A 144,179-nucleotide genomic window follows, 5' to 3' on the forward strand; every position below is an offset into this window, starting at 1 on the left:
GTGACACACTAGTAGAAAACAAGATATTATTTCTTTCAAAATGACCATTAAACCTTAACAACTTATGTAATATCACAAGACACATCATAACAATTCTGTTTTTGCACATGTCAAGTTCAACATCTTAATAGTTCACCAGCAAGTAGCTACCTAATACTCCTTGATTCCTAAAGTACTCTGTGGTTGTGTGTTTAGACCCCCCTGTACTTTCTCTCCTTTTGTCTCTCTGTGCTTGTTTCCAAAACCTTCTCTTCTGCCTTTTTTCTCTTCCTGGTGTTCTTTATTTTTCCCTCTTTCACTCCATTTCTCCATCTTTCCCTTTCCTTTATGAGAAACTCTTTCTTCAACTCAGGCTGGCTGTTAATCTTCTCTCTCCTTCTTTTTTGATCATCCCTGTTCCTTCTCTTTCGTTTCTCTACTGACAGGTTCCCCTTTGCCATTCTAGCCTGAAATGTACCATCTTGTAATTAATATAATTTTTCTGACCCATATGCATTTATACAGATTAAGGATGAATATTCACAACACAATTATATATTAAGCAATAGAAATGCTATCCGGTCTTTAAGTCTGACGTCATTAGCCGTTTCCAGGTCCAAGCTCCGCTGCAGATCCCAAAGTCAAAGGAACTCTGCGGCATCACTGAGAGTTACAAACTGTCTAAATTCTTTCATCTTTAATAAAAAGATCAGTGTGGCTGCTCTACCAGGTGGAACATCCAGGCATCCATGAAAACAGAATATATGAAATTTAATAGAGTTATAATAAATTGCTTGTTTCCACCTAAACATGATATACCAGCTCTGCTATTACTTCCAACATAAATGAAGACAGAAAACTAAACAGCAGTGACTTCTGTAGGGTTGCTAAAGTTGGGCTAGCTGGTATATAGTAATGTGCTATGTGATCACTAGCGACACAGCTACAGTGGCTTGCAAAAGTATTCGGCCCCCTTGAACTTTTCCACATTTTGTCACATTACAGCCACAAACATGAATCAATTTTATTGGAATTCCACGTGAAAGACCAATACAAAGTGGTGTACACGTGACAAGTGGAATGAAAATCATACATGATTCCAAACATTTTTTACAAATAAATAACTGAAAAGTGGGGTGTGTGTAATTATTCAGCCCCCTGAGTCAATACTTTGTAGAACCACCTTTTGCTGCAATTACAGCTGCCAGTCTTTTAGGGTATGTCTCTACCAGCTTTGCACATCTAGAGACTGAAATTCTTGCCCATTCTTCTTTGCAAAACAGCTCCAGCTCAGTCAGATTAGATGGACAGCGTTTGTGAACAGCAGTTTTCAGATCTTGCCACAGATTCTCGATTGGATTTAGATCTGGACTTTGACTGGGCCATTCTAACACATGGATATGTTTTGTTTTCAACCATTCCATTGTTGCCCTGGCTTTATGTTTAGGGTCGTTGTCCTGCTGGAAGGCGAACCTCCGCCCCAGTCTCAAGTCTTTTGCAGACTCCAAGAGGTTTTCTTCCAACATTGCCCTGTATTTGGCTCCATCCATCTTCCCATCAACTCTGACCAGCTTCCCTGTCCCTGCTGAAGAGAAGCACCCCCAGAGCATGATGCTGCCACCACCATATTTGACAGTGGGGATGGTGTGTTCAGAGTGATGTGCAGTGCTAGTTTTCGGCCACACATAGCGTTTTGCATTTTGGCCAGAAAGTTCCATTTTGGTCTCATCTGACCAGAGCAGCTTCTTCCACATGTTTGCTGTGTCCCCCACATGGCTTGTGGCAAACTGCAAACGGGACTTCTTATGGTTTTCTGTTAACAATGGCTTTCTTCTTGCCACTCTTCCATAAAGGCCAACTTTGTGCAGTGCACGACTAATAGTTGTTCTATGGACAGATTCCCCCACCTGAGCTGTAGATCTCTGCAGCTCGTCCAGAGTCACCATGGGCCTCTTGGCTGCATTTCTGATCAGCGCTCTCCTTGTTCGGCCTGTGAGTTTAGGTGGACGGCCTTGTCTTGGTAGGTTTACAGTTGTGCCATACTCCTTCCATTTCTGAATGATCGCTTGAACAGTGCTCCGTGGGATGTTCAAGGCTTGGGAAATCTTTTTGTAGCCTAAGCCTGCTTTAAATTTCTCAATAACTTTATCCCTGACCTGTCTGGTGTCTAAATCCAATCGAGAATCTGTGGCAAGATCTGAAAACTGCTGTTCACAAACGCTGTCCATCTAATCTGACTGAGCTGGAGCTGTTTTGCAAAGAAGAATGGGCAAGGACTTCAGTCTCTACATGTGCAAAGCTGGTAGAGACATACCCTAAAAGACTGGCAGCTGTAATTGCAGCAAAAGGTGGTTCTACAAAGTATTGACTCAAGGGGCTGAATAATTACGCACACCCCACTTTTCAGTTATTTATTTGTAAAAAATGTTTGGAATCATGTATGATTTTCGTTCCACTTGTCACGTGTACACCACTTTGTATTGGTCTTTCACGTGGAATTCCAATAAAATTGATTCATGTTTGTGGCTGTAATGTGACAAAATGTGAAAAAGTTCAAGGGGGCCGAATACTTTTGCAAGCCACTGTATGTTAGCATAATATAAACACAGTGAAGCTGGAGGATGAATGCTAACTTTTTTCCACTTGATAAAAGTTAACGTGAGGGTTCCCGATGGTTAGGCTGACAGTGATCACTGACTGTTTTTAGCGGCTTGTTCAGATGTAATAGAACAAGATAAAAAGCATTAAAACATTTTAACAGCACAACAGGCTTAATAAACACAGAGTAGTTTAGGCCTGGAAGCAGGATTCATAAATCATCACTTAAAGAACAGCTCTCGGGGCACAGCTAGCTCAGTAGATGCCACATGATCGGAAGGTTGGGCATTCAAATCCAACGAACAGCGGCTATCCTAGATTGGTAGCTGCCCACTGCATCACTGAGTGAATGGGTTAAATGCAGAGAACTAAGCATTTTCCTACAGGATTAATAATGTATACATAAACAATGAGATTCAAGATAAGGCAAATTTGATAATATTTGACACATCTGTGAAGCAGAAATATCAGTAAATTACACAGGAAGTAATATATCTGAAATATTAGTAAAAAATAACTTAACATAAATGGTGAATAGCACACTTTTGTGGAATTTGTCAACACCATTAGAAAAAGGGTCAACACCTGATGGTGTTGACATCTGATGGTGTTGACAAAATACCCTACTTTCTCTCATAACACATGTTTTTCTGACAAAAGCCATCTTGTTTTTCATCAGTTGCTTATGGCCTCTACATTCTACCTAAATTAAGCTCTTTTTACAAAAAAATAAAATAAAATCTTGGATTACATCGACTTTGGTGTTGACGCGCTATGGTTGTGACACAGAGTTTTATCAGAAAGGTGTGCAATAAATGAAATAAAAACAAATAAATTATCACAGCAGTGACCTCATGGCATGTCTATCAAACAGGAAGTGGTAAAGGGGTCTTCAGAGTGTAAGCTACCCAACATTAATTCCTGATTTTTTTGTACTTTAAAAAAAATCTGATGGTGTTGACAAAAACTCTGGACACGATTTTAATCACTTAAAAAATATTTAAAAATAAATTTTCAATTGCATATTTTGATATTATATAAGGTATTGACTTAAATACTTAGTGACGAGAGCCATGATGTTTAATTTTACATTACTTTAAAAAAAAATTCTGTATTTTAATATTATCACACCTGCTTCTGGACAATGGATTTTTAAGGTACTGGTAATATATATTTACCATTTAAAATAAATATATATTTATAAAAAATGCAAAATCATACTTTTGTTGTATAAACATTGCCTTGGTTTGTCTTTTAGGCAGTTGGGTTAACACTTGTATGCATATTTTTAACCACAAAATTGGGTTTTATCTGCCGGACATGTTTTGTCCCTCATCTCAAGAATCACTGAATGGCCATTCAGTCAGTTGAGGGTATTCAATGTAGGTCAAAGAGTGACATGCTTGCAGGAGCTTTTAAATTATTATCATTATACTTTCCACTTCTTCTGTGATTTCTCAGTCGACAGCAAACAGTATGATATATTTTCATATGGCTATGATGCCTTCAGTACTTTAGCGGCTCAATGTAAGAGCAGTCTGACAGACTGATTTGCAGAGGGGATTTATTGTCTCAGCCAAATTTCCGTTTTGTTATTGTTCATAGCTCTGCAAGCTCAGCATGTGTGCTGTCTGAAAAGAAGCCAGTGACAACAAGGAAAACAATAACATTTATTTATTGATTCATAGGGTATATATTTCATGATATAATAGCGATATATTATAATTGGCAAAGATACTATAATCCAATAGCATTTCTATATATAAATACAAAATCTGAGGTAGAGCCTCAAAGATTGATGAAGTTGAAAATAAATAAATGCATTTCACATATATTATATATATTTTCTTTCTTGTTTTTTTTGTTTTGTTTTGTTTTGGGGGGTTTACACACATCACACACATTTTAAAACATAATTGTTATAGTGTATATCTACTCTTAATTTTAAAATTAAATTGATGTCATGGGCTTTTGGAGGCACATATCTATATCCATAGGCAGCAGTACCTCGCATAGAACACACAGAAATATATGACATTACTCAAGTAATTAGAAATTTAACCTATGCATTCATAGGTCACACAATAAAGTGCCAAAAAGACACAACAGACGTAACAATAGGAATACTGGTACCATATGAGACAGACAGCTATTGTGTGATGTTATTTCTGAAATACATATAATATTCTACCATAAGAGGACATCTATAAGGCCAATGGTTACCTGAAGATGTTTTGTAACATATTGGCAAACATCAAAGAACACTACATGTTATATGAATGGCAGTATCTCGACCTCCTATACGCAGATGACACATTCCTTTTTTCTTTTAAAGATTGCTTTCTGTTTTCACTACAACCCTTATATAAATTGCTCTTTCTTTGGTTACTTATACTGCCCAAAGTTGACTTGCAGGCTAAGCAAATTAGCAGTTCTTTTTGGTTGCTGTTGTTGTTGTTTTGATTCTTTCACCTATGTAAAAGGACAACAGCAACCTTCTGTTTCTTTATGTAGAACATAAAGTTACCTAAAGTAAACATGCACTGTATTATACTATCGGGAGGAAAAGGACAAAGATTATTATACATGGACATCAAGTTACAGCAACACAAACTGCACATGCAAGCTCTTCATTACATTATATGGCTCCATGTGGTTTCAACTAAACCCTAATTTAGTTTTGTTTGTTTTTTTCTGAAAAATAAAGGCAGAGAATCTCTATAGAAATTGAACATAACAGGGCACAGAACAAGGCCCCGAGTGAAAGCATTAAAATCTCTCTCAGGGCAAAAAAGGCTTTAATCATTCAAGTCTTATAGCAATACGCAAACGGTCTACTACATCCAACATGATTTAAAATGCCAACCTGCTCATTTGGCCAGCCCTGCTCTAATTTGCATGAAAGCCATAGAGTTCAATGGTTTTTTTGGAGCAGATTAGTGTTCATAGTCTGCTTTACCCAGCTCGAGTTAATAATTTGTTCTCCAAGATCCCCACATCATCAGAAATGAGAACTAGGTGCATCAAACATCCTGTAAATCTCCTCTGCCTGTTTCAGCAATCTACTGTAAGACTGACCATGCAAACATCTGATTGACAGGTAAGTGGAAGTTCATGTGAACTAATATATAGACAAACACACACATACAAGCATACACAGACATACATTATTATCACATTGGAACAAATAGAGCTAAATGCACTACATATTACCCAAAGCAACACTGCCTAGCAAGCACACTATTTAACATCAGGGTATTTGTGCTCATCGATTGATCGCGTTTTGTTTTCAAACCATAAAACCTCTTTGATCACAATCTGTGCTATGTACATGTCAAGTTCTTGAAAATACATGGCTTAGAGAAATAGTTAAGGAGACATTTAAACTCTTGTCTACTGTTATAGAATCTATACCTGCAGCCTCCATTAAGAACGCTTACGCCATTCCACAATTCATCACCTGCAGTGTTAAAAGCATAGTAAAGCCAATTAGGAATTTTGTCAGCATGAAAATGCATATCCAACTGGTCAAATTGTGGAAAGTACTAATTGCTTTCGAGTGGATACATGGTGTTACTTTGAAGGTAATTGGTTGGCAGCCCACAAAGTAAAAGTTGGCTGCCACACATGTGACATTTCAAGAGGGTGCAAAGCCTGTCTGTCTACCTGCTGAGCTTTACTGAACTGTTCTTCAAGTTGCTGTGGCGTTACATAAGGAGATGACTTTTACGCCCCCAGAAACAGTGGCTCATTTGTGCTGAGGATATCTTAACAGGATGAGTTAAAGGGAAATATGTGCTAAATTACAGCATTATGGCTAATTCTACAGGATCACAGTGTGAGTAGAAGTTGGTGAGAGCTCAGAATTTTCTGCCTTTTCGAATGAAACTAATCAGTGCATTGATGATCAACAAAACTGTTTCAAGAGCTAATTACTAAAGTTCCAGTTTTGAAATGTGACTTTCTTTTTAATTAATTTGACTCATAATGACCCTCCTTTAGCAGTGCACAGGGTTGGTCAAAACAGGCTAAATCACTTGTGTATCTTTTATATTCATTGCACCGAAGCAACAGCAAGCAAAACCAAAGCAGTGCTGCATTGAGATTATCTGACCTTTTGCAACACACTTCCACACCGTTCCCATTATAATTAAGCACTGGGGTGGCTCTGCTGTTTTCTGTGCACTGGCTGCTACTGTTCCCACAGCTACCAGAGTAGTCTGAAGGGATCGAGTATACCTGAGACCCTGTTTTCATGAGGACACACGTAGAAGCGAGGCATACGTCTGAAATGACAAAGAGGTCTCAAGAGCTCTACCACAAACAACAAGAGACAAAGTACACTTCCAGGATAGAAGGAGGCCATTTTCTAATCTTCATCTGCTCACATATAGCAGCAGTTCCTAATTTTTTGAGGACAGGACAACAACACACGCTTACTACTTGAAGAAAGTCTTTTTTTTGTACAAAATATTCCACAACTAGGGTTCAGAGAGGCATTACTGCCCCTCCCACACACACGCAGACACACAAATGCGAGTCCCTGTCTTGCTACCTCTATCACTGCTATATATATATATATATATATATATATATATATATATATATATATATATATATATATATTACACTGTTACTCTACTGATGCGATGTATATTGGAAAGAAGGTTTCGTCAGCTGGCTTAGCACTTTCACAAATACACGTCTAAAATATATGCACAAATAGCGACTACTAGGTTTTCAGACCTTAGAAGGTTAAATGGCCACGTTATCACCTTCTAGAGGAAGGCTAGACTACTCCTACGTTAGGAATGTGCTACTTTAAATTCTAGGACAATACAGCAGGAATACAACTTAATAAATAGACAAAGAGAGAGGGTATCACAAATGGTCCCTCGGGTTCAGAATGAAAAATAAACCCAAGTTTGTACCATACTGTAGAGTCATCTGAGGCCAAAGTGTATCTACGGAAAGTAGTAATCAGGATGCATTCGCTACTCTACCGGGATGTAAGAGGCACAAATTGCAGATCTTATAATCTATTTTTGACAAAGCAATAGCGACTGAGTGGAAGCCCATATGAATATACATATATACTGCTGGATAGGAACAAAATGTGATAACAGAGCAAATTGTGGTTTTTTTTTTCTTTCCAGGCAGTTGATATTATTTGTATTGCCGATGGAATTTTGTACACAGATGGAACCAAACAAAGATCCCCACTGAGCTCGTTGTGCCGTTTTTTGTTTTTGGGGGTTTTTTTTCTCTGTCGCTCAATTTTCTTTTTGTTTTCCTGTGTCTGCTTGCACCAAGATGATTCATTATCTGTACACACGAATTTGATGGCACGCACATACACTTAAACTCACGCGCGCACACACAGAGAAATACACACAACTCCATAGGGAGCAACTAGGGTGAGTCTAATATTGCAAGTGCAGTCTGAGCTGTGTCATTTTATGACACAATTTTTCTCTTGGAATAAAGATCCCTGGGAAGGGTTCTGGAGTAATCAGCGGTCATGTGTGGGAGGCAATGGTAGCCCATTAAGAGTGTACAAAGCAGCAGTGGAAGAGTAGACTCCACTTGGGCAGCTACTCCTCCCTGAGAGAAGAAAGGACATGATGCAGACATAAAGGAAGAAGAGAAGGAGCTTGTTTCCACATCCACGATAAAGCAAAGAAGACAAGAAGCAAAGAAGGCTTAAGTACAGAGCAGGAGAGAGAGAGAAGGGAGAAGACGTGGGGATGGAGACGATTCCCACCACCCACCAGTGCCTCCTACAGGGCTTGGAAGTGGTGGATGTGGTGCTGTCAGGATGGCTGCTACTGGTAAGAACCAAGCTGGAAGTCCTTGGGGGGCAGCTTGAGGCCCAGGGAGCTGGTTCCCAGTGGGTCGATCATGTTCTGGTAGCGTTCTCCACGGTGCTTCATCAGGAAAGGACCCCAGTCAGGCTGAGGGGAGCAGACCAGCTTCAGGCGCTGCATGACAACAGGAAACACAGAGCACTTACAGGTAGCGATAATACATGAACTGCTCTCTTTAACAAATGCTGGCCTCTTGTTAAATTACATTTTTTTTGGCTTTTGCCCTGACTTTTAACACATTGATAAAGCTACTTCTTGCACATTTAACATGTCCATAAATATTCACAGCCTTTGCTCAATACTTTGTTGATGCACCTTTGGCAGGAAGTACAGCCTCAAATTTTTCTGAGTATGATTCTAAAAGCTTTGCACACATATTTTTTGTTCTTCTTCTTTGCAGAACCTGGTTGGATGGGGGAGCATCGGTGCACAGCCATTTTCTGATCTCTCAAGAGGTGTTCATTCAAAGACATTCATAGAGTGGCCCTGAAGCCAATCTTTTGTTATCTTGGCTGCGTGTTGGGGTTCACTATTATTTTGGAAAATGAGCCTTCGCCTCAGTTAATGAGATGGGACCAAGAACTACATGTGGACAGGTGTGTACCTTTCCAAATCATGTCCAATCAACTGAATTACCACAGCTGGACTTCAGTTAAGTTGTAGAAACATCTGAAAGATCAGCGGTGGAAACAGGAAGGACCCGAGCTCAATTTTGAGTGTCATGGCAAAGGCTGTGAAGATTTGTGTATGTGCTTCATTTTGTTTGATTTTTAATAAATTTGCAAAAATTTCAAGCAAACTTTTTGACTTTGTCACTATGGGGCATTGTGTGCAGAATTTCGAGGTGAAAAAGGATTTGACACTGTGATGATTACGCGTTAATTATGATCAAGAAAAGCAAAGCAAATCAAATGTAGCGTTAGAGGTGTGTGATAGAGGCTGCTGTCAGATACAGAGCGCACAAAGATGTTAGACCAGAAAGGCCCGTTCGTCATCATCATCATCCATTAATCAAAGCATTTTAAAGAGACCCACAAGACTCCCAGAAAAAATGTTCAAATTAATACTCAGCCTGCAGCCTTCCTCTCTCTGCTAATGAGCGAAGGATGAGACTATTGATTTCCTCGACAGTGCGCGCGCCTGTGTGTGTGTGTGTGTGTGTGTGTGTGTGTGTGTGTGTGTGTGTGTGTGCGTGAGAGAGAAAGAGAAAGAGACAAAGATGCATGTGGGACAGTGTGTGCGTAGCAGACAAACCCAAAACATTACGTGACAGTTTTATCACAATTATTACCTCGATGATGGTGCCGGGGGCCAGGTGCATCTTAATGACGAACATGATGGGGATCCAGATTACAGAGCAGATGACCATGAGCCAGCCCATAACCATGGACCAGGTGGGGTAGGTGTAGTCCTCATATGTCATCACCTTCCACTGGTAGAGACTCAGCCCCAGGATGCCCTGCACACGCCCGGAAATCCGAGAAACATTTGTTAGATGAAATGTCACAGCACGGTATTTCAACTGCTGTTACCTGATGCTGCTCAACTGTGCAGTGATTGTCAGCACTGACTGGTATGGACTGTGTAGTAGCTTAACTGCACTGACCTCAGGGTCCAAGGCTAAAACTTTGTCTGCTGTTCTATATCAATGAGAAAATTAGATCTTTAGTTGTATTATATGCAGAGAGTACAAAAACAGGAAAGGCAGGAGTGGGTCGGGGGGGTGGAAAAAGTATAAAAAAGTGAATTTGGTTTGAAAGGATTAGAATAAGACCAAAAGGAATACAAACAGAGAAAAGATGGCAGACAGAACTAGGTTAGCCGGAGGCTGTGCATCAATGAGCTCCCGGAGGAAATGTGATCTCGAGAGAGAGAGAGCGAGAGAGCAGCAAGATGGCCAGCCGCCTCGACTGCTGCTCCATTTGTCATCGTCACCTCTGCTTTGGAGGCACAGTAGTTTCCATTACGACTACTAACATTAATGCTGGCCAGTGTCCAGCTCTTACGTGCCTTTGTAGTGAACTTCGACTACACAGAATTCTACGTAAAGACTCTCAGCTTTACAGAGACAGGTTTCTTTGGAGATATGTGTATACTCTCTACTGATCATGTACATGTTCAGTGCAGATCAAACGCTGACACATTTGGAATTTGGCAGCTTCAGTTTTGAAATGACAATCAACGTGAGAACCTGTGACATGACGGGAATGTGAAGGAGGAAATAATTTTTCGATTTCTGAGTACAGGAGCAATTTCTCCTCTGTTCCTTTATGATTGCAAATCAATGAACTTGAAAGAAGACAGTGAAAATAGAGGCATTTTGGGCTGCACATGTTCATATGTGCCCATGTGTACGAGTGTCTGTGTGCGTGTGTGTGTGTGTGTGTGTGTGTGAGCGTGTGTGTGTGTGTGAGTGAGTGTGCGTGTATGCGCATACCAGGGAATGAGATGAGCAAAAACAAACATACCGTCAGAATGGTTGGAGTCACAAAGGCCCAGCACAGTCTCCAGAATCGGTTTGGCTGGAAACCAATCATCATTTCAATGTCCTCACAAAACCTCTGTAGGCCTGCAAAGGAAGAAGAAAAAAGAGAAGAAATAAAAGAAGAGAAATGGGTGGTTTCCAGAGAGAAGGCATGGAGTGTGACCTGGGTTTGATAACGTCCCTTTAAAAAAAAGGATCGGTAAATTCAATCTGTCCTTATGAGCACATGTGAATGCGTTTCTGTGGTCCCTGGAAAAAGTGAGTGAGCAGATGGCTTCATTCCTCTGCCTTTATTGACGGATAACTGTGAGTGACATGAAGTGGCAGAGTCACACAATCATTTCAATATGTCACCTGCACTGATGACAAACTGGAGGCGAGCTTTGCTTCTTGGTAACAGCCTTCTGATACACACCTGAGCTCTCTGCCTGTGTGTGTGACAGAGACTTGTGCATTACAACAGAGACTCCTAGTGGTCACCGCAGGATTAACAAGTGAGAATTCGTTTCCAGCACGAAGGAGCTTTGGACGATTGTCCCCTTTTGCAGATACGCATAATTGAGATGCAGAAACCCGTTATTTTAACTATGCTGTTCTTTTCAGTTTGATTTTTTTTTTCTTGTTAAAACTGCTACAGCCTGAAGATATTTTGATTTTATCTGTTTTACTATGACAAAGGATTTTAAGTTCAGGAATAGAAATGCCTCAAAAACCACCAACATTCTCTGCTGCACCCTGCACTGACAGTAATATTTTAGGGTCTCTCGGCTGATTATACAGTTTGGCCCTGCTGTCTGTGGAAATGTGTCACAGAAGCAAAGTCAAAGCAAAGAAATTACACACACAATATCAGATATCTAGATTTTCAGAAGAGAAAGGTATTCTTGCATTTATTATTCTATTATATGCATATGCCTCTCTGAACACACAATCAAACTGGCACTGGCTTTTTATGTAAGAAATACAAATGAAAAAAAAGTGGGTATAGGTATGTCACCTATTGGTTTGACTGAAAAAACAACAGACTTATAAAATAACAACTTGGCAACCGTAAGTTTGCCCAAAAGGCCATGAAATCATCAGAGAAGTATTCACTAGATCAAATTTAATCTGTCCTTATGATCTTATCTGTCTACATTTGCAACCAGAGCAGTCGCCCCCTATTGACCATTAAACAGAATGCAGATTAAAGGTACTGTCTGTGGAAAGAAAAAATCACAGCTGTGACTTCACATGCTGAACCTAGAGTGGCCTTAAAGTGAGCTTTCATGGCAGCTCGTGTACTTACCATAGAGGTACGAAATCCCCACCAGCTCAAAGATAGCAATGATGACCAAAGAATAGGAGGCCGCAAACGTGTCCACCAACTGGAGCATGTACATCCCACTCTGTAACAAACACACACACACACACACAGAAAATATTACAAAATCTATTCAGCCTTCATCCTGCAATGTCATCCCTCCTGTCACCCGACACTTGGATTTGTCCACGGTCACAACTTCCTTTTCATAAGACTCAGCCTACTGTTCCAATCATTGCACCTGACATCTGAAGGCCAGAACTTTGCTTGACATGCAGAAAAATTGGCATTGTATTCAAAGTCAGAGTCAGAGGGTGCAAGGAGAATGCTCAAGTATCCACTGTGAACCCAGAGTGCAGCAGAGCACATACCTCTGTGATCATGGGAAATCCCAGGATGAAGAAAGAGACGCAGCAGACCAGGGTGAAGATCGGCTTGTGTTTCCTCAGGTATTTGGGGTACTCATCTGACACAGAGGTGACTATGGTCTCGATGGTGGCAAACTGGGATGGAGATGAGAAGGGGGGAATATTAAAGAGAACTAGGGAGGAAATGTGTTTAACCATGGCAGATGTTTAATAAACACGTTGTTCAAACATTGCATTTGCTGAAAACAATCGCCAACAATTTATGATTCCTATTTAATATTAATACTTTTGGCAACAGCTTACAGTAATCCTGCTTGGCTCCACTACAGAATCACTAACAATTGTCCACCCAGGCCAGGGCGTAGCAGCAATTCCACTAAATAAAAAGCCTCAAGTCAGCAAGTTTACCTCATCTGAATCCAAGCGGCCGCTGCTGTCATAACTTTAGCATCCAGCATTTGTCTTCGGTTCATCCAATAAACACATAATTTCATTTATTTCGCAAACAAATAAAGAACATTATTCTAACCCTGAGCAGAAGAACTTCTGAACTTGCTTCATTCATCCTGGCCGCTGTTTACATCCCGCCAGACGCGGATGCGCAAGCAGCTCAGTGCGCACTCGCAGATCAGATTCTCCACACGGAGCGGACATACCCGGACTCTCTCATCATTGCTCTTGGGGACTTTAACAAAGCCAATCTGAGCCATGAGCTTCCGAAATACAAACAGTATATTAAATGCCCGACCAGAGAGGAGAGGACATTGGACCACTGCTACAGCACGATCAGCGGGGCCTATCGCGCGGTGCCGCGCGCTTCACTCGGACTTTCTGACCACGTCATGATCCACCTAATCCCCGCGTACAGACAGAGGCTGAAGCTCTCCAAACCTGTCGTGAGGACCAAAAAACTGTGGAGCAACGAGGCTGTGGAGGAGCTTCGCACGTGTTTGGAGACCACAGACTGGGACACAATGAAGGCTGCTTCTAACAGCTTGGACGAGTTTACGGACACTGTCACCTCCTATATCCACTTCTGTGAGGACAGCATTGTGCCATCACGCACCAGGGTGAGTTATAACAATGACAAACCCTGGTTTACTCCTAAACTCAAAAAGCTGTGGCTGGAAAAGAGTAAGGCGTTCAGAAGCGGAGACAGGGACTGCTACAGAGAGGCCAAGTACAGGTTCACTAAGGAAGTGGACATTGCTAAACATCAGCACTCTGAGAAGATGCAGCAGCAGATCTCAGAGAATGACTCGGCCTCTGTGTGGAAAGGTTTTAGGAATATTACAAACTACAAGCCTAAAACCCCCCACTCCACTGATGACTTGCTCTTAGCCAACACCCTCAACGACTTCTACTGCCGTTTTGACGAGCCATCAGGCAGCCTTCACACCTCCAACGACCCCAACAATAGAGGCACTTTGGACACTCATTCCCCCACCTCTCCCCCCTCCATAGAGCCATCACCACCTTCAAACTGTTTACCTGCAACACCCGCCCCCTCACCCCACACAAAAGAGGATTTCACACCACCTCCTCCGACCACAACTCTTCATATTCATGAAGCAGATGTGAGGAAGCAGTTTAGGAGTCTGAATGCTCGGAAAGCTCCCGGCCCAGACGGTGTGTCTCCTGCCACCCTCAGACACTGTGCAAACGAGCTGGCCCCAGTGTTTTCTGGCATCTTCAACTCCTCACTGCAGGCATGTCATGTGCCTGCCTGCTTCAAGTCCTCTACCATAATCCCTGTCCCCAAGAAACCTAGGATCACTGGACTAAATGACTACAGACCCGTGGCTCTGACATCTGTGGTCATGAAGTCATTTGAGCGCCTAGTTCTCTCCCATCTCAAGACCCTCACGGCCCCCCTCCTGGACCCCCTGCAGTTTGCATATAGAGCCAACAGGTCTGTAGACGACGCCATCAACATGGCCCTACACTTCATCCTGCAGCATCTGGACTCCCCAGGAACCTACGCCAGGATCCTGTTTGTGGACTTCAGCTCTGCCTTCAACACCATCCTTCCAGACCATCTCCGAGGCAAGCTTTCCCAGATGAATGTGCCTGATCCCATCTGCCGGTGGATCACTGACTTCCTGACGGACAGGAAGCAGCACGTGAGGCTGGGAAAGAATGTCTCGGACTCCCGGACCATCAGCACCGGCTCCCCTCAGGGCTGTGTTCTTTCTCCTCTGCTCTTCTCCCTGTACACCAACTGCTGCACCTCCACCCACCAGTCTGTCAAGCTAATCAAGTTCGCAGATGACACCACCGTCATTGGGCTCATCTCTGACGGGGATGAGTCTGCCTACAGGAGGGAGGTTGAACGTCTGGTGTCTTGGTGCAGCCACAACAACCTGGTGCTGAATGCCCAGAAGACAGTGGAGATTATTGTGGACTTCAGGAAGCACACAGCCCCACTCCCCCCCATCATCCTGACTGACACCCCCATCACCTCTGTGGACTCATTCCGGTTCCTGGGTACCACTATCACCCAGGACCTGAAGTGGGAGCCCACCATCACCTCCGTCATCAAGAAAGCCCAGCAGAGGATGTACTTCCTGAGGCAGCTGAAGAAATTCAACCTGCCAACACGGACGATGATGCAATTCTACACTGCAATCATCGAGTCCATCCTCACCTCCTCCATCACCGTGTGGTACGCTGGAGCCACTATCAGGGACAAACAGAGACTGCAGCGTGTTGTGCGCTCTGCTGAGAAGGTGATTGGCTGCAGACTCCCATCTCTGCAGGACCTGTACACCTCCAGGACTCTGCGGCGTGCAGCCCGGATCTCAGCTGACCCTTCTCACCCTGGACACAGTCTGTTTGACCTGCTCCCCTCAGGCAGGAGGCTCCGGTCCATTCGCACCAGAACCTCTCGCCACAAGAACAGTTTCTTCCCCTCTGCTGTGGGACACATGAACAATAACCACATGATTGTCCCCGCCACTAACACATGACCCTACGCTGTGTCACTGCATCATTTCATGTCTGGCACTGATCACCACCTGCACTCATGTATATATCTTTCTACGTAGCACTCATAATTCTTATTCTCATGTATATATCTCATGTATATCTCATGCACATATCTTTCTTTCTACATAGCACTTTAATTCTTATTGTCTGCACTGAAGCACCGCAGCAATTTCCTAATGTTGTAAACCTCAACATCTGGCAATAAACCCATTCTGATTCTGATTCTGATTCTGAACATTATTCTAACCCTGAGCAGAAGAACTTCTGAAAACAAATAAGTATGAAGGATTTAGTTTACAATGGATAGACTTTGATAGGATGAGCCTGTCTAGAGAATTGCAAATGTAACATGATGGTAAAAGGGACTCGGAACCCAGAGGACAGCAGCGGATGAATACATAAACATGAAAATTGAGCGAGGGTTGTATAGTGTGTGCGTATGCATAAGTTTATTGTAGAAATGGCGCTGCCATCAAGCTATCTGTCACTTCCCCACTTCTTCCTTTTCCTCCTGAGCTCCCAAAACTAATTTCCCGTCAACATCCCAAGCCTATTACTGCTGAGCTGCGTTCCACGACAAAACCACAGCAGCAGCACTCTCCTCTGTGCTGCTGCTGCCAAGGCAAAGTAACATCATCATTTACTGTTACTGTTTACTTGTGTCTTAATGCACCACTGTGCCCTCTGCTCCTCTGCTCAGCTCAGGAGCATCACAATGCACTTGAAGGAGTTTGTGTTTTATCAGGAACTGTTTACCCAGGATCATGGCGGGAGGTGCTCTGGACTTTAAAAACATCCCGAAGACGAAAAGTGTTTGTTCGCTGAAGCTGCGTGAGGCATAACTCAGCGCAGTAACCGATATCATGGCTAGTGGGTCCAAATGAAACCGTTTTGGGTTCTTTTAGGAAAACATAGTGCTGACATGGAGCAATAATATAGTCCGTTTGAAGTTTTTCAGTATACTTGTCTTTCACTTTTACATTTATGGATCTGCTAGTGGAATTATTGTTTTGACATTAGAAGAATTAAAACAATTTCCAAATACAAATTGTAAATGATATCTAAAGTAAGTAAATGTTACAATAGATCAATATCATAGACAGATATATAGTTTAAAATGAAAACCTTATAGGTTTTTTGTTTACTGTAATTCCTTTTTAAAATGTAAAGGCACAGGCCACTTTGTAAGCTATTGCTTTTTGACACAAAAATCTAACCATCCAATCATGTGGCAACAACTGTTCAAAACAACCTGCGGAAGTTCAAACCTAGTGATGCTGACGCTGAATGAAGCTGTCATGTTAAAATCTCTGAGAAATGTTTCCAGCAACTTGTTGAATTCATGAAAAATTAAAGCAGTCCTGAAGGGAAAAGGGGCCCAAAACTGATGTACTGCATTTTGAGTAAAATGCAAATGAAAAATATAAAAACAATGGTTTATTTACACGCTTAATTAATCATTAAGGAAAATAAGCTTGGTATGAACTGAAAGTATACTAATCAATTCAGTATTATTTGGTCAGCTTCCATTAAATGTAATGTTTTACATTATCCACTGAGAATTTTGGACATAAACATTTTTAGTGTAGAATAGCTTCCTGAAAATGAATTATATCTTAAATCTGTGCAGTTATTGTTGGTATTCTCCACACTCCATATGCTCAAACTGCAGCTGGAGTGGTTTTATTAATATTACGATTGATCTTTCCATCATTTCTGTGATGGAATGGTTAACAAAATGAATTCTTATCACCCACAGTGTAAAGCACTGTGTTCACATATCACATTTGATTGTTGTTTTTACTTCCTGATGTTGCTCCAAGACTTTAAGGTCAACCTAGTTTCACTCACTCCAATCACACAGACTCCCCTCTGTTCAAGTACCTGGAGAGCTCAGGCACTTCAGGTGAAATCAGTCACAGCGGGTGCTGTGCATTTGTAATTATGTTAATTGGGTCAATGTGTGCAGTGTGCAGTGTTTATACATCAGCTACCAAACCCAAATGTTAACCTCGGAGCAAACAAAAGTCAAGAGACTCGTGTTTCTGACTGTCACAAACTTTGAGATCTTCAGCAAAATTAAAACAAAGTGGGCCTGAATACCTACCACAGCAGAAACAGATCATTTACCTGACAGACCAACGTCTCACGACACCTCGTTTACAAACACATTACACATTAAAAATGAACACTGGCATCAAGGTCGAGATTGGTTTCCCTAATCTTGACCCTTGAACGAAACAACCTCCCCTCACTGCGCTTTTTATTCATATTTTTTATATTAATTATTGCTTGAAAATGTTTACAATTATCCCCAACTCTGCACTTCACAGAGCTTTTTAGCCATTATCAGCTCATTTTTTCATTTTATGTTTTAAGTGACACACAACTGGACTATACAAGCTTTGGCAGAAAGAGACTACTAAATATTCCTTTTGTATTTATAAGTTATATTCGTTAATAAAGAAAATCAAACTTTGTGCTCCTCGTTTGTGCTTGTAATTTAAAAAAAAACGAATATTTTAACATTCTTGTAATCTTGCTCAGAAGTGAGAGTGTCACTTTTTCTTAAATACGTGTTGCCCTCAAGCCTTTTCTCCTCATTTCTCCTTCTTGCCTCCATCTCAGTTGGGACGCACTAAGATGTGAGGAAACAGGGCGAGGAAGACAATCAAAGACGAACACACTGAGAGATGAGGTGAGAGATGTTTCTCTCAAGCACAAGAACAAGATCATCTCATCCTCTACGCAAACACTGTGGTGGACAAGAGGGTGATGATTGGTTTCATAGGTAGTGTGGAGCTCTTCTGCCACCAACTGGCTAAAAAAAAAAGGAAACTCTTTTCTTGTTTGCATGTCTTGCTCAGATTCGGGTAAGAAGACTGACATCATCTTTAGCAGATGGAGAGCTTGTGCAGGATTTTACTCCAGCAGTAGAGCAAAGACTAAAAGTGATGTTTCATGTTCTTTAACATGTAAGTTCAAATAGAGTTACTTAAAAGTCATTTTATGGGCAAATTGTTTGCCTGTTTCCAGCTATAACTTCCAAATGCCATAGCTCATATTTAAACTTGGAACTTGATTTTTTTTTTCATTAGTATTAAGAGGATGTAAAGGTTACCATAGTATCCAGGCCAAGGGTCAGGAGCATAAGGAAAAAGATGATTGCCCAGAAAGGAGACAGGGGAAGTCTGGTCAGAGCCTCTGGATACACCACGAAAGCTATACCTGGACCTAACACACACACACACACACACACACACACAGACAAACATATATACTACATGTATGGTATTTCAATAGGAATACATAGACACTGTCTCAAGTGCAGATAAAAGCGGTGCTGATCTCATGCTACTGCCGGCCAGTTTGGGAGCTTACCTTCATCAGCCACCTTCTCTATTGGCACCTTTAACTCATGTGCCATAAAACCAATGACAGAGAAGATGACAAACCCAGCAAATATACTGGTGGCGCTGTTTGTGCATGTCACTATGATAGTGTCCCTGCAATGAAAAGGAAAACAAGAAGAGAAAGGAGAAACGTGAAGTGAGCAAATATATTTGTTGTGACTTCAAGAGTTTTTAAGTATTTAAAACATAGAAATATGAATATGAAAACTGTCCAGTGGTGCCAAAGTCCTTCTAGAACCAGGTCTCGGGATGAGGAAGCCATCTTGCAACGTCTCTTGGCACTTATTTGGGCGGTTATTTTGAAGCATTGCCTAAATTCATTTGAATTAAAATGATCACTGGAACATAAAAATCTCATTACCATCGAGTCAAATTGGATTTTTTGTTTATTAATGTTTGCCAACTTTGCCACAGAGTAATGATTTGAAAAGCTTTTCATAAGAAGTCAAACTTCTTTCACCATCTTTACGGCAACTGAATTCTCAAACATTTCATCGATCTGAGTGTCACATCCCTCTGATAATGTCTCTGATGCTCTCATACTTAGAGCCCTGTCTTGTGTACAACATTTAAAAAACACAATTGGCAAATATATAATAGTGGATAATACTACTAAGCTTTCATTTATAGTAATGAACCATGTGTATATTCAGTTAATGTGCAGATATTGTGACTGCATGGAGTAAATATATATATATATATATATATATATATATATATATATATATATATATATATATATATTTCTTGTGAATCAAAAAAGTTTCACACATTTAGGCTTTTGCATTTTTTTTCTTCAAATGCTGTGGATTACTTTAGCGATAAAACAAAGCACAGGAAGAACAAATTGAGAGAAAATGAAAGAAACAGCTTGCTGCAAAAAGTCACATTTATTACTGACATTTCATCCTACCAGACATTCAGACACATTCAGACATAGCGTCATGCATCTGTGGTGACAGGTGGAATTTGTCTGCCAGAAGCATAGTTTACCTTTTATGTGTTTACCTGTAGCAGTTATTGTGGAACTTATTGTAAGAAGACAGCGTGATGAGGCCGCCCCAAGCAGCCGACAGGGAGAAGAAGATCTGAGTGGCAGCGTCTTTCCACACCTGAGGGAGAGAGGAGCAGCTGCAGGAGAAGGGCAAGAACTGGAAGGCCTCTTTTCTGTCTGTACTTTAGTGTTTGTAGAATTCAGTGAGGAAATTCTGGTTACCTTTGCATCATTTAGTTTCTCCCATTTTGGTGTGATAAAGTAGAGGATGCCGTCAGCCGCACCGGGGAGGGTCACTCCTCTGATCAGGAGGATGACGAGCACCACGTAAGGGAACGTGGCGGTGAAATACACCACCTAATGAGAAAAGAAAAGAAATGAGCAACATCAGCACACACACACACATGCAAAGATAAAACAGTTTTTTTCATAAAACGGTCAAAGTCAGTAAACTTTGTAAGATCATTTATATCCCTCTCTTTGTGTGTGGACTTTTAAACATTTAGTTTTTCAAGAGTTAGCTGTTTCTCATCAAAAAAAAACACTATTATTAACATATATATTAGGATTATATTAGGATCACTTTTGATCCAGATTGTGGTGCAAACAGGAATTTGTACACTAAAAAAATCCCAAGTTTACAATTATTACAGAAAAACCTCTGACACAGGCCTGAAGCTCCACTCCACAGTGACAGGCTTATGTGTGCTGCAGCTCATCTCTATGTCCACCAGAGGGCACCACAATACAACAATCGCAACTTTATTCAGTTTCTGGGTGTTGTTTTGGTCTGAGACCATAAGACTGTCTTTTTAAAGCAGCTCTAACATTCACCTGGGCTTGAACAGCATTTTATATATTTATAAATTATATATTTATGTATTTATTTTTTCCTTCTTTTGCTTTCTTTAAACTAAGAAAATAGCTTTCAGTTATTTTAAGTAACATTTAAGTATTTCTTACGAGAGAAAAAAACTCAAACACGGAGTTTAAAAGAATCGCTGTGAAGTAGATAATTTATTAAACACAATATAATGCACTTGTTTTGCGTTTCTCTAGACTCTGGGTATTTGCATATGAAATTTTTCTTGGAAATAAACTCAGATCTGCGTTATTTTTACATTTTTGGAAATGACATTTTTTCCTCATAAAAGGTTGTGTGTCACATACTTCATCACTAGGTGGCGATATTATCATTAAAGGGAACGCAATCAAAGGAAAACTAATAGCAGCATGTCTTCTGAGCTTCAAACTTCAAGCAGAAAGACATCGGAAGGCAGGTTTTAGTTTTGTTTTTAGTTTGTTACCTTTCCCGATGACTTGATTCCTTTGGCTAAAGAGGCGTAGACAATGAGCCAGGCCAAGAAGAGACAGCCGGCCAGAGGCCAGCGGATGTCTCCTGGATATTCAATCCCTTTGGAAATGTGCAGCACATTGTACCTGCAGGTGTTATTCAAACAGAAAGGTTAAGTCTAAAAAACAAAAAACAATGCAGATCAAAAGTTCATGCTGACACTTTTTGTTTTTGTTTGTTTGTTTGTTTGTTTTTTCATTTTGCCGAGTCATTTATTACAGAGTCCCAAACATGTCAGAGGGTCTGCCAGAGATGTAAGATTTATGTAAGTTGGTTTTTTTTGCCCAACTTTTGACACAAATCTCCATAAATCATCATTAATTATATATTGCGAGGATAGCCTCGTTGTGTTTAAAGATATTAAGCTGAATGAGTGCAATAAGAGAGAACTACAAAGTCTCTGTACAGTTTTTTCCTTGTATATGGAAAACAGTACGATTACCCCACTCCGGACTTGATTTCTTTCCTTCTGCTTTTTCTGTCTTTATATTGTTGTTAAAGTGTACATAAACATGTTTTCATAAAATGCTGCAGGACTTTTTTTTATTATTATTGTGCTGTACTTTTTTGTACATTTTTGAGATTATTTTTGCAGTGTTTTACGTGAATATCTCCTATGTGGGTGATTTTGTGGGGTATGAAATTAAAAGATTAATTTGTGGCTTCAGGCAACTATCTGGACATGTACTTGTGTGTTGTCACATTAAAAGGAAATGCAAAATATAAAACAAGAAGATATAAAACTAGAATTATTAGGAATAAACCTTATCTAAGTGTCCATGAACTTTTTACTGAAGCAAAATGATCACTTTTTTGATGGCTTGAGAACTGCAGAGAATGGTTTTAAAAAAATATCAGATTCTGTCTTTCATCCAGTCATAAATGTATTTATTTTTTTTTTAAATCTGGCTAAAAGTGTATAGATCTTTTTTTCAGGAATTGAAAACAACATTTTATTTTGGCCAGAGGATTCACTCACTTGAAGTATTCCTCGCTGGGGCTGACATATGTCTTGTTTCCATCCATACTCATGTTTAGCAGCTTTGTCAGGTTTCCCGCTGTGTTTGCCAACGTGCAGAAAGTGGAGTTCTTGATGGACGTGATGTTTCTGTCCCGCAGGATGCATGAGTCTGTTCCAATCAGAAATCAATACACGTCAGCTTGGAGAGGCTGGCAGAGAGCTGCTGTGGGACACAACTTACTGCCCGCTCAGGTACACACTCTGAATTGGGGTGAAGAGATGGATGTGAGTAAGAAGTGGGAGGAAAAGGCCAGATGGATACAATGTACAGTGTAGTGTAGCCTCACTGGAAACTTCTTCCACTTGTATTTGTTAAAATCCTGCACTGCTGAATATGATTAAATAAATGTTTCTGAGCCCTGTTCTCACTATTTATTTATTTTTTTCATGCAAACAAGGTAGACAGAAGTAGGTTTAAGCTTTTTATATGACTCTATTTTCAGTCATTTCAAGCTTATATTAACTGGGCCTTAATGATTCAGGACGTTTTTTTAATTGCGCTTTGCACACTTGTGCAACTCGTTGTTGTTTTTTGTTGTTGTTGTTGTTGTTGTTGTTTGTTCGTTTTTTGGAGGGGGGCACTCAGTGGACAACATGCGATGACATGACATGAATCCTTTATGACCCTAGGCCACAAATATAGCTTTAAAAATTACATTGTAGTGTAATATTACTCCATATACATATTTTAATATATCCACATCTCTTTGGCATAAAAGGGAAACATTAAAGTATGCATATAACAGATTATTTTTGCAGAGCTTGTGCATTGCATTGCAAACCTGTTCAGACCTCGCTCACCCACACGATAAAATCATATATGTAAACACATTAACATACGTCAGGCTACATAGTTCACGTTTTTGCTCCCTCTTGTCTGCTTCATCATTCAAAAGACGCAGACATGCAGACCCGAATAGGCCTTCCCGTTTCATCCAGCAGGGGTCAGTCTCGGGCTCACTGCAGCACTGCAGCAGCTCAGCCTGTACAGTAAATTTGTCAAGCAAGCAGTTTTTGTGCTGAATTCACAGAATCGCTAAAGGCAAATATTACACAAAGTGAAGCCTCTTTCGACTTTTATTCGATGCAAATCGACGCCAAGACGCCTTCGATTCTCCGCTTTTATGTTTTCTTTGCTAAAACATAATTTTATCCACAGTTTAATTCAGTGTCAGACCACTAACAGGCTGCTTCTGCCCCATGCTGCAGCTTTAAAACATGAAGCAATGCTTTAATCTGACAGAATCACACAAAAGAATAATCGAAGATATAAATATAGCGTGTTTCAGGTGGGATTTTATCTCCCTGGGGCCTTCATCCCCTACTTTACTGGTCTCTAACAATCCAACCGGATCATATAGAAAACAAACTGGGTGCTCTTAAGTTTAAGTATTTTTCAGAGTGAAACGCCGCAGAGATCACAGGTCAGTATTCATTATACTGCAGGACACCTTAGCTGAGGGAGGCATGACGCATTGCGTATTGTGGAGAGTGGGGTGCTTTTCTAGTGTGTGTGTGTGTGTGTATGTGTGTGTGAAGGTGTGTGTCTTACCTAACAGCAGCATGTCTTTGTCCTTACATTCCACCGTGTTCCACTCATTCCTACAGTTAGCCCATGGCAGTGAGCCCTTCAACGAAGCGAACAGGTAGTACAGTGTCCAGCACATTATAATATTATAGTATATGGCTATCAAGACAGATATTATCAACATGGCAATCCCGCAACCTAAAATAAATAAATGAGACGAAATAGATAAATTACTCTTAAGGAAAGTGGAGAACTCGTGATTATAAAATGTATTTATTTTTTATTTGGGTTTTATATGTTTATTTCTTTTTTATTTCTTTTTTTAAAATTATATTTCTTAAAGATGAGGAGATGGGCCAGTTTACCTTGCAGAGCGGGGATGCATTTCCACACTGACACTGGCCCTTGGCTTGCAAACTGGCCGAGGGAAACCTCCAACAAAAAGATTGGGATCCCAGCGATGCCCAGCATGGTCAGGTAGGGGATCAAAAAAGCTCCTGCGGGGAATTAAAGACCAGGCTACAGAGCGGAGTTTCAGAAGCACCAAAGTCTGAACCTAACTATGGAATAAAGTGAAAATCATCAAACGTGAAGTGTGTACTTGGCTGCTTCTAAAAAAAAACATTCGGCATATGGGGAAAAACATACGGCAGCTTTTAATGACTTCTGCAACATTTAAGGATATTATTTGATAATAACTCCTATATAAAGCAGTTATAACAAGGACAAGAATGCCAGTTAAAATAATGAGAGTCGATTTTGCTTGCGATGTAAGCACATTATATCTGCGCACCACCAGAGGAAATCCCAGCACTATAACCTATTTTTTTAATTCATTTTCAACATAGTTCTCTTAGCATTCGCATGCTTACAGGCCTAACAGGATAAAGGAATGAATGGGGCTAATTCCGGCCTTGACTGAAATTTTTATTTTATTATTTAAAACACACACACACACACACACACACACACACACACACACACACACACACACACACACACACACACACACACACACACACATAAAGTCTTACCTCCCCCGTTTTGGAAGGCAAGATAAGGAAACCTCCACACGTTTCCCAGTCCCACTGCATAGCCAACCATGGACAGAATAAAATCCAGTTTATTAGACCAGTTTCCTCTGGCCTTATTCTCATCTCCCCCTTCGTCATCATCTTCGTTAACCTGAGGGGGGAAAACACTGAGTCTCTAAAATGTTTTGAAAAAGTAATAATAATCTTTTTTTTTTTTTTTTAAAGCTAAGTGTAACCACAAGAAGAAGCACTCAGGCTAACTCATCTCCCATCAACAAAAAGCATTCTCTAGTTTAAAAACAAATTATAAATACATAATTAAAAAGAGTAACTCATCATTCTGGTGGGAATTGTCCTTTACAGACAATAATATTACATGCTCACTGATCAAAGCGCGTTTTTTCCACATTCATCATGCTGACTGAAAATCTGGAACATTTTTATTTACAAAATGTTGACGAATCCGATCCAAAACACTTTTTTTTGGGCCATCTACATTTTGTTCACTGTGTTCGTTATGTTTTAATTTTGTTCCGTTTTACACACGACAATCAGAATTCCATAGCGGCTCTCAAAGCTTACACACGTAACTCGTCTCATCCTCTGCTACGCTTAAGGGCCGTTACCTCCACCAAACCGCTGGAAATCTTCGTGGAATTTCATGCGGAGATTAAAAACATTTCCTGAGGATCGATTCAGGAGAACTTTTTTTTTTTTTTTTTACACAGCAGAACCTCATTTATCAGATTCAGGAAATAGACTGTGTTGAATATATAGATTCCGATTCACAAACATTGCGCTGCATGGGAATGTGTCTGTGTGTCTGCTTCTGTAAGTGTGAGCGTGTGAAATGGTAGGGGTGGTGGGGGATGCCCTCCTGGGGATTGGAAACAATCCGCAGTCTCCTGTAATACAGCGCTGTCTATCAGCCGGATAACACCTGGGCTTTTGGGCCATACCAAGTGTGGGCAGGGAACACCGAGAATACCGCGAGAGTATGATTCAGTTCTCTTTTTTTCATTAACCATGTTATCACCACCAAGCACAAATCAAGTTTAGAATTGTAACTAAAATAATAAGAAAAATAAAAAACACCGGAAACAGCCATAGGTTTATGTCTAAAGGGGCGATCTAATCGTGAATAAACAAAACAGCCCAGTGTGCGCGCTTTGTTTTCCTCATGTTTAGCTGACATAAGCGGTTTTTAAAGTTTTGATCAGACACCGCAGACTGCTGCAGAGCATCAGAACAGACGCTGCGCAAATCAAGGACAGCAAATAGCTCAGGGTCCACCCAAATTACAACACATGCGTGATTCAACCCGGTATCACTGCGAAGAGGTTCACCATAGTCTGTTACACCTGTGGGCGTTCCGCGCGCTTACAATCTTTGCATACGCTGAATGAACCACTCTCACTCCCAATACAGGCTTTCCCGAACCGGTGCATGAAAGAAAAATAACTAAATAAAGACCACGAACTATGTATCAGACAATACTGTTTAAGCATCCCGACAACGAACCCACGGTCTGTCCTCACAATGACGGTTCCCTCTTAAGATCCACTTTTAAAGAATCCTCTGATTCAGCTCAGAAGTTCTGGGGCTACAAATGAACAGCTTAACACGTCCGTCACAAATCAATGCCTGGGGTAGCTACCACATTTTTTTAGAGTTCCACAGATTGTTATTCACAGCAGAGATATTACTAAAGGTCTGCGTGGCACTGTCCCCCTGTTTGGAGGCAGCAGGTTAATCCAGTCAGCTCTCCGATCAGCCACGAGCGGAAACACATCCACACCGCACCTGCCTCCACAGCGGCCGCCCTCCGTTAAGGTAACGGTTCATTTAGCTGACTTACCCCCGCCACGGTTCCAGGCTGAACAGACGTGTTCCCATCTGTTCCCAGTATGATGGTGGTCTGGCTCATAGACGTCCAGTTGCCTGCGGTGTTGTTCTGCTCAGCGGTGGCCCGGAGCGGGTCGCCGTACTGGGCGGACCCCCCGCGGGCCGAACCGATGGAATCCTTCCTCAAGGCCGAATTAACGGCAACGGATCCGGGGACGGCCGGCGGGGTGTTTTTAAACGTCCCGTATTCTTTATTGCTGTCCGGTTCCCCCGGTTTATTTTCCGCGGGACAAAAAGTGTTGCGCTCGTTACAAGGAGGCGGCGGCTGAGGCGCCGGGTGATGGCGAGGAGTGGACGGCGGGCACGCTGCCGTGTTGTCCGGTTTGTTTCCTGTAAGTCCCGCGGCTCCGTCGGACTGCTGCGCAGGGATGTAGCCGGTGGGAGCGCTGGCCGGTTGTTTGGCCATGTCTCTGTGGTCAGACAGATCCTGGAATATGGGAGCGACAGATCAGCGAGATAAAAGGAAAAAGCAGGGCAGAAACCATGAAACCAGCAGGCGTTTGCAGGCCATCGCTGCTCTGGGACTAAAAACAAACAAACAAACAAAAAATCATAATAAAAATTACGCTCTTTCCCTTTTCTGTTGTATGCTGTGGCTCTGGTCGCTCCATAGTTTCAGCTCAATGTCTGCCGGGTGTGTGTGTGTGTGTGTGTGTGTGTGTGTGTGTGTGTGTGTGTGTGTGTGTGTGTGTGTGTGTGTGTGGAGAAAGTGCTTCTTGTGCTTGTTGGAGGGAGGGGGTTGCTTTTGCTTCTCCGGTTCTCGCTTTCTGCAAGATTCTTTAATTTTACGCCCCATTTCCCCCCTCATGTCATTCAGCCACACACATCCACTGATTTTTATGGGCAATAGACAAGCTGCTGCGGGTCTCTCGGTGGCTTCGCTCTCCCCGCAGGCATGCAAGATCGCCGGCGTTACCAGCGGTGAGCAGACCACGGGCGTGGAATTACAAATGACTCCCCTGAAATGTAACTTGGGGGGGGGGGGGGGGGGGCAACAGGAATAAATCCTTAAAAGAAAAGAAAAATTACTGACCGGTTTGTTGTTTTCTTAGTTGTGTTTTTAGCGGGGGACTAACTACCTGGCTTCCGTTTAAGTCTGTAGAAAGCGAGTAAATTGAGAAAAAAAAAGGTTACAAAAATAGACATGATCAACCAAATGTTAACTTTCCCATTGAAATCTTTCTCTAAAAACGGAAATAAAGAAATAAAAAGGTTAGGTGACACAGAAGAGAAAAGGCGGTTAAAGTTTTTCAGTGTGAAACCACAGCTGCATTTCAGCACCACGGACAGCTCGAGCGCCTGAAAGCGTTAAACAGTGCCCCCCTGCAAGAAAAGTGCCAGATTAGCATAAAAACAGAAGAGAATACACTCAGATGACAGAGGATAGATAGATGAAACTGCAGGAGAATAGTTACACGAATTAGTTTGGAACACTTACCATTTTTTGCAGAGCTCTGCCAGCAGGCTGGAAACAGCTGTAAAGGAAAAAAAACCCGACGAGGAGACGACTAGAAGCGGACTGGTTGTAGCTCCGCAAAGTACCAACTGCAAAGCTTTTCTATAGCTCCGTGGGAAAGAGTGGGGTTTGCGTCAGTGCAGAGCAAGGTGCCCTTCCTGTGACATTTTCTTGATAATAGGAGTTTGATAAATCATTGGCCTTGGATTCGGATTTTTAAAGGGACAACAGGAGAACAAGACGACGGGGGCGCGTGTGTGCGTGCGTGAATTGTCTGGTTACGCACGTTGAATGCGTGAGCGCCGGACAGAGCCTTCCAAAACCTGATTAATACACTTGTCTCTAAGGAAGTGTGGGATGTTTACACGCATGCAGGGGAGCGTCCCACTTGATCTCACGTGGCTTGTCTGGATAAAGATTTCCAGGTTTGGGTAATTATTGGGGGGAATTTGAATAGACTGGAGCGCACCGAGGCCTAAGTAATGTTTGCATTGTGCTGAGCCAGGATAAGCCAGTAGTTCCAATTAGCGTAGCAACATCAAATACTTTATTTTACAGAAAAGAAACTAAGACTGTGCCTTAAGCTGACAATCAAAGATGAGGGAGTTCTTTATAGTTATTCTCATAAATTCACATTCAACAATTACAATTAGACACACACACACACATTTTCAGAAGTTGTATGGGTGGAATACACCATGTGCTAAAAATGGCCTGAACTATAAATAGTTTTTCCACTTGGCGGGTTTTACGCACAAAGCTCTGGGCTCTATACGTTCCTTCGTGCGTCACCAATAGGAAACTGATCAAATACAGAGAAAAAAAAGTGGGCGAGGTCTTGACAAAGCTACTCATTTGTTAAAGTCTTACGCAAGAAGATTTCTGTTTTTTTTTTTTAAAGTTAAAGTCACGTGTTTTAAGGGGAGCCGGAGCCAACCACTGGAGCCTGCACTGGAAGCAGTGACACCCCAAAGAGGCGGAGGGGGGCATACTGTACAGTCTAAAACACTGCATTGCGTATTCTCCGAATCTCGCTGTACACGTGTCCCGTGAGTTGTGTTTTACCCCCAAACTAAAACCCCACTGGTGAACTGATGATTTAAGAATGGAGCGTTAATTATGAGCTTAAATGAAAACAAAGGCCACGGGACGGGTGGTAAACTGTGTCGGAAACAAGCCAAACTGGCTCCTCTTGATCCTTTCCGGCAACGTGGACATAAGTTTGCTCACAAGAGTGAAGTCAAGTCAGGTCAATCCCAGTGAACGGAAAAATAATTAGTGCGTCGCTGCCAGTCAAGTACGTTGTTTAACCAGGTAGCGTTCACTAACATGCGATATAAATCTCAAAGAGCCTCTAAAAACAATAAAATAAATAAACGAAAATAATAATTTATGTTTTAAACTAACTTGCTATACTGTGAACTGGTCGTTATGGCGTTTTTCTTCTCTAAGCACTCGGAGCGCTTTTAAAAACGTCATCTGAACCGCTGTAATAAACTAGTACATTAAATGTCCGTTTAATGCCCTGATTCTTTTTCTTTTTAAGTTATTAATTTATTTATGTATTTTGGACAGCTGGGGAAGTTTGGGGCAGTTTCTGCTCGCCCGCTGTGATCGGTGTGGTACCAGCAGGACACGCGAGGGTCTCACTCGGGGCCTTTCGCTTGCTATGCACGCCGGGCTGCTTGCGCTTGTAAATCTCCGTCCGTTCCAGATAAGAGTCTGGAGCGGCTGTATTAGCCACAGCCTTGAGTTTAATTATACTGTCAACAGAGAATAATTGTAATTGATTTCTGCTCCTCTTCCAGAGACCGCTGTGCGCGCGGACTGACACACATACACACGCGCGCGCACATACACGCCCACTGCCAAAAAGACCCCGGTTTGTTGTATTTTCTTTAGAAACAGCGTGGTTTACACTACTTGCACACGCGCACCAAAGTGAAGAAAGTGCGCATTAGATGCGTCACATCCTGCAACTGTTTAAATTCTACTGTGTCAGCATATATATATATATATATATATATATATATATATATATATATATATATATATATATATATATATATATATGTGTGTGTGTGTGTGTGTGTGTGTGTGTGTTTTTTCATTACTTTGAGCGGACTGCATCCTAACGGAGGATGTGAACTGCCTCTCGCCGAGTGTCTCCTCGTGCTCGTTAATTATGTGAGCTCTTGTAATTAATTGATCACTCCCCCTGTCGCCTGAGCGATAAGAAGCCGCACCAATTCTAACGCCTGGGAAGCCGTGATTCAGCGGAGGGGGGTTAGCTGGGGGGGGTCATGCCGAGGCGCACGACTCCCATTATCAGCATCCTCATCAGTCGGCCCTGACAGAGCCTTCACACACTGCAGTTCAAGTTCGTCCAGTGACAAAGACCCCAAGGTGTTTATAAATAAATTGGGTTCGTTTCATTTAAGGAGCTATTTCGTTGTAAGTAAAGAAAATTCTTTGAGCTTCAGGATTGTTTTCTCCTTCTGTTTGACGTTCGTTTTCATTATTATTTCAGACACAGTGATCCAACCCAAAGCAATGAATGTGTCATAAATATGTTGCTTTGTAAATGAGCGTTTAAGTGCAATAGATTTACAAAATTGATTACCTCTCAGAATGAGCGTCATTTTTTTACAGAATAATGTGGAGAAAACGAATGGCACAGGCTGTGAGACAATAAACATAATCAATTGTGAACAAAGGCGCGTTATTAGGCTCTTTTAAGGCTTTTAATCACGGCGGTGCCAGCTTTGTGAATTCTTTTTTTCGTCAGTTTTATCAAAGGACACATCAGTGCTTGTTTATTATGAAACAACACCGCAGAAAATGTGGGAATGATGCTGAACGATTTCCGTAAAAGTCTCTAGATGCAGGTCCCTCGCAGTCCAGCCAAAAATGACACTACTGAATGGAGCGTAGTTAAAGAGCTGACTCCACGCAACCAAAATCCCACGAATCCAACTTTGCAAGAAAAAATAAAACATGTACACAAAAAAAGCATTCGCCCTGTTTGATGTCACCTTGTACAGCACACTGTAGGAATAGAATGCCAGAGACGACAGGGAAGCGGTAGAAATGTGACCGTCAAATCATCATTAAGACAGGGAGCCAGGCCCAGAGTCCGCTGCTCCCCTCACAGATGACTCCTCTTTCTCGGGGGGGGGGGGGGGGGGGGGGGATTGTAAGCAGACCTGCTCGGTGAAGTATGTAAAGAGGCTTCAGTCAGCCTTTTTAAAGCTTAAATTCATTTTTGCATTGTCCCAGTAAACTCACGGAAGATGGATGATGCCCCTGCTGAGGTATCACACAGCTCAAAGTAGGACAATAAGGAGGGATACCTGGCAAGCGCACACAATCTGTAACAAAGAGCAGCCTCCTTTGGATGAGGCAGAGATGCATGTGAGTGATGATTTGAAGAATTAGTGAAATTAGTAAAATTGCGGATTTGAAGAGAAAGACTTAAGGTTGCACCTGACGCTGTCTTTAACTGTTAAACAATCTTCAGACATCAAGGTTGCATGTATAGTGGCTTCAGAAAAATATCCAGCCTCTCTGATTGCTGAACTGACTTTAAATGGTTTAGACAAGAGTTTGGCTAGCTGATATCCTCTACTTAATGATCCCCAATGGAAATCTTTTCTTTATAAAAATATGCTCTGCCTTTGGTGCTCCACTTTGTGCTTCTTGATTAACATTGACTGAATTTGATTTGAGACCCTCTGTGACACATAAAAGTCTGGATGTATTTTAAAGGCAGCAAACATTCACACTGATTGTGCACACTGAGTCATGATGTCTATGGAACACCGTAGAACTACAAGATGACTGTGATGGTTTCCACAAGCACAGTGATTACCCAAGATTACCCCAGGAAAAAAAGATTCTAATTATATTATAAGATAAATCTTAAAAACTCTTTTGGGTAGAACTCAAGCAACTTTGAGTCACTCATTTTTTCTTTACATCTTGATTTCTGGGCTTCAGACTTGTAATTCGTTTTATTGACTTATTGACAAAGATAACTTAAGGCATGAACCAATGCTGTGTTCGCAAATAACAGACAACTTAGTAAAGAACAAATTTTAAATGGTATGTTCAGGCCAAAGCGGCCAAAACTTCATCAGAAATGGTCTCAGTGGAAGGATGGCCATCAAGAAGCCATCATTAAGAAAGGGAGGGGAAAAGGCTGAAGTATACCAAATTACACCAAAACTGGAATGGAAATCTGTGGCAACAGGTCTGATGCAGTGATGAACTCAAAAAGTGTCTATAGCTATCTGTAAAACATGGTTCCTGGTGGTAATATGATGCTACGGGCTTGATTCTTGGCAGCAGGGACAGTGACACTCATCCTAACCGAGAGAAGAGTAAATTCAGGCATAAACCTAACCCAGATAAACCTGCGCTAAATGTCCACAGAACCTGTGGCTGGTGTGATGGCTCCTGTTTCAGTATGACAGACTTGAAGCTATAACTGTGAGGGAAAAAAAAAAAAAGATGGACATTAAAGGTGGAAAATGAACATTTTTTACTCTAATGGGAAAATGTCAATTTTATCAAGGTAAAATTAAATAAATAAAACAATTAAGTGCACAAAGAGCAAAGAAGCCTTGATCCTTTGTTAACCATTTGCAGTTACTATTTCAGCAGCATGCATTTGGCAGTATGTGTAAAAATAAACACATAGTCACGCTGAATGTGCATTTTTGTGTAGTTACACTGAATGTGCACAAAAAGACACTGACAAGGAGGAAATCTCATATTACAGTATGTTTTATTTCAAAAGCCAAGAACAATACCAACATTTAAAACACTTAAGGTATTAATTCTTTCGAACTACTCGTGGCAAGGACCATGTGATGGTTGTCCTTATTGGAGGCTATAAGTCTGCTTCCTGTCTCGGAGTTCAAAGGTAACCCACAGTGAGCGTGGATCCTTCTTGTTTTTGCGCACAGTGATCTTTCCCTGAAGCTCTTCCCCTAAAGAAAATATCAAAGACAGCGAAATATGAGTACAGTACACCTTTTTATACTGAAGTCACATCACATTTAACTGGAGGGTCTCTCCCTCTTTCTCTTTGAAGGGATGCGTCATCATTAACTCATCTGTGAGCTGAAATCTACCCCTGAGGGATAACTTTCCACAAGAAGTAGAACTTTGCTCAAAATATAAAGGCTGTTAATAAGACACATTACAGTAAATCATCAGTTTTGAAGTAATATGAATTAAAAGAAATCAAATATAAACAGTTACAGCCAAAAACCACGTAAAAATCTGCAAATGAAACTCAGAGTTTAAAGAAAGACAAGATTTTTACCATCAGTTTGTCTTAATATATTCTAGTCAGGTAGGATTACTAACAAAGGCAGGAAGTCCCAAAGCACTGAACCAAAACTGAGAGGAAAAAAAAGAGCATTTTTTGTAAAAGAGGGACAGTGTTTCAGTATTTTCTACATTCTATAGTGTTAGCAAACAACAAAGAAACACCAAAACACCAAAATGCTATAAAGTATACATGCAGCTACATATGTCATATTTGCTCAAGTGCACTACTGATGTGTGTGGATTTTGTTTTTATTCACCTTATAGAAATTTCAGGGAAATAAAACTGGACATATCATGCACTGATAAAAAATAAATAAATGAATAAATCAAAAGACAGAAAACAATTAGACTGAAATCAATCCGTGTGTCCATAGTAAACCAGAAATGAGTAACTGCTCATAAAAACAAGTCTTCCTGATGCCTTGCAGCACTACAGTGCTGCTGAGCTCAGGCCTTTGCAGTATGAGTTGAACGCACTGTCGCTTACAGAAATGATGATGTGTGTAAAGGCAATGTGGTTTAATGTATGTTAATAAGCAAGATTGTCTGTGAGCGTGCGTGTATGAATGCAGATGTGTCGCGATCCCCAGATGGCAGCAAGGAGGCAGCGCGTCTACAGTGCGATGCACGAGTGATCGGTGAGGCTGTGAGAAGGCGCTGCTGATTATGACGCATAATCACTCTGATTAACTTCACGTTTGACTGCTGGAGGTAAATGAATGTTTACCCAAATGGCAAACAAGCATCCTCTCACGCTCTCCATCCCCGGCCTGCCTCCTCTCCGCATGCTGCGCGCTCCACATAGCTGGAGGTTAGAGGAGGACGACGAGAGAAAATGCTGACAGTGGAGCTTTCTCCAGCAAACTGTCCGCCATCGCTGCTGTCATGTCTTACTCGTTTCCATGCCAACGGTGCTGTCACAGAATCTGCTGCTGGTGCTGTGCTCTGGGGCTGTCACTTCACTACAAGGAGGGCAAACAGCCGTGGCGTTTCTCTGTGGGGGCTTTTACAAAAACAAAAACCACTGTGTGACAAATTGTAATGGAACATAAGAATATTCCATATTTGGGTGTGGAAAGTGGGGGCCACTGCTATGTTGGGAGAGAACAGTGGTGAAAACTTTCTAGTTTATTACAACCTTATTACTGAATCACTTTCAGAAAGAGTATTTAAAAACAAGTAACCAAACCAAAAGTACACATGACAAGAAATCTTAGAGGAGAATATTGTTTGGTGCTGTCTTACTAAAATAAGCAAAGTAGTCACTTGAAGGGAGTGATGCTGTTCCAAGACCTGCATATATCATTCAGCATTAACACACCAGCACTCACAGATGGTAAAGTTACCCATGCCATGTGCAATAGTGCACACTGATCCTACTGGAAATGCTCTCTTTTTAACTGTGCGTTGATAGCATATGTTTATATATTAAAATTGCCCATAGGTGTGAGTGTCTCTCTGTGTTAGCCCTGCGCCAGGTTGGTGGCCTCTCCAGGGTTTACCCCGCATCTCACCCTATGGTAGCTGAGCTAGGCACCAATTGTTTTATTAAAGCTGCTCCTTTAAGGACCCAAAGATCATCAACAAATAACCAAATTAATTTTCAGATGTTCCAACAGGTATTTTTCAGCAGCTTGTCCAGTCTTTTGTTGCCCTTGATCTGTTTCTAATTTGTGAATGGCAGAAAAAAAAAGGGTTTACACAGCATCGCAACCTTTTTAGGAAATAAAGTTGTACTAGTTAGTTAATCATTTATTATTAATCTCTGGCTCTCTTCCATAGCACATCTTCCTTCCCTCACTCCCAACCGGTCGCAGCAGATGGCCGCTCCTCCCTGAGCCTGGATCTGCTGGAGATTTCTTCCTGTTAAAAGGGAGTTTTTCCTTCTCACCGTTGCCTGTAGCACTTACTCATAGCGGGTCACATATGATTGCTCGGGTTTTCTCTGTCTTCTTTGTATTATTGTAGGTTCTTTACCTTACAATATCAAGCGCCTTGAGGCAACCGTTATTTAGATTTGGTGGTATAAAAATAAAATAAAATTGAATTACTACACTGGTTAATAACTTTTGTAATGTTCTTTTTTCATGCCAATCATCCAGTTTGTTTTTTTATAACTAATAAAACTTTACCAAAAGATTTCTACAAAAGACAATACACAGAAATGTTGCAAACCTGAAAACAAGATACATCCCATAGTAATAAACTGAAAGACACCATTCTGCCCCCGACTCCACCCCCAACTTAATAAACTTGGTCATCGGTCAACAATATAGAAGCAAAACTACCCAACCGTGAAGGAAAAGGTCACTGACACACATGCCTAGTTTGTCTTTTCCTGTGTCTCTACAAAGGCTGAAGTCTGGTCTCTGTGCATTTGACTTATAAAATGAGACAATTTCCACAATCTAAAGCTGATAAAGAAAACCATTAGAAATCAGTCAATGATAGCTATGAAACAAACTCTCTTTCCTTATCCTTGTTTTTTAGGAACTGAATATACCTAAGCCATAAGTTTCTAGAGGACTGGGTTTTGCCTTACTGGTAGTCTTGTGATGGAGTGTGGTGGTTTTGGGAGGCTGCAGTCAAACTTCACTTGATAAGAGGTTGATAAAGGCCAAAGAAATAATTGCTTGACCTTTGGTAACCTTTTGTTAAAACAGCACTGAAAGGAAAATAAAAATGTCTTGTGACCAAAGACTCATGCTCTCTAAGCTGTCCGTCTAATGTCAGCTGTGTATTGCAGCATACAAACAACCCATGACAGAGTGTCTTTTCAGTCATGGTGTATGCAAGCAGCTCTGCTGTAATCAGTCAGTGCAAACTCCCAGTGGAAGAGGGCCTCGTGCTTTCAGTAAACTGGCCGTTCAGAACCTTGGAGAAAGAGTTAACCATGTGTGGAAATGAGTCGGGGAACGGTGTCGGGCTTTCACTGCGATGTCATACATCACCGTGCCAGTATCATTAAGCACCACCAGGCCCACAGAAAGCGCCCATGTCAGCCCAGTGCAGCGTTTCTCCATGAAATTACACCAGAGTTATATGTGATTCATTTAAACTGTTGTCATTCACATTTCACTTAGCACTCCTGTAGTCTCCTGTAGAACTAGTACCACCATCTCCCTCTAAAAATCTTTTTCTAAAAGTGTAAAGAAAGGGAATACGAGGAGGGAAAGTCGCAGAGAGTATAAAGAGGGACGCGCGCACAGTTAATTTAGCAACACAACAGAGCTAAAAATAGTTCATTTCAAGCACATGTTCACTCTTAAAGCTTCTGGGGATCCTTCTGTCATCCTGATGTATATTTTTATACAAAAGGGCAAGCCACAGCAGCTGACTTCACCTGACACTGATGTGATGCTCATAGCTACATTTCACTCACAATTCTCTGGCATACTCCCTTATGCTCCAATCTGCTTTCATCTAATCCTTTTCTGCTTCTCAGGTCTCGTTCAGCGCACAGCGAAGAGGCAGAGGTGCAGAGATGATGGATTGTATATCCCGAGCACCGGTCTGCACTCACAACTGATCCATGTGTTGAATTACAACCCTGAAGAACTTTAAGCTTAGCTCGGCCACTGCTGCTCGACAGCTCAAGGACCCTCAGAGTTCAAACAGGATAGAGGGGGAGGGTTGAGGAGGTAAAGAGGTGTTTAAACTGTGCCTGGAGAGGTGAGGCAGGGAGGGAGGGGTGAGGATATTTGGAAGAGCTACGGTTCCACTCAGGACACACGAGGTGAGTCATGAAAACGGGGGCAGGAATAAAGACTACCTGACTGACCAATGAAAGCCTGGATGATGATGCACGCCCATGTTTTAGCTGCTCTGACTAGCTCTGAGCACGTAACCAGGGCACTGCTTCAGCTCAAGGTACTTTCTTGGACCGAAACAAAAAAAAGGCAAAGAAGAAAATGTGACCTTTCTCCAGTGAACATTAAGCAGGTAAAACTGTGAAAAACAGACCCTCCTCTTCAATACTAGAGCTACACAAACACACCAGAGCATGACAAATGATTTTCTGTTTAATTTATTACGCTGCCAGTCGGGAGGATTTGCAGCAATGTTTTGTTCCAGGCTGCTGCGTGCCTACTCTCTCTTGAGCAAGGGCCTCCCACAGAAGTGCGGCCTTAGAGTTAATTACTGCTGCACCTCGTACAAACACATCAAATAAGATTTGGTCCCGCCACGATAAATCACCACAGCCTGAGCCAATATGAAACACAACCACTGGCTGTTTATGCTCAGCCCTTACTTCGGCCAATCAGAGCTAAAAGTGCTTCTCAGTCATAACCCGAGAGGAGAGGCCATTGTGTGTGTGTGTGTGTGTAACAGAGACTTTTATCATCTTCAAGGTAACTTTAGAAAGTTTTCTCTTACAGCTAAGGGGAAGTTTAGTACAGAACTATGCAAAAACAATTGTGCATTTCAGTGTGTAAAGAAGAATGTGTGTATATGGGTGTTGTAAAAGTACACCATGGGAGCCTAGCAGGCAGCCGGTGAATGCTGTTAAAAACTCCATTTCTGGTTTACAGCCCCTGGAGGAGGCTGGAGACCGTTAGGGTGCTGGGGTAGAGGAAGCACATCAATAACCTGCTTCTCCCTTCATTTTATTCTTCCATTTAACTTTTTCTGCTTGCACTGCTCGGTTCAAGCTTGAGACGCATGCACAAACTGATGGATCTTTATGGACTTAATCTGTCCAATTTGAGGCAGAATCTTCTAGGCTGAAAAAGCTCAGGCTACAAACACATCTGTGTCTGTGTGTTTAATGGTGCAACATGACATTATGCCTTCTAGATAATTCAGGACTAGGTAAAATAGGCACTGATCAAAGAAGACCAGAGTGAGACAGAACATGTGTAGAGGTGGGAGGAATGAACAAGTTTAAGTCTACAAACTGGTCTAGTGGCCTCTAGAGGTAGTCATATCCATTACACTCCAAAAATAACCAGAGCTCAGAAGTTTCTACAGGAAAGGTAACATCCTATGAAGGATTACCAGAGCCAGAAGCTGATGGCAGCACATGCAAAAGAGGAGTATACCTAGACACACCACCAGCCAGCTGCCTTCCAGACTTATATTCAAATCTGCTGTTTCGTTTTAAATTGTAATTTTTTTAACCCAAATTAGCAAAAACTATAACTGTCAGCTTGTAGATGTTACTGTTTGATTTTCTGACATTAATATGCTCAGACTGCCAATGGCCAGTCTGTGAACAGACTGGCCATTGGCACATGAGGTTTTTTACATTTTTGGTGTTCACCGGTTGTGTACAGGATAGTTGTTTATTGGAGGTCCCGAAAACATGATAACACACATGATAATAAGCATTAATGTACACCGCATATTTAAAGGAAATCGGCTCTTTAGTTTCCTGAAATCTAGAAATCTACAAAAATGCACACAAATAATAATACTACTACTACTACTAATAATAATAATAATGAAGCCCTGTTTTGTCATAAGCCCATAGAACAGTTTTGGTGAGATTTCACCTGAGATGGACCTTAGACCTAATTTTTGACTATTCTTATTACCAACATGTCTTTTACCAAAAAATAGGCTGATGCATTCATATTATCGCTGTCGCTCTTCATTTTTTGGCATAAGGAGAGGGATGGGAGAGTAAAGTCTAGCATTGTGCATGCTCTAAAGGATGGCACTGCTTCAGATGGTAAAAATGATCTGCAGTGTTATATGCCTTGCAGTGCATACTACAGGACAAAATCTCTTCTCTCTAAAAAAAAGAGCAGAGCATATCACCACAAACATTTCATACAAACTGTTAAGCACGATAGAGGAGGGGTGATGATTTGGGCTTGTTTTGTAGCCACAGGATCTGGTTAACATGGAGTGATTGCACCTACCATGAACTCCCCCTGATTAAGATATTTTTCAGTCTAATGTCAGGCCATCTGTCTGAGAGCTACAGCCTTGCTGCAACAGGACTATGATCTTTAGCATAGCAACAAATCTCTGGCTGAAGAAGGAAAAAACAAAATCAAGGTGGCCCAGTCAAAATGCTAACTGTAACATAATTGAAATGCTGTAGTAGGTCTGTAAGAGAGCTGTACATAAATTAATGACAACAAACATCAATGAAACAAGAAAACACTGTAAAAAAAAGTGTGGTCAGCATTGCTCAACAATGTATTAGACTGACAAAATTAAACAGAAAAGTAAAACTTAAAATTATTACTGCTAAAGGTTCCACAGACTACTAAATCGTGGGTTGAACTTTGTGTTTTTCACACTATTCTTTTTCACATGACCATGTCATGCACTATTATGTGAAAAAATCTGGTGCATAATGCTTCTTGGTATCACTGTGCAGCTTCCTAGTTCTGTTCTGTTTTAGCATACTATTCTTCTCTGCTCTCTCTCTGATGCATTTATCTTCCCTAGGATAATGCAAAGCCCGTGATAGCGTCTGTGCAGCATCAGAAGTTTTGACATTCTTATCACCCTGGGTGCTGGCCTCGCAGGCTGAGCACGGCTAGGAGTAGCTGGACATCAAGCGGCTCTGTCCCCACACAGGTCATTTATTACAGCAGACTAAGTCTGATATCTGGCCACTGAGTGGACAGCCAGTCTCAAAGCTCATCCATTCCCACTTCAGCAGACATATCCATGATTCCCATTATGATAACATAGAGAGAAAGAGTTTACAGCAGTAATAAATGTGAAATCATCCAGACATTATGTATTACAGTGGTGTGAAAAAGTGTTTACCCCCCTCCTGATTTCCCTTTCTTTTTTATGTTTTTCACATCTAAATGTTTCATATTGTCAAACAAATTTAAATACTAGACAAAGATAACACAAGTAAACACAAAATGTTTTTTCCAAATGAAAGTGTTTATTATTAAAGGGGAAAAAATCCAAACCTACACGGCCCTGTGTGAAAAGGCGATTTCCCCCATAAACCTAATAACTGTTTGGGCCAACCTTCGCAGCAACAACTGCAAACAAGCGTTTGCGATAACTGACAATGAACCTTTTACATGGCTGTGGAGGAATTTTGGCCCACTCATGTTTGCAGAATTGTTGTAATTCAGCCACGGTGGAAGGTTTTCGAGCATGAACCACCTTTCTTAAGGTCGTGCCGCAGCATCTCAATCGGATTTAGATCAGGATTTTGATGGTTTAAGAAAAACAAATGAAGACTTTGGAGTGGCCTAGTCAGAGGTGGACTTGCTGGTGTGTTTTAGATCATTTTCCTGTTGCAGAACTCAAATCCGCTTGAGGTCACAAACAGATGGCCAAATATTTTCCTTAAGGATGTTTTGGTGACAGCAAAATTCACAGTTCCATTTACCACAGCAAGTCTTCAACGTCCTGAGGCAGCGAAACAGCCCCAAACCATTATATGACCACCATATTTTCTGTTGGTATGATGTTCCTTTTCTGGAATGCTGTGATACTTTTACGTCAGATGTAATGGGACACACACCTTCCAAAAAATTAAACTTTTGTCTTGTCAGTCGACAGAATATTGGGGAGTCTTGGGGATCATGAACATGTTTTTTGGCAAAACTGAGACAAGCCATTACATTCCTTTTGCTCAGCAGTGGTTTTGTCTTGGTACTCTGCCATGCAGGCCACTTTTGCCCAGTCTCTTTCTTATGGTAGAGACATGAACACTGACCTTAACCTTAAGTGAGGCCTGCAGTTCTCTGGATGTTTTCTGGGATATTTTATGACCCCTTGGGTGAATTGTTGCTGTGCTCTTGGGTGAATTTTGGCTGGCCAGCCACCCCGGTAAAGTTCCATGTTTTTGCCATTTGTGGATAATGGCTCTCAATGTGGCAGGCTGGAGTCCCACGGCTTTAGAAACAGCTTTATAACCTTTTCCAAGCTAAGATATCTAATTTATTTTGTTGTTCATTTTTTCCTGAATTTCCTTGGTATGTTGTCGGGCTTTTGAGGATCTTTTGGTCTACTTCACTTTGTCAGGCAGGTCCTACTTAAGCGATTTCTTGATTAAGAACAGGTGTGGCAGTAATCAGGTGTGGGTGTGGCTAGAGAAATTAAACTCAGCTGTCCCAAGATGTGATATACCACACTTAGTTTATATTATAACACACCTTCATTTAGAAACTGCATTTTGTGTTTACTTGTGTTATCTTTGTCTGGTATTTAGTGTGACAAACATACAAAAAAAAACAGGAAATTAGGAAGGGGCAAATACTTTTTCACACCACTGTATATAAACTGATATACTGTGACGGGAATACCATTTTTGAATGCAACACTAGCAGCAATAATCTTTTCTTTTACAATAAAGAGAAAAGAACTGGCTGGTTGAGTTTGAGAATCAGCACCATGTCTGAAAAGGAAAACATGCTGGAACCTTCAAATTCTTCAACCATTTCTGAGATGAAAAGACTTTTTAATAAGGTGATCTGACTTTGTTTTTCCTTTTTGTTTTCTAACAGCAAAACCCCTGTGTGTTAAACTGAGGAAGAATGCCTTTACTGCCAGCCACTGGAGAGCCAGCTTTATCTGAGGGATGAAATTTTAGGTTTAGCCAGCCCTCAATTTTTGAAACACCTTTTAAACCCAGTTGAGGCTTAAGATTTAGTTTTAGGGATATAGTTAGAATTAGGTTAAGAGTTGTACGGTTACTTGTGATCGTTAAACTTGGAAATGTTTAAGTGAATATAATAAAATAAATGGTGAAATAAATGTCCTCACAACAACAAACACACTGACACACTTGTGTCACGCTTGTGTCACACTTTTGTGCTTATATGAGGGTTTAGTAACTGATGGCATTTTGTAAAGTGTGAGAGCCACACCACAAGGGGCCTTGACATGATAGCATAATGGCTCTGAGTACCCTGCCGTGGGCATCTGCTTGTGATTCTAATGGACACACATGACACCATAAAACAAAATGTCTTCTAATAATGTACTTCTGCGTCAGTGTCCTCACAATGAAGTGAAATCTGTAATATTTAAAAAAATATAGCTATTAGATGAATCACTGTATGATGCTGTTAGTGAACACAAGACACAGGACAAGACGTCCAGTTCAGTTTGGTGGAGATTGGGCTTAAAGAAAGTCATTTCCATAAACAATCATACAAATACGACTCACATCAAGCTCTATCAGTTAACTGTCTTTTAACGTGCTGATACAGCGATTCCGCAGATATTTGACTGGCCAGTTACAAAACGCCTCCCTTGTAACATATCATGATTCAGAGGCCTGCAGCTGGCTATCAGATGAAGTTTTACATGGTGCCTCTGATGGCTGAATGCGATTTGTTTTGATCCCTCGCTGTCACTGTGTTTGACGGATAATGGGTGTCAACCAGCCTCACTACATCTCCACCACAGACAGATTACTGACTGCAACACGCTATGACGCACCCCAAAGGGTCCAGAAGAGTGAAATGATATCATGAGAATTACCACACCTGAATATTAAATGCAAACCTGCCTATAAAATATGTAAATAAGAGTAAAAAAAATTAAACTGAACTGAGTAGACAGTAGCACTAAACGTTGCACAGTGTCGTAGAGTGTTTCTCAGGGAAGTGTTGACTCACCGGCTTGGACAGACACAGGTTTCTCCAACAGGAACACGGTCTGTTTCCAGTGTGTCTTTGTGACCTGAGGACCAGTGGAGAACATCACCTAGTAATGTGGAGAGGGAAAAAACATTAGCAGAGCATCCTAAAGTCAGTACTGAGTTTCTATAAAGGAGGATCACTTTGTCATTTTGTATTATTGTGCAAAAAAACAAAACATTTGAATGCTTAAGGACTTCAAATCTATTTATAGGGCCAGATTTTTGTGAAAGAAATTAGCATTAATGTGAAACTATTTCAAAAGAGGAAACCATGTTTTTTTGATTCCTGTCAAATATGCCACAGAAAGCAGAAAAAAAAGGTGAGGTGAGTTTCTGTTAAAGCTGACCCACTCTTACAGCTATTGGTCTCTGAATCATTTATAGCTGAGTATGTACAATAAACAGAATCTTACTGAAATTCAAATCAATAGAATGCAACTTGAGTTTCAGGTAAAAGAGGAAGTGCAATCAGAAGGCGTGTCTGTGCTGCTCACACAGCTTGGCATCGCCTGTTCCAACTGGCCGGCTCTGCTGGGTAAGTGCTTGTATCAGCAGTCGGCTAGGACGCCCGTCGATTGCCAGCGAATGCCTCAGGGAGGAGGAACACGCTAAAGCGTGAACATAATTGAGTTTCCGTTAAATGGCTCGGTCGCTGCTTACCTTGTTGCTGCAGCCTTTGTCAAAGAAAATGTCAAAGTAGCCCACAATTGCCTGCAATGAAATATGAGGGGTGTGTTAGAATGTGACAGTACAATAAACCCCTGGATTTGTTTGACTACACTGCAACGGTGACATGCAGAGCTGAGAGAGCGAGTGCGCACGAGGCTGGAGGCAGACCATGTCTCGAGATATTAATGAGCAATATGAGCCACATGATAAGGACTGTGTTCAAGAACAAGACAGTAAAAACAAACTGGGAGAAAAAAAAAACTTTCGATATGCACCCTTATCTTTGTGTTTAAAGTGCTCCTTAAAGGAGAAAGCGCAATTCAGCTTTGTCATGTTATTCTTACGTGTGAGAGTTGGGCATATTGATGCAAATATCAATAGTATCAATAGTATTGATATCAAGGCTGGTATTGCTATTGGATCAATACTAGCATGATAGGATCGATACTTTGATCAATACTGCCACTAAGTTTAGTAGGAAGCCAACTAAACTGCATTAATTTAAAAAATAATATAAAATAAACCTTAAACATGCACAATGAAAAATGTTTGAACCTTTTTGTGTTGACTTTCTATTTTGTTTCTAGCCTATAGAACATTTAAAGCACAGACATTGACAGAGACATGATCAGATGGATATTTACATTCCAGGCCTCCAAACTTGGTGGTCATTAAAATATGTTCAGAATTTGAAAACTGAACATGATTCATCTCATGAATCACGACACACTGCTCTCCACTGGTATTGGTATCGGCAGTACTGGCCCTCTATTTACAGGGCCAGTGTGCAGTATTGCACAGCCCTAGTGTGTGGTCTGTAGAGCCACAGTGGCAATGCCAGCTTACATATAGTAGATATCAAAATGAGTTGTATGGGAACTGCATTCTATTTTCTTCAGCCCCACTTCTTCTCAAAAACAACTTGCTTTCTCATTTAGGCTGAGTCAACAACATGTCCCCGCGTGCTCCCTCTCACCTCGCTTGAGACTTGTCACTGGACAAAAGAAACAAATTACCGCATGAGGCAACACTGGGCGAAATTTGCTGACAGTAACAAAAATATATACCTTAGATTGTTATATGAAATTATCAAAGGTGGCTATTTTGGTGGCAGTGTTCCAATAATGTAAAAAAAAAAATAAATCTCAAAAGTCAGGAAAAGAAGAAAAGGAAAGGTTAAGGAAAATGAATGACGCTTTACTCCATACATTTGAATTTAAATCAACAATTCCCACAAGGAAAAGGGAAATCGGACATCTGAAAAATCTCTGGTCCAATAATGAGCTTTTAACATGTCTTACAGTTGTGTAAATTCACTAAAAACCAGCAAGGAAGTGTGGTTTTTGCTCCAAAACATGCTCTGTAGTCCTGCAGCGCCATAAACACATTTGACTGAAAAACAAACTGAGGGAAAGTCTTTAGGTGACCATTGTCAAATATGAGGTGTAACCCCCCCCAGGTTTGTTTTCCTCTCATATCTGCCCCCACTGGAGGAACAAAGCCACTCTATCAATCTCAGGAGCGCACTTGTAGTGGCAATGATGCAGAACTAATAGCTTTTAATCCTGATGCAGCTGACAACTTGGAGGCCGGCTCTCTGAGACAAAGAAGAGCTGAATCAATGCAAGAGAGGAAAATAGTATACAGAAGAGAGGAAAGGAAGCTGTAAAGGTAGGAAAACAGACAAAAGGTAGGGAGACAAAAACTGCAAGGTAATGGAAGATGGGGAATGGAGGATGGGGAAACCATTTAAATGCCAGAGGGAATGCTGCTTCTTCTTTCAAGACATAAAATACAGTACCATCTGTTCACAGCTTCTGTAAAACTCTCCAAACAATTTCAGATTTTTTTGCAATACTAAAAGTATTTGCAGCACACTCAAAAATACACATACGCAACCCTGATAATCATGCTGCTGTCAGAAGCTGCGTTCAATAAACTCCACGCACCGAGGCTTCAATCAACCTTTATCGACTGAGACAGGCAGGGGCAGCACCGCAAGTCGCAGCTAAACCGTGAGAAAAGAACCCAAAGTGGATAAAAGAGCATGTCAACCCAATGCAATTATGGCTTTTAATGAACGCTACAGAAAAGCTCGCTGCTCAGGTAATTAGGAAATTAGCTGTAATTACTCGTCAGGCAGAGCAGATTCACCTCTCTCAGCCAGAGAGGCAGAGATCATCCTCATCACGCCTCGTCGATGACAATGCCTCATAAGCGAGATTGATTGTCACTTCTTGCGTTGTGCAACTTTCACACAGCCAGCGAGACGGGCAATTAAAATTTAGGCCAGAGAAACTTGCAAATACACAAACAGCTTAGCAGCTCAGAGCCCCATTAAAATCGCAACTGAAAAAACAGGATGTAACAGCCTCATAAATAAAACAGAAGAAGATCAAATGAGGTCTGGATGACTCACCTGATTTGTACATGTTTTAGCACTTTTTTAATTAAAGAGGAAGAGAAGAACTTATCAAACTTATCCGGGTGTCCGAAATGACTTAGTAAAAGCTTGAAAGTTCAACTTCAGATGGGTATTGAAAACAGTAAAAAGAAGTTTATTTTCGCATGGAAAAAAAAAGGTGAATTCCCTGAAATGGAAATTATTTTAGTATTTAAACAGACAACAGGCATCATGTCACAGATTACAGAGTTGTTATAGCTAGCCAGAGGGCAAATATTTGCCCATGTACTCCCATATTTATTTTGAGCCTTGTCTCTGTCCACCTGATGAATTTAAGCATGGTAATCTCTCTCTTTATTCCTCAGTTTCTCCAAAAACTGGGAAGGATACTAAATTACAGCACGGCATATAGCGTTTTTAAGACAAATACTAATGCCGATATTTTGATAAAAGTATTGGTCTCAGCATTTATGTCAGTTTTATGAGCTTATAATGTGACAATGCTGTCACCGATAACTTGCTCACACACACTTCCTGACTTTGCTCAGATTCCAAACACGTGTGTGGTCATCAGGGACACTAAAGAGTACGCTCATGTGCACAAACTATACACCATCAACACTCATAAATAACATGATTGAATGGCGTTTCTCACACATCTTTGCTTTTTTACTTTACATTTATCGACAGTTAATGGTACCAGTACTGGCAACGAGCAAATAGCTAATAACGACCGATATAAGACCGCCGCCCATGCTAAACAGTGATCTCTATGCTAAATGTTACAATTTTCTTCACCAGTAGATGGACTGCTCCATCTACTAAGCAGGTAGCAAATAGTAGGTGTTTGCTGGAAAAAAGCTGTCCTGTTTGGCGTTAAACAAAAAAAAATTTTGTGTCATACCTGACATCTTATGAAATCAGATAAAAGCCTATGTTTCCTACCATATAGGGGATGAAGACAAAAAGGGATCAAAAACATAAGACAGAGGAGAGGAAGCACAGAGCCACATACACACACAACCACACACCAAAAACAGGACAAATCAGAACGAGCGCTTTTCATTTTCATCAGCGTTTAGCCTTGGGCCCCGGCTCTGTCTGTGATAAGTGATGACAGTGGGATTCTTGGCGGCCCACAGAGGAGGCTCTGCAAGACTGCAGCTCTCCGGCCCCCATTCTCCAGGAAGAACAGGGGGAAAATTAATAATTATCATCATGGATAACACCAACAGGGAGCAATTCATCATCGCTCCTCTTTCGCCTGGCTATGTGTCAGCGAGCCGCGTGGCCCGTCCAGATACTATTATACGGTGGTGGGGAGGGGGATGCATGAAAAGAGAGGGTGGGTTAAAAGGACGGAAAGGAAGGGGCGGTGAGGTGGAGGGAGGGAGGGGGCGGGAGAATAGAGGGCTAATGCGCTTTTGATGGGGTTTATCCAGGCGTGGAGGCTTCAAGCACGACCACCTCACGAGCAAGATGTTGTGAATTCCTCCCCCCTTCCCCCTACGTTTCTCCTCTCAGCCTCGCCATTCAACTGCAGCCGTGAGGCTCAGGTGGAGCACGAGTCAGCACACCTGCAGGTGGTGTTCCTCATTCGTGATGCTCTACAGTAACAGTTAGAGAAGGTCGAGAGGCAAGCTGTGCAAAACCGACTGTTTGCTCCACTGCTGAGCTTTGCTCCTGAGTGCTTGATGAATGCACGAGTGGAGGGCATGTTAAAATAGCATAGTCACACGGCATGAAGACAAACTCCAGCTTTGTCACTTTAAAGCCTTTACCTTTGGGCGTTGGTCACTGTTAATTTGTTTGTCCCAAAGTGTGGGACACAGTAACAAGTAATAAGAGAAATTCAGTTTGAAATTAAGTATATCTTGGAAGGGCCGCAGCACTCTTGACTTTGGGAATGGCTGCTCTAAATCACTAATCAGGCCAAAGGCTCTTTTAATTATCTACATCCTGTATTTACTGACTAATTTTATACAGGTCACAATTTTGTTTAATTAACAGGTTTACCAAATTTAGTAGATTGGTATTGCATTGGTCAGCAAATGCCCTTTTTAAATACTGAACCGGAAATAGTGCCATTATATGCTGTCAGTGCTGAATGTTACAACCACTATTCATAAATACATACTAGAATTACCACTGTTAGAATCACTATGGCTACTAATCAGTGTTAAGGACCTGGTGGATATCAGTTTCCTTTGACCTAACTTGAGGGAGCCCAGAACAAGCTTTATACAACTTTGTGATCACATATAATAATAATAATAATAACAGTAGTAATAGTGAACTGTATCGATGTTAGACAATGCTATTTGAAGGGAAAACACATTCTAAGCACATTTTTTTCCTCAATCAAATATAATCTAGCCAATTAAAGTGCTGCGTGTATTACCCTTCTGTAGACAGACATGCAGACTTTTAAGTTTAAACTCAGAACACTTCCTCTGTAACTTTCAGGACATTTGCATAAATCAGTGTGCTGATGATGATTTGTAAGTGGAAATAACCTGCCAAGGCAGTTTTTTTCTGACAATCAACTGATAGCTTAACTCAAAATGCTGCATAGTGCTGCATTGTTAAGAGTTAGAGTGGATTTCTGAAAATTGTCCTTGAAGTTGAAGAGTACCTGTCCTGTCAGTCCAGAAGGCCACCCCCCCCCCCCTCCCTTATACACCCAATTCAAATTTGATGGAAAGCAGGTAAGAGATGGATTGCTCACTTTTTTTTCTCTGTAGCGCTACAGTAGCTATGTCAGCAGCACCGAGACAGCAGTGTTAAAATTAATTACAGACAGAAACTTATTCTCTCCTGCTATGCCATCAGCATTCATCTTTTCCACCCTTAGGAGAGGGGGTGAGATATTTTGCTACTCACTCTACAGTTTAGGTAAATGGATCATGATGGCAGCAATGCTTTAGAGGGTTAAGCCAAAAAAAAAGATACAGATGCCAGACCAGTCAGAGTTTTAATGAAAATTTCAGCACATATAGTTTGTATGCAGCAGGTAGATTTCAACGTTTGCATGTAAACAGGGTGCAAAGTGTGTGGAATTCAAGAGGGAGGAAAGGAAAAAGGGACTGGGAAAAAACAGCAAGAGTGAAAGGATTTGTCTTGTGCGTGAGCGGCGCAGACGCAGGGGTTGTGCTGTTCATTTAATGCAAGGTTAGGCAGGCTGAGCTGATGAATGGACTGTCGACAGGAGAACAAAAGCAGGCGCTCCATCACAGGACAGGAGAAGCAGCTCTCCCTCACCAATCCCTGAGCACTGGTCCAGGAGCAGTTTACCCTTCACACACCCCAATCTTAACTACTACTGAGGAGCTGTGGCCAATACTGACTACAGGTCAGTGTCTTTATGGTAACAACATGCTACTCCCACAGGGCAACAGTCCGTCTGTAAATCCTGAGACAAGCAGGCTGGATACTCAAGGCAGGTATTTACAATTTACACGAGTGACACTTAGAGTACTTGCATTATAAATGCAAAAAAACCAAAACAACCCTACATGAAACAAGCATGACTGAACGATAAATTGTACACATCAGACGTACACACACATACAGTATCTGTCCTCCTACATACATCACAGCAACTGAGAATAATAAGACATGTGAAACAACAGGAAGAAAGCAGGACAAAGTATTGCCAAAAAATAACAATAAACTGAAAAACCACTTCCGTAATGTATGATCCTATCATCTGTTACCTCTAACATGACTGGACTTACAATCCAGAAATAGAAACGGGATGTTTTCAATTACAGAGCAGAGAAGACAGGAAAAATGAAAGGATGTTTACAAATCCCATTAAATCCACCAGCCTTACCCAGGGAGCACAAGCCAGATAATAACCACCTATTGATTATCCATTAAACCCATACACCAGTGCGGTAACACTGCAGCATAGTACAAAGCTGCTTCAACACAATAGGCCTTGTTATGGACAAATCACTTCTCTCCAAGCCCACAGTAGTGAGGCTCTTCTTTAGCTGGGTGGTTATTATTGGTGTTGCAGAGAGAAATGTGTCTGTGATGCTGTAGGAAGTTCATGGAATTGGGTGGCATGACTGGAGGGGCTGATGGTGGCTGCCAGAGCCAGTCCAAATGGACTCATAAAGCATTCTTCATGCTTTGGTGCCATGCACTTCAATTTTGTACTGAAGTTTTTGGTCAAGCTGACCTACTCACAGGTTCAACTAGGAGTCAGATAATGCCTCACACAGGACTACAGTTGTTCTCATCATTCCACATGTGCTTTGAGTGCTAAAAATAAATAAAATTAACAGGTTGAGCAAACTTTTGGAAGGACATGCACGAATGTGGTTTGAATATTACCAGTTAACAAGGCTGGATTAGCTTTGAAATCCTTTTTAATATGTGCTTACGTGTTTTTAACCCACAAAGTATTTGTGGGTGATGAAATAATTAATTATGTATGACATGGAAAGCAAAGCAGGCCATGTACACTGACTATGTTGTATGGCATGCAATACAAAATCACATTAGCCTGGTGTCTCCAATTCAAGCTGAAACTCTATTCAACATCCAACTGAGAGACAATACAGAGACATAATATATCAGCACGTGCTGACAGATATCTCTTCTGTTTGTACCACCTTGTTCCTTTCACGCAGTATTTCTGATAAATGGTTGCGGATGTACAATGTTGTTTCAGGGGCTTTTTGTGTAGCATGTGGACAGACTACAAATGAACAAAAGCCAGTACGTATATATCTGACTTACCGTGCAGTCTGTGGTGTTTGTTATCTTCAAGTGGAAATCTGATGAAAACTCCAGCTCAGACAGACACACTCTGTTACAGTCAATTGTCTGTAGGGAAAAGGCAAAACTGCATTTAAAAAAAGATTAATAATAATAATAATAATGACAGTGTGAACTGTGAAGTAATTCAAAGAATAACAGAAAAAACTTGTTGGTATACTTTGCTTTTGAATTTTACATAGAGTCTGTGACAGAGTTTGTTTGTTCATAACAGCAGAGTTGGTCAAATCAAAGCTCTTCACCAAGTTTGGGCAAGTAGAGATTTCTTATAATAGTGTGGCTGTCACGGATTGCCGGGGCAAGCCGTGTGGAATGTAGAAAAGGACCCAAAAGGCAGCAGCTCTGGTGCAGGTGAGTGTTTCTTTACAGGGGTGTTAGTACAAACAGCAGTGGCGACAAAACATGAAACCGGAAACCTAAACTGGGTAAACTAATAAGACAAACCAGAATGAGGATGCAGGGAGGTCCGGAGAAATACATACGGGGAGACGCAGGGAGACCGAGGGGAAACAACACAGACGAACCAGCAACTACTATGACAGAAGACACAACTTAAATACACTCAGAGAACACAGGGGGATTACATACAGGTGGGAACACAGCTGGGAGTAATTAACATGACGAGACTAGGGAGGCAAACTGAAAACACTCACATAAGACACAGACCTTCACAATAAAACAGGAACTTACACAAGAAAAGACACAAACTAAGAAACGCGGACTAGATACAGGAACACACGGGCAGAACAGAGTAAACACTAACCAGAGGAATAACAGAACCACAATCACAGTGGCTAATCTTACAAAATCTCCCCAGTAGTTCTCTATTGTCACTATGTCTGAGAGAACCAATGCTGACATGTTGGAAATAACATACCTGTACACAGAATTGTTTACTGAGAAAATTAAATGTGCTGTACAGGATGCCTTTGTTAATCTATGTTGTGTTTTAGAAGTCAATGCGAACATGTTAACATCAGTGCTTTGTTCAGGTACTGCCTGGCAAATTGAAAACTGGCATATTTTCCTGCCATCACTGTGTTTTTTTGGTACAAAGCTATGATTTCACTCACTATAAATGGTGATTTTTTAAATAAATTGCATTTCTGTTAGGAATCTCATGCAAATATATGCTTAGAAAAAAGTTGGAAAGTAATTATATTTTGACTAACTCGAGCTGGCCGAAAAAAAACAAAAAATGTCTCCCTACTGGAGACAAAATAGCTGACTGCAGCCCAGTTAAAGGGCGCTTTAAAGGGTACTATCCCCTACAATTGTCACAAAAGAGGAAATGATTCCTAAATCATATCCTGCACCTGTCTATTATCCTATCAAGGGTGGGAAAAATGACTTTCCTCTACAGCATTCTGACAATCATCCGACATTATTTATATAGCAACTCTAATTAGATACACTCTCCCACTGAGCACCCAGATCAGTTAAATGAATCATGTTACTTTATAACAGTTATGGTGACTAATTAGGGCTGTGACAATTTACTTACTACAGCTTTCAGTAGTAACTGGAAGCTGAGAGCCAAAAGCAGAAAATTGAGTACATGCCAAGAACACTTCTCTTTGTTCATTTTAGCGATTGCGAGGACTCAAACATAGAGGATATTGTTTTTACATTCATCAATCAGATACTAGAATTAGATCAGACTAAAAAGTAAAATATAGATTTAAATATAGAGTGATTTTGGATAGAATCTTACTGGTAGTGGAGGAATACAGTTGTGTTGGAGTCAAATTGTTAAATGTTGCCATTATTGTACTTAAATTTGTAAGTCTTGGTTCAAACTGTAGGATCAAAGACATTCCTTTGTTTCTGACCACCTCCCCAGCCAGTCTGCTGGTGGGGAAGGCTATAGTGTTTTATTATGGGACATCCTATGTGAGGGTTCTGTTTTGTTGTTTAGTAATGCTTGTGTTCTCAGAATAAAAGGCTGCAAGGAAGGCTGTTTATTTGAAGTTGGCTAGGAGACAGGTGAGGAGCGGTTAGCTCCAAGAGCCTGGTTCCAACTAGCCTCCCTTGCTAGCAAGTAAAAACCAGCTAAAGCTGTTCATCTTGCTTCCTTGCTTCGTTAAAGGGAATAAGTTTCTAAACCAGCTGGGCCTGTGGAAGCGCAGACCCAACAAGTTGTACTGCTATAGTGGGGAAAATAATTATTTGGTCTTCTGCTGAATTTGTAAGTTTGCTCTCTCAAAAAGAAATGAGAGAGGCAGAATATCTTGGCTGCCACTTGGCAACTTGAAGTTTCAGTTCCTTCTCCAGATTTTCTACAGGACTGAGGTCTGGAGACTGGCTAGGCCACTCCATGGCCTGGATGTGCTTCTTCTTTAACAACTCCTTTGTTGCCTTGGCAGTATGTTTTGGGTCATTATCACACCGGAAGACCAATCAGCACTGTTTAGGCTGTGGAAAGGAGGTTCTCTTCCAAGACATGGTCCCATCTATTGGCAGTGAAGTAATCCTGTATCCTTAGCAGAAAAACAGCCCCATGACATAATGTTTCCACCTCCATGCTTGACTTTGGGGATAGTGTTCTTTGGGTCGTACATTTCTCTCCCTCTAAACTTAGCGGGTCAAGTTCATGCCAAAAAGCTTGATTTTGGTTTCCTGTGATCACAGCACTGTCTCACAAGCCTTCTATGACTCATCTAGATATTCACTGACAAACTTGAGACAGGCCTGTACATGTGCCTTCTTGAGCAGAAGGACCTTGCAGACGCTGCAAGATTACAATCCATTACAGTGTAGTGTTTCTGATGGTATAGTTGGTGCCTGTGGTCTCAACTGCCTTCAGATCATCAACAAACTTCTCCCGTGTAGTTCTGAGCTGATCCATCACCTTTCTCATGATCATCCTCACGCCATGAGGCAGGGAGACTGAAATTGTTTATATTTCTTCTATTTCCAAAAGGCTGCACCAATATTTGTCTAATCAAGCTTCTTGCTGATAGTCTTGTAGCCCATTCCAGCCTAGTGTAGCTCTACAACCTTGTCCCTGGCCCTTTGACAGCTCTGTGTTCTTGGCAATGGTGGTGGAGATGTTGGCATGGAAGAAACTGTGGACAGTGCTTTAAGCATACGAGTTGAGATCTGTAGTATCTGTAGTTAAGTGATTAATTGTAACCTTTGGGTACACAGCCAATCTGTGGAAGCCAGAATTCTGGCTGGGTAGTAACTTTTATGTAATGTGTTTTTTGATTTGTTTGTTTGTTTATGTTGTTTGCATTTTTTCTCTCTCTCTATTAAAATTAAACTATCATAAAAATTAGAGAGACTGTTAATTTCTTTGTAAATGAGCAAACTTACAAATTTAGCAGGGAATCGAATAATGATTTCCCCTATTGTATGTAGCAAACATTGTGCTTTTCTTAAGAAACAATTTGGAATACCAAGGAGCAAAATGACTTCTTAAGCTATTTATGATTGGAAACAACTGCATAACATAAGGCAGGTTTAAAGGGAGCAAATTAAACATTGCTCAGATTGAACATTGCTATCTCTTCTCACTGTGAGTAAAAAAAAACTTATCTGCTTAGCTGGAATATATAATTCCATGAAAGGGCTCTCAATTTTCCGGAGTAGCAGCCAGCTTTAATGGAATGTTATTGGATCGTATCAAAGGGAGGCAATAGATGGGAGTCCTTGTAATTTGGGCAGAGGGGCTGTCTATTTGTCACTGGAGGGGAGAAACTATCGATTAGAGGTTTCAAATTCCATTACATCAAGTTCTACCCTCATTCATCACATTCTGAGATGGGTGGAGGACACGGTACTTAGCAAACAGGCCAACTGGCAAAAAAAAATCCCACATATAAAAGGTATTAGAGAAAAGAGGAAAGAGCAATCCTTCTGAGATATATCCACAAAAGGTGTTCTTAGATATGAGACTCCTTGTGTCTTTATCTGCATATTCTCTGTATACCACTCTCCCACCAGCACAGCTAAAACTACTCTGTCCTCAGTGTGCTGAGAGTAATGAAGTTTCCTTAAGAAGAACTTAAACAAGGATTAGACAGATCAATCACCCAGCTCTACAGCATCACCACACACACACATGCACATACACACACAAGCTATAAGGCCCTATCTCTCTATACAGCTAACTGCAGCTCTCGTTCTCTGTCGATTTTTTAACTGCCTGAGCCCTGAAGACTCTATTTCTCCCATTTGTGTGTACAGGTGTATTGCTGCAGAACATTTTTACTTGTTCGTGTCATCAAACGAAGACAAAATTGAATATCTGATCTCTAATCACTGCAACACAAATAAGGCAGAACAATAAAAAAAGTCAAAGTTGTAAGCTTGATCAAAAATATCTGTGCAAAGTCAGATAAAGAGAAAAAATAGAGTTTAACTTAAAGAGACAAAAAGTTTCTAGTAGTTATTTTGGTTGACAAGTCACGTTTAATTATCTACTGTGTGTCCAGCCAAAAACAACCCCAAATAAATACAGAGACAAGCCAACCATTCAGGTTGTATTGTCATTTTATTTGGTAAAGGACATTACTTTTACTTTTAAATATCAGCCTTGCCACTGGATTTGCAAAGGAGCTACACAGAAGGTTGAATGTTTACCTGTATGACTGTAGGTTCAGAGATGAGTGTGTCTGCTTTCAACACTTCCACCACAGCCTCTGGCACCACAGCCTTCTTCATGCATGTCATGTTAAAGCCATATACATCATCCCAGAATGCAATGCGGTCTTGATGCTTCTGTACATCACCCACAGCTGCCAGGCTGATGTTACAAAGGTCTGGGTACACTGTGAGGAAGCGAAACAAACAAATGAACAAAATTAGTAAAACAGCATCACCACTGTTTGATCAGTAAGCCTCAACACTCACATCCAGCAGAGAAACTGCCAAATTTGGGCTAAAGTCAAATAGCCAAAAACCAAAACAAAAGACACTTAACTTATATCTCTTTTCCATAACATGAATATTCCTTCAAATCCTTTCTTGACCTTGTAAAGATTGACAACAGTTGCTCATCCTTCAGCACATGCATACTTTCTCTTCCTGCCCACTTTGAGCTTTTTCATCGATCTATTAATATTTACTTTAAATCTTGCCTATATTTCAGCTTTCAGACTCTTTGACTGATGTAATATTGCTTAAGGATGATGATAAAGGCACGCAATAGAGCAACACTAAAAATGAGGAGACAACTACGTCAAATAGAGATTAAATAAAATATTCTTTCTCGCTTTTAGTTTTTTAATGTAGCTATTGATCTTTGTTTACTCATCATACATACTGCTTTACAGAAGGCACAATCTCATAAATACTGAACTATGAATATTGTAATAGTGCATTCACAATATACAACATACCACGATGTAATACTTTAAAATACAAAACACAACATCAATGTGTGAGGATCTTCCTGTGATGGGTGGTGCATCGCTTTGGTAAGGGATGGTGCTGTGTACCCTATGAGATGCAGCTGAATTGACCACTTGCACTTATAGTTGTGGGTGGAGTCAGCGGAATTGATAACATTTGGTATAAGAGAGCAAACAAATAGAAATTCCCCAAATTCTTATCATGGTTGCCACTTAGATCTTTTTGAGTATCCCCACAACTAGTTCGTGAGTCGTTGCTGGAATGATGGCATTCACAAAGAGCAACACAGTGCTGGACTGAAAACCTCTTTGCAAATACTTTATTTGCAAGCAGATTGCTGTGGTTGCTCAGAGTTTTTGTGGAAGATGAAGACTTGTCTGCAAGCACTCCTAAATTACTCTTTCACCAGTAGTGAAAGTATGAAAAGTACGATAACAACCAGAAATGGAGACCGTCTACCTTCAAAGTAAAATCTCTAAAAAGTTGTTGGCTACAGTAATACATGCAACTTTTACTTTGAAGGCGGATGTTCTCCATTTCTGGTCTCAATTGCACTACTTCCAAGTTTTACTCCTGCTCGGCTACAGGGAGTGCAGAATTATTAGGCAAGTTGTATTTTTGAGGAATAATTTTATTATTGAACAACAACCATGTTCTCAATGAACCCAAAAAAGAACCCATTTGGCCATAGGTGAGTAGGCCTAATTCCTACTGAATATGATGCACGACTTCCCACGACTCTCCATCCTGGCAAAGAAATATCTTTGCATCCCAGCCACAAGTGCCTCATCAGAAAGGGTCTTCAGCACTGGTGGAAATGTTGTCAACTGCCTGCGTGCATCCCTGAAGCCTGATCATGTCAATAGGCTGGTGTTTTTGGCTAAAAACCTTTGAGAGGTTGCAGGAACCATGTTTTGTTGAGCCATTTTGAGATTGTATGGGACTTGGGCCTACTAGTTTTTATTTATTTCTTATAAAAGTTACTACTTTCAGTGTTTCACTTTATTTTTGTTCAGGCAGCAACTTTAGTTGACATACTTCAATGTCAGTTTGATGCAATTGTGCATTGTGTGGCTACACAGCTTGCCTTGATGTTTGGTTATTTGTATGCATAAATATAGGGAGTGCAGAATTATTAGGCAAGTTGTATTTTTGAGGAATAATTTTATTATTGAACAACAACCATGTTCTCAATGAACCCAAAAACTCATTAATATCAAAGCTGAATGTTTTTGGAAGTAGTTTTTAGTTTGTTTTTAGTTTTAGCTATTTTAGGGGGATATCTGTGTGTGCAGGTGACTATTACTGTGCATAATTATTAGGCAACTTAACAAAAAACAAATATATACCCATTTCAATCATTTATTTTCACCAGTGAAACCAATATAATCTGCACCGACTCCATTGTTCCAGCTCAGACTGTTCATTGTTACCCAAATAACAAGCCGTGGGTGACTAAGGACATCAAAGCCCTCCTCAACAACAAGAAGAGGGCTTTCAGAGGGGGCAACAAAGAGGAGGTGAGGAAGATCCAGGTGTTACTAAAGGACAAGATCAGAGAGGCTAAGGAAAATTACAGGAGGAAGCTGGAGTGGAAACTCCAGCAGAACAGCATGAGAGAGGTGTGGAGGGGCATGAAGACCATCACTGGATTCAGGCCAACCAACAGCAGGGGAACTGAGGGAGGTGAGAATAGAGCCAATGAGTTGAATCTGTTTTTCAATAGATTCGACACCACAGTGTCTGCTCCCACCCCCACAACCTCACCTGCAGTCAGCCTGGAATCCAGAGCCACACCACTGTGCCAGCCTCTCTCTTCACATGTTGCCTCCTGTGAGATTCCTGACACCCCTCCCCCACCCATCACCTTCACTCAATACCAGGTTGAGATGCAAATGAGGAGACTTCACTCAGGCAAGTCTGCTGGACCAGACGGAGTGAGTCCCCTTGTCCTCAAGACCTGTGCCCCCCAGCTGTGTGGAGTCTTTCATAAACTGTTTATGCTGAGTCTGAGTCTGCAGAGGGTCCCAGTGATGTGGAAGACATCATGCCTCGTCCCTGTACCAAAGACGCCTCGTCCCAGTGGCCCCCAGGATTACAGGCCCGTGGCACTGACCTCCCACATCATGAAGACCCTGGAAAGGCTCATCCTGGACCAGCTGCGACCCATAGTAAGACCACATCTGGATCCCCTTCAGTTCGCTTATCAGCCTCGTCTCGGAACAGAGGACGCCATCATCTACCTGCTCAATCGTGTCTACACCCATCTGGACCAGCCGGCGAGCACTGTGAGGGTCATGTTTTTTGACTTTTCCAGTGCTTTCAACACCATCAGGCCGACCCTCCTGGGTGATAAGTTAGCAGCGATGCAGGTGGATGCTTCTCTGGTGTCCTGGATTGTTGATTACCTGACAGGAAGACCACAATATGTACGTCTCCCACAGTGTGTGTCTGACAAGGTGATTAGCAACACAGGGGCACCACAGGGGACTGTCCTCTCCCCCTTCCTCTTCACCCTCTACACCTTCAGACTTCAGCCACTGCACAGAGACCTGCCATCTTCAGAAGTTTTCTGATGACTCTGCGGTGGTTGGATGCATCAGCAGGGATGATGAGACAGAGTACCGGGCTGTGGTCGACTCCTTTGTCACGTGGTGTGAGCAGAATCATCTGCAGCTCAACGTGGCAAAGACCAAGGAACTGATCGTGGACTTCAGGAAGACCAGGAAACACTTGACCCCTGTTTCAATCCAGGGGGTCAGTGTTGACATTGTGGAGGACTATAAATACCTTGGAGTACACATTGACAATAAACTGGACTGGGCTAAAAACACCACAGCACTTTACAGGAAGGGCCAGAGTCGTCTCTATTTTTTGAGGCGACTGAGGTCCTTCAACATCTGCCAGAAAATGCTGAGGATTTTCTATGAGTCTGTTGTGGCCAGTGCGATCCTCTATGCTGTTGCATGCTGGGGGAGCAGGCTGAGGGTCGCAGATGCCAACAGACTTAATAAACTGATCCGTAAGGCCAGCAATGTTGTGGGGATGGAGCTGGACTCCCTCAAGGTGGTGTCGGAGAGGCGGATGCTGTCCAAGATAAAGACAATGTTGGATAACACCTCCCACCCACTCCATGACATGTTGGTCAGCCACAGGAGCTCGTTCAGTGAGAGACTGAGATTACCGAAAAGCACCACTGAACGACACAGGAAATCATTCCTGCCTGTGGCCATCTCCCTGTACAACGCATCCACTTAACACACTGTTTGCTGCTACAGCTACACATGTTTCTTTTCCAAATATTTATTTATAAGTGACTTATGTATGTATGTATGTATGTATGTATATATATGTATATATTGTACTATTCTTAGTTAGCATATTGTCTGTCTTGTCTTAATGTTGGTTTAAAATGGAGCACTGTAACAAAAAATAATTTCCCCCAGGGATCAATAAAGTATTCTGATTCTGATTCTGATTCTGATATAACATCTCCACATTCACAAATATACATTTCTGACATTCAAAAACAAAACAAAAACAAATCAGCGACCAATATAGCCACCTTTCTTTGCAAGGACACTCAAAAGCCTGCCATCCATGGATTCTGTCAGTGTTTTGATCTGTTCACCATCAACATTGCGTGCAGCAGCAACCACGGCCTCCCAGACACTGTTCAGAGAGGTGTACTGTTTTCCCTCCTTGTAAATCTCACATTTGATGATGGACCACAGGTTCTCAATGGGGTTCAGATCAGGTGAACAAGGTGGCCATGTCATTAGTTTTTCTTCTTTTATACCCTTTCTTGCCAGCCACGCTGTGGAGTACTTGGACGCGTGTGATGGAGCATTGTCCTGCATGAAAATCATGTTTTTCTTGAAGGATGCAGACTTCTTCCTGTACCACTGCTTGAAGAAGGTGTCTTCCAGAAACTGGCAGTAGGACTGGGAGTTGAGCTTGACTCCATCCTCAACCCGAAAAGGCCCCACAAGCTCATCTTTGATGATACCAGCCCAAACCAGTACTCCACCTCCACCTTGCTGGCGTCTGAGTCGGACTGGAGCTCTCTGACCTTTACCAATCCAGCCACGGGCCCATCCTTCTGGCCCATCAAGACTCACTCTCATTTCATCAGTCCATAAAACCTTAGAAAAATCAGTCTTGAGATATTTCTTGGCCCAGTCTTGACGTTTCAGCTTGTGTGTCTTGTTCAGTGGTGATCGTCTTTCAGCCTTTCTTACCTTGGCCATGTCTCTGAGTATTGCACACCTTGTGCTTTTGGGCACTCCAGTGATGTTGCAGCTCTGAAATATGGCCAACCTGGTGGCAAGTGGCATCTTGGCAGCTGCACGCTTGACTTTTCTCAGTTCATGGGCAGTTATTTTGCGCCTTGGTTTTTCCACACGCTTCTTGCGACCCTGTTGACTATTTTGAATGAAACGCTTGATTGTTTGATGATCACGCTTCAGAAGCTTTGCAATTTTGAGACTGCTGCATCCCTCTGCAAGATATCTCACTATTTTTGACTTTTCTGAGCCTGTCATGTCCTTCTTTTGACCCATTTTGCCAAAGGAAAGGACGTTGCCTAATAATTATGCACACCTGATATAGGGTGTTGATGTCATTAGACCACACCCCTTCTCATTACAGAGATGCACATCACCTAATATGCTTAATTGGTAGTAGGCTTTCGAGCCTATACAGCTTGGAGTAAGACAACATGCATGAAGAGGATGATGTGGACAAAATACTCATTTGCCTAATAATTCTGCACTCCCTGTATATATGTGTGTGTGTGTATGTATGTATATATATGTATATGTATATATATGTATATATGTATATGTATATACAATAATTCTGCACTCCCTGTAGTAGTTAACAAGTGTTTGTAGACAAGTCAGCATCTTCCAACTAAAGTTGACTGCGGCACCCTGTCTGCTGATGCTACACCCTGTTTGCAGTCTATTTCAGTCACCTTTTTCGCTCACTATGTGTTTATACACCTCGCTGTATTCAGTTATTAGTTATTATTAATCTCTGGCTCTCTTCCATAGTGTGTCTTTGCCCTGTCTTCCTCCCCTCACCCCCAACTGGTTCCAGCAGATGGGCTCCACTCCCTGAGCCTGGTTCTGCTGGACATTTCTTTCTGTTAAAGGGCAGTTTTTCCTTCCCACTGTCACCTAAGCACTTGCTCATAGGAGTCTGTGGTGGGGCATGATCTGCGCGCCAGCTGCAGGGGAGACAGATGCACCTGAGCGACATTCGCAATCACGCCTCGCCGGCATAAAGAGTCCGTACTGGATCCCCATGTGGTAAAAAAAAAAAACAGGATAAATCCCCCAAAAGCATTTTAAACAGTGATATGCCCCTCCTCAGTTGGTAATGCATTTAAATTGAATTTAACTGTTGCTCTAATTTTCCGAACAATACAAAACACACTCCAGTAAAATAACAGCATCAAACATATGTATCACTGTCCACAGTTTTGAAGGACACTGAATCTGTATCCTGAACACTTGGAAGGCTGCCCAGACAACAATGAGAGAATATTCTGGGATTTTATTTACTCCACTCAAAAGATCATTAATCACAACTAAAGGAGAGAGTGAAAAAATCTGCTCCCATAAATGTCTGTTCTCAGTGATGAGACATCCTTAATGTCAGCAAATTTAATAACTCACAAACTATTCAACAAATTTAATCAGAGAACGCCTTAAGATCCTGGGGGTGTGGAGTTTTGCATCAATTTCATGAAGCTCCTTTAATGACTGTATCCATCACATGTGCACAAAACACTGGCCTGATTACCACTTTGTCCTACTTTCATTCTTCACACTTTACTTTAATACTAAATGGCTCAAGACAAAGGGTGTGGACACACATCCAATTCCAAAATCATGGCTAGCCTCCACTCTTCAGAAACGTTTCCCACAAAAATGAAATTCACTCAAACTTTCAGTTTGAAAGCATAAAAGAAGTCAAGTACTAATGCTTTATCTCCATTAAGTAGCAGCACTCAAACTGCACTCACAGTTCTGTGCACAGAGTTCCCTAAGAAATATCTTGTCAAGAAGTTAGCATTGTGCACTGGATAACTTCTGTCCACCAACATCTAAATATTACTGCTGTCCACCAAGAAACTGCATAGGAAGCATGAGCATCCAAAAAGACTTAAACTTGTGAGATTTGAGACACTCTCCTGACAGTCCAAGTTTTAATGAGTCAAGTTTCTCTACTGCACAAATTACTTTACAAAAGAAGAGGGAAAAAATAGTTAACTAATTTTCCCCTTCAAGCAGACACAAAGACAAAAAAACACAACAACAAAAAAACACAACCAACAACTTCCTTCTGTCCATTATCCCTTTCATTACTTTAGGTGCTAATGAAAGTTCCACAGCATCAATAACAGTGTTAGTCTGCCTGCACTTGCCTGCTCTCGCTCTCTCTCTCTCATTCAGCAGCAACACTGATAACTATGCTGTGTGATAAAGAATGAGGGAGAAAAAGCTAAAATCGGTGTGATCCCAGACTACGACTGATTCATTACTTGTGGAAAAGCAGATTGAGGATTGTTACAGAAACATATGAAATGGTAGCCTTTTGAGGCAATTTAAGATTGTGGTGTGACCCCAAAACTTTAACTGACACAAAATAATTACTGATAAAAAATAAGCACATTTTTAAAATTATTTTCCAAATTTTTTTACAATATCCTGCCGCCTCATAGGAAAAAAACTCTTATAAGATGTATTATAATTATATAACACTGTCTATCAAATGAACTATCTGCATCACAAAATGAGCATTAAACATGAGTTAATGTCTTGTCATTGTATTTTCACATCTGAATAAATTTCTTTGGATGACTAATATGCTTGGTGATTAAGTTAGAGCTGAGATGCTTGAAGCCATTGCTGTTCCTACTGTGAAGCAACATTAGTCAACACTGAGGCCTAGGGCCTAAACTAGAGTTCAAAACACTCATGAGGATATAAAACTACTCCTGCTACTAGTAATGCAAGTATCAGCCCCTGTGCTAAAGACATCTATAACAAACAACCAAAAAATAAACAATGTTTAGTACCTAACTAGAGACCACCTTGTGACTCAAGCCATGATGGACATACATCTGGGGTTTGTTTTGATGTCAACTATATACCCGTAAAGAGTTTTTGGTACAGGATAGCTGTTCCACAGACAGACATATTAATGCCTGCCAAAGTACTCAAAGTCACCTTTGAGGTAATCCCTGCTACAGTAGGCGTGTCCAGCACTAGACTTTGCCAAGGGGACACACACGCACAGACACACAAACGCACGTCCAAGGACACAAAGGTCACACTAACATTATCTTCATGTCACTTATTTCTCCTCTGCAACAAATACAAAGTGATTAAAAAAAATTTGTATGATGAACAATCACAGGAAAAACAAACTCTTTGAGTTCTAAGATTTTATATGTCACGACATAATAAAAAATAATCTGGTTCTTAACAGGTCTTAAAATCAGATAAATACGACTTCAGATGGCCTGCAAAACATGAATTACATCACGTATTCTTTATTTCACAATTTCTATAGGAATCATTTCTACATGGAGAGGTGCCGCAATCAAATGCACTTGATTAACTGATCATAGGCAAGTGTGAGCAGCTCTTTGAAAGCAAACTTTTGGTGTTTTTCGGTTTGTGCGTCTGAAGTATTCAACACAATGCCAAGGAGGAAAAATGTAGTGCAATGATCTTAGAGAAGCAAATGGGGCTATAAGGCCATTTACAAACAATTTCAAGTCCATCGTTTTATAGTGAGAAAGATTATTCCCAACTGAAAAACATTCAAGATGTGTTCCTCTCTTGCCATGAGTGGACATCCCACCAAATTCTCCCCAAGGTCAAACTGAGCAATTCTTAGAGAAACTTCTCTTCTCTCTGAAAACTACATGGTAGCACAGCTTAGGTTTGCATCTGAACAAACCACAAGATTTCAAGAACAAAGTCCTTTGAACAGACGAGATCGAAGTGACGATGTTTGGCCAAAATGCACATCGCCACATTTGGGGAAAACCAAACACAGCATATCAACACAAACACCTCATACATGCATGGTGGTGGAGAGGTGATGATTTGGGCTTGTTTGCAGCCACAGGAACTACGCAATCAGTGACTAGACCATGAACTCCACTGTATACCAGTACTAGTATTAAATTTGAAGCCATCTGTCAGACAGCTGAACTTGGATGAAACAGGGTAACCGCAACAATCACGCAATATCCTGTGCTGCTGTTCATCTCAGGATGTATCTCATTTTAGAACCTGTAATGAGTAGGGATGGGTATCGTTTAGGTTTTATCCGATACCGGTGCCAAATCGGTACTTTTGAAACGGTGCCGGTGCTCAAACGGTGCTCAAACCGGTGCTTAAAGAATGGAGAACACAAAATTGGTCCAAAAACCTCTCATGTTCAGCTGGTTTTTGTAAAAAGATAACAATGTTAGCCTCTTCTGCAGCTATAGGGGATTTATGGCATAACTCTTGGCTGGAAGCAGTGCTTAAACAATGGAAAAAACACAAACTTTGTCCTAAACCTCTCATGTTTAACTGTTTTCCACTTTTTCTTTGGTCATTTTAGCCTTTTTGGCCAGGGTGAAGGGAGTATCTGCCATCAAACAAGAAGACAGCCGCATGTAGCTATGATGATGTTTGCTAGTTCACCTTACATGCATTAATGTAATAACGTGGTTAGCCTACTCAACGTAAATTACACACGAACAACATTAAGCTACTCGCCCAGAGAAGAACGGCTGCTGCTGCATCATCATCCGTCATCATTTCTGCTACACTGGCAGGGCTAGGGGCCAGGACTCTCCTCTTCGTGTTTTTGGGGGATGTTGCTAACAGGCAACCCACCCGCAGTAGATGTGCACGGTGTGAGGTCTCGCAGCAAGCTATAAAATACGGCGCATTTCTGGGCTTTTAAAAAAAACACGCTATGCGTCTCCAGGTGTTTCATCGGATTTGAGGTGTTACCTCCTTTGACAGTATCACAGTATCAGCTTAAAGCACTTGTTGCTGCTGAGTTTGCATCTTTTGCTGTGAAGTACAGCCAGACTTTGACTGGTCCTCCTTGGGCATTTTTAATCTCTAGCTCTGCTCTAAAAGAACGTACGTACCTGGCCCCGCCTACTATCCTTGGAAACGTAAAATGATTGGCTAGAAGTGTATCACAGCTCAGGAAAAAAAAGCACCGAAATAAAGCACCGAAATGTGCGCTGCTTTTCGGTCTGGTTACTACCGTTTATGTCAGAACCGGTGCCATCATGGCACCGGACACCGGTACCCATCCCTAGTAATGACAATATTTTTGTTATTATGTCCCAATATGCAAAACCCTAGAATGAAGCAACACTTGGAAATGATGGAAAAAGGACAATATTTTGAGATTTTTTTTTTAACATAAAAACAACATGAAACAAAATCAATTTATCAAGTACTTTATGTAATAAAGAAAAGGGTAAAGAATAAAATATTATAAGCAATGGATTGTTTAATTGTAATATACGTGTAATGTGACAAACCTGGCCTTGTTTTTCCTGTGAAGCATATCATAAACTTTTGCACAGAAGATATTTATAGATTTAAAATTATCACATTTGAATCATTGTTGCTGGCATACGTGTTTGTGTTCAGTCTCACATGACCTTCGACCCACCAGGCTATAAAATGCGTGAATGGATAGTGACAGCTCAGTGATGGGTATCTCATGGCTTCTCATTATTAGCTGAAGCCTGCCTGTGACCCTGTGAGTGTCACTATACCTAATGACTGTGCACACACATTTTCACCAACACATAGGCACGTAAACATTGGACTTGTCACTTCATTTTACTCTGATTACTGAACCGAGTTAGGGCCAGGTGAGGGGAGAGGTGCTGATTGGGCAGAATCTGGACTGATGGTCTGAGAGAAAGACTGAAAAAGAAATGAAGACTGAGAGATGAATGGGCAAAGGAGGGGGTATTGTGGAATAGCTGAGAAAGAAACGTGCCGGGGGGGGGCGTCCCCAGATTCATGGCTTTGACATCTGCGTCCTTCTCGACTCACTGCTCGCAGCCCATTTCTCATGCCCCCTCCATGCCTACCCCCCCACCTCTCTCTCCTTCTCTCACCATCTCCCCCATTGGTCGGCTGTGAATGAGGGAAAGACGGTGTGGGAGGGAGCATGGGACAAAACAGATCCCTTTTCCCTGGACGCTGTGCTGCGCCAGGCAAGCAGGGACACATTTAAGGATGAAGGGGAGGTTAATGTAGTGGGGAGAATGAGAGAGCTGCTGTAACTCTCTTCTAATGTAGCTTAAACACACATACAGCAGCAGTGCTGCAGGGCTGGACTAATAACTCAGCTAAGACGTGCACACACACTGAAAATCTTAAAACAAACTCGAGAACAGAAGTTGATCAATTTAAGGTGACACAACAACTTTACTATTGCCAAATACTGGTAAATTTGAACAGCTTAAGGTGCTGTCTAGCTGTACTTATACAGAATATTTGCAGTGTTTATTTGCACAAATACTGCCTTGGGGATGTTTACCACAGAGGGAAGCCTCCACTCATATTACTGTCACAGGTAACTAACTTCTTTTTAGTGTCTGGCACCCTGCATACCAAATTAGCCGGCTTCATAAAGGCAGAAAGCCGAGTAAATCATTAGCTCACAATCTTGTCCAGGCTGATCAGACTGTAGTTTATCAAATCAAACATATCTGAGAGAGCCAAAAATGAAAAAGCATGAAATACTTTTATAACACAAAAATAATTACCATCATTTGTCCCTCCTAGCGTGTTTTATTATTCATTATTATTATATCTAAGCAATGAACTCCTAAAAACTCCTTTGGGAATAGTGAAGCCACAATGGGAGCAGGGAGGAACATGCTGCTGGAATTACTTTGTCAAAAGTAACATGCAATAACTTGATTGAGCTGTCTGTAGGTAAGTGTAGAAGATAATGAACTATGAGAAGTGCATTTATGGGAAAACAAAAGTCACTTAATCACGCTGCTGTTACATGCAAGTAATCTAAATGAGGGTACCTCGGGTTAACTTTGGATTTTATATCCTGTTGATGACATTACAGACAGACACTCAAATGCTCCACTGCTTTAAGTCCATGTTGCTGTCAGATGTTTTTCTTGTTTTTGAGTGTTTTCATTTGACATTCTGCAGTTCTGGTGGAGCGACGGTTCAGTAGAGGCAATGAGAGCAGCTTGTGCTATGACCATAAGGCTCATGATGAACCATACGTTATCTTGACCTTTAAGCTTTGCTTCACGTACTTCAAACGTTCACTTGTCTGATTTCTCTCACTAACAGATCTGTCTCTATACGCATTCTGGCTGTCCCTCTGTGTGTGTACATGTGTGTACATGTGTGTGCATGTGAGACCTCGCTCTCATTTCCCCAAGAGCCACTAAAGGCACTGTGGTGGAACCGTTCTTTAGCTCCCTCACATTTGGCACATGTCATTAAATTGGGACTTTGGCAGGGGTGGGGTGACCTGAGAGAGAGGTCTTTCCATGTGTGTCAGGCTGTAGTTTCCATTATAAGGTCCAATCATTTTGACCCAAATATCCTAAAAACACCTAACCAAGTTGCTACTGAGGCAAAAATCGAAAGTTTGGAGGCCAAACTCTGCATCAATGTGTACCATCTGACATAAGTAAAAAATAGAAGGAAACCAATCCAAACAATCCCTGTTAATATAATAGCCACTGATGACTTCCATTAACTGGCTGACACTGATACGTCCACAGTAAAATTAAACTGGCCTGTGAATTCAATTGCATCCCTTTGGTCTCAGTCTGAAACAGGAATTACAAAGTTACACACACACACACACACACACACACACACACTCAGTTTTGAGTGATTAACACATTCGCATGCACTCCCATTTCTCTGAAGAACATTTCTCAATGTAATCCTATCATTAGCCTAACAACTGGCTGTGATGTAACCATCCTTTCTGCTGTCTTGATCTTGTAATGATGACTTAACGCAACAGAAGATGTGACGTACCCGAGCCCCCGTCAGCCAAGTAGAGGTCTCTGGCATACAGGACAGAGTCCAACATGGATTCAAACAGCAAGAAGTAACCCTAGGAGGAGAGGAAATACACATCACTATCCCAACATCTTAAAGTTAGAGTTAGGGGTTAATGAACAAAAAAAGAGGTTAGAACATGTTTCTCAAGGAGTTCATGGCAGGGTTATTTTTTTTAATCTGACATGGCCATGACTGTGAATCAAGGGATATCTGCAACCCAGCATCCATGGATCTGACCTCGGGTTGACCTTGTGTTCTGCTCCAGTAGGTGGCACATTAACCGTGGTATTATTCCATTAATGCTGAAATAGATTTTTGTCCACATCTTATTGGCTTCGACCTGAGTGGCAGATACTGCTGACAAATGGCCTTTTCCACCTACTGCCAGTCCAACCAAAGGATCAACCAATCAGAAAAGCCTGGCCACTTCGGTATGTTATTTTTCAGCATATGATTTGGGCGGGTTCAAACATATGGGGAGGTTACATCTCCATCTGGGATGTTGAGGCAGAGACAAATCAGTACATGCACATCCTGTAACTGATGATCCACGACAGTCTTTTCAAAGCTGTCAAAGCATTGACTGACTTTCTCAGGAATGAAGACGCCCATGACTGCTTTCAGATCTGTATTTTAAGCTCAACATTTTAAGGCTTACATGCCTGAGTTTGTCTTTTACCAAGTTCAATTGTGCTGTGATTTAACTGATGGGCAGTTTAATATTTCAGAAATGGCTTGCTAGCACTATAGTGAAGAGTCCTCTACAAGTGAGACAGCTGATTAAATCTGTAGTGTGAACTCAATATGATGGAAAAACTTCTGGAAAAAACAGACTGATTTATGTTTAAGAATCCAGTATCTCTATATTACCTTCAGTGGAGGGAAAGAGGGACAAGGAGAGGTGAGGTCCAGGACAGAAGATAAAAAGTGAATGAGCGGTGTGTGGGTTAGTAGGCATGTATGATTAAGGACAAAACAGAGGGGAAGAAGACAGAGTGATACTGAGGAAATGCAGTGGCCGGCACATTAGCAACTCACTGAGATAAGAGCCTTATTATTCAAATAAAGACGATCTCTCGCTGGAGGTAGAAGAGAGGGGGGGGGGGGACGACAAACAGGGAAACAGCTCTGATTTATAACTGGAACTCCAAAATCGTCACCATCTCTGTCATGGGCTGACGCTGATAATGATGACAGTGATGAAACAGATATAACCGTCACATCCTCCACAAGGAGATAAACAGAGAGATTGTTTCCCTTTATCAACACTACACCAGTCTCAAACCAAAGTCAGGCCTGCGGATCGCCTGTTTGCTGACTGTTGTGGTCCAGTCAATGTCCTTAGCTGCAGAGCGAGTCGTTTTTAAACCCCTTGCACAGAGCACACTAGTCTTGTAATTTAGAGCCCAATTTCACGGGACACTGGTTCACTTGAAGGAAGGAGGACATAAGAGAGAGATGCCTGAAAGCAGTCACACCTTGTTTTTATCATCAACAATGCTCCAAAATTACTGACCCCCACACCAACACCACTGCCACACCGCTGGCCGCTTTGCATGTCCTTCCAACATCAACTACCACACCTCCCTAACTTATACATCTGCACAGCAAAATCTCCTGTGTTAAATTAACACTGGAGAGTGTCTATATGGGTCCACACCTCTGAGTGTTAAATACAACACTGTTGAGTGTTAAATTAACACGTTTGACAGTGTTATATGTTTAAAAGTAACCTAGTCAGTTTTGAAGATTAACAATGGCTAACACTGAGCAGTGCTGATTTTCTAACACTGGAATATTTCTAACATTTTGAGTTATTTTCCAGTGTTAGAAAATCAGCACTGCTCAGTGTTAGTCTTTGTTAATCTTCAAAACTGACTAGGTTACTTTTAAACATATAACACTGTCAACAGTGTTGTATTTAACACTCAGAGGTGTGGACCCATATAGACACTCTCCAGTGTTAATTTAACACTGGAGATTTTGCTGTGTGCGATGTTAATGACCAAATAATAAAAAATACATGGAGACACTGGTCTATTTCAGTTCACACAGGACAATAAGGCTTCAGTATTTAGGTTTGCCTGACAAGAAAACTTTAAGCAACAAGAAGCCATCGGTGAACATGTGTTAAAAGTTATCCCGGGCTATTAGTAAGACAATAAAATTGTATTATGCAGCATATGATGGGCCTATAACAAGTTAAAAGCCAGTCAGTGAAGATTATTCACTGTAATCTGCACACTAACTTAGCGTTTACCTTCCCAGAGAAGTAACTACATGTCCCTGGTCCACTAAGTAAGGATAATGCCTCAGTTAAGTGACTTTTAATAGGCTGCAGCTTGCTCAAAAAGCTAATGCAATAGTAATCTTGATCTAGTAATCTTGCAGTAAATGCTGTTTCTCTTGTTTTCACAGCTCTAACAAACACTGTATAGAGTCAACCAACTCTGAAACATTCTCTTTCCTAGATTACAGTGGTAACAGTTGGTCAGGATTTAATAGCTCCAAGAGCAACACGATTCACTCTGTTTGTGATGACAGAGCAGTGTATCCACACCAAGTACAAATGATGGTATTTCACTTCTTTCTGGAAATGCTTCACTCTAGGTGTAGGTTATTGATATTTATATTTAAGTTATTGATATTTATATTTAAAAGTGCAATACTGTAATTTTCTGCTGCTCATTCCTGTGCAATATCCCATCTGCCCTCCCGTCATATTTCTTTTCAAGATTTTCTTATTTAATCACCAGTGTACATATATTTATATTTATAGATACATATATATTTAGTCATCTTTTCTCTTTTACCATGTCTCTCTAATATTTTGCTCCTTACTATTTTTCTATTTTTTTTATTATTTTATTTTATTATATTTTATTATATTTTCTCCTACTGTACCATGCTGCTGAGTGACTGCTGCTCGTCAAACACATTTCATTGCAATGTTGACCCTGTGCTAACTTGCATATGACAAATAAAACTGAAAACTGAAAACTGTATAATTTGTAATGACATGACTCCCCTCACCTTACCTCCAACTGGTTGCAGCAGGTGGCTGCTGCTCCCTGAGCCTGGTTCTGTTGGCAGTTTCTTCGTATTAAAAGGGAGTTTTTCCTTCCCACTGTCACAAAGTGCTTGCTCATAGGAGGCCGTCTAATTGTTTGGGGGGGGGGGGGGGGGGGGTTCTCTGTAATATTGTAGGGTCTTTGCCTTACAATATAAAGCGTCTTGAGGTGACCGATGACCAAGACTTACAAAATAGACTTAATTTTTTATTCAATAACCAAAAGCGAGTGACTGAGACCATAAACGTAGCAGAAAGGTGTTTACAGTGGTAAAGTCAGAAAGCTGTTTTCTCGTAGACTTCTATAGTACCCAAATTCTTTTTGTAACCACAGCTAATGCCATCTGGTGGCCTTCAGATTGAATACAGGCTTTAGGCACTTCACATTTGGTTAGTTTTGGGGGTTTTCTTTGTACCTGGAAGCTACATCCATTATTTTACACACACAAACACACACAAATTAATGCTACATTAAGTCTGCATTAGGTCTGTGTGACTGTGGTTAAAAAATTTAGGCAACTTGCATTTCATACTTTTATACTAAACACGCATGTTAATATGTATCACGACTGGAATCTATGCATGTTCTTTCCTATTCAGCTGCTTCTCATTTTCTTTCAGTTACCTCACGGTTTACAAACCAGGCTGGAGACCATCTCTGTACTAAAAACAGATGAAATTGACATGATCTCAAAACAAGTTTTCTTTTACAGCCAAAGTTCTATTATCTTTATTTACAGCACATAAAATGAGTATTGAACACATCTCCAATTTTCTAAGTAAATATATTTTTTAAAGTGCTACAAAAGCCTTTGTTGGTAATGACAGCTTTAAAACACCTGGAGAAAGTAGTTGCATGCATTGCTCAGGTGTGATTTCTTCCAGTCTTCAAATCCTGAAGGTTCTGTTTTCTATTGCTGTTTTTTTTTTTTTTGCCTGTCCCGTTTTGCTCTTTTGCCGTTTATTGCTGTTTGCTATGTATCTGCTGCCTCTTGGTCTTCTTTTACGTTCTTTTAATGTAACCTTTCATTGTTACACTGATGACCTGCAGCTTTATGTTCCTCTAACCATTGGAAATTGTGCTGAAGTCTCTAAACTAGAACCTTGTCTATGTGCAATTAGGGGCTGGTTATCGGATAACTTCTTGCTACTAAATACTGATAAGACAGAGTTGATGGTCATTGGACCACAAAAATTTCAGCACTTGTCCCAAAGTTTCATCTTGAAAATTGATGACAATGTCATAAATTGCAGGGACAAGGTAAAAAAAACTTGGGCGTGTGGTTTGACATGGTGCTCTCCTTCGAGTCTCATGTAAAAGAGATAACAAAGACCACCTTTTATCATTTGTGGAGCATAGCCAAAATCAGACAAGTTTTGTCAAGCGACAATGCAGAGGTTCTTGTCCATGCATTTGTGTCTTCACGTATTGATTATTGTAATGCTCTTCTTTCTGGGCTACTAAAGAAAAGTTTTAGAGGTCTACAGATGGTGCAAAATGCAGCTGCTTGGGAAATTTGGCACATTACCCCTTGTGGTGGGGCGTGGTCTGCGGTGCCGTGCAGATGCACCTGCACGGCATCCGCAATCACGCCCGCCGTGTTAAAACACGGGGACTCAGGGGTTGGTGGGGGGTTGTGGTGTGAGGTGATGTAAAAAAAAATGTCTCAAAACACTGATCCCTGGACCCGCCGTGCCTCCCTTCCTGGGTTTCGGCACCACTGTAAACGACCACGGCAGACCCTGGTGCACGTTCATGCTTTGCAGCATACTTTATTAACACTTTCAGGGTTGCTGTACATCCGCACCCAGAGCTCAGCTCTCCCGCTGCCAGCTCAACATAACGACCACAACAACAACGCCAACCACAGGACCCAGTACAATATTTAATTCGGTGGGGTGTGATTGCGGATGCCGTGCAGGTGCGTCCGCCTCCTCTGCACGGCACCGCAGACCATGCCCCACCACACCCCTGTAATGAGATCTCTTCATTGGCTATCTTGTCAGGTTCCAGCAGATTTTAAGGTCCTGCTGCTCACCTATAAGGCTTTAAATGATTGGCACCTTCATACCTCTCCGACCTTTTACACCTTTATGTTTCATCCCGTGCTCTATGATCTCAGGACTCTGGCCTTCTAAAGGTTCCTAGAGCCAGAAAAAAGACAACTGGAGAGCGTGCTTTTTCTTTTCGTGCCCCGTTTCTGTGGAACACCCTCCCTCAAGATATTAGGCAGGAATGCTCTGTGGAGGTTTTTAAAACTAAGTTGAAGACACATTTGTTCACCCTATCTTACATGTCTTAATTCTATGACTTGTTTTTAACTTGTATTGTGTTTTTTATTTGTATTGCTATGTATCGCTTTTATTTATTTATGTTTTTAGTTTCAGATAGCTGTACAGCACTTTGTTTGAAAGCGCTTTATAAATAAAGTTATTATTATTATTATTATTATTATTATTATTATTATTATCATTATTATTATGGGGGCCCTTCTGTGAACTTTAGTTATTTCCATAGATTTTCAGTCGGATTCAGGTCTGGTGATTGGTAGGGCCATTCTAGCAGCTTTTTCTTTCTTTCAAACCAACTGAGAGTTTCCTGGAATGTGTGTTTGGGATCAGTGTCTAGCTGAAAAGTCCACCCGTCTTTATCATCCTGGTAGATGGCAGCAATTTCTTTTTTCTTTTTTTATCAAGAATGTCTCTGTTCACTTTTCCAATTATTCTTTCCTCAATTAAATGAAGCTTGCCAGTGCCGTATGCTGGAAAAAAGAGCCCCTCACCATTATGTTCCCACCTCCAACTAACATGGTGTGTATTACAGCATCCAAAGAGCATCGAATTTTGGTCTCATCTGACCAGACTATAGTCTCCCAGTATTTCACAGGTTTGTCTAAATGTTCTTCAGTAAACTTTAAATGTGCTTCAACGTGTTTTTTCTTTAGCAATCCAGTCTTCAGTCTTGTTTCTGTAGCTCTCCACAAGTGATCCTTGGGTCTTGGACAACTGTTCTGATTGTTATTTCTACTCCTCTGTCTAAAATCTTGCGGGAGCACCTGGTCGTGGACGGTTCATGGTGAAATTATGTTCTTTCCACTTCCGGATGATAGTGCCAAAAGTGCTCACTGGAACCTTCAGTAGTTTTGAAATTCTTCTGTAACCAGTGCCATTAGTATGTTTTGCAACAATAAGGTTGTAAAGGTCATGAGAGACCTCGTGAGGTGTTTCTTATGTGACATCTTGGTAATGAGACACCTTTTTATAGGCCATCAGATGGGACTGAAACAGCTGATATTAATTTGCACTAAGTGGCAGGATTGCTTTCTAATTACTGATAGATTTATGCTGGTGTTATGACTTTCCATGTCTTTTTGCACCCCCTTTCTTCATATGTTCAATACATTTTCCCTGGTTCATATTTCATCATTACACACAACTTAAATATAACCTAATTTATGGACATCTATGTTTTGATCTCTTTGCATTTGCAGATTGGATGGGTTGTTACCGACATCTGGTAAGAAGTTCATGTCAATGGCAACTTTAGCAATATATTTACTTCAGTACTTATTTTACCAGCTGTATACACTGTCCCTGACAAGTTGGTTAATCAATACCAGTGAATAATAATAGAGGGATGAGCCTGAGTTGTTTTGTTTTTTTAATAGTTCCATGAAAAGTAAACCAAGAAAGAGTTTATTTTTCCCCTCTTCATTTTTTGAACTGCACTTTATATGTATTGACTTGTGTTAAGAAAAACAAGATTAAATCTCACCACTACAGTGACTTACTAACTTTTTTTATACCATTTCCACATATTGATCCACCTGCCTGAAGGGCTCAGTACCACAGACAGGCAAGCTAAGTGCGAGGAAACAGCTCCCTTGACTTCCTTTCAGACAGTCAGGCTGTTTGGATACTTGACACTATAGTCACTGTGCATTTCCATAAAAGAGACTAATGAAAACCTAATGAGAATGGGCTGGAGCAGCTTATACCCATTAACCAAATTAGCATATAAAACACAATCGCCCTGAGTGGGATAATACACATGCATCTATACATACACACACACACACACACACACACACACACACACACACATATATATACATATATACACACACACACACACACACACACACACACACACACATATATATATATATATATATATGTGTATATATATATATATATATATATATATATATATATTAGGGGTGCAACGATACACAAAATTCACGGTTCGGTTCGGTTCGATACTTTTGTGTCACGGTTCGATATTTTTTCGATACAAAAAATGTTCATGCATTTTTAATTTGTCATTTATTAAAATTATAAATATATATTTTAACTCAAAAGTACAGTTTTTAAATTTAACCCTAACCCTTGTGCGCGTTTTTTATTTTGACAGCGAATGCGCACCTGACAAAAAGTATTTAGTCAGCCACCGATTGTGCAAGTTCTCCCACCTAAAATGATGACAGAGGTCAGTAATTTGCACCAGAGGTACACTTCAACTGTGAGAGACAGAATGTGAAAAAAAAATCTATGAATTCACATGGTAGGATTTGTAAAGAATTTATTCGTAAATTAGGGTGGAAAATAAGTATTTGGTCACTTCAAACAAGGAAAATCTCTGGCTCTCACAGACCTGTAACGTCTTCTGTAAGAAGCTTTTCTGTCCCCCACTCGTTACCTGTATGAATGGCACCTGTTTGAACTCATCATCTGTATAAAAGACACCTGTCCATAGCCTCAAACAGTCAGACTCCAAACTCCGCCATGGCCAAGACCAAAGAGCTTTCGAAGGACACCAGGAAAAGTATTGTAGACCTGCACCAGACTGGGAAGAGTGAATCTACAATAGGCAAGCAGCTTGGTGTGAAAAAATCAACTGTGGGAGCAATCATCAGAAAATGGAAGACATACAAGACCACTGATAATCTCCCTCGATCTGGGGCTCCACGCAAGATCTCATCCCGTGGGGTCAAAATGATCATGAGAACGGTGAGCAAAGATCCCAGAACCACACGGGGGGACCTGGTGAATGACCTGCAGAGAGCTGGGACCAAAGTAACAAAGGTCACCATCAGTAACACACTACAACGGCAGGGAATCAAATCCCGCAGTGCCAGACGTGTTCCGCTGCTGAAGCCAGTGCATGTCCAGGCCCGTCTGAAGTTTGCCAGAGAGCACATGGATGATACAGCAGAGGATTGGGAGAATGTCATGTGGTCAGATGAAACCAAAGTAGAACTTTTTGGTATAAACTCAACTCGTCGTGTTTGGAGGAAGAAGAATACTGAGTTGCATCCCAAGAACACCATACCTACTGTGAAGCATGGGGGTGGAAACATCATGCTATGGGGCTGTTTTTCTGCCAAGGGGACAGGACGACTGATCCGTGTTAAGGACAGAATGAATGGGGCCATGTATCGTGAGATTTTGAGCCAAAACCTCCTTCCATCAGTGAGAACTTTGAAGATGAAACGCGGCTGGGTCTTCCAACATGACAATGATCCAAAACACACCGCCCGGGCAACAAAGGAGTGGCTCCGTAAGAAGCATCTGAAAGTCCTGGAGTGGCCTAGCCAGTCTCCAGACCTCAACCCCATAGAAAATCTGTGGCGGGAGTTGAAAGTCCATGTTGCTCGGCGACAGCCCCAAAACATCACTGCTCTCGAGAAGATCTGCATGGAGGAATGGGCCAAAATACCAGCTACTGTGTGTGCAAACCTGGTAAAGACCTATAGTAAACGTTTGACCTCTGTTATTGCCAACAAAGGTTATGTTACAAAGTATTGAGTTGTATTTTTGCTATTGACCAAATACTTATTTTCCACCCTGATTTACGAATAAATTCTTTACAAATCCTACCATGTGGATTCATGGATTTTTTTTTCACATTCTGTCTCTCACAGTTGAAGTATACCTCTGGTGCAAATTACTGACCTCTGTCATCATTTTAGGTGGGGGAACTTGCACAATCGGTGGCTGACTAAATACTTTTTTGCCCCACTGTATATATATATATATAAAACACCCAGCACGCCCCTGCGGGCGGTTTATCCTTCAAGCTCGGGTCCTCTACCAGAGGCCTGGGAGCTTGAGGGTTCTGCGCAGTATCTTAGCTGTTCCCAGGACTGCGCTCTTCTGGACAGAGATCTCCGATGTTATTCCCGGGATCTGCTGGAGCCACTCGCCTAGCTTGGGAGTCACCGCACCTAGTGCTCCGATTACCACGGGGACCACCGTTACCTTCACCCTCCACATCCTCTCAAGCTCTTCTCTGAGCCCTTGGTATTTCTCCAGCTTCTCGTGTTCCTTCTTCCTGATATTGCTGTCATTCGGAACCGCTACATCGATCACTACGGCCGTCTTCTTCTGTTTGTCTACCACCACTATGTCCGGTTGGTTAGCCACCAACATTTTGTCCGTCTGTATCTGGAAGTCCCACAGGATCTTAGCTCGGTCATTCTCCACCACCCTTGGGGGCATCTCCCATTTTGACCTCAGGACTTCCAGTTTATACTCGGCACAGATGTTCCTGTACACTATGCTGGCCACTTGGTTATGGCGTTCCATGTATGCCTTGCCTGCTAGCATCTTGCACCCTGCTGTTATGTGCTGGATTGTCTCTGGGGCATCTTTACACAGCCTGCACCTGGGGTCTTGCCTGGTGTGATAGACCCCAGCCTCTATGGATCTTGTACTCAGAGCTTGTTTTTGTGCTGCCATGATTAGTGCCTCTGTGCTGTCTTTCAGTCCAGCTTTGTCCAGCCACTGGTAGGATTTCTGGATATCAGCCACCTCCTCTATCTGCCGGTGGTACATACCGTGCAGGGGCCTGTCCTTCCATGATGGTTCCTCGTCTCCCTCCTCTTTCTTGGGTTTCTGCTGCCTGAGGTATTCACTGAGCACTCGGTCAGTTGGGGCCATCTTCCCAATGTATTCTTGGATGTTCGTTGTATATACATATACATATATACACACACACATATATACATATATACACACACACACACACACACATACATATATATACACACACACACATACATATATATACACACACACACATACATATATATATACACACACACACATATATATACACACACACACACACACACACACACAGATAGATAGATAGATAGATAGATAGATAGATAGATAGATAGATAGATAGATAGATAGATAGATAGATAGATAGATAGATAGATAGATAGATAGATAGATAGATAGATAGATAGATAGATAGATAGATAGATAGATAGATAGATAGATCGATCTACATAAAGGAAAAAAATATGTATTTCTTTTTTCCTTTCTTTTTCAGTTTTACATCTGTCAAGAATAGATTAGATATTTAGATATTTCACTGGGTTATTATCTCTTAAGCATAAGTATTCTTTAGAAACTCTACAAAGAAAACTTTTATAATTACTGTGTCTTCATGTATGTACTTGGTGAAGACGTATTGAAAACTTTGTATCTAATAGCTACACATTTTGTGCCTATCAACCCTTTGGAGATTGAGTTGCTTTCTGTTATTGCTAGCATGAAGAATTTTGGTACAAAATCTGCATCAGCAATTTACACTTTCCTCCGCTCCTCAGTACCTCCTCTCTCCTTCTGCACTCACAACACGTTTTCCTCAATTACTGCAGATCATCATCGCTTCCAGTCCCAGGAGGGCCAAGGCAAAATAAAGGAGATGGTGTGCATGAATGAATGCATGTGTGGGGGAATAGGTCCATGCTTCACTGAACACTCAAGGCAGCACCTCTACATCAATGAGCCTCTTCTGTACCATCCAGGATTGGATGACACTGAATTATCATCAACATATCACACACACAAATCCCTGTAATAGATTTTTAGGGTGTTAACGCTTGGCGAATGCAGTATAATTTCCATTTAAAGACATGCAAATGAGAGATAGAGATGGAAGATAGTGTATTTGCAGTGCAGGTACAAGGTTATTAGAGGCCGTATTAGAGACTGAAATCAATTAGGTTTTTAGATGGTGGTAAGAGTTTCACACAACCAACTAGAACTGTTTTATTAAGTTTGCAAAATATTTTAAAGTTTAGTGTTTTAATGTATAATACAAGACTTTTAACTTCAGTTTTATAAGGTGCTATCAGCTGCTGAGAAGAGAATCTTTATCAAGTCAGCAGTATTTTTTAATATAATATTCTATAATATAATATATTGTTATTATTATATAATATACTATAATATAATCTATAATGTCAGATGTAATGAAAAAAACATTAACATTACTCTAAGATTATTTCAGGTTGGAATAACTACAAATAAGCAAAACCAGTTTGTGTATCTGAAACAATCTTAGAAATCTTGTAAATCTTGTTTTTGCATTACATCAGACAACTTAAAACAGCATCACACACTTTCCCAGGTATTGTTATCGAGTTTGAAACTCTATTATCGTGACCCTACTGAGGACATAATTTACAGTAAAGAAAACTAGTTGGTATGTTTGTGCAGCAGCAAGCAGTAACTTCTATGAGCATGTGGACATCGCCACACCACCAATGGCCTGTTATATAACAAGGAGCAGAAGTTTTTAGTTTTTACAGCTGGCTGAAAACCACCTGAAGTATTTGAAGGTCTTGTGGAAGTAAGCGCGGCCAATAAATCCTCATTAGAGCGCGGACACACCTGTGCCACTTACACTGTTGTGTGTGTCTGCTTGTTTGTGCGTGTGACAATTTTGCTGCATCTCAGTCCTTCTGTGAGTGTCTGTGTGTGTTTCTGTTGCGTTTTTGTGTAAGTGTGTGTCTGGGACTGACTGACAGACTAAAGGACAGGATGACTGATGACTACCACCCTTTTCTTGGGCAGGTGAGGCTGCCAGCACTGATAATGAGGCTAAAGAGGAAGAACTGCCTTTAATTTGACTTTACCCCCACACAGCGACTCAGACCTGATTATTGTTTAGACTGGAAAAAGTTGGTAGAATTTATTCAATAGAGTTAATAGCAATCAACTGATTTCCCAAAATGTGGTCATCTTTTAAGTCTCAATCACAGAAAAACACAATCTAACGAAAGCAGATGCACTTATTGTTTGTATCCTGCACATAACGAGTAATCACTCCCGGTCAGAGACTGTAAAGTCTATTTTGAATGTGTTCCTCATTTATTAATATAAAGAGGAGACCTTTACATACCACTTCTAACAGACCATATATACCAGCGACTGTAAGAGCCATCACGGTAGGTTCTTGTATGAAACATGTTTATAACCAGAAGAAGAGAGTTCATGACTTTCACACTGTCGCATATACAGGCAGACAAATGCAGATCATAGAACAAAATTATCCTTGTTGTGGTTTATTACTAATATGAAGATTTAAATACGTATTTTAAGACTTTTTAAGCGAGATTCAAGTATTATACAAGAAAAGTTTGTTAAAGCCAACTCTCCTGTCTCCTTACAAGTCTGCATGTCTGTGCCATTAAACACTATCAATCACCATCTTTGATTGATCTCTGACTAACAATCTTCACTTAGCCTTAGAGAAACTCAGCTGTCCTCCCCCCCATCAGCTCACTGGTCTCTTATCTGCTCGGCACTGTTTGTTTTTTGGTGTGCTGACAAACACGACCGATCAATGCTCTGAGTTATGAAATGACAGTGGTGTTGCTGAAGGCAGTCTCTCAAACACTGCCACAGTAGACAAGGCACTCATTTGCCCCCTTCACCACCACCACCACTACAGATACTCCACATTCATCACCCATCTCCGTCTATTAGCCCTGCAACCACTATCTGCTCGATAAACTCTAACAGCTGGACATAACTTTGTCTCTCTTCAACCATAATTACTCGAACTTTAACCTTAGCTTAGTGAAGCTCTTTCATTAAATATGCTTCAGATAGATAAAAATAGACAAATCTTTTCTTTTAATGTAAAATTCATCATCACAAAATCCAGGTTAGGAAAAACATGTTTTGAGGTTATTCAAATATGACATGGTTCCTTTGCCACATCAACCACAATACGTTCTCTTGATCTACAAAGCTTGCATTTAGCCTAGTTAAGCCTATTTAGTCTACAAATTACAATTAGAGCGTGCCACAGAAACTTACTGTGGTGTGGCTGCTCTACGCTACTACTCTGTTTTTAATTCTGATCTTTTTATTCAACTTTTGTTGAATAAAAACAACACACCACAGGAAAGAACAAAAAGCTTGCAGATTCTCTGCACTACAGTTGCTAATCTATTCTTAGTTACTAAATTCCCTCCTGTGCATGTCTGCCTTTGCTTTGACCCAATTAGGGCACTCTCTGTAGTATACCCCGAGAGCCTATTCTGCACTAATGTGTGTGTATTGAGTTGGGTCAGACAACACCAGTGGTAAGCATTAAGACCTTGCTAGAACAGGGCATTACCAAAAAAATGCCCAACACATACAGATTCTGATGTGGGCTTCATTCCTGAATAAGTGGCCTGGTCACATTTCCACAGAAGTTGAGACTTTAGTCTTATCACATCAAAAGTAGTAACATTTACAACTGACTTTAAACATAACACAAGTCTGAACTCATTAACAGAGAACATCTTAATTTGTCTTCTCGAGTCACTCGATTCACTAAAGTTGTGATTGTTCTGTCTCAGTCTCATGCTGCACAAAATGACCTCACTAAAAGCTTTGAAAAAGCTTTGAAACCTTTTTGTGTTCTTGAGCTCCTTCTCACTCAGTGCCCAAAACACAACCCTCTCTGGCTTTTCAATGGTGAATTCAATGTCAGATTAACAATACACGCCATCTGTCTACAATGTGACTACAATACATGACTGTAATCTGTGATTTGATAAAATATCAGATGAAGTCAGTTTGTTGCTTCTGGCTGTTATTACATCTGCAGTGTCACACAGCAGCAGGAGCCTCTCACGAGCCTCATCACAGTGAGAATTGTGTGCATTTACACAGACAGCACAAGAGCGGTCACTCCATTAATCAATCAAATAAACATCTCTGATATGAAGACACACATCTATCTGAATCTATCAGCAAGTTACTTCAGTTTGAAAGGTCTGAACTATTAATTCACTGTGTTCTCTCAAATTATTAATAACTATGAAAATATAGCAACTATGATAAAAACCTGTAACTTGGTGCAATATAATTCACTTGATTAACTGTTGAGGCATATTACATGTACAGTATTACAGTGAAACCCTCCAACCGTAATGCCAGCTTCATTATTTTTTCTTTTTTTAAAGATGTGGGTGAATAAAAGAATTCAAATGAAAAATGCATCCACCACATCTCCACACACTCTCTCAGACATTAAGGCACGACCTGGATATAAGACCGTTTACCCTAGCCACAGAGCCTACTTCCTTTGACAACTGTCATTTTTCCTTTTTATACAGGCAGATCGGAGGGCAGCTTCTCAAGTCCAAGTCACTCTGAGAAATGTCTACCATCGCTGCCCTGATGAGAAGTGACTGGAGAATTCTTAGATTTATTATCAGTCTGTGAGCCAGTGTCATCAGAGATTACGCCCCCTATCCTTCAACGGTCCACTGGCATGTCAGCCACCGAATTTCAATTTCCCCCTTTAGAGGATAGGAAGGCTCTGCGTGGCGACCCCTGCTTGTGACCCTGGGGTTTCACAGTGGATGGAGGAGGTAGTGGAGGGGGGACAGATACGGGATGCTCATGAATTAGGTATGACTTCAGCAGTGCATTCAACTTTGGCTGTCCCGCATGTATCGCTGAGCAGAATCTGTCTGATAAATGGCCATCACAGCGAAGGAAGACTGCTCCTCCAGCTCCAGGTAAGATATTCAGAGAAGCTCATGGCCGAATTTAGGCTGCCCGAGCCGTATTTAAAACATAAATCCATCCTGCTGCCACCTTGGATTCTGAATCCTTATTAGCCTGTAAACACTCACTCAAAAATTAACCTCATATTATGAGTGTATTTTTTTAGAAGAGATCTGTTAAAAGAGTTCCATTTCTCGGGCGGAAAATGAGTTTATGACCTATGATGGACCCACAAATCTTAGAAACATGGTGTCTAAGGAGATAATTCCTCTGGATGGCATCACATTGGCCTCCAGTAACACTGTAAGAAATCTTGGAGTCACTTTTTAGCAGGATTTGCTTTTCAGTGCTCATATACAGTGGGGCAAAAAAGTATTTAGTCAGCCACCGATTGTGCAAGTTCCCCCACTTAAAATGATGACAGAGGTCAGTAATTTTCACCAGAGGTACACTTCAACTGTGAGAGACAGAATGTGAAAAAAAAAATCCATGAATTCACATGGTAGGATTTGTAAAGAATTTATTCGTAAATTAGGGTGGAAAATAAGTATTTGGTCACCTCAAACAAGGAAAATCTCTGGCTCTCACAGACCTGTAACGTCTTCTGTAAGAAGCTTTTCTGTCCCCCACTCGTTACCTGTATGAATGGCACCTGTTTGAACTCATCATCTGTATAAAAGACACCTGTCCATAGCCTCAAACAGTCAGACTCCAAACTCCGCCATGGCCAAGACCAAAGAGCTTTCGAAGGACACCAGGAAAAGTATTGTAGACCTGCACCAGACTGGGAAGAGTGAATCTACAATAGGCAAGCAGCTTGGTGTGAAAAAATCAACTGTGGGAGCAATCATCAGAAAATGGAAGACATACAAGACCACTGATAATCTCCCTCGATCTGGGGCTCCACGCAAGATCTCATCCCGTGGGGTCAAAATGATCATGAGAACGGTGAGCAAAGATCCCAGAACCACACGGGGGGACCTGGTGAATGACCTGCAGAGAGCTGGGACCAAAGTAACAAAGGTCACCATCAGTAACACACTACAACGGCAGGGAATCAAATCCCGCAGTGCCAGACGTGTTCCGCTGCTGAAGCCAGTGCATGTCCAGACCCGTCTGAAGTTTGCCAGAGAGCACATGGATGATACAGCAGAGGATTGGGAGAATGTCATGTGGTCAGATGAAACCAAAGTAGAACTTTTTGGTATAAACTCAACTCGTCGTGTTTGGAGGAAGAAGAATACTGAGTTGCATCCCAAGAACACCATACCTACTGTGAAGCATGGGGGTGGAAACATCATGCTATGGGGCTGTTTTCCTCCCAGGGGGACAGGACGACTGATCCGTGTTAAGGACAGAATGAATGGGGCCATGTATCGTGAGATTTTGAGCCAAAACCTCCTTCCATCAGTGAGAACTTTGAAGATGAAACAAGGCTGGGTCGTCCAACATGACAATGATCCAAAACACACCGCCCGGGCAACAAAGGAGTGGCTCCGTAAGAAGCATTTGAAAGTCCTGGAGTGGCCTAGCCAGTCTCCAGACCTCAACCCCATAGAAAATCTGTGGCGGGAGTTGAAAGTCCGTGTTGCTCGGCGACAGCCCCAAAACATCACTGCTCTCGAGAAGATCTGCATGGAGGAATGGGCCAAAATACCAGCTACTGTGTGTGCAAACCTGGTAAAGACCTATAGTAAACGTTTGACCTCTGTTATTGTAACATAACCTTTGTTGGCAAAGTATTGAGTTGTATTTTTGTTATTGACCAAATACTTATTTTCCACCCTGCTTTACAAATAAATTCTTTACAAATCCTACCATGTGGATTCATGGATTTTTTTTTCACATTCTGTCTCTCACAGTTGAAGTGTACCTCTGGTGCAAATTACTGACCTCTGTCATCATTTTAGGTGGGGGAACTTGCACAATCGGTGGCTGACTAAATACTTTTTTGCCCCACTGTATGTAGGATATTTATAATTTAACAAATAAATACGACTGCTTTCTTGCATTTGTGCAATATCGCCCTGTCTCAGAGTGATGTTGAAAAACTAGTTCAAACATTTCTGGTCTATTGTAATCCATTATTATCCGATTATCCTAAAAACTGCCTGAAAAGGCTTCAGTTGATCCAACATGCTGCAGCAAGTTATACAGCTTACATGTACTTATTTATGTAAGGTACGATTATTGTCAACTATTGATTTAAGAGTAGATCAAAAACCAGGTAGACAGCACCCCCAAAGTGAAATAGACCCAGTACAGTGCTCCCTGCAATTGTTGTCTGGTTTGCTAGTGTAGCTAAGTAAATGCCAATACATACTGCAAGAGCTTAGACAGAGAGGCAGTCTCCATTAAACTAGTGCATTTTGTCAAGACCTCAGGAAACTGAATATGAAGATCAGCTAGTTACAAACTGTCACTTGTGGATTTATGTGTAAATATGTACTGACCATCCATTCTGAGATGATGATGTCAACCTTCTCTACAGGGAGCTTGATATCTTCTATGCGACCTTTGATCAGTGTAATTTTATCCTCCAGCTGGTTGGACCTGTAGAAAATACAGACATATGTCTAATATTAATTTTATATCAACCTACATTAAACAAATTAAACATTTTCCACAGAATTCTGAAACCCTAACAACACCCAACACCCCGAAATTAATGGTCTTAAAGATTAAATCTTCATGAAATTAAGGGGAAAAGGGATTTTGAGGGAAGAAAAATTCCTTGCACAGCATGAAAAACCTCGGATCTAAATTTTAAGTTTCTGCTGATGCTGACAGAATATTTCCTACTGCTGCACCAATATAACTGGCAATAAATAAATAAATAAGTCAACTGTTACGTGTTTGTCAGTGAGCACTTCTTCAACGTGGCATCTAAAAACCAAGGCAAAGGTTATTCCTAGTATTTTTAAATTAAATAAAAAATAAGAATAATTCTGTCTATAATATTTTATTTTATGGTATTAAACCCGAGGAGTCACATTTTAATATTACACAGCACTCCCACTGTCACTTCAAGTTAACTTTGATTAGGTTTGTAACCATTCTGAAACAGAGACCACAAACCGCATTACAAAGATCTGCAACATCATACTACAACTCCATTTTCCTGTACCGTGATAGCTCTGCAGAGCAGTTAATGGCAGGTTAAAGCACGCTAGTCCGGTGAAAACTGCAACGTGTAAAGTTTGACCACTGGAACAATCTGTTCTCCCTGGTCTGGTCTGGATCAAATAAACCAAAATGCAGACATAAAAAGTGCCCTAAGCCATAGATTATAGTCCCCTGTAGGTTCAGACAGCTGAAGACACCACAAATATTTAACTGTTACTATTATACAAGCTTCTGGACCAGGTGGAGGCACATTCCATATATTAGCTATAAATCTGGAAGATTTATCGCTCTTTTACCATTCTTGCTTAGACCCCAGTGACCCCTTACATAATCACAGATGCAAAACAAACAGCACCAGCTAAAGTTAATAAAACTATGGTCGACTATTTCCCCTTTTTTGAGTAACATCAAAACTTGTCGTGGTTTGTGCAGGGGCATATTCGCTGTTCTGTGTATTTCCAGCCTGTGGACCGGCGATGTGTCAGGTTCAGGTAAGCACTGTGAGATCAGTGCTGCTGTTTAAATGATCCTTCCTTTCAGACCAGCCAGTTTGGGCATCAATCTCTGTGAATATTCCATTATCATGACAGCTAATGTTACAGAGGACAGAACAATTACTCACAGCGGCCCAGAGTGCATTTCTGTAGCAGCGATCCTTATCTTGAACTGTCTCTCCCCTCTCAGCTGCTCTTCTACTGCTGCTATCACCTTCTTCCAGAATGCAATGGCCCCCACCTACACCCTACACCCCACCCGCCCACCACCACCCTTTCACAAGAAGGAAACACTGTAATCTCATTATTGGGGTAATTTAGAGGACAATGTCAGGACTCTGGGGAGAGAGTCGTGTCTGCGCAGCTTTGTAGGTGTATGTGTGTGCGTGTGTGTGTGCGTGTGTTGGAGAGAAAGAGGAAGTGAGGAAAAGGAAAAAGAGAGGCTTTACATGACAGTGAACCTAGTAATTTTTTTAAAGAATAGCACAGACCAAACGTGGCTAAAACACCCCGATTTACTTTCGTTAATGCTGCATTTCTGGGCAAACCACAGGCAAATACTTGCTAAAAAATCATCCATGCCTTCAGTTCATGCCGCCATTAACTTTGCTCACTCAGAAAAAACAGCGTCTCACATTTTTACGCTTTATTGTCAGAATAAATTACGTCTTATCAGCTAATCCATCAATTCCATCCATTTTTTTAAAGTATTTAGACAGTATCTATTAAGGACGTGACTGTGAAGGGAGGAAGTCACATAGAGCTTTTCATTTAAACTTTGGCGATGGAGTGGAAACAGGAGATGGATGCTCCTGCCCAACCAACAGGAGCCACTTTAATTACAATCCCGATATTAACATCAGGAGGAAGTGACGGACACACACAGGGGCCAGCTCTACGTGCATATACACACACACACGCACACAGAAATAAAATCACAACCCAAAGAAGCCATGGGTGGATTTTTGTATGCATTGCTGTATTTACGTGTGTGTGCACATGTGTGGATGTATGCTTTTTTTTTTTTTAAAAAGAAGAAAAAAAAAGGGTGGAGTGCTGGAGGATGTACAACATCTTTCTTTAGTTGAATCCTCACCGCTGGCAAACCTGCAATGCAGCCTGCATGCCAACACACACTCCAACAGCTATTCAGTGGGCTGTAAAATTAAAACGTCCTCTTCCCTTAGAAAACCCTGTTGTTTTGCTTATACTGCACTGTCTTACATAACGGAAATAATAGCTGTCATAATGGCCCCCAACTCAAAAAACCATTTAGGAGGCAGGGGTATGATAGTGGCTGCAGGTAGACGGAAGGAGAGCAGAAGCTGTTGTTGAGGTAAATGGACTCCACTGTGGAGTATCAGCTGCAGAAATACAGGAAACACGCGGCACATGAAATTGGACCGAGGACTTTATTAAAAGGGAATCAACAGGGGGTTCATCTGCATGTTCATCTGTGTATCTCTGTGTGTTGGGGCAGTGTTGGGGGTGACTCTAGACTTCAGACTGGAGATACTGCAGAGGAGAGGAGTGAACGAGTCAGATCACAGGTGTAAATTATGTACATTATGGCCAGGCAGCTGACAGCAGCTCTATTGAAGTCAACCAGCTGAAACAAATAAAAGGTAGCTGGAGGTCACACAAACCTCCACTCTCACCATCTTCTGCTGCACACAAAGGGAAGAAGATCTGCGTACTCTCTTGGCTCCACAGGGGCCGATATGAGGTGAGGGTCACACGACTCACAGGGGCTTGTACCAAATCTGATTAGTACTGACTGACTATTTGCACTTAAGTTGTAAAAAATGTAATTTTTCATTGCTGTGAGCACCGCAAAGGAAATTCTGCTGACAGCTCATGTGTTTTGGTGGAGCTGAACAGAAACAGAGTGCACAGGAAGAGTCTCACCTGACTATGTCCATGGCCTGGTAGATGATTTCGGACTGATCCACCGCTATAACCTTTTTGGCCCCAGCTTGTGCAGCAAACATTGATAATATGCCAGTGCCACAGCCCACATCAAGCACCACCTAAAGGATGCGATGGAGTCAAAATGAGAAATTACCCACAAACATGGAAAGCTCTTCACAGTCAAGGGGTTCAAAAACAAACACTTAAACAGGAGCATTTAACAGTGTTTACGATTGATTTCTTCATAATTCTTGTCATGTCCATGCGCTGCTGACCCCAAAAGGTCATCCAACACAATAACAACAGAGATCACGAAGGGAAACGCGATCACGTTACAGCTTTAAGGATAAAAGATTCTAGCCTATGCAAGTTATTACAAAAGAAAAAATCAAATATAACTGGAGGAAATAAAGACATGATTCTTATTTGGATTTTCTTTGACAACCCAAATAACTGCTAAAATGACAGCTGCCATATTTTGCTGGCAATGCCACTTGCACATTTCTGAGAATGTTTTTCTACACTTCCAGGGAACAGATAAGTCAACCACGTCCAGTCTATGGCTCTGTAATAACTTAACAAAAGACTTTACACTCACTTATTGAAATTTTCAGTTTTAACATTTAACCTCATCAAATTTTCAATTCAATTTTGTTCATATAGAGCCAAACAGCAACAACAGTCATCTCAAGATGCTTTTTATTATACGGTAAAGACCCTAAAATGATACAGAGAAAACCCCAGCAATCAACCAACCCCCTATGAGCAAACACCTGGCAACAGAGGGAAGGAGAAACTACTTTTTAACAGGAAGAAACATCCAGCAGAATCAGGCTCAGGGAGACGGCCATCTGCTGTGACCAGTAGAAGGTGAGGGGAGGAGACCAGGACAAAAGACAGGCAGTGGAAGAGAGCCAGAGATGAATAATAACTAATGATTAAAGTGTGAAAAGAAACATTGCATCATGAGAACTCTGAGCAGCCTCGGCCTATAGCAGTGTAACGAACTAAATGTTATATCAAAAAGGAACGTTTGAAGCCTAATCTTAAAAGTAGAGAAGGTGTCTGTCTCCTGAATTCAAACTGGCAGCTGCTTTCACAGAAGAGGGACCTGAAAGCTGAAGCATCTGCCTCACATTCTACTTTTTAATACCCACGTTACAACAAGTAAACCAGCACTCTGAGACCAACATGCTCTATTGTGGTGAAATGGAACTATGAGGTCTTTAAAATATGATGGGGCCTGATTATTCAAGACCTTGTATGTGAGGAGAAGGATTTTTAACATGGAGCTAATAATGAGAAGGCAGTAATATGCTCACCTGGGCAAAATATGCTCTCTCTCTCTCTCTAGTCCCTGTCAGTACTCTCACTGCATCATTTTGGATCAACTGAAGACTTTTCAGGGAATTTTAGGACACCTACCCACCAGTTTTGGCCAGTGTGGTCAGAAGTGAGCTCACTTTAACCACATTTGACAGTGATGTCACACAGGCTCTTCTATTGGCAAACTATAATCAGATAGGAACTGATATTACATTACATGGCTACTAATAATCAAACGATTATTAAAAAAAGAAACAAAGAAACAAAAGTTGGGTTTTTTCTTTCGCTGATGTCTTGCTGTTTCAACTTCAAAGACCGCATCAACATCTGGATTACTTAATGAATTCATGTTAAGCATGTTCTAAAGAACTTGCTCAAACTGCTGTTTAAACCCTTATTTTCTCTCAGCTTTTTCGCTCTTTGCATTTTTTAATCACCTCTATTTCAGGTTCCCATTGCTTTCACTTAATTTGTTCTTGTTCATCACCAACTGAGTTAAATGACTGAGACATGGACGCAGCGACTACATGCCCCAAATGTATAACACTGTGTGACTCTTGTCTCTATTTAAGGAAACTCCCTGGTTACAATCCTGCTGTCTTTATGGGTTCACAGAGGGTCGCCAACATAGCGCTAACACAACAGAACGCAACTCCTCGCTTGATCTGCAACAAAAATATCCTGCTTGGTTCTGTTACCGGTTACTGAAGAAGGAGACGCTTCAACTCTCTGCCGACTGCTTCAGCCTGACAGGGATAATGGACGTTCCCATCAACACATCCTTCCTCCCCCCTCTACCGCCTCATCACAGCACTAACCAGCAGCGACCCATATAATGGATGGTCATGATACAGGCCACTGCTTCCCACAGCTAAAAGCAATGGAAAAGAGACGGATAGGGTGGGGGGGGTGGGGCGGTTAGTTGGAAGGGTTTGTGCTATGGGGTTGGTGGTGGATTGCATGTGTCTGTTATCAGGACTGTGCAGTCCATAGTTAGACATGCTAATAAAGTCATGATGTGTTTTAAATCGGACACCGCGGCGCATTATTAATGTCTTTTTCTGGAAAATGCACATTCCTGTTTACAGGCTTGAGTGAACATTAAACTGGCTAACTCATACATGTAAACACACATTAATGTGTACACACGCAATTTCATTTGCTTGGATGACTCACCTTATCTCTGAACACTTCAGGGTTGCTGTACATGAAGTCTCGGTAACTCTCCGTGCGTACTTTATCCTGTGGATAGAATATACAAGCTGCTCTTGAATTAAAGAAAGGATTGCTTGTAATCTACAGTCATGTTTATGTTGTAACAAAGCTTTGAATTCAAGGTTGTCTACAAACTTAAAAAATAAGTAAATCCAGGCAAGTAAAGCTTTTTCCATATAGGGGTATATAACAGCAGGTTACAACAGTCTGTGTTGGTTTCCTGAACATTTATGAGCAAAACGCTGGGATAATAACAACTGGAAGGACACTGGAGGTCAGGTCAGGACTCGCTGATTAATCTGCCAATCATATCTGCCCACAAATCCAAGCACCTTCGCTCTGAGGGAAAAGCTATAAACGAAATACAGTAACACGGCTTAATACATGTTAGAACAGATATGAATCTGGACTTTTGACTTTGAAAGATTACAAGAAACAGATTTTAGAACCTTCAGTTCATGGAGTTTGGCAGAAGTTAAGCGGTCCCCAAGTACCGATATACACTTCCGATTTTTCCTGTTTCCATTTTTGCTAATGGAAACAGGAAAAATCGGAAGGGTATATCGGTAATAGTAACTCTGATTTTGTCTCCTGAAGAAAACAAGACAATAATTAAATAACAACTAATGCATAAGGATGAAAACTATGATGAAATGTACTGACACTTGAATCAGTACATTTGATGAAAATGTTCTGGAGAGATGAGATCCAATCAGATCTAATTAAGTTGTACAACTAGCTCCCATGCTCCCCGTTTATCATGAAAACAATACTACAAAACTGGCTTTTGTGCAGCCATTTCCCTCATTACCAGGTTTCAAAAATATATTTTATTAATTTGGTGAAGAAGTGGCTCTGGTGACTTGCCGAGTGACATCACGGACCGGCCAATCAAACCTAATGAATAACTCTAAAAAGCGAGTTAAGTTGAGCCAAGCCAAGTAGGTAATAATGGAGAAGGGCTAAAAATATCCCAATCAACACAACAAAGTTAGCATTTCATGCCTGATTACTTTAAGATATTTAAGATAGATTTAAGATAATGCCCTTTCAAAACCAAAATTAAATGAAAAACTAAAATGATCAAGAAATACTGAAGATTTTAATCATTCAGCTTTTTTGAAAAGCAATCCAGGCTAATGTTGTCTGTGGCCAATTAAAAGTTGTTTTAAAAATTAAACCCTGACACTCATGAAACATGTCATTCTCTTTTACATGACATCTCTCACTCTCTGTCTCTCTTACACACTCACACACACACACACACACACACACACACACACACACACACACACACACACACACACACAGACTGCGTCATAGGTAATTCAATTCATGCCAACCTGTGAAACATTCTACTGCAAAGCCCCCCATCACGTGCTCCTGGCCCCTCCTGACGCTTTGATGGACTTTAAAGCTTGACGCAAAAACATGACGCAAAACTTAACCGTGCTTAGCACCAATCAGGACAGCCAAAAGGATATGTAAGCACTGCGGTAAGTAGAACAGGACTTGAGGAGAGGGAGAACTCTCTCTCACACACACACACACACACACACACACACACACAGAGCTTGCTTTCAGGTTTCAGCACTTCAGGAGTGTAAAAATTAATTTGCACACTTAAAGCTCCGCTATGCAGAGGCATGAGCGCTGCTTCACATAAGAGATCAGCACGTACTGCTGATTTGTCACTTTGGAGCGCTTGTGTCGTCCTCAGTATTAATTCATACATGAAGATGATCGCTTTCATTTATAAGCTATATGAAAATCTTTTAGCCAAGATGCACGCCAATGAACCCAGCTTCATTTCTGTGCCCAGGGGAAATTATTCCAAAGACTGCAAAGAGACCTGCAGGCCTGGTCACTGTGTGTGTGTGTGTGTGTCTGTGTGTGTTTACACAACTCAGACCTTCAGCATCTCTTCGTGGATGCTGTAATGTCCATAGGAGCTGAAGTAGGCCTCGTCCTCGTCCTCACGGAGCTCCGCCACAGCGCCCAGGGTGCCAGACCTGCTTGTTTCCGCATTCAGCACCAACCCCTGAGCCAGCACCCTGAAAGAACATCGCACAGATCGCCATTTAACTTCTCTTATTAGCACAAGGGACAAGAGAAAGGAGAACGCACACACAGCCTTCATGCAGGACGAAGCAGTAAATGGAGGAGATGGAGCATTCATCTTTCTACCTCTCACCCAAATCCCCCCCCCTCCCCTCCAAACCCCTCCTCCCCCACAGCTCACCCTTTCTGCAATATTCCCTTATTGCTCCCCTACCTACCTTTCCTCCTCACTTTAACCTCCATGCTGCAGTGGAATTTTCCCTTCTGTTTTTTTTTTTATCTTTTCCCTTCCTCCAAACTTCTTCCACAAGGTACTCTAGTTAATGTTTCTGCAATACTGCGTTCACTGTGTCCCCCTGCTGGAGCTCAGAGAGCAGTGCAAATGCAACGTATTACACTGACTAAACTGCAAGTTCTGAATAATGTATTAAAAAATAAATAAATAAAAGGCCACAATTTAAAACCTAACACAATCACCCTGACATCAATGAAGATGAAACTGCAGAAAAGTCACTGACTTGAGTTTGTGCAGGTCATCCATGGCTCTGGCCAGTGCCTCCTCCGAAGAGCGGGCTCTCTCCTCCGCAGCCTGCGCCCTGTGCACAAGTGCATTATGGGGATCGGCCCCAGATGCCAGGCATGACCTCTCGCTGCCACAGAGCTCCTCGGGGTCTGACAAAAACACAGACAGAGAGATAGATATGTTTGGATGTTAAATGGGGAAAAAGTTTTCCTTTTAAGGACAACTGAGTGAAAACATGAGCGACAACACGTAGTGATCAAGCCTGTGGCATACAATAAGAAGTATGCAGGACATGGCTGTTGTTTTGGCTTAGAGTGTGCATTTTATGTATTTATGTGTTTTTCTTGCATTGATGATACAGGCAGAAATAGAGCATAAGTGCAACTATTAAAATAAGCATTAACATAAGCAAGTCAGGACTTTGCAATAGAGCTGACATTACACAGTCTTCTGTGTAATACTGTTAATCATGCAGAAGAAGCAGTCCTAAAAGATGAGAACCAGCAGATGAAACTGAATATGTTGATACTGTGCTGGGAGACACAGCAAACCTTCTGGAAATGGCATGTTATTGATGTGCAATGGTTATTCCAGCAGTTTCCAGTAGCCTTATGCCCTATCATGCAATCATGATAATCACAAATATTTTATATTTTCGTTGCTGGTGTTGCGGTATGAACAGTGACCAGCCGATTCTCCACTCAACTGAATATCAAAACAGCAGAAACAGCCAGACATGTTCTCTGACCTGTGCATAAAAGCCGCGCTAACAGAACAGAGATCTGTTGATAGAAAATGCAGCTACTCAAAAATCAAAAACTAAGATCTGTGTTTTAAAACTGCTTCTGTACCTGTTTGCAGCAGCGGGTCATCCTGAAGGACTGGCTGCAGGAAGTCTTCGCTCTCCCAGGGTAAAGGAGCATCTGGCAACCCATTCAGACTGGATGCTTTACATTTCTATACACACAAAAAATGTATGTTTTCATAAATCTGAAAACTCTCAATTTTTTTTTTAGATATTCATTCTTCACACATAAACAGTAGAAACATTCACATCCTGATATTTCACAGCATGATGTTCAATTCAGTTTGAAAACAGCACTCACTGTTGACCGTATAAAGTTGATCATTTTTATGTATCCGTAGTCATCTAAATCTAATGAGGGACAGAAAGTTGAGACATTTCATGAGAACAGAACAGCCATCTGCTCCTTTGGTGATGCAGGAAAAAAGTCAATATCTACTTACTGTAATTTCTTATTAGATCTACAATGTTGACCTGGTGCTCAGCTGTACAGTGCTGCAGGGTGGCATTTACAGAACTTAGCAACCTGAAAAAAATAAGACAGACAGGAAGACTTGTTTAGTTATAAGCCATAAAAATCAAAAACTGAATCTTTGATTGTTTTTTTTCTTTCATAGTAGAGTAGTAACTTGGGTATCCAGTTATTTTACATAACAGCAAACAAACCTGACTGAAAAGGCAAAAAACACAGAAGACACGGGGTGGAGATTTGCGTCAATAACTACCTTAAAAGCTGGAACCAGTACATACATTACTTTTACAACAATCAGCATAATATTACGATATTTGTCGTGTCAATACTATATCAATACATAGACACCAAATATCATTACTGTATTAAATTAAATTAAATACTGGGAATAATAAGAACAAAGGGGCTCATCTCGTCTGCTAGGAGGCAACCTTTCTGCAAATAGTTATGGTCTGACTCAGACTGACTGTAGTCACTCTCAGAGAGATTGTCGAGTGTTGTCAAATAATTGCTGTGTAATTTACAAATGCAGACAGATTGCCAATATGTTTCCATCTGAATGAGTCTTGGTCAATGAGCACAACTCGAGGGGACACAACACAACTCAGCTGGTCATATTCCTACAGAACAGGAAGGCTGCTGAGCGCAAACATAATTATTAAATGCAAATTTCTGTTAAATGTGAATTTCTGTCTATGCATACCACAACAGATATACGACTTCCGTTGATTTATCACAGTTAATTGATGTATTGTCAGAAACAGACTGCATGTAGTTGCCAACTTGACCCTATTCAATTGTCGACTGAGTATCTTATGGCACAATTTATGGCAGGATTTAGTGACAGTGTTGATGTGCTTGACAATCTCGTTTTGCACTGAACAAAAAAAAGTTGCAGGATGTGAGATAACGTCATCTTATTGGACAAAGCAGAGGCCATAATTTTGCATTAGAAAAGGGTGATAAATCTTAAATACTTAAAAAAAACAATACTATTGTATTATGGGGCATCTTGTGATTTCCACCTCTACAATGTAGTAGGGTAGCCTTGGAGATATGCAGCAATATGTTAGTGGTTCTTCTTTTGTCTGCTAGTGCAGGTGCTGGGAACTTGAGTACCTGGTTGTGTCTCCAGGTGTATCTGCCACGCGTTACACTGGTACTACAAGTAACGAGTATGTGCTTAAGACTGACTGAAGCTGAACATAGCTGACAGGCTGCACCCTCCCCTACTCAAAGGTTTAAGATTTCAGGTGATGGAAGGACATCATATGTTGCACAGCTGAGGTAGTACTCAAAAACAGCTCTTTTGATGGTGAAGCTTGCTGAGGTTTGCATAATGTCAAAGGAACTTGTCTTTATTCTGACCATGAGTTATTTGCACTGACACAAAAGTACAATTATTACACATGAATTGAAAGTTTAGGGCCACTTAGTGTGTGAAAGTTATATCTGTATGTTTTGTTACACGATCTCTTTTAGGTAAAGCATCTTCAGATCTGAGAAACTCAAAATGCGTGTAAACGTGTCGCCAATCATTCTAAGAAAAGCAGTGACAGACAGGTCCAGAGCAGGGTGATCTCACCTGTCACAGAACAAACAGGTAACCGGCTGACTGTCCTCCTCCATCCACTGCCACTGCTCTTCATCATCAACGTCATCATCATCATCACCGTCTGAGAGCTCAGGCATATCCTCAGCAGCTCCATCGACGTCTGCCAAAGTTAAATCTCATGAGTGTAAACGCAGATGTAAAAGCAGCTGTGTGACGAAACTAGAAACACTATTCTTCACCAAAGTCAATAACACAAATGAGCTAGCTCAAAGAAGAGTATGTGTGTTTGATTAATACAGTTATTTCTCACTCACGTGGGTCTGTGTACTCTGCCATGATGTCGCTTTGAGTCCGGAGGACTTCCTGGTGACGTTTAGTGACGTAATAAATGGGACGGGCCCATTCCAAAGAAGCACTTCCACATACAAACCACCAGATGTCGCCAACGTTTAACTAAGGTAACACGTAAATAACGTGGTTTGTATAATGTTTTGTTGGGTGTTTGCAGGTACATTACAAACAGGTACATGCACTGGTTTAGGTTAGTTTTAGCTGTGGGTGCTACCAAAGCGGTCAGATTATAGTTATCTGAAACTTTTGAGGTACTTTCTAATGTCAGAATATCCGTTTTTTTTTCCTTTTTTTATCCATTTAAATTCAAGGTATATAACTGCAGGAGTGATTATGGCAGCATTATTACACACATGGGTGTTTTTTTTACCATAAACAGCGTGACCTCTCTAAACATTAAAACATGACAATAGGCAGAGTGATAACAAAATCAAACTATTAGGGTAGTGTTATTATGTCAAAGGTGGGGCCAGGTTTCACAATGAGCTCACCTGAAACCCTGGCTGATTGGGACCCACACCCAGTTTCACACCTTGGCTCAGGCGATTAGAGGATCATCAGGGGGTCCTTTTGTCCCTCTGTGGGGGGATACTCCCACTAGGTTTAAATCTGGGACTTCCCACCATTTGACCTTAGAACTGAAGAAGCTTCTCGGATGAGAGGTGAAATGTCTTCAAGCAACTTAAAGAAGTCCTGACGCTTTTCTTTGCAAGCTCATTTGACTATGATGACCTGGATGACTGAGAACCTTCACAGACGTAGTGTTATTATGTTTTTGGACCCCATCTGGGCTGTTTAGAGGGTTACAATCATCCCAAGGTTGCAGCATAAGACTAGGTGCTCTGTATTTTAGCTTACTGAATTGCCTGATTTTTTTTTTTTTTTTTTATGCATTAAAGGTAATCTTTTGTTTTTGTTTAGTTTTCAGTCTTAGTGAGGTAGAGGACCATCTTGCTGGAAGAGTAGGCCCCTTTGAAAGCAACTGGGACACCACTATTAAGGATGCTATTTTGGTTTGCCATGGGACACACCCATTGTTCCAGCACTAAAAAAGGACCGTGGAGTCTGAATCTGTGGAGACTCTTTAGTAACACTAACTACAGTGTTGGCAGCAGGGCAGTACCCCCAGATTGATGATTTGTTTGCTTGAATGAATGGAGGACTGAAATTCAGAATTCAAAATTTTTCTCTGTCAAGCTTACTTATAGATCCATGTAGAAGAGCAGTCGTGTGAAATGCTGACTAGTATCACACATAAAGGGCTTTTTTTAGACACTGCCTTGTAGCAGTTCTGCTGAGCTCTGTCAGCACTGTTCCAGTGAACAATGGATCAAATCCTGAGTGAGTTATTAACAGTGTAGAGTTATCTCAATAATATTCTGCACACTGGAGCAGTTGAGGACCAGCACCCGCACAACTTGGATAGAACCTACAAAGAAAGAATATGTCTTGAGTGTCCATGAAGGGAAATGTTTTTCCAGTCATCTGTGGAATGTTTGGGATATGTGATTGATGCTAATTGACTACACACTGCTGCACTGAAACTCACAGCCATTGCTGATGCACTTCCACCACAAAACATTACTCTGTTGCCAAAATAGAAAATCAAAGATCTAAATGGATTCTTTCATTAGTAACTCGAGTTGTTTCCCTAAGAGTTTGTCAGATCATTGAATTATTTTTAAGGGTATTTTGTCCTTCCTTCATTTCTGCACACTTCTGCTCCACAGCCTTTTCTATTTTATTTGTCATTTTAAGTTCCTTACGTTACTTTTGTCAACTGATGTTCTCCTTTTCAATATATCAGGTTAAAAAGGGTATCCCTTTGAGTTTTTTACGGAGCTCTGTAACTTCAGCTGGCAGAGCCAGATTTGACATGCTGAAGAAGAATGAAGTTAAATGAGAAAAAGAAGCCCTTCTTTTCTCCTTTAACTTCATTCTTCCTCTTCTCCAATGTTTCCTCTTTTGAGAACTTTGACTTCGGCACCTCAAGCTTCATCTGCAGTGGTATTTTAGTTGATAAGAGACTTTCTCTCTGCTTTCAGTCACATGTAATTTACCATATAAGCATTCAGATCTTCTACAATCTCATTGTGCATCTGAATTTCTTGAATCACCAATTTTGGACCTCCTTACAGAGCGCTTTGATTTTATTTTGAAGGGAAATACATTATATAGCTGGTATTCTGCCTGTTTCTTTTTGCAGAGGAAGTGGGGATATATCGCACTGTGTACATTGAGATATTTAAATAGTTTCTCAAGAATGACAAGTGACCTATAGGTCACTTGTCATTCTGTATATTGGATTGGATTGATATTATTATATATAATAATAACACCAACTGCTATGGTACTATGGAGATACAGTCAGCATTTTTCATTTATGTTTATAAGAACAAAATATTATAATGTAGGTTTGAGTATGGTTAAAGTAAGTTTAATCCAGTAGTTAGTTAGTTGGTTGGTTGGTTAGTTGGTTAGTTGGTTAGTTAGTTAGTTGGCGGTAGCCTGCATTTGACTTTAAAAAATTAATGTCAGTATATATTTGCAAATACAGGAGTCTGGTTTTAATTATTTCATAAATATTTTTCATTCACCAGTTGCCCACATTTTCCCACTTTCCAAAAATATCAACCTTATCTGGAAACTCTAAACTCTAAATATGGCAGGGATACATCTGATGGGACTTTCCTCAGAAGTTGTTGACAGTAAATCTAATCAACCACTAGAGGGCGACAATGATCATGACATGCACTGATTTTTTTTTTTAATCTTTTGTGATTGTAGATTAAATTCAATAGTAAATACCTGACTGGATATTAAAATCAAAGGAACTTCAAACCCTGCAGATGGAGCAGTTTTCCCTCAGTGTCAAATGCCATGATGCAGCAGTTCTGCTTTGTTGTTGTTGTTTTCAAATTTGGGCTGAGAAATGTAGAAATTTACAAATAAACATATCGATGAGTCACTAAATTATGTAGAAATGGTTCAGGCATTGCATTTGTTTTAAGATCAAGGTGGAGACAGAACAAATGCTTCTTGATGGTATTTGATTCCAGGGGTTGTGTTACAGGGTATGAATAGTTTTAATGTCTTTATTCTGTGTGCTTATTGTTTTGGTTTTATCCACGTTTCTATAGATTTTGCATGCTTTTATTGTGAAAGGTTTTTACTTCCTACCCGCATCTTAATCAAAGAAATTGTCCACACCTGCTCGTGCATAGATGGTGGGAGGTGGTGGCAGTCATGTGCAGAAGTGCACAAGCGTGAAGTTGGATGCAAAGGGGCTCTGCCCTGGAAGTGTTGCTGGATATGATGAAGGAGGTGGACCAAGTAAGGAGGCTCTTTCCCAGTGAGACACAACTGGTGAAACGTGATTTCTGTAATGGTGGTTTCAAGACTGCGGCATGTGTTGTATAAGTGGGACTAATACCTTGGGTTTAGTTTTAGTATTTTATTGGCTTGTAAACGTTTAGAAATACTAGATAATAGCTAGACTCTGCAAGAGCTGCGCTCAATGCGACATACTCCATGCTCACCTAAACCGGAAGTCCTATTGTAAACTTTTAAATGCTAATCTTGGGTTTGTACTCCTTGGCTACCACTGCCTTTTTTTTTCTTTTTTCTTTTTTTTTCTTTAGATGCTCTCCTACCGATGGAAAAGGACCCCCTCCCTCCCTCCCTCCCTCCTCACAGTTATGTTAACATTAATGTTAGTTTCTCTTTTCACTGTATATTTCTGTCATCTGTCAATTTTTCTTCCTTTCTGTGACTCCACAAGAAGCAAAGACATCCCAGGCGCTCCTCTTGCTCATGGTGACACACGGTGAAGGAAAACTGTGTATATTTAAAAAAAAGTTTGCACCTTAACTGAACACACATAAGCGAGTGCTCATCTAACAAGAGAAACGTATATTTGGTTCCCATATCAAGCAAAATCCAGCGATTGATTTATCTCTTTAGTTCAGAAAAAAAAAATCCCTGCAGTTTAATTATTGTTTGAAAAAATAAGCTGCTATCTGCAGAATAAATGATCACATGTTAGCCATATAGAATACTTATTGCTTTCTGTGCTGGAGGTTTCTGTACATTATGTTATTACCACAGGAGGCTGAAGTTAAAACACAATGACACAGCATAACTCACACTTGTTGGTACTGATGTAATCCTAACTGTGGATGACTTGGAGGTTGATACAACAACGGACGATCTCAAGAAGTAAATTCATTTTAAACGTGTCTGTGATAAAACCATTTTTGTGTACTTGGAATGACAATTCATGAAGAACGAAATGGAAGAAATGTTGACATAAATCAGATTTGTCTCAGTCTGATTCATTAATGAAGGTATCTCCCTGTACATTTTTGTTTCTCTTGATTCATATTTAGATTTGTTGCCTGACTAACTTATATAATTTTTTAAAAACAAACACAATGCAATACATGAAAAAAACATGAACATCCCAACAGCGGAGGCTTTATTTCCACAACAAATCTTTTACTGATATTTTGGGTCATCACTGTAAAGGGGATCCGTCTCCTTTCCTTTTTTCAGTTACAAAAGAAGATGGAAAGAGCTGTCTAATCTTTCAACTCTGAGCTTTCTGTTCCGGAACAGCTGATCAAAGTTGGTTCAATCAATTGTCAATCAATTTAGAGTACCTCTGAGGTAAGGGTGTGTAATTCACTTCAGTTTTATTAAATAGTGCCAAATCACAACAATAGCCCCTGAATTATCTCTAAAAATATGAAGTTACTGCTCTGCTTATCTCAGCTCTGGTCTTTGTTTTATTTGCCCACCCAAACATGGCAAGCTATTGCCTGGTTTTGTAGCCGTGTCTGTAACGTTCCTGGTGGGTAAGCAGACAATAGTTAATTGGAAAGAGATAGCTTGGTAAAGGTGACAGGGCATTATATTTTGAAATGCTTTTTCTTGCATACTAAGCAGGGGTGAGATGAAGGCAGATGTGGCGACTCCTAAAGGGGAGAGCTGAAAAGAAGAAGAAAATTAAAGGAGACAGGAGTCCAGGAATTCTGAACTGCTGGGGATATACTGTCTCTTCTTATTCAACCAAATGGAGAAAAAATAAATAGTTGACTCTCCCTTATGAATAGTGACCCAAAACATACTTTTAAAGTTTAAAGTTTTTTTGCACTTTAAAAGTAAAAAGTTCTGTAATACCGAGATTCAATCATCATCAGTCTGACTGATCTTCATTTCACCTGCTGATGACAAAATTAAAGTGAGATAGGGAGACCCGCAAACACAAAAACAACTGAAGATACATCTGTGACAAAGGCAATCAATCCCATTCTCTGGTGATGTCCAGATGAGCTATTAAAAATGAAAACTAAATTATGATTGTTGTTTTGTCCAGTCACATTTAGCCTCTAAAAGAATATGAGACTGTGTATTTAGACTCCCGTTTGGCCTAGAAGCATAGAAAAAGCAGCACCACCTTACACCACCATATGAGTAAATTAGGCTGGAAGCAACCTGATGAAACAGGCTTTTAAGACCCATAAACATATTCTGAACTCCAAACGTTTATAGAGAGATGCATGTGTTTGTCATTATGGACTAATTACTTCAAGGTCATGATGGCAACACACACAAAAGTGCAGGAGGGATTGTTTCTCAATTTCAGAGGTAAATTCCCTTTCTTTATGTTACCTTGTGGCTACTTTTAGTCATTTTGGTGGTTTGTTACAAGGCACACTTGTGCAGTAGCCATACTGCAGTTTTTTTAGATTAAAAGAAAGGAAGAGAAATACCCAACATTCAAGTCTTTATGGGAATTAATATAAAAAGCAAAATACTGAGTACACATTGAAGTTATTACATATCAAATGTGACAGTGAGCCAAAGCACACAACAGCAAGACTCTAAAACGGTCTAAATTTAATTCAGCTGCCAATAATGTCAAAGTATTCATCTGTGTTTCTGTGACCAAAATGTATACCGACCACCGACTGCTGATCCCAACAAATATTTCTAGTGAACAAATCCTTGTCTGTAAGATGTATTACAGCATTTAGTCACAAGAGGGCGCTGCTGCAACAAAGAGGAAAAGGGGGCGATTCATCCCAAATACAAGCGTTTCACTGGATTTGCATTTAGCTTGAAGTCCATCAAAACGAAATAACGAGGAGGCAAAACCGAAAACTGAGATAGACCTAAGACGTGACAGTGACACCGCTCTGTCACGCATGTTCAAATGAAGTTAGTGTCTCTTAAAAAGGGAAGTGGGGGTATCACCTGCTTTATCAACTTCAAATAAATCTGCAACTTTCAATTCTAACACTTGTGAAACAAAATTCAGTATGCAAAATATATCTGTTAAAGATCACTTTGCATATAAAAATAAACATGTGATATTGCATTGTACTGTTAAAATCAAGAATATGACATTTATTATGCGGCAAAAAGAAAATGTCTATAAAAAAATGCAGGAAAAAGAACAAACACAGATTTTACCTTTCTGTTTCTTGGAAAATACACTGCACTAATAATAGAGGTGTGGAGAAACCCTGGAGTTGTACAAAAGCACACAAAGAGGTAAACTGGTTTTGTGGATTCATTACATTAAATCAATTTGCGGATCATTTGTTTTTAATAAGCAGTTTTTGCCTGGGGGTCAGGAGGTAGAGCAGGTCATCTACTAATATTAGAAAGAAATTAGAAATAGAAAAAACTGAGAGAGCAGGTAAATGAGACGTGTTGTATAAACTGTCATGAGTACATTTATTGTAAATATGACAATTATGCAGCACCTCCAGTACAGAAATTGTAATACATGCATCACACATTGGGATCTTGGTGTGTGCAAAGTAAAGCCTATGCACACAAGATATCTTTACATTGATCCATACATTCATCCTGCAGATATGGAAACATTTCCCTGAATTAAACACACATAGTTACATTTGTATTATAATTTAATGAACAGGTTAAATGTCATTATCTCAATCTAGTGTTCAGTAAACGTTTACTTTAAGGCAGTGGTTAATATGTTGGAGCACAAATGATGAAGACTGAAAGGCCTGGCACTACTACTTCTTTTTCACTTCTTTAAAGACAAAAACCTTTGGATTTCTGACAACTGCAAAACGCCATGATGTTGGTTTGATGGGCATTCGAGGATATAATAACATTTCCTTAAATAAAAAAGAAACTAAAGTTAATATTTATCTTTAAGCAACTTCTCATACACACCTTTGAGTTTTTTATACTTTTGGAAAGTTACTTGGCTTCAATTTCTTACAAGTTTATAGGACTTGAAAATATAGAGACACCCCAAATATTTTTTAAACACAGATGATTTTTTTTAAATACAGATGAATTATAGATAACCACCCACTTAGGTTATTCACAGCATCACAGGTGTCTCCTGTCAAATGTAAAGGTTTATGTGTCTCTCTGAAAGTTTGAGTGCAAACTGAACATGTTTTTTCCCACCCCTGTAAATTTTCCTGCTCTCTTATTTCCCTGTACTTTTCCCCAGAGTGGCGATGTCTTTATTCTCCAGGATCTCCATCTTCTGCTCGGGCTGAAGCACAGTGTTTGACACCATTGCTTTGGCCACCTCTTGGATTGGGACAGACATGGATCTATATCCCACAGCAGAAACGGCGCTAAAGAACTTCCTCGCCATCCACTCAGTGAGACGACTCTCCTGCCTATCCACCAACAAAACCCTGCGGAGGAGAAGTACAAAAGGTGAGACTGAGAGATTGTATTTGGTTAGATCACACTGACTGATGAAATGCCACTTCAACTTCAGAAGAATGAATTTACAAGAGTTTAATTACAGAAAAGTCACACTGTGCCATGTTCATTGTGAGTTTCCCTAAGTTGTTGCCACATTAGCAGAAGTCACACACGACTCTTCTTTTAGAGAATGATCATCCCAGATTTTACTTTTTTATTGTTCTAATCAACTCTATGCAGCCACAGCCCTGTATATTTTCTAGGTAGGTGTTCCTCATCCCTTCAATTCATGTAATTTGCAGCAGCCTATTTACTAGGTATACCTCGCTGATACCTGGTTGTACTCACTTTGGCCTTTAGACCTTTAGTTATTATTTTTTAATACAAGGCAGGAAGGGTCCATGATTTCATCTTGTTTATGCGATGAAAAATGTCACAGTAGAAATAAAGACTAATTTTTCCCATCTTCCATTATCCAGCTTTGGTGAGCTTGTGTGAACTAAGACCTCAGTTTCTGAAATACTCAGACGAGTTTGTACAAACAGCCATGTTCATACTCAATTTACCTTTCGTCCTCATTCTGATGCTAAGTTGAGCAGTTAAATGTACCTAATAAAATGTCTTGTGAGTGTATATTTACAGGCTCTGTAACAGCCAGTACAATCTAGTTTCTAAGAAAGAGGGTTTGTTTTGTGATGACTCGTGTAATTTTGGGGGGCTATGTGCTATTTTCAAATAAATTGATGGTTTAAAAAGCACTCCATCCTGCTCCTGTTTACATTTTTTACACAGCGTCTTGCTTCTTTTTGAAAAGAGGTTCTAAGTGAGATCACTCACCCTGGTCTGTAAATGGCGAATCTGTCAAAACCAAGGGCCTCGATGTCTGCCTCTACTTGTCCCTGGAAGAACAGTCATTAATTTTAGGACTCCAAGAAAGTTTAGCTAAGGAAATTTCAGGATGTTAAGTCAATAACATACTTTGACTTTGAGGTAAAGGAAGCCGCTTTTTTTATCTGCTCCCCTGGAAGACTCCAGGTGGAACTGTGTACAGCCTCCAGCCTTGGCGAGCTCAGCTGATTTTAGAACATAGTCATGATCAACTCTGACGAATCCTTCCTGAAACAGAAGAATGCAGTTAATGAAATAGGACCCCCAAAAAAGACCAACATTTTTTACATTTTAACTTTGGTGATTGTCACTGATGTATATCATTTCCATATGTATAATATGGGTAAGTATTTTTCATTAGGAGCTCTTAAATAAGTCATTGTAGCCAAATAATACCTCCATGATTTAGAAGTGCTCTGAGAGACATGATATGTAATAACATTGCTGCTTCTAAATTACCTCAAAGCAATGTTTTATAACTTAGTGGCATAAAAGATATTACAAAATAAGCTAGTGTCTATAAAACAGCCCATGAGCCTTGTCAATTTATTAGCTGTGTTAATGGAAATGTTAGCCAAATTAATGTGGGTGAAACGGCTCAGTTATTGTTACTGTTGAGTCATAGTTACTGTTCACAAACTAAGGTTTGGCTATGGCCGACAGCCACAGTGAAACAGTAAAATCTTATCATTTGGTTGTCAAGTTCCCGTGTTGGATTGAGACCACTCACAGCTCCTGCTTTAGCTCTGGTTGTTCCCAGACAGCAGTATCCAACATCATGGCCCTGGAAGGCAGCAGCATAATCATCAAGCTTCTCAAAGTCGACCACCTCTTGGACCTGGGGCCACAGAAAACAGTGCTTAAGAAAAAAAAAATTTTTTTACGGGCCTTATTATTGCAGGTTTGGTCAACTGATCAGCCCACTAACCAGGTTTTCATAAGTTTTGCCCTCAAAGGTGAGCTGCCTCCTTCCAATAAGAGTAATCTTAGAGAAGATATTATGCTCCAGCAGCTCTTGAAGCAACTGCTTGCCAGTTTCCCCTGAAGCGCCTAGGATGAAACAGCTTTTGTTCTGCTGCCTGAAGTTTTCCTCTAGGGTCTTGATGTCCTCAGCCATACTGTTAACAACAGAGTCATGTAAATATCACGCGTTTAATGCACATGTAAATCTGAACAGTACCGTTTAGCACCTCGGTGGACAGCTATAATCGAGGGTGAAACAAAGTATTAAATACTGGTTAATAGTGACTACCAGTTATGATTATTTGTGCTAAATTTACGGAATTCAGAAATCGGTGTTAAGGGGACTGCGACTACCAAGAGGAAAGATCACTTTAAATTCATCTACTCCCAAATGGAGTTTGGCTTGACCGATCTGACAGTGGTATATTTAGCATGTATGTACAGCTCGGTTTTGAGTATAAATTCGGTAACGTTAACAAAGACGAGTGCGTGTCATTACCTCGTGTATTTAACCGTTTCGGAATCTTCGAAATAATTTAAGGTCGCTGCGATGAAAACAACCAGGACAGTGAAAAATCCTAACGTCTTCCCCAGGGTGGAGCACAGCAGTTTAATAACAGGCATCGCTGATAGCAACGATTAAAGTGCTGCAACACTTCCTGGTTGCTTCATAGTTACACAAACGGATGTCTTCCTGCTTCGTTGATAGGCCGAGGAAGAAATTTGAAACGACAGCGTGCCGCTGACAGGTTAATACACGAAACCAACTCACACTAGACTACTAACTTTATGTTTGTATTAAACTGTAGCATGATATATAAGCAAACCAAAGGGGTGGTATAAACACGCCTCGCTCAGCTCCACCGCAGACAACGCTTTACGGACAGCGCATGCGCATGCGCTCTAGCGATTTGTAATGCATCCAGCTGTTAGTTTGTGCACAATCTTTATATCTCCTATACCATGACGTGTGTGTGTGTGTTTGTTTGTTGTTGTTGGTTTTGCGACAAAAGTGTGTCTTTGCATTGCCCCGCACAGTAAAGCGGTTTATGCTGCAGAAACTGGAGGTGTACAGTTTAAGGGTGTGACATTCAACGTTTTCAAGCTCTTGGTAAACTAATGTTAATTAGTTGATGCTGATGTTAATCGCATCAGCATCATATTTTTGCTGTGTAGCAGAGAGAAGTATCCTGCTGAAAGAGGCCACAGCCAAGGGCAGGAATATCATTTCCATGAAAGGGTGTAGATGCTCTGCAGGACTTAGGTAGGTGCAACGTGTCAAAGTACATCCACATGGATGGCAGTACCCAAGGTATCCCAGCAGAACATTGCCCAAAGCAACACCCTGCCTCTGCCAACATGCCTTCTTCCCATTGTGCGTCCTGGTGCCAGGCGTTTCCCAGTTAAGTGACATACATGCACGCGGCCATCCATGTGACATTAGAGAAAACATGATTCATCAAACCAGGCCACCACCTTCTTTTGCTCCATGGTCCAGTTCTGATGCTCATGTATCCATTTTTGCTGCTTTATGTACTGAACAAGGACTGGTCTGCAGCTAGTTAGTTAGTTAAGTTTATTTAATTAAGGACAGCACATAAGACAATGTTATATGATAAAACAATCCAACCGTTTGTGGCCCGAGTTCCACAAAGGTCTTCTAGCTAAAGGCTAGAAAACCCAGTCTGTGTTTGGACTTTTTTTTTAAAAAATACAGCAGAAATAAAACGAATCTGTCCACAAATACACACACACACACACACACACACACACACACACACACACACACACACACACACACACACACACTCAGAGTTACTATACCTAATAACGGGGGATACATGGCGATGTATCGTGTTATTCAGCCACAGCAAAGCAGGCTGGTTTACATCAGTGTCCAGAGATTTGTTTTTGTTTCAGCTATTGTTTCACCTGGGAATTAAAAACTCTAGGATCTGTTAAACATTTTTTATTGCAGATGGTAAACTGTTCCAATAATCTGAGGACCTTTGAGTGAGAATGAGGATTGACCAAATGATGTTTTCTTTTGGTAGTTCGCGGTCTCCATGAGCTACTCTTCTTGTTACTGCTGGCTTTTAGAATCATTCTGCTCACTAACTCTAGGACAAGACCATCGTTGCATTATACAACGGGAACAGTTTATGTTGATCTTAATGGTTCTGGATATCTTTCCTGTTTTAAAAGTTTTAAAATTAAGATGGGAACCTAAGATGACACCCAGATATCTAAACTCATCCACTTTTTGGATTTCTCTCTGATCAATCACAGTGGAAAAGTTATTCCAGACTTTACACCCAATTGTAAAACACATGAGATCGTTTTGTTGTAGTTCAGAGTCAAAGAGGGATTCTTGAAACACTTAGACACTCCCACCATCCCTCTGAGCTAGACCCAGGTTTAATTTAGTTTCTGACCCAGTCGGCTAGCCATGTCAAACTCACTCAAATCCTTCAGCTTCCCCATTTTCATGCTTGTAACACATCAACTCTGAGCACAAAATGTTCATTTGCTCTCTAAAATATCCCACCCATTAACAGAACACCATAAAAGACCAAAAACGGTCAATTAGACCTATGTTAGCCCTAGACCAGTAAGCTATACATAGGTAAATGACTATTTAACTGGAGCTGAACACACTTGTAATCGCTCAGTTAGAGTAGCTCATGCTGTTGAAAAGCATAGAAAGTTACATAGAAAATATGCTTACAAAATGTTCAACCTCATGTCGTGCCAGTGCTTTAGAGGAAAAATAGGTTAAAAGAAACCTTCACCTCCTAGGACCTGGCGTCCACATACGTGGACATCACATTTTGGGTTGTCTATACCAAAATACAAAATTTTGCTCTACAAGGGCCTGATATCAACTTACAAGGACATTATACTGCCACTGTTCTATCAAAATTTAAAACAAATGTCCACATATATGGATCTCATTTTTCTCAGAAACAAAAATCAGGTTAAAAAAATCAGGTAATTCTTTGTTTTTACATTCATCAGCTCCCAATCAGCCAAAATAGTAAAGAGAAATTAAAAATGCATGCCAAGAAAGAGTTCAGGTCTTAGGAGGTTAAGACAGAAGAAGAGGGGCAGGGGGAAGATATGCAGTAAAGGGCCTTGGGGTAGATTTGAACCTATAAGGCTCTGCATTAGCCTTGTAGCATATGGGTCACCTGCTCAACCCATCAAAGCTAAACTCTTCTCCACTACGTGTATTCTTACATCGGTCAAAGGTATTTACACAGCAAGTGCTGTGAATCAGGGGGAAAAATTGTAACTGAAATATAATACACCAGGTCTCTTCTCCAAAAAGTGGAAGTTGTAGGGAAAAGCAACACTTTAGTCTATGGTGAAGAAATCCAGCGTGGTTCCAGAGTTGGACCAAACCTTAAAAAATGTCTTTGCCTTTTATCAGATCTTCAGGGGGTTTCATTAGTCAAAACCTCCACACAAAGAAAGCAAGTCCAGTCACATGCAATGAATTCATCAACACCCCATGTTTTTAACACTCCTGCCACTTTGAACACAAGGCATCGACCCAATCTAATAGAATATGATGGAGCCAGGGATGATCCTTTAAAGATGTCAGCAGTAAGAGACAGAAAGAAAAGAGGCTGAGGTTGAGAGAAGAGGCCTTAAACTGGCACTCTGCTGAAATGAAATGTCGCCTCTTTGTTCCTTAGCCACGGGTGCTAATTGGAGCTAGCGGCAGGGAAGAAAGCTGCTGCTGGGCTCCTGTCTGTCGCACCTGTTGAGTCATTGTCTCTCACATTGATCAGACAGGAAGTTGGAGTAAGAAGGCTTATGCCTCGGTGGGTGCGTGGCAGATACGTGGTTCAATTTCCTTTTAGAACTCCGCCGTTGGAGGTGAAAATACCAATGGTGGTCAGTGGTCAATTGCATTTGACCATTGATTAGTCTCTAAAAGGACATATGGATCATAAAGAGTTGGTTTTCCATCAGTTGTTTGTTTTACTTTACAGTTATATCATTTACCCAACAGTGCATAACAGGTTTGTTATGCAATGTTAACAAAAACATTGTTGTGCAAAACTAACTTTTACAATAGTTGGTGGGTAAGCATCATGATTTATTATGCTCTATGTTATATAATGGCCCCTAGCCATTGATGTCAGTACTTAAATTAATACCCAAATTCTCAATTTTTTATTTTGACTTTAGATGAAGGTAGAAAATTTGGTTGGCCAGAAATATTTAAAGACTTTTTTGGCTTATGCAGTTAGGAAACTACAGTTTTCACCTCATATACATTTTATTTGTGTTCAAAATGAGATATAATATAACTGTTTGAGCCTGCAGGTGTCACATAAAACATCTGCAATGCTTACATCAAACTGAACTTATCTGAAGTCTGCCAACACTTCAGCTTCAGAGTGCAATTTAAATATCGTAAAAAGTAATCTTCTGTAGAAAATACAATGTTTTAAAAGTTTCATTTCAAAGTGTTAACTGCTGACATATGATTGAACCCCTGAACACCAAACTAAAATGAACATATCTAATTATAGTTAAGATTTTGTGTGTGTGTGTATTTTCTGAAATGTATATTTCTTTGAAGCAAATAAAACAAGTGATACAATCAATTAAGACAAATAAAAAGCGCATACATGCATGCCTGCATATACACGTCACATACAGACACACACACACACACAATCTGTACACCAACACGGCTTAAGGCTTAAGGCCCGAGTTCCACAGACTCTGGAGTGTGATGCTAATGATGGTAATTAATGGAGCCTGACAGCACAATCTGCTGCCCATTGTCTCTCAATAAACAGCTTTACACATGAGCCTCAGAGGGGATGGGAGTTTTAAGCTGAGAGCTGAGACAGTGAGAGCAGGAGGCAGCCAGAGTGGAGGGTCAGACCTCAGGGGACAGCGCTCAAACTGAAGTGGGGGATTAGCTCAATTAGAAAGGCACTGTCTAATCAAGATGGAGGGTTCAGTGATATATATGGTGCGTCTGTGAGGGAGAAATGTGAGTGAAGCTCCATCATTAAAGCCGACTGTTGCCATCAGATGTTGCGGCGTCTAATAATGTTAACAGTAGTGAAAAAATGTGTCTTTTGTCTTTTTGCTGACCTTACATTCATTTGTTGCCATGCATTTCAATGGGAAATCATCTCCACTGTGTTCTGTGGTCCAAATTATAATATATCCATGAATACTTTAGGATGCCTAAAGTGACCTTGTTACCCCAGTGTCATTAATTAAAAAAATCATATGGATTTTCTTTCTCCCCAGTTGATTCATTGATTTTATTAATCGACAGTGTTTTGTCACTACACATGTTTTGCACTTTGGTCAGACCTGCCATCAAATCATCTGATCAGTTTTAAGTTTTAAAAATAATGGCATAGAAAGATAAAGGCCCAGTCTTCTTCAGGCTTGGCTTTGTTGCAGGCTCAGACATTAGCAATATGTTTGAGCCAAATCAAGGTATCAGCTGGACTCAGAGGAGCTTTCCTGCTCAAAGAGCCACAGCTAAGCAGCAATGACACCTGCTTTTTCCTTCTTTACGGAACAATGAGCTCATTAGAAGAGCAAACAGATTATCTGTGTTTTTCAATAGATGATCCTAAGGAGTCTGGGGGACCTAGCAGCTCCCAGCAGGTAGAGTTAAGATTGCCCATGCACATCTGGCTGACCTGCTGGTTACTGCTGTCTTAAAACTGTATATCTTTACTTTGCATCTTTTTGCACTTAAATAAGACAAATCGCAAAATCTATTATCTTCTCTGAAAACAGACTTCACTGTATGAAATCTACGTTTAAACAAGACAACAACATGATTTATCTGGACCTTTGAACATCAAAGTGTCTCACATTGCTTGAAGCACGAGGCCATGTTTCCAAGTCTGCCAGTGCTGAAACTGAATGTTAACAGTGAAGTTATGAGGTAACTGCCAAAAGGGTCTGAGCTTTTGGCTAATTAACCTGAGAGGTTTTGCATCTGCTTGTCTGTCAGGGTTTGCTGGAAAAAAATAACAAATAGTGGACTGTATGCATGCGTGCGTGTAGCATAAACAGAACCATGAGCAGCGATTGCATTCATTTTTATAATGTTTTTAGCCTATATTGTATTGTTTCAACAATACAGTTGAAACAATATAGTATATCTAGTAAGCATTCATTTAGCTAATAATTAATAATAACATTTTTCAAATAATAAACAAATGGTGCTATTGCCATATGCTGGGATTGAGATGTCATAAAGAGACATAAAAAGGCAGAAAGGTGCAGAAAGATAGTCCTATGATTTTTTTAAAAGACATAATTTTCAATACTTTAAAGAGCAAGGCTGATACCAAATGCACTTTTATATTTATTTCCAATTTTATTTTCAGGTTATATTATTTATTTCAGATTTTTTTTGTCAGTAATCTGCTGATATGCTGTATTGTGCCTTTTGGTCAACATTTCCATTCCCATTTACTAAAAGTTGTTTCCTTACCAAATGTTTTCTGCTGCCTTTGTCTGAATGGATGTGTATTGGCCTTTGAGCCCATTTCACGAGTCTGGCTTTGTTAAAGTCAGACAGCTAACTGGTAGGGCCTTCCTTTTCCCTTGTTGCACGTATATTAGCTAGGGTTTACTAACCCTTTTCCAATATTTAATGCATTCCAAATGTATAATTAATTGAGATGTGGATTTATTTGAGTGTCTAACCTCCAGAACTCACTGAAATAGCAAATTGTAATTGACTGTCACTGACATTTTCTATTTGCCTTTTTTTTTCTCAATATTAGTTAACATGAAAAAGACAGATGATCATAGGATGGGATTTTTCCCAGGAGAAAATTAAACTTGAAACTGTTAAATCTATTTGGTCTTGTATGTAATAATAGCATAATACACCAAAGCCTCTTAGAGGATATCTGTGTTTGGCTTTGAGTTTTCACTATCAGATCTATTTGCTGTCTTAAATCTCCCTTTTGTGGCAGGACGGATGAAGCCTAATGACTCCTTTGAACTGCCGACATCCCCGGCAGATTGGATTCGGGAATGTCAGCCAACTAACCTTTAGTCTCTTTCCCACATGAAGCAACAGTGAAGGGCACGTAATACCTATCTTTCGATTCCTGTCCCTCTCCTGTATTCTTAATCAGTTAATTATTTTGTATATCACACACGCAGACATGAGGCTTTTATGGTAATAAGCCTATTGAGCTAGCCTACCACATTTTTAATGTTTTGTACAAATTACAACTTTATCTTTGGAAGAGAAAATATAAAGTCGCCAAATAGTTGCAGGTGATGTGATTTTCAACTTCTTTTGAACCTTGTAGGATTGTATTTGCTTAAACTACATGATCACTAATAAAACATGTTATCTTGACATAGTCATGCTTTTAAAAGTAGTGCCATGAATGAAATTCAGCCTTGTATTTGCACACTGTCGTATATCCAAAAATTCATTCATCCCCAAAATTACGCTTAATAATAATAATAATAATAATAATAATAATAATAATAATAATAATGGATTGCATTTATATAGCGCTTTTCAAGGCACCCAAAGCGCTTGTCCAATTCAGGGTCGAAATCACAATTCACAACAATTTAAAACTATGTGTAATGGGCTGCTCCCATACATTTATATTCATAGACTAGACTATATGCATATATATTGCTTTACATATCAGTACTGTAATTTAAATTAAGGGTCTGGTCATGTAGTAAGATGATAGAAATCTCCAGGTTAGACAAAACTTACTTGGAAATAAAAAGTTAGAATAGTAAAAGTTACAAATATGATCCAAATTCTATGCATCCATCACGTTCCCTGTTTCAGCTTTAACCTACTGCAGTTACTGTAGTGTGCATAAGCTATGTGATTGGTGGTTTTTCCAGGTGCACTCACTTCAGAGTTGTCTTCAAAGTGACTCATATACATTTTCATATGCTCTGTTTTTACTGGTAGGATATGCTGGCATAGTGCGAAGGGAAGGTAAAATGTGAAGAAAAAGAAGCATTGTCAAACTCGTGCTTTACCAAACTCATGCTGTCAAACTCTGTCCTCCCCTCTGTTTCTCTATCTTAGCGTCTTATAAAACTGCCTGAATTTCTCCTTTGGATGGGCCATGCTGTCTTGTGGTGGTTTAAAGGGAGGGAAAAAGGGAGATCATGCTGGATCATGGCAGACCCACCACAGCACAGAGACCTCCCTGCCGATGAGCAAACACCACGACAAATGGCAGAGCTAGCTGGACAATCACTTGCTGAATGGAAGCTAATTAGCTGGAGTCTAATGCCAGTTTACTAACACCTGTATTAGCGTGCTCGCTCGGCAGGGAGTAAGGGCTGGCCAACAAGTGCTAATCCCTCATAAGCCCAAAGTACTCCTCCCAAACAGTGGCATTAACATATACTTCTCAAGCCAGCTGTTGCTAACCTGAACCCAAAAGAGATAGCTTCAGCAGTGATGTACTGCTAAAGAGGAGGGGAAAGATGTTAAATGGTCAATAACAGGTTACCTTAGCATTCCTGTAGACGTCCCCCACCCCCAAAATGTTGTGGACCACAAGTTATCCCCCTTTTTTGGGAATTTCCCCCACATCTCTCAAACCTACATTTTTCAGTCGCTTGGCTTCCTTGGCTGTCTTGCACTCGCCCATCCTCTCCCACTGCATGGGTGGTGGGCTGATTACCCAGTAGCCATGTGTGTATCAAGGCAAGTGCGAAGCCAATGTGTGTGTAAGGGATTAGTGAGCTTTAGCATTAACATCATGACTGGACTGGCTACATTCCCTCACTGCACTAATAATTTGAGGGGAGGAGAAAGCGGCTGGTCCATTAGTTCACTCTGTTTGCCCAAGAGTAGGCCGACTCTGATCCCCTAATTTCTCTCACCGATTCCAAGAGGATCTCTAGCTTTTGTGACAGAGGGATGCAAAGATAAAGGATGGGACTGAGGGGCACATTGATTCAGAGATCACCATCCTTGGGACATTCTGTGCACTTACCAAACTAATCAGTGTGTGTAAACACAGCGAGAGATGTTGAGAGTTGGCGGCTAAAAGACTGGGGTCTCTGAGGTTGATTAGGAAGACCTGTTGATGGACCACACTCAGTGTTGGTGTCCTCTGATCTGCAGACATCATGCAGAAAAACTGTGAGCCCCTTGGCTCATGTGTCATACTAGTTCTGACTGTGGGTGGCTCCAAGTGGGCCTGTTGTGGCCTCTGGTGCGCTTACAAAGTGTTAGCAGATCAGGTATCTGACGCTTCTGCCAAAGTCCTATAAAAAAAAAAAGTGCCTTGCATGCTTTTCAGTTTGTAAGAAAGCAGGAGTAAGATTATTGCGAGAAATCTGTTTTGGACAATACCATCATGTGCATCCCCTGACCTGTGTGTGCACAGGAAACCAGACACGTTTCCATGTAGTAATACTGAGACAGTGGAGTTTTTTGTACAAATTGTCCAGCTTTTTTGTTGTAGAACTCTCCTTCATTGTAAAAAGGCTGGTCTAACTTTGTCTGTCTCCCTCCGAGGTTAAAATATAAAATAATTTTCAGCACTCATATAAAATCCCATGTTTGATCATACACTAATAACTAGTGACAATTTCTGAATCATTATATTTCACAAAAATGCAGAAATAAAACACAATATTTTTAACATGAAATTCTTGTAACACAGAAGGAAAAAAAATGTTATTGTTGCTCAACTTTCATGTTGAATTGAGCAAACGGAAATATTAACAGATAGTCTAATTTAAATTAAACAAACTTCTCGAGTATTCAGATGCTACTTTTGATGGTACAAAGGGCCGGTGAAAATTTCTGGCTTTTAGCTTTAATAGTTTTTGAGATGTTCATGTTCAACCATTACTTCAGATTTCAATGTGTGAAAAAATGACCCAAAGATGGGTCAACGGCCAATTAAAAAATAAAAAATAAAAAAAAATAAAAAATCACAGCATTTATTATATATGTTCAAACTTTGGACCATAAAATGTTTGTGCAAATCAAAAAGAAGAAAGAAGAAAACAATCTAAAAGTTTGCTTATATCAGATGGATATATAATGGAGTATTTATTTTTACCTAATTGCTTAAAAATGTGAGTTTCCCAAGCAAACAGAGAGGCAATAGGAAATGACATCATAAAGCTGTTTACTACTGAATTTAGAGAGCTTATTTTAAATTTCACAAGAAAAGGACATTATGCTAGTTTGTAAAATTTAGCATAGTATCCCAGCATGCAATGTCACACATCATAGTTGGTTCCTGCGACAAAGCTGTCCCTACACAAACACAAAAAATGTTCCAAATGCTGGGTGCATATTTTATATCCATCATAATTGAGTTTATCAAATGGCTGTTTATTAAGCAGAAACATTTTTAAATCTGTCCAGAATTTCTCACACACCTGGGTTACTTTTATATGGTTAGAGGTAATCTAAGAAAAACAGTAAAGTGAAGATTTTAGCTTTTGTAAGGAACACGGAAAATGAAGCAAACATAAAATCAGTTTTGACAAAGGGGGCTTGTATTAGAATATCCCATCAATCATCAGACCCTAAGCTGCATCCCAAGGGAATATTCTTCTGTTAGCACACTATGACTCAACATCATCTTCATTTTAAGTGGACATCAGTTCAGATGTCAGTATCAATTCCCCAAAGGCACAACCTCTACTAATACCCCTCACAGCCAATTAGGGGAAGTAATGGTAGCAAACCTTCAATGGGAAAGCACAGTAGCTGGTTGGACCTACACATGCTACCCTACTAGCCACTGTCAGTTGGGACAGGGGCTAATGGGCAATCACAGGGGGGCTTATGTTGCAAATCAGCACAGATCCACAGGACTCTGCTGGGGATTCCTGTCCAGTGTTGCCTGATTCTGAAGCTTATGATCCAGTAATGGGTGCTTTGGTGGGTATCTGAGGGATCCTAAGGGAATATGATGTTAAACTGGCTCAGGCGTCCTCAGACTGAAAGGCTCTTTGATAGGCAAAGTAGTTGGGCAAAGAGAACATTGAGAAACAGGTCCCAGCTGATAGGATATGTCACTACTAACTTGTACTGAAGCAGATGACCCCTTGCTAACACAGCTCACAGAGACAACCCTTTCAGTCTTGTCAGTGATAATATGTTGAATGTTTGCCAAACCTGGAGTTATCTGAATTAAAACTCTGATCTGCTTTGCACGATATTTGAACAGCTTTTAACTAATATGTAATTTGATGCGGCAGGGACTGAAAAAGCTTCAGCAGCTTTGTCCACATTCCCCTCTCAACTGTTGCAAAGCCTGTAATAGTACTGATCGGTTGCCAAAAATATATAATTGGTACAGTTTTGAGGACAATTGTGCCTCCCTTTCTGGTTTGTCTGTTTGTTTTGCAAGATGCTTTTGTGATTGGGCTTAAATGTGTTGATCGGTTTGTTTTCATCCTAATTAGCAGTTCATTTGATGTTACTTTGATATTATTACGATATTTTGCCATTATTTACAGTGCAAATGGATAATGATGAACTGGTACTTATGTAGTGCCTTTCTACTACAGTCTCATTCACCCAATCACACACAGAGTCATAACATGCTTTTGCCTATACCTAAGCAGTTTTACCTAACATTCTGACTCACAGTCCGATGGATGCATCAGGGGCAACATGGCATTCAGATACTTGCCCAAGGATATGTCAACACATGCACAGGAGAAGCTGGGGTGAGATCGACCTGTCTTCTGATAAGCAGATGACCCACCCTAGCACCTGAGCCACTGCCAGTCATTGACCCTAAGCATACGGCAAAAGTAACCCAACAGTTCTTAGGGCAAAGAAATGTGTTTTTCTTCAGCTCTCAAGTCAGTCAGTGAGGATCAAGCCAAATGCAGAGAGACCCACAAACAAGCAGCAACTGAAGGTGGCTGCAGTGAAGGCCTAAGAGAGCAACTCAAGGGGGAAACGCAATGTTTTGTGATGTCCATGGCTTCTTGATGTTACACTCCAGTGTGGCAGTGAACAGAGACAACATTAAAAAGTGACAAAGTGGCTCACATACAATTTCACACACAAAACCAGACTGTTTAGATCATGTGCTTTTTGCAAGGAAAGTTTGAAAGCTTTCAATTATGGATGTCAAATATCTTGACAGTTTTGATGTGGCAGGCTTAATAAATAAATATACACAAATGATAATATAAAAATGGAAAAGATGCTGAGTTTAAAAGTATGATTGTCCTCTCACTGTCCGCATGATCACATGAAACTTTCCAGAGTATTCAGGTGTTCCCTTGTTCCCTCTAAAAAACGAACAAAAAATGATGCACTGGAATTGAGGAGCTGATCACCTTTCACAGCTTATTTTTTATCACTATTATTACACTGGGCCTATCAGTCTGCTGCTTGTGTAACATGTGTTATAAATACATAAAAAAGGAGGTTTAGGCTGACTCACAGGAGTTTATTCTGTGTGTTCAACGCGTCAGTCGATGGGTGGATGTGTAGTTAGTGAAGAATGGTGAAAGCAGGTGGTGTGACTAAAGCGAGGACTGGGGCCGAATTAGGCGGATGCAGGCTTTAGCTGAGGGAGGAGGAGATGGGACAGGGGTGTCACCAGTCGGCAGGGCCTGTCCGAAGCAGCCCAGTGCACCACACCCACCCAACTGTTCCTTTTTCAGCACCCTTCTGCCCATTTCCCCCTGTCTCCTTCTCTCACTCTCTCCGTCTCGCTTTATCTCTCTCCTCCTTTTTCTTTTCTTTTCAAAATGCATTGTTAACAAAACGGTTTACAAACCCTGGCTGGTACATTATCCACGACCGCCTCCTGCGGGATTGATTTAGGCAAATGGATTCAGAAAGGGAGGGAGGGGTGGAGAGAGAGGGGGTTTGCATGGAAAGGATGGAAAAGTAGAAAGTGAAAAGGGGTGTGTTCCTTCATGCAGCAGCTTTACAAAACCACCACATGGGCCACGCTAAATATTCTTTTTCTCTCACGTTTTGAGAAGCCATACATTAAACGCTCATTATACAGCCTTTATGTGCAAAGGGAGGCTCCGTCTGTGTGAGGGCAGAGCGGCCGAGGATGGACTATGATCTCTCTGCATATGCATGCATGGAGCATCTTTAGAGGCTTTCTGACATGTATGATATCATCATGACCGAGAGATTTGACTTTCATATAGCCTGAAATCAGAAAAGGGAGGGGTGTGTATGTTGCAAGGCAAATTTTTTACGGTGTGAGTCATATAGCATGTGATGTTTAATAAAGTTGACTTTTCAGGCCTCTGGGCTCTCTCTTAAGTTGTCAGGATTAGAGAATTTGGCAATCAAAGAAGTCTCAAACTTTAAAGTGTGTTTAAATGTTTCAGATCTAAGTGGGAAGACTGAAAAATGTAACGGAGAAACTATCGGCTTTGTCTGTTTTTATTTGTTTAAAAAAATGTGATAAGCTCATAAGTTAGACTGTTGGTCTTCTCTGACTCTTTAACCTTAGACATGCTCAAAAGAGCACAGTTTAGCAATGCAGGATGCTTTCCCACCTTAACTTTTCATTTGACTTTTTAACTGTATCATTTTGCTTTCAGCCCAACTTTCACATTCCTCTTTTCCCTTTTTCCAACAATAGGAATCTTTTTCTAGGGGTGCTAGAGGTGTGTGCACGAAGAGGGAGGGGGGGCAAAGGTTGAACCGGGCATCCCATCATGATAAATCACTGGTTAATGAGGAGTCTATTGTGTCCTCACACATTGTACCCCCCCTTCACCCTTCACCCTCCTCCCCCTCCACCACCACCTCCTCCTTGTGTCCCTTAGACCGCTACCTTCGGGTTGTTAAGCTGACACAGATAATGAACTGGCTGCTTTGAACTGTCCTCACAATATTGACTGGTTGCACACAGCAGATGTCTCCCTGGCAGAAAGCAACTGGTAAAAGCACATTAGGTTAACAAAGAGAGCTTTGCTTTGGAGGGGTGGAGACCGCTGAGGAGGTGGCAGAGGGGTCTGTGTGGGTGTGTTGCGGGGTGAGGGGATGGACGGATGGGTGGGGCAGAGGGCAAGCTTTTGAGTTGACAGATCTGGAGGATTATATCAAAACAACACAGTTGCCGATTATGGGACGAAGAGAAGAAGCAACAAAGACACGAGGATGTGTTTTGAGAGAGAATATCTTCACAAGCTTGTGTCATGTTATGAGTCTCCTTTGTATAATAATCTCTTTTTGACTTGTAAAGTTTGTTCTCCAGTGTATACAACAAAAAAAGCAGCAAAAATGTACTCAATGGTTCCAAAATAAAACAGAGTAACTGCTCATTTTTATTTGCAGCAACACTGTGAGTTGGAGGACTGGTGTGTACGTAAAATGTAACTATAACTAAGATGTTTCATGGGAATATTTTTCATAAAGTTCCTAAAGTTTTAGACAGCTAATATATTTAGATTTATCAAGCTACATTATTACTATATGGTCATGGAGTTTTAGTATGTTCTGATTTGAAAAGTCTCCTCTGTTCTTTACCAGCACAAATAATTCATTATGCATTAGTGCAGGCTGGAAAAGAGCCTAAAGTCTAGCATTATGACTTCTAAAGTCATTAGTTTGTTAGTTTTTAATGAAAGCATACAAAACTTTGGATATGGTGCCTCTAAAAGAATCATCTCTGGCAGCGACATGTTCAATTTGTCCACAGATAACAAAATGATTAACTTTATTTTCACTCTCCCCTCTGTTATTGTTCCGCAAATGCAGCACGGCCTGTGAGCTGACTGGTTTCTTTCTGGCAGTGGGACGGGTGTCTAATGGGTCAATAATAAGCCGTGACTAACCGTCTCCCTGAGGAGCAGCTCGACCAGACACACACTCGCAGAAAAGCAGCAGAAAGGTATGAGCCACCAACACTGATTACCATATAATTGCAGCTATTGTATTTGACATGGAGAATTAGCAGCCCGCTAGGTGGCTAACTGGCCTTTTATTCAGCTTGGGACTGGACAAAAAACAAAACATAAAAAACCAAAACACCCACACACAGACAGATGCACATCCCATGAGATGCAATATGCATTTATGTTCACACAATTAAATATCACTCTGTGTGAATATCCCATTTCCACATCTTGCCTGGAGAGTCTTATGATGTTTTGGGGGGTTTTCACCCATGAAGATGAGAGTTTCATACAGATTTCCACAAAGTAGATGTTTCAGGTTTTCAAGTGGCAGTGTGTCGATGATGAAGATAATTCAAGGCAATGATTCTGTTAAGGCAATGTCTAGGAATTTGTGTTTCTTCCACTGACTCGTAATCTTTTCTGATTCTTTTAAAGACCGAACTTCGCTTTAACCATCGAAGTTCAAGGTGCTGTGTTCATGCACACTAGATAATCTGCAATGACCTATTCAAAGTCCTCCTTTCCTCTTTGAAAATTACACACGCCGCTAGGTTGTGAAGTTGTGAGCTTATCCCACAAGGAACCACGTCCGCAGACTTTGAGGCGCAGAGCAATTTGATGTGGTTTCTGGCATACAAGTCAAGAGGGTTAACAAGACCCACCGCCATGGAGTCCCCCTTCAACCCACGTGTGGCTAAACGATCACTTCCCTGCACGTCTCGCATTGTAACAAATCTCCTTTCATGATCACTTTTCACTCTTTCGCTTTCTTGCCTGACTGGCTCCTTTTAAACTGAGAGGGAGAGGAGAGGGAGTCAGGGAGAGAATTTCTTTCCCTCTTAAAGGTTTTGTGTGAGGACGGCTGAGTGAGCGTCCATTATAGAAAAGGCCCAGACCACCACTGGATGACCCTGCTAGGAGCGACAAAACCCAATTGGTCACGGCCGCCAGCAGCTAATGGGCCAGAGAGGAATAGCCCTGGGTGGGTAATGACTGTATTCTATGCCTTTCTATTTACGCCCTCCTGGTGCCCTCACACACACCCCCACCTTACTCCAGTGGCCACCAGCCCCGTGCCCTCTCCGTACCTTTGCTTCCAACTCTGAGTGCTCCCCTGGTCTTCTCCTGGTGTCATCTACACAATGTTTGTAATTTCTGTCTGTGTTATGCACTTGGCAACAGATGCTGTCGACAGATCAGGGAGAAGGGATCACGGGACCATATGTTGGGATAAGTGATGCTCCTCCTGCTTTTCCCAGAGCTCGATAGAGGAGGCTGTGTTAGAGAAAGTGGGACTTTCTGGTATATGGAACGTGAAAACTTAACAGAGTACAAAGTTATTTTATTAAAAACAATGGGAACTAAACAAATATCTGGCTTATTATTTATTCTACTCAGTGTCAATACTCATCTTTCTACTGTACCAAAAACTGACCAGCTTTGATGACACTGGGGTTTCAGCCCTGTTTTCTGGATATACACTGCTGTTTTCACCCACTCAGGGTAAGAGCATTCCTCTTCCTGTATTTAATTCAGGCAATCAATATAAACTGAAAGTTGGAGAAATGGAGCAAAGCTACTTTAGGCAAGTGACTTGAGCTGCAGTGCACCATACATGCTTACACACCTCACTTATGCCATAGATCCACATATCCTCCTAATCTGGTGATCCCATCTCTCCCATCACATGTCTGTGCTGATGCCTATTTCAGCCCAGGCATCCACCTGTAGGTTCCAGGGAAAGGCTTACCCCTCACTCCCCAGTTTCTTATGTGTGTGGAGCCATGAGCTTAAAGTCTAGATGCCAGGGTTTTTGTGTGGGTGATGTGCTACAGCTAACAGATTTCAATGTTTAAACAGTCCAGTCTAGTGTGAAAGCTTATCAGGCACCAAGCTTGTGCAAAGCAGCATTTCAACTAGCCTTATACGGTGAGGGGCAATATTACTGTGATAGTTTTCCTTACTTAATGTTACAGCCTTATACTCTTAACCATCCTTTAAACATAGCATAGGAGTAATAATTCCCCAAAGTTATCCTCAGTGGTTCTTCCATGTCTGTGACTGTTGCAGAAATACTACATGAATTACTGTAAAACATTGATATTGAACAGTACTATTTTGGCCCATGGGGTTGATTTATACAGCTAACATACAGAGTTTACAGCTATTCCAGGAAAAAATGACAACAAGTTTGATTTTAAAAAGTAATTCCACTCCATTTTTCAACTTAGGAGTCAAAGGTCCAGTGAAGACAAACATTTCTAATTTTCAAGTCACACTTTGGCCTCTCAGCACAACACACAGTACGGTATTCTTTTTAATTTAGTTTAGATGAAGTCACAAAAGCCAGGGCACTTCATATACTATATTTGTTTTATTGAAGTTGATTTATTCTACTGTGTAACTTTCTACTTTTAAAATATTTATTAGAACAAAGTTTTGTAGAATTATCAAGTGTTAAATCTTCAGTCTATGAGCTAATTCAGAACATTCAGAAAAATGTTCAACTGCTTCATCAGTTTTCTAAGTCATATCTGCCACCACATTTCAAATGATCTCATCTAAACATGTCCAAAGTTTTAGTCCAGTAATTAGGAAAAAAAGAGCATTCTAAGCATGTGCTGTACAAAAATATATGACAATATGAACGTTGTCATGTCAAGCTGTTAATTTAACTGTATCAAGTATGTAGCTAAATATTACAGCATATTACTGTAAAATGAATATACAGCAAGTGTCCTTAACTTCTGAGCTTCAGTCATCCATCAGTTTGTTTACTTCCAAATGTCTTTTAGCAGATACAAGGTCTGGTGACATTGGGAACAGTTTTGCTGAATGGCTTGATATATAGTTTACCCTACTGTTTGTGTGATCATGAAATGTAACTTTAGTTTCTTCTTCTTCTAAAAAAAAATTACAATTAAATGTCAGTAATAATGTAAAGAAAAATGTAAAAAAGCTAAAGCAGTTAGCCTTTGGGCCACTGTCATCCTGAGGAATGGTTCAGTATATCATAAGCCAAGCCCTGATTTTAGGATTTGCCTAAAACCCCAATCCCAACCTTATACAGGAATCATCTGGAAACCTGCACTCTGAGAGGTATGCAAACTGAGAGCTGAGAGCTATGTAAACTATGGTGCACTTTTTAGAGACAGTATATGGAACAGAGGCAAGTGAATGTTTCTGCATCAAGGCGTTAAACTCAGCCTTGCAAGACAGTAAAAACTAGAGCACATATCTGATGCATTTTAAAAAAAAGGGATGTGTTAAAAACGTACATTACTCTAGTTCCATAAAAATGACAGCCTATGCCTGAAGAGAGAGCGGCTTGTGAAAGTTGGAGATAGTAATGGTGGAGTGGTTGGCAGCAGATAGGAGGGGTTGATATAGAAGAGAGGAGGAGGAGGTGGTGGTGGTGGGGTCACAGTGGTTCTATTCAATCCCTAAGACAACACCACACAGAATGATAGACTCCTCTGAATTGTTTGTTGCTCATGGGCCATTCTCCCTGCTGTCTCCCTCAATGGCACCCTTAGCCGCACATGAGAGACTCTCACAGGTACCAGAAAGACTGTGTGTGTGTGTGTGTGTGTGTGTGTGTGTGTGTGTTTGAAGGGTGGGGTGGGATGGGGTGGTGGAGGTGGGGTTGTATTTTAGAGATAAAGCCTTCTAGTCCTATGGTTGATTGCTCCACTATAGACACTCACTCAGTGGCTCTGAAAGGCTCCCTCAGACGCCAGTGAATAAACTCTTACTCTTACGCATCCATACATCACCCCTCCCTCCACCTCTCCTCCACCCTTCTGTTCTGGCAGATCCACCCCCTCCACTCTCCCACTTTGAATTTTCCAGAGATTTGAGCACAACCCCTGAAACCGTCCTCCCTCCAAAAAGTTTCCACACTTCTCCAAGAAAAAGAGTCTTTTCTCCCGACCTTCTCATGCTTACAAATGTTCACGACTCTCACAAAGAGTCACAGCCGTTTGGAAAGTCATCATTTCCATATTGACCACTGCAAGCACAATGCTGCTATTTGGATATTCATTACTCATCAGGCATATCAAAAACTATTATGTTTTTAATCTCTGACATGTATATAGATGATATCAAATTAGGCCTTTGATAGTTGTGCTTGTTGGCATTCTGTTACCATCCACTTTATATTGCTCTTAGATTCATAACTAGCTTCAGATCGCTGATAACATGAAATAATCACACCAGGTAGGCAGCTCTATAGCCAGGCATCTTGGTTTGGCATTACCAGGAAATAGCTGTCATCTTCCTTCCTGTTGACCTTTGAGACAGATGTTGAAATGCTGATGTTGTACTGGCAAGCTAACCATTATCCTGCATCTCTACACTGAAAAAAATATGTTGTTGGATTTACTTAATTCAATGGTGGACATTTGTTGCACACAGATGTTTTGCTTTGGCAGCAACTTAAACAATTGAGTTAAATTAACACAATTTATTCATGTTCAATAAACCTGTGCAATTTGTGTTGATAAAATGTGACTTAAACATGTTTTGATGAAGTAATTTGAGCTCTTGGAATATTTTAATCCTTCACAATTTTTTCACTTTATCCCAACACCATTCAATAACTTTTACCCAATACTACTTGGTCACTTAAATACTACATGTTATCTTCAAATTACATTTTGCTATTATATTCTAGTATCAAATACACAATTTTCAAATGGAGGCCTTATAACAGATTGTATTGTTCTCTTCCAAGATGGTTGCTGGCATCCACCAGTAACCTTTAAAAACAAAATGTCTAATTTCACTGCATTGACAGTAGGTAAAGAATTAAACTGACATTACTCCTCCACTGAATCTATATAAATCAACAGTTAAATAATGTCAGTTCTTCCGTGTTCTCTGGAATCAATCACAGCAAAGAAATTAGACTGTTTCTTTTGAAAAATGTTACAGGACAATACAAAACATTCTATTTAAGGCCTCTGACGTCAAGATTCAGTTAAACAACAATTATAACTAAACAATTTGAGGAAATGTTAGTTTCCATTAACATTAAATTAGGTTACTGAATTGGCAAACACCTTCCTATTAACACCTCCCATTTTACCCCAATAACTAAAGAAATTAGCACTTGCAGGTCAAAACCTTTATTCAAGAGACGCAAAAATAACATTGATACAGTGACTGTCAAAAATTACAGCACTGATCATACTGTGACATCTTGGTTCAAAACAGCACACTTAGAAATATTCAACGTTCTTTACTTCAACTGAATGAAATTGAAAATACCATTTCACACGACCCATATGGGATATTTAGACTGTATAACTGTTCACGCTACATCTCTTCACTAGTAAAAGAAAGAAAAAATACAAACAGAAATTGAAAAATGCTGCCAAACAGACAAACAGAGAACTTGTACAGAGCAAAAGGAAAAACAAACAACAACAACAAAAACAGCTCGTCCTCATGGCAGTTGCAGAGTATATAAAAATGAACCCTGCGATCCGTTCCTGGAATTGAGCTTCAAAAATGCAGCAGAACAAGTGTGAGATTTAAATGTCCTCTCACCTAGAGCTGGTCACCTCACATGCATAACAGTGAGCTTCGTTACAGGAGCAGTTTTGTCTTAGTTGTGAGCTTTTCTTGAGAGCTGAGTTGCATCCAACTCCATTACCACCCTTTGAATCACCTCAAAAGTGTAGCAGAGTTGTGATGGGTAACTCATGTTGAAGGAATAAAAAAGGTCCAAACAGCATGGCTACTGCAAAGGTCACGTTATCCAGATCTTGAAGAACTACTATACCCTCGATGATGATGCCAACATCAGAAAAGTCATTGCCTGGTGCATCCTCTGGAGACAGATGTTCATTGTGGTTTTCTCAATCTGTGCAGTGGCCTCAGTCGTCCTGGTTAAACACAAAACATTTCTTTAAGATTCCTTTTTAAACTCATCTCTTTTGAATCTACCAGTTCTAATGTTAGAGTAATTTAAACCAATGCAAGCAACATAGTAAATAGCTATAGCCAAAGAGTGGCCTGCCATGCTGCCATTCATGGTCTAACAGAGTTTCTAAGAGAGGGTGAAAAACATAATAATTTCAAATGCTTTACATTAGTTTTTGTTAGAAAGACACCGGCCCATCAGAAATCCAGGTTATGTCACTCAGAAGATGTTAGAATTTAGACTTTCAGCCCCACAATTTGGTTAGCTGTTGGTCAGTTGGTCTTTTTTTTTTTCAAACAAAAGCTAATGTAAATATTGGGGGGATTTTCCTTTGTTCACTAGAATGACAAATTTAAAGTTTTTTCACACTGATGTGACCCCTAATACAGGGGTGGGGCCTCAAGGGCCGGCGGCCGAGTTCACTACCAGGCCTCATGTGAACTTCAAATTATTAAAGAGGACTACTGGTCCTAACCAGTCCAATGAGGATCAAGTGGATAACTAAATGCATTTTTAAATGTTGCAAAGCCACAATCTACTCATAAAACACTCACCATGAACTCCTGCACCAAGATGTTGCAATTGTCTTTCACACAGATGCGGAGCACTTTGATGAGACTCCCTTCGAGCATTAACGTCATCCTAAAGTATTATAACAAAGAAAACAGAGATTTGTGAACTTTTCAGTAGCACAGAAGAAAATGATCCCAGACAAAAACTCTTGACTTTTTAAACCAGTCAACATGCAACACCAGCATCTACAAAGCAATAGCAAAAGTTCCTGTTTGACATCAACTTTATGGATATATAGTTTCCAGAACATATATTTTTAAAAAAAGATAATTTTTTCTCAGTGGGCCAGTAAATGCATGACGAAAATTATGGCATCCTTTTAGTGGAATCAGTACTCACAGGTAATAGTTGACTGTTTCAATGGATGCAGCATAAAAATCTTTTACTGACCTAATGCAATACATATACACTTTGTAGTTAAAGAATTTTAAAGTTCTTACTGTCATCATGGCAGCTACATCCTTTAGCTTTGTGCACTGTTCCCCCGATCACTTTGCAAACACTTTCAGCAGACTGTCAGAGAGAAACTCAGCTCCGTCAGAAACCTTGACTGTAAAGGCATGGTTGGGATGCACTGGAATGCTGCATTTCATCTAAAATAACATTTTGAAATTTTGAAATAACAGCAGGCACTGTGCTTGGTTAATCAGTAATGTTTTGTTGAATAAAAACTGTGTTTCCAGATCTTATGGGATTAAAAAAATCCAAAGATGTTTGTTTCTGATTTGCAACCCAAGAACCCACAAGTTACAACCTCATTTTAGTTCAAGTGTGCATTAATGTGAGTCCAGTAATCACCTTTCTGACAATACATACAGGTATAAGTTAAACCTATGGCAGATTTTGGATTTCTCAGTTGTTTTAATAGGGTGGTCTATTTGTGTATGCATGCACCTAATAATTATACAAAACCTATTATAATTAAGTTACAGAAACCTTAAGCGAAAATAGAATATACTTTCTTACCATAACACCTTGAACCCACAATCCATCAGCTGACTCCTGGTGAAATGCAGAATAGAGGTCGTCTCTCAATGTGCAGCAAAAAAAAACAAAAACAAAAACAAAAGGACAGCAGGTGAGGGCAGGAGGGGTAGGGATGTAAGCTAGCATAATACCGCTGATGATATTAGCTAAAGCTGTTCAATGTCCAAAATCTCACTAACACCACGGTGCAGTAAATACACAATGTAACTGAAGAGTCAGTTGACAAATCTATTCACACAGAAAACCAAATTATGTTATGAGTGCCTCGTAATTAGGTTTAATGTGATATTACGGCTCTTGTGCCAAAGACAAATTCAAATGAAAAAGCGCCAATTCTTTGATAACAGATAAAACAGCAAATAAGCTAACGGCTCTTTTTTAGCATGTTACATGGCGACACTCTAGACGTTTAACTACATTTGGCTGAAATATGGTAAAAATTAATTCAAAAAATCAAGACATACCAAAAACGTAGAGTTGGCTGCTCGACTTGACTGAGATGGATGCCTTTTTTGAACCACGATCCAAAGCCCGCGAGATGAAATCACGCGTGGTTTCACGAGATTTAACGTTGCTATCTTATTGACTTACTTCACCTGAACATGATATGAACAATTTAATACACCCTTTCTGCATATCATGTAGTTTTTACACTATATAGTTACATTTATCTTTAAAACATGAGGTAATTGTGTTAAATACATGCAAGATGCTTACATAAATCCAAGAGATGGCCAGTCCCTTTTTTTCAGTGTAAAAGGCCCTAGTTAGCACTGTTGTGGTGTCTGTCAGCAGGTTCCTGGCTGCAGGAAGTATCACATTGACATTTACTGACACAGCAGGATTAGCTGGCTAATTTACCCCAACTGGTAGGTGGGAATTTACTTAATACATTAGTACGTTGTCAGATTTAAAAAAAAAAAAAAAATACTCTGCTAGTTAGTTGAGTAATGCTATAATCACTTGGTTATGGTTAAGAAAACTGTTGGTCATTTTTGTTAGCTCATCCATTTTCCTAAAGGAAGAGATCATGTTTGGGGGTTATATGCAAATTTGTGGAAAGACTGAATCCTTTTTTTCCTTCTTAAATTAACTGGTTCAAGCACGTAAAAGTGGATTTTCTATTCTCTATAAACTTATATCTTCAAATTCAGGTACTTGATCCTTTCAGGCTTCCATCTTTAGTCACAGTCCTTGTGGGCAGTTGCATTTGAACAGGTGTTACTTGCAAGCATGCATGCAAAAAGTCGATGTGGATATCAGCAGATGTACCGCATTTGGCAAAATGCAATTTGAAAACCATCAGCTATTATTGTATCTGCTTTTTTTATTAACTTTTAAATAATTTATCTGTAGTTGTAAATAATAACTCATGAAACAGCCTACATGAACCAGTATATATTAGTATATATTGACTTTTTTGGAGAAAAATGTTAATGATGATGATGGTTCAGCATTACTTCTAATAAAGTACACTTTCACTGCTGCTGAAAGAAATGCTATGGGATAAGGCATGAAATGTAATTATTATTATTATTATTGCTATTATTGTTTTGTATTCGGCAGAGTCAAATGGAAGAAAAGGTCAAATGGATAATTTTAACTACTGCTCAGTTCCCATGTAGCCATCTCTCAGGAGTGTAGAATGGTGCAGTGAAGATGAACAGGGAGTCAATGTGTCCTCAAAGACCTGGGCGGTGAGGCTTTCCACACACTGGTTTGATTGACACTGTCTATCACAGGCAATGAACTCTACTCTAGTTGTTTTGTTGTTTTTTTTAACTCCCCTCCCGCGCCCAGGTTTCACCAAGGCTAACTTTACAGTTATTTATACATTTTATTTGTTTGGCTGACACTTTATACAAACTTGCATTTCCCTACTTAAGCCCCTGACATCCCAGCTACTGTCATCTATTTACATTTTATAACCTTTATATGTAAAGCCCGGTGGCTTGGGGAGCTGATTGTTGCCTCCTTATGGTGCTGCTTGGTTTAAGCCATTCAAATTCAGCCTCGGTGCTGGAGGTGCAGGGCTTTGCATATTCCCGAGTCCTCAGAGACTTTAGCCCAGGCAGGCCTACCTTTGTCTGCACCTCAGCCTGTGCACCTCAGGGAGTTCTTTGCTCTGATCAGGCCTCCATTTAAACAAGTTAAACAAAAACAACATTTAATCCAACCAGGTTCCCTCAATCCAAGATTTATTTGCAAGCTGTTACCCTTCTGCTCCTGGTGCGATGGCAAATGTTAATTCCTTGGGTCATTGGATTGTTTCCTAAGCTGCACGTTTACCACTAAAGAATGTAAAAGAAAATCCAGTTTACCTGCTTTTTAAATTTTAACACCAAATTTTGTGCTTTAAGAGTAATATTTCCAAATTGATAATAAGGATTGTATTCATTTCCTTTTTTCTTTTCTGAAAGCACACCAACTGTCCGGCTGTCTTTTTTCCCCCTCTCACAGTTATTTTTCTCTTGAATGACACATTCAAGCACTTCAAAATCTTCTTTTACAATAGATCTAATATTGGCTGCCCTTCAGCCCTCTCCTTTGCTTCTTGTTTCAATCGTCTCATACACTTGTGAGGAAGTATGGCTAAATTAGTCTGCTTAGAGAGAGGAGAATTGCCTTAATTAAAACTTCATCCTCCAAATGTCCAAATCCCCGCGCTCTGCTTTATTCTTCTCCTCTCATACTCTTTCCCCCTCCACAGCCGCGTCTCACCAAGCAGACAGAAGGGGGACATCGTTGACTCGCACTCCAAGCCTTTCACTTATTTACCAGCCTCAATTGAAATCCCCCCCACATTAGATACAATGACCTTGCAAATTAAAGGAATGACTGTCCAGATTAAATCAAGCTAGGCAGCTCCATGCCAGAAGCTCAGCTCTCAGTCTGAGCTTAGCCTGCTCTCGTCTCATTGCCCCCCTCCTTCGAACTCTTCAGTCTCCCTCATAAGCAAGAGGTGAGCGGAGAAAGTGAATGGAGTTTTTTTTCCTTTGGTCCTTGAGATGCTACTTCTTGCTAATTAACTGGTGCTCTTTGTCATCTCCTCTGTGAGTATGGAGGACATAGGAAAGACTGAATAGTTTCTCTCAACTGGCCTTTGCAACTGTCTCTTGCTCTCTTCATTCTGCTGTCATTGTCTGATGTTGCAACAGTGAATGAATTGATTGTGCTTTTATTAATTAGTTTTTTGCACACTATTGGTGCCATTGTCATTGGTAGCTTGTGAAATGTTTGGAAGGAATCGGTTTCTTACTGTGAAAATTTTTGTGCTGTCTGGTCATTAAAAATAAATTTCAAAGTGTGTGTGTATGTGTGTGTGTGTGTGTGTGTGTGTGTGTGTAGTCTCTTTGCATGTGAATAGAGCTGTGATCCTTGGACTCAGGAGATGGCCTATCATAGCCTGTCATCTTTAATCCTTGAATTATTGTCCCCAGTTCAATGAATGGTGTAAAATTGGAACATATGTGTCATTATTCTGTAAATCTTTCATTATATTGTGATTGCCAGTCAGTTGTTTTATCCCAGCCTGTTTTCACAGGCCATCGCTCACAAGCTGCAAATGTCTCACGCAGCAGTCATCATTTGCAAATAATGTCTTTTCTTCTTTTCATCAAACATGCAGAAAATTCAGTTTCTCGGATTCCATGAATTATCACTGCCGCTCTGATTCAAGGAGTTGCATGAGTATAAAACTATGCATCTGCTTCTAACAACAAATGGTAGCTATAATTTCCCATCCATGTGCTTGGATCTTGGATATAATTGGAGATCAGGCTGGGCTGGACTTTTTGGACACACGTCGTAAAGCTAACGCGACTGGATTCCCCGACTGTGACACTGAGATTTGCTGCTCCCTTGATCAATTATTCTTGCCTTGTCTCACTGTATCAACCCTATAGTAAAAAGTCTGTAAAGATCCATCAAACTGTAGACATAAAGACAAGACAGTGGGAAAATGTTCAAGGACACAGTGGTCATGGATAATAGCTGGAATCACACTCTGCCTCATGAAAACCAATTAGAACAACTGAAGCTATAATCTGTGCCTGTGTGGAGCAGGGCAAACAATAGGTCACTCTCTGTTTTTATGTCTTCTGTGCTGCCTAAACATGAAGATGAGTTGTAAGAGCAGGTCGAGTTCCTTGCATCCTTGACCTATTGCGTAGTTTTGAAAGGGTGGCATCTCTTCTTCAAGCTTTACCTCAAGAGATTTTTGAAGGCAAGTGAAAGTTTCACATTCCTCCTCTGCAATTTGTTTTCTTTGGAGTGGACTCTCTCTCTGTCCATTGTTCTCTTCTTGACCTCAAGCGTCTTATTGTTTGGGACTGCAGAGCAGAGGTCACTCTGCAATAGGTGACCCTTCCCCCTGCTGCCTTCATTCCACTATTGTACAAGAGTGTAAGACGTACAAGAGGTCTCTAGGAAGACTCTTCAACTAAAGATAATATACAAAGTACTCTGAGATATACCTCAATACAGCTTTGAACAACTTGAAATAGGAGATGAATGGAAATGTCGAAGATTCAGAGGAATCGCAACAAAGCCAGAGACTTCAGCAGTCTCCCATAATGTTTGCAAAAGCTTTAAGAAATAAGGAGCTCTACCTCATCTCTGTTTAACTCCGCATCCTAGTCGTGAGTTTAAACAATGCAATTCTGACAAATCGATGTGAGAATTGCATAAAACAAAAAACTTGAATCTGGGTATATTGTGCACTAAGTTGAAACAGCTTAGAGCTCAACATAGCTGCTAAACCTGAAGAAAGAGGAAGAGTGAAGAAGAAAGGAGATTTTGAAAGGAACTGAAGAGTGATGGTTTGGTGAACTGACAAGCAGAAAAGAGGAGTTAAAGAACTACGGAGCAGAGGTCAGCTCACCTAGAGCCTATTAGATTCCCCCATAATGCAGTGATGGGATAAATTATCAGTCACACTGAGAATAAGAACCAGCACAGGCCAGTGGTTCCAAATGGCTGCATATGACTTTGAGATGCAAGACTTTGACTGCTCCAGGACTCAGACTGAGGTGCAGGGGGTCCGCTGTGTGGAAAGTCAGAAAGACCACATTACTCCCAACTGTTATACCTAAAGACCCTGACTGCCCCGATGGTCATCATGCCTCACAGAGTTTCAACAGGCTAAATGGACCGACGGGAGGTTCACATCCGGGTTGAAGGGAACTGCAGCTCCCTTGTTAGCAAACCACCACCTCATATCATGTCCCACAGAACCATGCGGTTCAAATATCAACATAATGATATGTGATATACTTTGAATATTAACCAGTGTAAACTAGACATTGGATAATATTGTACAGTATGGTAGGTACCGTTACAAATGGTCTTGTTTTGGCAGTACAGAATAAGAAAGAAACAATAATACTGACACATATTTGGCTCCAAGTTTGTGTTGCAACTAAATGTTGCTAAAGTCCTCAGTTAGTATTTTTCATATTGTTTATTTTTGACTTAATAGATTCTGTTCATTACAAGCTCTCAGATGTGACATTTTAACTTTGTTTCCCAGTGAACAGTTAAAAACCCAAAGATGAATGAAAAAAAGAATGAAATAAAAGGAGCAACCAGCTTTAAATGACTTAAATATAGCTTAAATTTAGCTAGCTTGCTTGCTTAGCAAATGCCATCCCATCATTCCACTTTAATATATGCCACTTTTGTGGTAATCTATAAATAATGAATAAATTTCTCTTAAAAAAAGGAATGGAGATTTTTTGATCGGTTGTTCATTTGTTCATTAGCAGATACGAGGCCTAGTTAGCAGCTAGCAACATCTGCCAAAGTAGCGACAACCCTAATAATGCAAAACTTTATGGCTTAATAATCTGAATTGTTGAGTTGTATAAAATGAGTTGGGGTTTTTTTAATATATATTTTGGCTAGTATTTGAGATTATTTCCACTGTAAGGTCTGACATTTCAGTAGCCTACAGGGAATATACAGAGGCTGTTTTTAAAGCTAGCCTCAATTGGCCTTTGGAGAAAGATTGGTTTTATTTTGTTTTTCATTCATTTTTCAAGAATTCCACTTAGTCAATACTCTCAAATAAATCCTGAAAGTGAACATTTTAACAATTTAATCATATAAATTGAGCTTAAGAATGGGGACAAAGCAGTGTATTTTTAAAAATGATAATCGTGGGCTAAACAACACCAGCCCAGGCAATGAGAAAAAAGAGCATTTCGGTACCATTATTGACTTTAACAGAAAATTTAAATAAATAAATAAATAGAACAGTGTTTCAGGCAAAAATAACTGAATGTTAAGATCTTTGTACATTTTCTTTAGAATGACAATAAATAGACAATAAAACCTTTGGTTCTGACAATGTTTTTCTCTCAATGTAAAAGAAGATAAGTGGAAAATGCTAAATGTTCTGTTGTTTTCTTGTTGATCTTCGATTAATCATGAGGCCAAGTACAAGAACCGTGTCAGCCTTGTTTATGCAAGGCTCAGCTCGACACACACCCACAGACACACACAGTATTACATGCAAACACACTTGTGCAGCAGGAGCAGTAGCAGCACTGAAAAGATCACTGGTTTCCCCCTGTTATGCAAATGCATCAAAACGCTTGAGTGAGAATTATATATGAATCCAATGAGGCTTTTTCTCTCTTTTAGAAATGCTTAGCCACAAGTACTGAGAGCCCTCAATGGCAAGCGTCCGCTTCACTCCCCGGCCATGCGTATTATTCAGCTTGACGAGACGCAAACTGACATAAGCACCCAGGCTCACTTTCACTCACTGGCAATCCGATTATATGGCCAACACGGCATCAATGCTACAGGGCCAACAGGCAGTGAAGTCCGTCAAGCATCCCCTCCTCCACCCAAGCTCCTTCTTTCCCCATTCATAGCACCTTCTTCAACTGCCCTGTGCAGCTACCCCTCCCAAACACACTCTCACACACACTTCTTGAGGCCTCCGGCCTTAGTAAACAACAAACTTCCAGGAAAGAGTTTTCAACTGACAAATTTAAACCCGATCAAAACTTTGTTGGAAAGATGGGGGGGGGGGGAATAATTAATTAAAACTCTGAAAACTCTTCCACCTTCCATTCTGTCTGAATAGTTGCTTTTTGTTTATTTCAAGCTTTCTTGTTGTGCACATTGCTGGAAAACATGCAAGCAAGCATTTGGTTTTATTTTAATTGTGTCAAGCTTGTTCTCGTGCAGCTCTGCAGAGCACAAAGACAGCATTAGGCAGCTGCATTCAGTATCCTTCTGAGCCCTGTCTAGTGCCTGTTCATTCCATAATAATCAGATATTAGCAGCTATATCTATATCAGACAAGTTCTGCAGGTCGGGCTGACCAGGAGAGTCACCACTAATGTCACCATGGGTCTCCTAAGCTAAACCGGTCTTGACAACCACACAACCCGGCCTTCTTTTCCGTGCTGTGCAATGACGCTTGGGTCCTTAGACAGGGCACTCGTTGAAGCAGTGGGTGTTTACATGACGCTACCCCAAAAGACTGCCAGGTGCTCGGGAGGGGGTGGTGGAGTGGAGTCTCCTCTCATAAATCGCCCCAAATCCGTGAAACTAATGTCGAGATGAGATTAAACATGCACAGAGATACATTTGCAATTGATTAGCACTGAGCCACTGTGACAAATTGTATATAATTTTGAGAGAGTGTGTATGACCCTTTGTGTGCGTGTTTCCAATATCAGCACCAGATTATTGAGAAAACTAAAGAGGTTAGTTAAACAACAATTATTTAAAACCAGATCAAATGAAGTGTCTAAATACCAGGTGATTTTGTTTGTTTGTTTGTTTTTTATTTAAATGTTTTGGAGTCTTTTTTTTTTTTTACCAGGAGCCAGCACTAAAATATTTCAGACATGATGTAATTGCAGTAACTTCAGGTAGAGTTTAATAACCCAGTCAAGGATGTTCCACCTGCCTGACTATCCCTTCTAAAACAGGGATTTCAAGCACTACTATGTTTCCTCTGCACCCCTCTGTTTTGTCTGGTATTAATGAGCAATTAACTTTGCATACAAGGTCACGGACAATGGTATTGGTTGTCAGATTATGCTAATGCTGTTGGCAGTGGCTCCACTGAAAGAGGACAGGGAATCCCTGTGAATAGAGAGGGTTCTGGCCTTTCTCCAAGATCAGAAAATGATATGCAAACTGTACCAACATGCGTTTTAAAAGGATTAGGACACCACTCGACATCCATACCAACAACTGCTAATAAATGAACAGCAAAAAGGGGAGGCAAGTGTCCCCCGTCTGGCCCGAAAAGAGCCATTCTGCTTGGAAACTTTATGCGGCTGAGAGCAGAACTTGCAATTTAAAGTTTGGATGGTTGCTGTGAAATTGATGTTCTTAAGGATTGTGATTTGATAAGATGTAACTTTGGGGTTGTGAAGATGAGATCAAAAAAATTCTAACAAAAGGCCAAACTAAAAGAATTCAGTGTGTGGCGAAGCAAACAAAAAAGGGAGCCTGGGGTGAAACTAAGAAGTTGAACTCCCATGACCAAGTGAGAGGGAACAGGTGCAGCTAGAGTTCATACAGAGCGCTTTGTGTCCTGATATGGCTCCCGTCCATTTGGGGAAGAAGGAGGGGCCCATGTTTAATACAAAGTTAATATCAATTTAATGCTTGTCACTGTTCTTCTGAATCTTGTGGCATCGCTAATTCGCTCAGTGTTGAGCGGGGCTTTTGCACCGCCTGCACCAGATGCCACAGGGACCTTCAGTGCTGCAGCGAGCGGTGAGGTGAAGCCGCGGGCAAAACACCCCAAGTGGGAGCTGCTGCTGAGGTGAAGCCCGGTCACAAACTGAATCCATTGAAATAGATGTTTGGTTAACTTCACATGGCAGGAGCAAAGACCCATTTCAGCTTCATCTGAAACCTGTACACACTGGGACATTTTAAGAACTGTATGGGCTAAAGGCCGGAGTCATCTGACAAACGATATACAGCGAGGGCACAAGCACTCACAAACTTCAACAAGTAGTACCAAAATCATTAAAAATTGGAGGGGATGGGGGGCATGAAGATTATCATAAATTATTTTAATGTTATCAAAGAAAGATGAGTTTAAGGCTTCTTTTTAGTAATTGCTTTATAGAAGCTGTAATTTACCATGATCTCACTGAAGTAGTTGATTACAATAAATGTACGTACCACTAGATCATTTCATATTGAAAATGCAAAGAATATCCTATTTAATTTTTTATCTTCTATTTGCTTCCACTGGCTTGTCTACTTTCCTGCATACTTGTTTCTTTTAATAAAATTGGATTTACTGTATGAATACTTCCACACTGGCAAGTAAAAAAAGACTCAGTTTTTTTGTTTGTTTGTTTGTTTGTTTGTTTTTTAGATTATTAGTGTAGCACACCATCATGTGAATTGTAGTTTGTAATCAGCCAAAACTAGTTTCTCCTTTTTCTATTGCAAGTATAATAAGTGATGCAAACGTGATCCAAAAAAGAAATGATCTGTTTCCAGATTTTTATTTTTACCTGTTTATTTTTTCATGCATGTGAAAATAAATGTAAAAAAAATCTTCTGGAGCTATGTAGTGTTTGAGGACTCATATTTTGGACACCCAACACAAAAAGTACGGAACTTACATTTCAAGTTTACCCTTTTCCCTTAACTAAAGCCTAGTTTTATTTCAGAGTGCACCATTTTTTGTATTTAAATGTTAGTGGGTAACGAGTTTGGCGTTGTATTCAAATGGAAAATATCGAGTACAAATATGTAAAATGTGCAAAATTAGGCTTTTCTTTAACATAATGAAACAAACTGCGTCATTTTTCTCGTAAATTTGAATTTTGCAGTATGTAGAGCTACAAATTGTTAAACTTTCGACGTGCAGATTTTTATTTATTTATCAGTTTTGTTGTAATGATTCAAAGCTAAACAGTGTTGCTAAAACCACACTGAAATCGGCACAACAGAAGTTGTCGGGATGGATGTGTTAACTCAGAGAAAGCGTTTAACGGAGTCAACAGACCCTGATGGAGGTGGATGCCGGCTAAACGGCTGCAGGGTGGAGATGGATGGACTGGTGGCCGGTGTCATAAACCAGGCAGCAACCAGTCAGCACAATCTGTTCGTCCCGGTTAAGTGAAAAGACGGGGAGTTCCCTTTCCTCGATGCGCCCACGTCACTGATAAATAATGAGGGAATAATAAACAGTCAACCACCTGTCGGACCCGCAGCACAATAGGACGGCCCATAGAGAGCCTCTCATGCATGGGTAACATATTTACTCAGCCCCTTTCACTTAACGAAGCAGAAAGAGAGCCAAGATAATGGTTAAGTTCATCTATTTGGTAAACTGGCATGGCCCAGCCGGGAAAAAAAACTATAACACTCTTAGGAAAAGTGTTTAATGTAATCAGTATAGCTGGGAGTGTAAATGAATTGCATCTCCTGCAGCTGCCACTCTGTAATGGTAATCCCTATACAGACAGGCCTATCAAAGGCTATCAGGATATTCTGAGTACTATAAATAATACTGGCAATATGAATAATATTGCTATGTCAAACTGACGCATTAAAAACTAAACGGTAAACACCACCGCGGATCCACACTTTCGCAGTGATTTATAAAACACTTCTGGGCTTGTACTACAGAGTATCACGTGGTGCCGCCTAAACTTTAACTTGTATCTGAATCCCTGCGGGATGATTGTATAAAAGTGATGGACTGCATCGTGCTCTGACAGAGGGAGGGAGGGAGGGTCGTTAGTGTTAATGTTTGAGAGATGCGCTATTAATGGCTTTTAATTCAGCCGCAGCCAGCTGTTTTTACTCGGCCTGGTAAAGGAGCGGGGACGTGGCAAGCTTGCAAAGCTCGTAGAAATTAGTCTCGGTCAGCCAGAGAAGCCTATGCTTCCTGCTAACCATCTGCTTACCGCTCACAAAAGAAGGATTTCGGGCGGCCAAGTAAAGGAATATAGGCTCATAAAAAAGCTTTGAAGGTCTCGTTACTTAGCGGAGGTGTAGCTGCCGGGACGGAGCGCTGTGTTAACGCCTGTTTGTGAGTCCTGCGCTCGTGAATAACGCAGACGCACCTCTTACAAGCGCTGACTCTCTTTAAAGGATCATTTCACGGAGGCGTTCCCTTTTAATTATCGGAATTGTGGCCACTTTATATTAGACTGACGTAGAAGTGCTAATCATGATCTGAGCTGATCCCAAATGAAGCTTAGCTTCATACAAAATTTGCAACTCAGAGAAGGGAAGGAAGGCTGATTTTTAATTATGTCAGATTTTAACTCGCTCTTCCACTTAACAGTGAACCTATTTTCTTCAAAAACAAAAACAAACTAAAATATGGTCTAAAGAGTGTAACTACTCTATTTTTTAGTTGTTTTTTTTTTTTTTTTTTTTTTAAGGAGACTGAAAAATTGCACACAATGAGTTTCATATCTGTAAATGAAAATAATCAGTGTGATCGAAATTAATTTTTGGTAAAGAAACGTAATTAAGGCCTAAAATGCGCCGAGCGTTGTACTCTTGAGCTCAAAGAAAAGATATAAACGAAAAAAACATCTGGGGCTAAATTACATATTTTAATAAAATCAAGTTGTAGCTTTTGTTTACATTTTAAAGCCACATATTTCCTCCAGATTGGTTTTATTTTAATTGTTTGTTTGTTTTTTAATTGGGTTTAATACTGGCAACAATTGGGATCCCCCCCCCCCCCCTCCCTCTTTGAGTCTGAAACGCATTTTCGCCTGATTGCGCTGCTTTAACGGGTTTTCTGGGGGGGGGGGGGGAAGGCTGACAGAACACGACTATCAGGCTCCAAGTCGCTTTAATAAGAGTTTTATATGGGGTTTCAGTGTCCGCTCATATGAATGCGTTTTAAATCAAATCACAGATGCACTTTTATTCAGCCAGTTAAAATAGCAGAACAAAACCGTCTTTAGAAATAAGGCTTTTTTTCTTTCTTTTTTTTTATTCCACTGGGCTTTTTCTGAAGGCGAGAGAAGGAAGGGGAGAAAGGCCGAGGGGCGCCTCCTCCGCAGCTGAGGGTGACAGTTAGTTCATGGTTAACAGGATCATGAGCGCACGGCTCAGGCCGCACACTTCTACTCTGCGCACAGCCGCAGCTCAGTGCGCAATGAATGAAGCCTGTGCAAAAAAGAGTGATATTTAACACATCTGTTAAAGCGTTTTGATAGCAGAAATCCGTTTAAGACATTATTCCATGACGAGGGCCAGATTGAGTGTTGAGAATCCTATGAAACCCTAAAAGTGATTTACATCTGAGATGCAGCCCATGTCTGCAACTGATGTAGAAGGTGTAGGTTTAACAACAAAAACAGACTGCAGTTTATTCTAATAATGACAGCCAAATAGAAATCTCACCTGATTTCTTTTAAAAGAAATCCACCCCAAGATTTTTATTTTTTGCATAACTGACAATAGATTAAAATAATAACTAAGCTTTTCTTTAACGCTCCCCTTCTACTTAAAGAAGGGGAGCGTTAAAGCTAAAAGGGAATGATATCTTTTTAAGCAGTCATTAAATCTCCCAATATAATACCTGAATACAAAGATTGCTCTTTAATTAGGGCGCTTGGCTCTGCCAAACAAAACAAACTGAAAGGAAAGTAGCCAACATGCAAAATTGATGACTGAGCCTCCTTTGTGGTCCCCACATTGTGTGATACTTGCTTATGAAGTCTAATACAATCATAAATTGCGTCCTCCGGCCAATCAGCGGCCCGGGAGATGCTGCATGAAAGCGACCCATGTGGAGAACTTTGTTGAGCACCATTGTTGAGGCTGTCAGCCCTGAGTGGAGGGCCGAGGGGGGGCAGGCTACTATAAAACTTCTCTCCCCAGAGTGAGGAAACCAGAGGAGTTAGCAACCGTTCACAAGACTGATTCTCTCCCAGCTGACACAAGGAGTATTTGAATTTTTCTTAAAGCCGGGACCATGATGATCCCAAGCGTTATTGCGCCTCCTGCCTTCTACCCCGGGCTGTACCGGCCCGCTGCGGCTCTCCCGCTCCACCAGACCCTGCCGTCGGCCTTCCAGACCCACTCCAGCTTCTTGGTGGAGGATCTGCTGCGGATAAGCCGTCCCGCCGCCTTTATAAACCGGACTGTCCCGTCAGCGAGCGCCTCCGTGACAACAGCCACCACCACCGTGTCCACCGGCGGCGCGCTGGAGCGCACGGTAGCGGTGGGTACGGGGACGCGCGAATCGTGCTCACCTAAAACATCGGTGCCGAACAGCAAGGATCCGAGTTTTCTCAAGTTTGGAGTGAACGCCATCCTCGCACCCTCACCAAAGACTGGTGAGTAGACACTACAGCGTCGCTCTGCTTTCTCCTTACGCGCATGCGTTTGATTTAGAGCCACTTTTTTCTTTTCTAAATGAAGGAATGATTTTAACATGCTCTGCTCTTCAACAGCGTCCTTACCCCCTGCAGTCCACAGTCTGAACACCAAGACCTTCCCCGTCCCCTGCTTTGACGCAACCTTTCACCCCATATTCAGGGCGCCTTATTTACCAGGTAGGCGCAACATTTGGTTTTTTTACTCGCTTCTTCCTTATCTACGACTCTCTTTGGCCTTTAGAGTCGTGTCTGTACTAATTGCATTTAAATGTAAAACACTTTCACCCCCTCCTGTCATATATTTTAACCAAAACAGAAGCAGTAAGGGAAACAAACAACCAGAAAAGAAGAAATCACTGTCTCATTAATGGGGACCGCTGGCTCTGGCCTCTGCGTGGACCCACACACCCACCCCCTAATTAACCAATTATCCCAAATCGTCACGCTCTAAATTTGAGGCGGGGTGGCGAGTTATAGTCCCCCTTGCTTCCCATTGGGGGGCGTTTTGGTATTTCCCCGGCACCGCGTTTTCCCACAGCGTCCGGGGGGCCAGCGGGCCACTGTGGCGGGCAACAAAGCCCTCACCACCGTGACCAATTTGGTCAGCTCCCACCGGGTGAACCACCCACACACCCCGGAGAGTGACTTTTACCAGTCGGACCAAAGGCGTGAACCAGTCATGCACTAATTTCCCTATTAGGCGCTATTGAGAGTTTTCAATATTCTCACAAGACCACATAGCGCGTCGTTGTTCTTGGTGCTACTGCGAGCGCGGGGCAGCTGCAGTCAGGGGGAGTCCAGGCAGTAGTGTGCGGACAGGAACACCGTCCTTCGCCGGGAGAGGGGATTTTCAAATAACGCCAACGTTAAAAAAAAAAAAAAAATCCCAGTTGTGCTCGAATTGGAGCAGTCGGGGGAAAGTTTTCTGCATGCTGGGCGACTCATAGGATAGGTTACCGCTGACCTCAAATCCCCACTCTGTCTGTGCCTTAAACGTTTCTCTTTTCTCCGAGCGGGCCAATCATCGACTTGAGATAAAGAATAATCTCTTAGAAAAGTCTATAAAGTCGCTAGTCTTTCATTCAGACAAATCATAATAGAGATGGAGTCTTTTCATGGGCTCAGCTGAATGCCTCAACAAAACAACTCCAGCGTCCTGAATAGCTTTTCGTGTTCATTTAATGAAAATGATTTGAGGGCACGAAAAAAAGCACCATTCCCCTCCACTCTTCACTCCCCCATCCAAGCATCAGTATTCTGGTATGCAGTTGTGTTTAGTTTGAAAGTGTAAATCTCCTTTTGTTGCGATAATATATGGCCTTCGCCGCCTGTCCAGAGTCTTTTCACCGTTAGTTCATTACTACACAATTACCGTTCACGGTTTATTAACTCCTCTATCCGCCCTCACAGGGTTCCTTAAAGGATATGCTACCTCTTTACCATACCAATGCGGTTGGGGACCGGCCAATGTGCTAATTAGTCACCTCGTGCCATTTCACTCAGGACGCATAAGCACTGCACAGTTCCAAAAGGGAAACTTCAAATAATAATCCATTGAAAGCTGGTCCTAACGCAGAATCGTTATATTCATGCGGCCATGTCATGGTCTCATGTCCAGGCAGTTTT

The 144,179-nt window shown here is 40.8% G+C and overlaps 4 protein-coding genes and 1 long non-coding RNA gene across 7 annotated transcripts in view; 1 reads left to right on the top strand and 4 right to left on the bottom strand.

Moving 5' to 3' along the window:
- Nucleotides 1-7,229: 7,229 nt before the first annotated feature.
- On the bottom strand, nt 7,230-27,484 carry slc6a5 (solute carrier family 6 member 5). The gene is made up of 15 exons (XM_082537292.1): nt 26,791-27,484; nt 24,933-25,083; nt 24,264-24,395; nt 23,923-24,096; nt 22,329-22,479; nt 21,303-21,435; nt 20,218-20,352; nt 20,010-20,113; nt 18,970-19,094; nt 18,710-18,822; nt 12,604-12,735; nt 12,218-12,317; nt 10,913-11,013; nt 9,736-9,903; nt 7,230-8,558 (listed from the first exon to the last, which is right to left on the bottom strand). Exons 1-15 carry the CDS (start codon nt 27,241-27,243, stop codon nt 8,403-8,405), a joined length of 2,328 nt encoding a protein of 775 aa, XP_082393418.1. The 5' UTR covers nt 27,244-27,484; the 3' UTR covers nt 7,230-8,402.
- Nucleotides 27,485-33,065: 5,581 nt separating this feature from the next.
- Nucleotides 33,066-97,308, bottom strand: prmt3 (protein arginine methyltransferase 3). The gene is made up of 16 exons (XM_082535557.1): nt 97,232-97,308; nt 96,948-97,077; nt 95,334-95,416; nt 95,192-95,241; nt 94,937-95,042; nt 94,081-94,234; nt 93,414-93,555; nt 91,463-91,528; nt 88,958-89,079; nt 85,883-85,982; nt 68,519-68,597; nt 55,665-55,852; nt 51,039-51,125; nt 43,874-43,924; nt 43,191-43,278; nt 33,066-33,287 (listed from the first exon to the last, which is right to left on the bottom strand). The coding sequence occupies exons 1-16, from the start codon at nt 97,251-97,253 to the stop codon at nt 33,178-33,180; spliced, it is 1,578 nt and encodes a 525-aa protein (XP_082391683.1). The 5' UTR covers nt 97,254-97,308; the 3' UTR covers nt 33,066-33,177.
- A 6,678-nt stretch (nt 97,309-103,986) lies between these two features.
- On the bottom strand, nt 103,987-107,714 carry htatip2 (HIV-1 Tat interactive protein 2). The gene is made up of 6 exons (XM_082535747.1): nt 107,329-107,714; nt 106,795-106,984; nt 106,597-106,704; nt 105,957-106,094; nt 105,816-105,877; nt 103,987-104,965 (listed from the first exon to the last, which is right to left on the bottom strand). Exons 1-6 carry the CDS (start codon nt 107,451-107,453, stop codon nt 104,749-104,751), a joined length of 840 nt encoding a protein of 279 aa, XP_082391873.1. The 5' UTR covers nt 107,454-107,714; the 3' UTR covers nt 103,987-104,748.
- Nucleotides 107,715-127,974: 20,260 nt separating this feature from the next.
- On the bottom strand, nt 127,975-129,943 carry LOC309710491. Of its 3 annotated transcripts, XR_014277723.1 has the most exons (5): nt 129,916-129,943; nt 129,663-129,794; nt 129,178-129,241; nt 128,652-128,804; nt 127,975-128,280 (listed from the first exon to the last, which is right to left on the bottom strand). It is a non-coding gene; the product is annotated as an uncharacterized lncRNA (long non-coding RNA). The 3 variants fall into 3 exon arrangements; XR_014277724.1 differs by lacking the exon at nt 129,916-129,943 and having other exon boundaries at nt 129,663-129,908; XR_014277725.1 differs by lacking the exons at nt 129,663-129,794; nt 129,916-129,943 and having other exon boundaries at nt 129,178-129,644.
- Nucleotides 129,944-141,727: 11,784 nt separating this feature from the next.
- The window catches only part of dbx1a (developing brain homeobox 1a), a 3,946-nt gene continuing 1,494 nt past the window's right edge, over nt 141,728-144,179 (top strand). Inside the window, exons 1-2 of the mRNA XM_082535710.1 lie at nt 141,728-142,511; nt 142,629-142,730. Coding sequence (XP_082391836.1) covers nt 142,148-142,511; nt 142,629-142,730 — 466 coding nt within the window. The 5' untranslated portion in view covers nt 141,728-142,147. The remainder of the gene's footprint in view (nt 142,512-142,628; nt 142,731-144,179) is intronic.

Source organism: Aulonocara stuartgranti (assembly GCF_965226115.1).
Source record: "Aulonocara stuartgranti genome assembly, chromosome: 1".
NCBI lineage: Eukaryota > Metazoa > Chordata > Actinopteri > Cichliformes > Cichlidae > Aulonocara > Aulonocara stuartgranti.

Coding starts and splice junctions, on each gene's coding strand:
- slc6a5 (XM_082537292.1), bottom strand. CDS start 27,243: ATGGCCAAACAACCGGCCAGCGCTCCCACCGGCTACATCCCTGCGCAG. Junction 24,097..24,263: donor ATGCATCCCCGCTCTGCAAG/GTAAACTGGCCC, acceptor TATTTATTTTAG/GTTGCGGGATTGCCATGTTG. Junction 11,014..12,217: donor GGGGATTTCGTACCTCTATG/GTAAGTACACGA, acceptor CTTCCTTTGCAG/GCCTACAGAGGTTTTGTGAG.
- prmt3 (XM_082535557.1), bottom strand. CDS start 97,253: ATGGCAGAGTACACAGACCCAC. Junction 95,242..95,333: donor AGATCTAATAAGAAATTACA/GTAAGTAGATAT, acceptor GTCCCTCATTAG/ATTTAGATGACTACGGATAC. Junction 95,043..95,191: donor TCAACTTTATACGGTCAACA/GTGAGTGCTGTT, acceptor TTGTGTGTATAG/AAATGTAAAGCATCCAGTCT.
- htatip2 (XM_082535747.1), bottom strand. CDS start 107,453: ATGCCTGTTATTAAACTGCTGTGCTCCACCCTGGGGAAGACGTTAGGA. Junction 106,985..107,328: donor GAAACGGTTAAATACACGAG/GTAATGACACGC, acceptor TGTTGTTAACAG/TATGGCTGAGGACATCAAGA. Junction 106,705..106,794: donor GCAAAACTTATGAAAACCTG/GTTAGTGGGCTG, acceptor CTGTGGCCCCAG/GTCCAAGAGGTGGTCGACTT.